Source organism: Arachis stenosperma, chromosome 6 (genome assembly GCF_014773155.1).
Source record: "Arachis stenosperma cultivar V10309 chromosome 6, arast.V10309.gnm1.PFL2, whole genome shotgun sequence".
Taxonomy (NCBI): domain Eukaryota; kingdom Viridiplantae; phylum Streptophyta; class Magnoliopsida; order Fabales; family Fabaceae; genus Arachis; species Arachis stenosperma.
Window position 1 is genome coordinate 19,777,309 of NC_080382.1, and position 124,315 is coordinate 19,901,623.

The following is a 124,315-nucleotide window of genomic DNA, read 5'->3' on the forward strand; positions in this document are numbered from 1 at the left end:
GTAAACCGATGAACGTGCCACCTTTTATGCGTGAGTCTCCGGCCTCCACCTTTCAACCAGAGCAGCTAACAACAGATGAAATCCTCTTATCATCCCAATCCTAGATACGTGGTAGAATCCAGTGGCGCGTAAGTAGTTTTCGACCCTCGGATTCCAACTCTGTGGCGGATCCAATTTACGCACCAACAAATTTCTGTTAGGCTGCATCAACAAAAATATATTTGTTATATTAGTTATAACTATTCATTTATTAATAAACAAATATTACCATATCTATTTATAAAATGTATGTGATCACTTCAATTAATAATATTATTTACATATTTATTTATTTTAATATTTTATTTATTAAAATTATTAACGTAGATTGCAGTACCATTAACATAATTAAAATATTTTTTCTAATATTTTAATATTATAAATAACAACTTATATATATTTTTAATATTTATTTATTACTTTAACATTTACATGTTAAACTTTTGAATATGTTCAAAATATACATATTTATTTACTTACAGTATATATATTTTTTATTTTATTAGAGTATTATTTTTATATTTATATCGTAGAGAAATCTATTTTTTAAAAAAAAATTTACTATATCGTATAGTATATTATAGTATAGTATTGTATTGTATAATATAATATTTTATTTTAGTATTTTTATATTAGAAAATTAATTTAAAATTAACAAAAAATTATTATTTAACATATTAAATAACAAAAAATAACAGATAAAATATACAATAAAAATATAATTTACCAACTTACATATATAGGATGATCCAAATAATTTATTATATGATCCTCCGAAACATTATAATTACGAACCATTCTTCAAAATAAATACAAAATAATATTTTTTTTTATTGACTGTTATTTTTTCACTCTATCCACTAACAGCAACCCCCTTCCCCTACAACCCCCTTCTTCCCTCTCACTAATACCCTTTCGAAGCTCTCTCACAAACTAACCCTTTCTCATCTGTCTTGTATATGTATGATGGAGGGGAATGCTCTTTATATAGAGCTTGAAGAGGCCACGCTTTGCTGTTTACCGGGGAACCTATCCCCTGCATGCCAGCACCTTGGAACTCCGCGACGCCAGCTGCAGCTCGCCCCTGCGTGGTGTCAGACGCATGCATGGTCGCCGCGTCACCTCGCCCCTACGTGGTGGTGACACGATGGTCCGCCAGCTCCACCACACCCCCACGTGGTGTCAGAAGCCTCCTTGGTTGCCGCATCACCTCGCCCCTGCGTGGTGGTGACACGTTGGTCTGCCGCAGGATCAACACGCCGCTGCGTGTTGACTGGGTATTCCACCACCCGGTAAATCACCCCAGCTTCCAATATTTTCCCAAAACACCACTTGCTTTTCCATAATAAAAATAAATTCTGGATAATAATTGGTTATATTATTGAAAATAATTTTGTGAAGATTTAAAACTCCACAAAATACAAATAAAACTTTTTACAAAATTAATTTTTATTATTATTTAAATAATTTTTAAATAAAAAATTGTATTATCTCAAAATAAAAAAATTGAGAGTTGAAGTATTTTTTTTACAGAGATTATTTTATCCTTTGTTTACTCAAACTTTTATATATTACTTTTAGTTTTGGAGATATTTTTTAATGTTTAATTATTGATTGATATGCTGATTTAAAAATTGTCTGGCCAGTGAGACCTTTTGTAATCCGTAATGTTGAAGTACACGTCACAAGATTTGCAACTTTACGTCACAAGATTTGCTCTTTCTGAAACTAAACTTTATATAACTTCTTGGTTGCACAACACCACCAACAGGTGCATAGTATCTAGCCTTGTTTGACCAATTTGGAAATCGATGGTCATAAAAAAGGTTCATGCAACTGCAACATTGGAATATTCAAATTATGAATTACTTGGAGAGTACTTATTAATAAGGAGGGATATGATAATAATAATGAGAGTTAAGAGCCAATTTTGAGTTTAATATGACTACTGATTTATGTACTCAAATGCAAGAATTCACTTGTGTTCAATTATTTCTTTATATCTATTGTTGTTAGATACTTATTTCTAGTATTTTAGTCTTGGATTTTGCTACTAATAAGTAATAACAAACATTCTTTTCACTACAAAATTATTTGAAAAATTAAATTATTGACTACTTCTAATTTTCTAAAGTATAAGAACATCTTCAATAATGCTAATTCTAATTTTAATTTTATTTTGTGTCTTACAAAATGATACATAAATATTTATAAAATTATATATTATAAACAATTATTTAAAATTAAAAATAAAATTTATCTTTATAATATTATTTAATATTAATTCAATTAAAATTTTATATTATTTGTAATTATTTCATCAACATATATATTTTTTAAAAGTATAAAAAATAATATTCTAAAAATACTTTATTAATATAATCTAACTATTAAAAATATACTTAAAGACTTTTGAAAAACACATTAAATGTGCTTTTTGAACACCCAATTTATAATTATTTATAATTTTGATAGTAAAAGAAAAAAAACTTTGAAGCTTGTAACATATTGAATATTTAAAGATGTTGAAATAAATAATTTTATTAACTCACATCATCCATATTGAATCACAAAAAATATATCATAATGTGGAAGTGTACCTTTACTCATAAAAATCAGAAATTGATGAAAAGATTTGGATCTTGTGATTTTTTTCGATCTTCCTCAACCAAAACCTTCTATATTCCTAGGCGGCTGAATTGCAACTCTTTTGATGGGGAAAGAAAACAAAGGCGATTTTGGTATATTGGGACCGAAACCCTGTAGGCACTATTTATATTTGAGTATGGCACCCATTAAATCCTAAAGCCCAAATAAAATAGTATCTAAAGTCCAAAAGATAATATATCTAAAATCCAAAAGATAATTATCTAAAGAACAAAAGATAATATCTGGTTTTATTCTCATTTAATTCCAAATCAAAAGTAATTATGATTTATTCAATTTAGCATTTATAACAATAAATGAGATCACCATTATATAAGTCGTTTAATTTGAAATAGCATAATTTGTTATTATAATTAATATATATATTGCCCATAAACAAATTAGGAAATTAAAATAATTTTCTAACAATCTCCCACTTGGGCTATACATATATTCTTTCTTGACATAATCACATCTTATAAACTTTATGTGCGCATCTGACTACTATTCCACTCATTACTTTTATAATCTAGTCCGTCTCATACATTAGATATGGAACTACCGCAGCTTTTATCATATTAATGTCGTGACTAAACCACGACAATCACCGTCCTAATATACTTAACGACATAGATCAAATTTGGATGAGTAATATGGAAATTACATGCCAAATGATCTTATACATGTCTATTTCCAGCTGGTCTAACTTTAAAAATTTTATTGAGATCAAACACAAAAATATTTCACGTAACACGAAATAAACCATCAACTTAATTCTGCAAAAAGTAATTCAATATCTATCATAGGACATATAGTATAAAATAAACTCCCACTAAACCAAGACATTACATATATTGACACCCATCCGAGCAGTGTGCTCATGAAAGACTTTAGGGATCAATCCCTTGGTTAATGGGTCTGCTAGCATATACTCTATTCCTATATGTTCTATGAAAATCTGGTTTTCCTTAAACTTTCTCCTTGACAACTAAAAATTTGATGTCTATATGCTTTGATTTTGTCAAACTCTTATTATTGTTGGAGTATAGTAGTGCTGACTTACTGTCACAAAATATCTTTAATGACCTTTCAATGTCATCTACTATACGAAACTCAGTGACAAAGTTTCGCAACCATATGCCATAAAATCGGAATCAGAATACCTAATGATCTCCAAATTTTCTGATCTCTGATAAATAAACATGTAATCCTTTGTTCTCTTTAGATAACGCATTACGTGTTTAACAACTATCCAATAATTTATGCCCGAATTGCTCAAGTATCTACCCAACACTCCAACTATAAATGATATATCGGGATGTGTGTAGACTTGAGCATTCATCAAGCTCCCTAGTGCTGATGCATAAGGTTTATCATACATTGCTGTCCTCTCAAGATCATTTTTAGGACATTGCTTGAGACTGTACTTGTCTCCTTTAGTTACAGGTATGTCTATTGGTCTACATCTTTTCATGTCATATCTACTTAAAATCTTTTCAATATAGTTCTTTTGTGATAATCCAAGAATACCTTGAGAATGATCTCTTAGTATCTCGATTCCTAATATAAAAGAGGCATCACCAAGATCTTTCATTTCGAATTTGTTTGATAGAAATTTCTTAGTTTCATGCAACAAGCCTATATCGTTACTGGAAAGTAGAATGTCATCAACATATAAGACCAAAAAGATGCATTTACTCCCACTGAACTTGCGGTATACACACACTCATCTATGATATTCACTTCAAAATCGTATGAGGTAATGACTTGATGAAACTTGTGATACCATTGATGGGAAGCTTGTTTGAGATTATATATGAATTTTCTCCTTTTTTCTGTTGAATCTCCTTAATGACAGTTCTTGAGGTGAACTTGCTGCATGGATTGGGATTGAGGAGAATTCTCATTGTGCTCTTGTATTATAACTGTATCTTAAACAATAATAGGCACAAAGACCTGATTATTGTCAGTTATAGAATTCTCATCAAAAGCAACATTCCTAATATTTTCTTTCCCCTAAACTCAACATTCTCAAGAAATCTCGCATTTCTCATTTCAAAAATAGACCTTGATGTAGGATTGTAAAACTTGTACGCCCGTAAATGCTCAGCGTAACCAACAAAGTAGCAACTAATTGTTCTTGAGTCCAATTTTCTTTCAATGCGACCTATAAGGTCGTGCCTTAGTTGGACATCCCTAAATATGCAAATGCTTTATACTGGGCCTTTTCCTAGTCCAAATTTCATAAGGGGTTTTGTTAACTACTTTGTTTGGTACCCTATTAAGGATGTACACTGCGGTCTTTAAGGCTTCTCCCCAAAGTGATTCAGGCAAGGAAGAATGAGTAATTATACTTCTCACCATGTCCTTAAGAGTTTGGTTTCTTTGCTCTGCCACACCATTCATGCTAGGTTTGCTTGGCATGGTGTATTGTGGCACAATACCACACTCCTCTAGGAAAAGAGCAAAGGGTCTGGGACGTTGCTCACTTGAACTGTCATATCTTCTGTAGTATTTACCACCACGATTAGATTTGACAGCTTTAATTTTCTTTCTAAGTTGAAGTTTAACTTCAGCTTTGAAAGACTTGAAAACATCCAAGGCTTGAGACTTTTCATGAATTAAATATAAATACCTGTAACGAGAGTAATCATTTTTGAACGTAATAAAGTACCATTTTTCTTTTCAAGAGACAGTAGGGAATGGGCCATATATATCGGTATGTATCAGTTCTAAGACATCTTTAACTCTCTTGACACCTAATTTTCTTTCGTTTGTCCTTTTCCCCTTTATGCACTTAATGCAGACTTTAAGGTCTGCCAAATTTAGGGTTCCAAGAATTCCATCTGACACGAGCCTCTGAATTCTCTGTTTAGAGATGTGACCTAGGCGTTTGTACCATAATGATGTCGAATTCTCATTTAGTTTTCGTTTTATACCCGTTTACAGTATTTCATTATTATAGGAATTTAAGTCAAGCCTGTATAGATTATTCACCAAATGATCAGAGCAAATATTATTCGAATTATAAAAGAGAATGACTTTATTATTTCCGAACAAAAAAAATAACCTGATTTGTCCAAACAAAAAACAGAAACCAAATTTCGTCTAAATGACGGTGCATAAAATGTCTCTAGTAAATCCAAGTAAAATCCACTCGTGGAACATAATCTAAAGGTTCCTATAGTTTTGACTGCAATTATATTGCCATCTGCCACATAGATGTATCTTTCAGCATCACTTGGCGGTCGGCTCCAAAGGCAACCCTGATAGTAATACTTATATGAGCAGTAGCAGTAGAATCTACCCACTAAGTATCAACAGGTGCATAACTTAAACTAGCCTCAGAACAAATGAAAGTAAGAATTGTACCCTTCTTTACATGCCAAGTGCCATATTTGGTACAATCTTTCTTCATGTATCTCACCTTCTTACAGAAGAAACAAGTTGAAACTTGATCCTATTTCTTAGCCTTTTTTGCTGAGAAGGCATATCCGCAGTAGTATCACGCTTTCTTTTATACTGAAAAGATGAAACCATGTGAGCACTTTCAGTTTTATCTTACTATAGCCTCTCTTCTTCTTGCGCACAATGAGATATAAACTCATTTAAGGACCAAGTGTCCTTCAGAGTGTTATAACTCACTTTGAATTGTCCAAAGTGTGCAGAAAGGGAGATCAAAATAAAATACACGAGTAAATCTTCAAACAATTCTAACTTTAGTGCTTTCAATTTTGAAGCAAGATGAGACATTTCCATAATGTACTCCCTTATGTTCCTTTTACCTATATACCTCATGGAGACAAGTTTGCTCAAAAGACTATTTACCTCTCCTTTTTCTTTCTTAGCAAAGAATTTTTTCTTTTAACATCTTTGAGGAACTGTTTGGCATCTTTATCTTCAGTAATTGAGCCCCGAAATGTCTCAGGAACTGAGCGTTTTATGATCATAATACTTATTCGATTGGATCTCTCCCACTTCTCTATTTTAACCTCATTGAGATTTTCTGTAATGGAAGTGGGTTTCCCCTCTCGAAGAGTTATATCCAGATCCATACAACTGAGGACAATCTCCACGGTATCCTTCCAAACTTTAAAGTTTGAACCATTCAACATAGGAATACTGCTAATTTGTGTAGAAATATTGGTAGCTGAAGCCATAGTTTCTAGATTAGAACAAAAAGAATATGCAGTAAATATTAGTTAAATAATGAAAAAAAAATCCATATTGAAATATCTAGAACAACATTAGTTTTCAATATTTGGATAGAAAATTAACTGTAAGTGATACTCTTATTGCAGTAATAAAATATTGTCGAAATTTCTGTCACACATCAAGCCTTTCTTTGGACCGACTTAATGTGCACATGGAAACTTAAACTTCGCAACCTATTTATTACCACATATATTTTCTATTAATTGGCCAAACAATAACCTTCCTTTGGGCTAATTATTAACCGCATAAATTAATAGAAAATAAACAAAAGTGTGCAATGTTTATTATTTGGTCAAACAATAAACTTTCTTTGGGCCGATCATTGTCCGCATAATTAATAAGTATTACTTTATCCTTAATTAGTTATCCAAATATGTATTTACCATCAATATGTGTATGTAATTCGGCCAAATATAGACCTTCCTTTGGGTTGGCTAATATTCGCATGAATTATATATCACCATATTTCTAATGTTTTAAATAAATCAATTTTCACAAAAGAAGCTACTTTAACCGCATAATATTCAATCAATTTATTCCAAAATTAAATCTTTATAAAATAGGTAGGTATAATAATTCAAATTGTTACTAGTTTTCTTATATAACAATAAAAAATTCTTTAAATCGCATAATTAAAAAATTAAATTTTAATAATGTCACCTTAAAAAAACATGGTTATAACAATAAAATAAAATTCATGTGCCAAAATTCTTGATCCGTTAAAATTAAAATCAATCATTATAATTCAATAATACTCTATTAATGTTTTAAAACAAAACATTCATTTATTATATAAATTAAATGCCAATTCGGCCTCATATAAAGTATATATATACATATAGATATACCTTAAACAATGATAATATATATAAATAATCATCCATGATAAGACACGTACATATATAAGGAATTGCAATATCACGACACTAGCATTAACAAAAGGAAATTAATCTGTGTGTTTGTGCAACAGTACCAGTATATGACGCACACCACAATAATATAGATTATTTTTTAGGGTTATATGTATAAAACAAAAAATTAAAATATATAAAAAAAATAAATTTTAATATTATTTTAATTATAAAAATATGTTAATAAAAATGTTGTTAAAAATAGTATTTTTAATATATAAATAATGTGAAAAAAATTAAATTTTATTTTAATAAATATTGGTTATTAAAAATAATTTATTAAAAAAATTTGAAAATATATTTTCTATGATACTTATTAACCGTCAAAAATACTATTTATTTTGACATTTATTGACCATAAAAAATTTTCAACAAAAAATTTCAATAAAAAATGAGATGAGATCTTGAAATCGAAGAATAAATTAAGATTTTGAAGATAAAGAATGAGTAGTATGATCCCAAACTGAGAGCAGTGTGATGCTAAAATTGACGGAGCCTAAAGAAAAAGAGAAACAATGGAGTAAATTAAAAACAAATGAGTGTCAAAATTAAAGAGTAATATTTTAGGATCAAATTATTCAAAAAAAACATAGAAAATTTGACAGGTGATATTTGTCAAAAATATATATTAATTTTTACACTTAATTATGGCTGTTAAATTAGACAATATTAAAATAGCTCTTTTTTTTTATAGTGACACACATCATGCACATTTCTTTATACGTAATACCATCAAGTAAGAAACACAAAATATACATCAGTTTATATATTGATTCAGCGAAATAAAACTGAATATTTTCGATGATTAAATTATGGATCGTTCTGATACCATTTGTTGGAATAAATAATTTTATTAACTTAGATCATCTATATTGAACCACTCAAAATATAGCGTACCTTTACTCATAAAAGTCAGAAATTGATGGAAGGATTTGGATCTTGTGATTTTTTTCGATCTTTTTCAACCAAAGCCTTCTGTTTTCCTAGGCGGCTGAATTGCAACTCTTTTGATGGGGAAAGAGCAACCGACTTTGGTATACTAGGGACCGAAACTCTGTAAGCACTATTTATATTTGAGCATAGCATCCATTAAACCATAAAACCCAAATAAAATAATATCTAAAGTGCAAAAGATAATATATTTAAAATCCAAAAGATAATTATCTAAAGAACAAAAGATAATATCTGGTTTTATTCTCATCTAATTTCAAATTAAAAGTAATTATGACTTATTCAATTTAACATTTATGACAATAAATGAGATCACTATTATATAAATCATTTAATTTAAAATAATATAATTTGTGATTATAATTAATATATGTATTACCACAAATAAATTAAAAAATTAAAATAATTTCCTAACAAAAGATTCATAAATGTTATTTTTAATTGGTCATATAATCAAAGAAGATTAAGATCAGAGGTGGCAAAGCAGCTAATTAAGAACTTAAAAACTTTTGAGATAGAAAAGGACTTACATCAATGGCGACAAAAGGCGACTAATTCAATAGTTGTTTGATGGAAACGTCCAATTATATATATATTATTGAGAGAACGAAGAGAAAAACATCGGATTCCAATCAACTTAGTGGAACAAAGAAAGTTCTTGTCTTCTTTAGATAGTCCATATTTATTGGCAAGCAGAACCCTGGAAAAAGTACTTCTAATCAGCGTATATTAATAATACATAATATAAAAGTATATTTTGGTGTTTGTTAACTTTTATTCCATGTTTTTCCCCATCACTTTCTTATGCGAAAAATGGTAAAACGATTTGTTCCCTTAAATGGGAAATTTATATATAAATTGGCTAGTTAATACGCTGAAACAGGTGTCGGCACTAGAAAATCAATCAAAGTATTTCTAAACTTAAAAATCAAACAAAATATGGGACAAGGCGAGAAAGAAACCTTTGAACAAGATTTGAGGATAACTTCCTGCCACCAATTGGAACAAACATGTTAAAATATTGTGCAATATCAATGATGTTGTCATCAAGTCAGAGTGCAAGAATAATAGCTAGTGGGGAAAATATCTTCCGATTGAATATGTATAAGTTAAGAAACTTGAGTTGATATATTATATATAGCAAATTGAAGCTTCACGTTTGCATGGTTCTTATTACTCAGCTTTCAGTTGCATTTCTATATGTTTTAGTAGGAGCTTCATTCAATAGTGGCATGAATACAGGAGCCATGCTGATATGGATATAATTAATATTACAACAAGAAGAGCTCAGTGTTTATGACGGAAATGGATTTTTTCCATTTCCTTTAATACTTAAGAGAATAAAATGTGATTTCTTATTTTTAATTCTATAAGTGGGACTAAAATTAAATAAGAAAAAGAATAATAAAAAATGAAATCCTATATTAAACACCATCCAGTTTTTCTTTTATCGGAGAGGATCCATTCCCGTTTATGACATTGTTATGTGGAGCCATGTGCAATTGTGCATCTAGGGAAGTTTTGATAATTGGAGAGGGACTCAACCATTGCAAACAATTCTAGGTGACTTCGTGATAGGCATCGATCGAGATTCGAGACAGTCATTTGAGTATGAAGAACTAATTCAAAATCTCGTGCAACATGTTTAATCATCATGGAGACTTTTACATACAAAGGATCATCACCATTGACCACATTGTTGTTTCGGTCATGCCAAATCTACCACAGGGCAGTTGAGAAAGTGAATTTATTCAGTATTATTGAAATGGTTTAATTATTGTGCAGGTCCTTATAATTTTATCGAATTTTTAATTAAATCTTTATACTTTTTTTCTTTTTAATTGAATCTTTAGATGTTAATTTTTTTTAATTTAGTCTCTATTAACATTAAACATAAAAAAATAACGCGAGTGAATTGTGAAATTACTTGTATATCTTTATTTTTCACCTATAAGCACTTCATATTTCTAATTTATTTGAGATTGCTCTTTTTCCCCATTTTTTATTCTTTTCAAATTTCTTTTTCCCAAACCTATGAATCAAAGTCAAGAAACATCTTTTATTCTCTCTTGAGAAAGCTGTGTTTCAAGAAGCTCCAACGAAAAAAAGAAGACACCTATATTTCTGTGGGGAGGCAGTAATTGTGCATCCTTCGTCAGCCGTTTTTGACCATGGTAGGAGGTATGTTACTTGTGAGAAGATTTCAAAATGCAACTTTTTTGAGTGGATTGGTAATGATGACAGTTCGAAGAATGAGTGACCAAAGAAAAAGAAAAGGAGGGTTCACTGTTTTTGTAGTGACACTCTAATTTTTTGAATATCTGGAACAACAAAAAATCTTAATAGAAGATTTATTCTTACCCTAACAGAAGATGCAAATTTTTCTAGTGAATTGAAGAAAGTGGTGCAACAAGAAGCATATCTGTTGCTATTAGAATTGTTGGAACACAAGATTATAGTAAGTTAGAGGCTGAAATGAGAAAATTAGATACACAAGATGTAACACCCTCACTATCAGAATGTCACGCTTTCGGCTGCGCTACTCTGATAGCAAGGAGTGTTACGACGACTTCATATACTTAATAATAAAATAGGAGCCTTTGACTCAAAATTGTATCAGTGTTCTTTTTGAAAACCGGAAAAAGAATACTTTTTAAATAACAAAACAAACATATACATGTACAAAACTTCTTACTCGAGTAACTTATACATATTATATACATACAAATCATACAACTCCTATCCCTCTTACAAAAATTGCTAGAAATAAAGGCGAGAAAAAAAAATAAAAACTGAGGTAATACAAATTAATGTCGAATAAATAGAAATCGAATATAATTCTTTTGAAGCTTCGCCGCCCGTATCCTGAAAAGGTAAAGCTGTAGGGGGTGAGAACCTAACCACATGGTCTCATCACAGAGTTTCAGAATTGTCATAATAAGATATTTAAAGAGAAATCTATTTTTAAGCTCAGTGAGGATTGTTCATTCTTTGAATCTTTTAAAAACCAACAACTAGTCATCCAAAAATCCTTTTCGAAAATCAATATTTAAATATCTAAAAATCCAAAACCTTTCTTTCAGTATAATAAAATCTTAATCAGAAACCAACTACGCAATCAATCAACACAATCATCAATTCAGCACCAAAGCTCATTCTCAAAAGTAGCACATCAGGACAAACACAGGCAAAACAGACAAGGAAAGCACATGTTTAAGTAGCAGTTACAACAAGTAGTTCAGGTAGCAGTTAATAACAGTTTAACAATTAGGTGATGCGTGAGCATCTTTTCTATCTTTTCCTAGTGAATTTGCATTTAAATTGTTGAGTTTAATCAAGAATTAATTATCTTTTAGCCACTATGGATGCTACTTTGAGTCTTATGCAATTCTGTTTATTTTAGATAGCCTTTTGGTTGGATTTGATGGAGTTTCCACAGAAAAAGAGAAGAAGGCTATATAGGGTAGGAATGGCTTAGAGGATGGAGAAGAAGCTTGCACAAATGGAAGGAGCACAAGAATTAAAGGAGATGACCAGCGAGGAGCGACGCGTGCGCGTACCTGACGCGTACGCGTGACACACGAAGAAGACCATCGACGCGTACGCGTGACATGCACCGCGTACAGAAAACGCTGATCGCTTTAATTAAATTTTGATTAAACTTTAATTTTTATTTTAAAATAGGAAAAGATATTATTTAGTTTTAAAAATTTATAATTTAAATTTATTAGGATTAGATATAAAAGAGAAAAAGAAACTTCTCTTCTAGGGGATTCCACCTTAGCCCAATTTACAGTTTACGAGAATCTTAGTTTTCACTCTTTTTTCATGAGCAACTAAACCTCCACTGTTAAGGTTAGGAGCTCTGTCTATTTGTATGGATTGATTCTATTGTTTTTGTATTTTAATTCATGTCCTGATTTATAATTCAAAAATTGTTTTCGTTCTTTATCTTATGAATTTAGGTGGAACGGAAGTATGACCCTCTTTCTAATTGAGTTCTTGTATAACTTGGAAAAGCTCTTTACTTGAATAACAGTTTGAAAACAATTTCTCCTAAATTCTAATTATCTGGACTTAACGGGATACATGACATATAATCCTCTTATATTTGGATAATTTGGATTTTTGTGGCATAATAACTAGAATTAAACTTCACCCCCTAATTGGAATTAATTGACCAAGAAATTGGCGGTTGATGAGAGTTAGAGGAGACTAGAAAGGTCTAAGGAATTAGGGTCTAGTCACATATAGTTTGCCATGAATTAAATCTTGCATGATTAAAATAAATTAATAAGAAAGGTCAATCCGAAAAATAGATAACTCTGAAGCCTTAACTGTCTTCTCCCTATTGTTTTCCCAACTTATTTATTGCATGTCTTCTAATATTCTGAATTTACTGTTTAATGCTCTTTGAACTCTCAAACACCATTTTCTATTTGTCTAACTAAGTAAATTAATCAACCATTGTTGCTTAGTCCATCAATCCTCGTGGAATTGACCCTCATTCACCTGAGGTACTACTTGGTACGACCCGGTGCACTTGCCAGTTAGTTTGTGGGTTATAAATTCCGTACCATTAGGCAAACCAAAACAAATTCAAACCAGAGCAAAGCATACAAATGCATATGATGCATGCATGTCCTATGGATAATGAGCTCATCTGTCGGTTATACAGCCAACCCGACAAGTCTGGTTTGCTAAACCTTTGGACTATCCCCCGATGCGCATCTCCATGAGTCTATGCATAGCTTTTTCTCATATATATATATATATATATATATATCAAATCACTCAATGGGGGTACCATTCCCGGAAATTTATAAGTGTCCGGTCACCCTTACGTCGTAGGGTCAACAGAGTATCGAGTCTCAACCTGGAGAAAGTGGTGGCAAGCCACTGCATCTACCCAGGGAAACTCGTGTCTCAGATAATTCAAATTTATAAGCCATATGAATAATTCACTCATAATTCATCAATATCTATGTCATTCTCAATATCATCATCATTGGTCAATCTATATCTCATTTCAAAATTCATTCAAAAATCATATTTCAAAGTCAATCCTCATCATCCTTCTTTCTATTCCATTCATCAACAATCCCAATCCAAAACATAATTATTTCTTTTCTAAATAAATCAATATTAAAACATATAATGTTTAAAAACTAAATTTTTTTAAATAATTACTTCAAACGAAACTTCCAATTTTATAAAATTTCGGCAGCATCTCCTCTAAAACTCGGACTCTGCCACCCTTTTTGGGTCCCATCCAAACATTTCTCAAACCCTTTCTCAACCATTTCTAAATCTCAATCATTTTTCAAAATTCAATCAGTTCCAATATCAATTTATTTTCAAATCGAACCAACTCCAATAATAAAACTCTTTTTAAAATCAAACCAACTCAAATATTAAATCATTTATAAAATCAGACTAACCCAAAATCAAACCACTTCCAGAATCAATTTATTTTCATATCTCAAACTCAGTGTTTTAAAATAGCGGCCATGGCGGCGCTATGGCATAATGGCGTGGCGGGATTTGGCCTCGCCGCCATACATAGGCCACCGCGACGTGCTTATCACGGTGGGGCAAAAGGCGCCGCAATTGCGGTGGCGCCATGGCGAGCCGCCATGAAAATGGCGAAAATGGCGGGTTTTTCTGGATTTTTCAAAAAAATTCGAGGGTAATTGGGTAAATTTGCAAAACCCTAAATGATACAAGTTAACCAGTTCAGCCGCTCCGATTCAAAAATGACTCTTCCTCTCTGAGCATCCAAAACAACTCTTTCTCTCTTCTCTCTGCCTCCCATTGTCTCCAATCTTAGCCATCGTCTGTCGCCGCCGTCTGTTGCCACTCGTCGCCGACCGACATCGCCGCTCATCACCACAGTTCCCTCTTTTTCTGGTTAATAGAAGTAACGACTCTTCCTTTTTTTTCATTCTGTTCACTCACTTCACTAGTTCACTGTCTCCATCTCTTCCCTCATAAACCTCTCTTCCTCCAATTTTTTTTCCTTTCAACTAGGTTCACCATGTCAACTTCTAGACCAGCCCATAATTTTGATGCCCCTGCCTCTGCCTCTGCCCCTGTCTCTGCCTCTGCTTCTGCTGGCCATGCTACTGAAACTACTGCTCGTTCTGCAGCTGCTGTTCGTGCCACTAGGATTGATCCTGGGTGGAAATACGTTAGAGCTGTAGAAGAGGAAAATACCAATGACACCATATATAATTTTTGTGAAAAAATTATGAGAGAAGGAATTACACGGGCAAAGGAGCACTTAATGATTAAGCCTGGGAATGTTGTTGGATGTAAAATGGTCCCAAAGGATGTTATTGCTGAATTATGAGAGTTTTACATCCAGAAAAAAATTGAGGAAGACAAAGTTCTACGCTGGCAAGCACTGAGGAACATAGTGTCAATGCTAGGGAGCTTGATTTAGATAGTTTGGGTTTTGAATTGTTAGAGGAAGATGCTCAAGGAATTGATGAAATTCCAAATCCAACTCCAATGGCAGCAGCTAGAGGGGGGGTGCAAGTTCTATGAGAGGTCCAATGAACTTGTTTATGAAAGGACCCGAAATTGCCATTGCAAGAAACAAAAAGGAGAAATTGAGGCAACAGAATATCAAGGAAGCATATAATAAGGAAGCGGTTCGTAGAGTTCATCGATACATAGCCCGGTGGTTCTACCAAGCTGGGATTCCATTGAATCCAGTGAGGTTAAAGAGTTTTCAAGAAATGTTGTGGGCTGTTGGAAGCTTTGGTCCTAATTTACCTGCTCCCAGTTATCATGCTCTAAGGGTTCCACTCCTTAATGAGGAGTTAAAATACACCAAAGACTTGTTGAAGGGTCATAAGGAACAATGGAAAAAGTATGAATGCTTTATTATGTCAGATGCTTGGACGGATAAGAGACAATGGAGCATTATAATTTTCTTGTAAACTCTCCTACTGGAACAATATTTTTTAAGTCTATTGATGCCTCTGATTATGTGAAGACGGGTGAAAAAATGTTTGAGCTTCTTGATGGTATTGTTGAAAAAATTGGGGAGTAAAATGTTGTTCAAGTTGTAACTAACAACGGGAGCAACTATGTTTTAGCCGGTAAGTTGCTGATGGAGAAAAGACCGAATTTCTTTTGGATCCCATGTGCTACCCATTATTTGGATTTGATGCTTGAAGACATTGGAAAGTTACCATTAATCCAAAAAACCATAAAAAGTGCCTTTCTTTGGTTAGCTTCACTTATAGTCACTCTAGCACTTTATCCATGTTGAGACAATTCACAAATGGCAAGGAATTGGTGAGGCATGCAGTCACCCGATTTGCCACTTCATTTCTCTCTTTGGAAAGACTTTATGAGAAGAAAGAAAATCTAAGAAGAATGTTCACTTCAGATGAGTGGGTAAAGAATAAGTTGTCGAGGGAGGCAAAGGGGAGGGAGACAATAAAGATTGTTATTAGGCCCTCCTTTTAGAATCATGTCAAGTACACCCTTAAGATCATGGGGCCTCTTGTTCGGGTGCTTCGACTTGTTGATGGGGAGAAGAAGCCACCAATGGGTTATATATATGAAGCAATGGAGAAGGCAAAGGAATGCATCATGAAAATATTTTCTAATGATGTGAGCAAATATTCTGAAGTTTTTAAAATCGTTGACAAAAGATAGAATTGCCAACTTCATCGTCAGTTGCATGCTGCTGGTCATTTTCTGAATCCGGAGTTGTTTTATGATAATCCTCGCATTGAGTTGGATTTAGAAGTTACAAAGGGGTGGTTTGAGTGCATCACTAGATTGGTGCCAAGTATAGCTGTGCAAGAGAAGATATTGGAGAAGCAAGCACTATATAAGGCTGGCTATGGACATTTTGGATCATCCTTTATAAAATCTCAAAGGAAAAAGCTTTCACCCGGTAAGATTGTTATAAATTTTACAAAGCTTTATAAATTTAGTTCGATTAAAGGCTTAGACAAATTTATTTTAATTTTATAGCATTTTGGTGGCAGACATATGGGCATGAAGCTCCAAACATGCGAGACCTTGCTATCAAGATCTTGAGCTTGACTTGTAGTGCTTCTAGATGTGAGTGCAATTGGAGTATATTTGAGCATACTCATACTAAGAAAAGAAATAGGCTTGATCATGAAAGGATGGAGAGTTTGGTCTTCATAAAGTATAATCAACAACTCATCGAGAGGTACAACCTTAAAGATGAAGTTGACCTTATTGCACTCAATGACATTGATGAGTGTAATGAGTGGTTAGTGGGAGAAATTGGGATTGCCACCTTTCGAGATGATGATAATATGGATGATGATGCTGATTTGGTTCATCAAGATGATAACACTTTGAGTTGGAACCTTATTTTTGAAGCAATGAGAGGACATGAGCCTACAACATATACTAGAAGACAACAAAATAAAAATAGAAAAGAACCTGCAACTGTAAGAGGTGGTGCAAAGGGTGGACCAAGTGGGTTTAAGGCTTCAAAAAAAAGAAAAGAAAAAGCAGTAATTGTGGAAGAGGAAGAAGAACCAGAATTTGAAGATGAAGATGATTCTGAAAATGAAGAAAAACAAGAAGAGGATATTCAATTCAATGATACTGAATCAGAGGATGATGAGGGGGTAGAGGGACACGATAATAATCGTGTTAATTTGGATGAATCTAATGAGAGCTAGAGTGTAGATGGTTTATAGTTTTTATGTTTTATGTCTTCTATTTTATGGCTTGTTTATGACTTTTGAGTTATGATATGAACTTGATGTTATATTTATATGCTAAATTTGCTACTATATTTGCTATATTAATTAGATGTTTTATGACTAGAAAGTTGCTTATATAGATAGATTTTATAGTTTATTATATTTGCAATTTTTCTGCATATTTTTTTGTACATATATGTGTATTTTAGGTAATTCGCCATTTTCGCCATTTTTTGCAACGCCATCCGCTATAACTTTATAGCGGATTTTTGGCTCACCGCCTTGAGCCACCATCCGCAATAAAAACTATGCTCAAACTATCTCCAAAGTCGATTTATTTACATTATCGAATTAACTCCAAAACCAAGAAAAACCACGTTTCATAATAACCAAGTAAATAACTTCAAACCCATTTCTTATCAACAACCGTACATTAGTCAAGCAATCAAACAACCACATCCACAAGACAAACATAATCACAGAAGTATATTTTTTTTGCATCAATATCTATTTATAGCAACTCTATAATATAAAATAAATTTTAAGAAAAATCCTACCTCAATTTAGTCAAAGCTCAGTAGTTAAACGCATTAATTCCTCTTTTGTTTATTTTCAATTTTACAGCAGCGACAACAACCTTGTTTATTTTCAGACAATATCAACAGCGGCATCAAGAATCGCGGCAACAACACTTTTCTGATATAAATTGGAGTTTAAGGAGAAATTGATATTGAGCGAAATTAGAACAAAATTAGTGATGAAACATTACGATAAATTAAAACAAAACCAAATAATCTTACCACGAGAAATAAAGCAGCAACGACCCTCTGAACCGATCAGGCAGCACCTCCGGCACTACTTCTAGTGACGGCGGCTACCAAAAGCTTCAGTGGTTCAACAACAACTTTAATTTCGACGCGCAAATACCGGAAACCAAACCTACGGTACCAACATCTCAGAATCTCCAATAGATTACAACAGAACACTGATTTCAAGAAGTTTCGGAAACAAAGTGCTACCAAGAAGACAGGAGTTTCGGCGGCAGTTTTCGGCAACCACATCCGCAGCACTGCAGCTTCCAACAGAACCAAATAGAGCGGAAATAACTTTCGAGCAACTTCGATGGGCTTCATCGGCGGTGGTAAGAACGGCGGTCCCGACAGCGATTCCTAGCACAAACAGTCTCAGCAATAACTCTCATGGGAATGTAGAACTTAACAGATAAAGAAGCTGAGGCAAGGTTAGAGCTTACCAATAGGCACAGTCTTCAAAGGTGGTTTTCGGTGGCAACAGCATTTTCTGGCGGCAGAGGCGTGGCCAGAAGTCGCAGCCAGAAGCTTCGGAGGTGACAGATTTGATGAGGATGGCACCGGCGACATGAGCGGCAACTGTGCGCGGTGGGTGGCTGGACGGGTCGCGATCCTCCCTTCCTCGCGAATCTCTCTCCTTTGCTTCACCCATGGACGACGGTGACGCTGGCTTCCTTCAGCGACGACGACGGCGCTGACAGCTGCAGCAACGGCGACGGGGACGACGGCGGTGACAGGAGCCTGCGAAGACGATGACAGACGCGACGCGGCAGTGGTTCACGAGGTGTGGTGCTTCGGCGGCGTGGCTTCTTGGCTCCCTCAACTCTACGCTCGCTCTCTCGGATCTCCCTCCTGACGGCACAGCAACGGTGACGGTGGCAGTGATGCCCACCGGCGCCGTCTCCGTCTCTTCTCCCTTCTCCCTTTCTTTCTTCTCTTCCTTCGGTCCCCATCTCTCTTTCCCTCTTTCCTTCTTTCTTTTTTCCATGAATCTGCTGCATGGGTTTGGAAAAAAAAAAAGGGACTTTGGTGGCTGAAGGAGGTAAGGTGGCAGCTAGGGTTTCATTTGGGTAAAGGAAAAGTGGTCTAATTAGGGTTAGGATTTGCGTATGGAATTGGAAATTTTGGGTTTAATTTGAGTAAAATAATTTTAATAAAATTGGAGCATAAGGTATTAATATTTGAAAAACTAATTTAATCTATAAAGTTACTTTAAAATATTATTTGTGGTATAAAAATACTAATTGATTCTCAATAAATTACTCTAATTGAAAATATATGGTGATATAATTAATTTTCTTTATCTTTAACTTAAAGTATTAAATGATATAAGTATACATCATCTAAAATCAAATCATATAAAATTCTTATTATTTTATAACTACCAACTTTATAATTTAAATATAGAAAACAATTCAATAGTTATAAAATTATACAAAATTCTAATTTAAATAGCCAAACCTCATTATTTCTCAAATTTCTAGAACTTTAATCATAAATAGAAAAATAATCCATAAGTATAGAGTTTGAATAAAAAATCTTAATTTATTTCAAATCCAATTAATTGTCTTTAATTATTTTCAATAAAAATAATTTCTAAAATTAAAACTATCAATAAATATATGATTTGAGATTGATTTAAAATAGGACTTTTCAAAAGTCTTGGTCTTACACAAGAAAGAAAGATAGAGAGACTAATCATAGAGATAAAGAGATTGATTATTGAAGCTGGACAAATGAATGCTTGTGTGGGTAGATTATGTGATGAGTCTAATATTGTCCAAGAACAAGTTGAGAGATTGAAAGACAATATAAAAAATCAATGCAAAATGCAATATATATTATTTATGTTTTTGATAGTCTTATAATTGCAATGTAATTTGTAAGGGTTTAAAGTTAACTGTACTGTAAAATTCTAGTAAGAGATTCTATAACTTCAATTCAATTACTGTTAATTATGTTTACTTTGATTATATTTTGCATTAATATACTTTGTGTGATGTTTAGGTTGACTATTTTGCTTTAATATATTTTGTGTGTGTATGATGCATATGAGTTATTTTGGTTGTTTATTTCATATAGAAAGTTACTAAATACTGCTTAATTATAAAGTGTTTTGTGCTTTACTTGAAGATTACTTTGATTTCCTTGAATTTGTGAATTCTTGTAGAAACTGATGAAAAAAAAACAACAAAGGCATCAATAAAGAATCAATTAGTCAACACTTCTAGAGCAATAAAGGATAAAAAAAGAGGATTGTTAAGCATTGGTTTAAAGACAAACAAGTGGAATGATGCAAGCTTTGAAGACTTGATTTCAAGCATTATGAATGGAGCCTCCAATGGCATTCCCTGTCTAGTCTTGAACCCTCTATTTTGGTGCCTCAAAGGAGCCTCCAACGCTTCTTTGTGACAAGCCTCCAACACTCCTTTGTGACAAGTCAAAGGGAAGTTAAAAGAGAAGTTGTAACCTAACTTCTTCATATTGCAATAAAAATAACTTAAGCTAAAAAGTTTTAAATGAAATAATTTTAGTGTCATTAGAAAGTAGACTTTCAGATCTTTGCAACCATATATAACACTTCATGTTAGACACTAAATCTTAGGGTGAAAAGCATCATTCTTTGCCATGAAAAACATGCCCAGCATGTCCGTACAATAACGCTAGTTGACCTTTTCACCTTTAAAGGAGCATAACATGATTTATAGAGGTCCAATTGATGGATTTGATGCGTTTTTAGTGGCTTTAGAAAGTAGACATCCAGAATTTTTCAATGATATATAATTCTATAGTGAACATTCACTTGAGGAGCTCAACTTTCATCATAATAGCATTAGTAACCCCCATAATTAAAGCGCTAGTAACGCCAGCAGCCTTTCATCACCCTGGGGCATCAGATTCTTACAATAAGAAGCTTAGTAACGCCACAAATGCAAAGCGTTAGTGCAAGGGGCGCCAGCAACACTTTCATCACCCCGGAAGCATACATGCGTGGCGTTAGTAACGCCTCAAAGCCAAGGCGTTACCTTCACTAACGCCTTTAATGGGCCAGGAAGCTTCATAGTGTAACTTTTGTGCCACAATTCCCATGCAAAGCGTGGCCCAATGTAGCCTTAAGCAACGCTTCCTTGAAGCCATGTTTTTAAGTTTCATTTTGATTCATAAATCAAGTGCATTGCATGCTACACTGAGTGCTTAATCTAATGGCACACCAATTGCTCCTCAAGCCCACTTCAAGAAGCCCGCATCCATCACAATAATTGACAAGGCTCATGAATTAATTGAAGCAAGAAAGATCTCTAGTTAGTTTTTGAATTTACATTTATTTGTAATTTGAATTTCATTTTGCATTTAGAATAGGCTATAAATATAGGATGAAAAAGTCTCATAAAGGGGACTTATCTGGGAGCTCTCCTTCTGACTTCTCATTCCACTACTTTCTATTTCATTTTTCACTTCTTTCATATTTTGTAAGCCAAGAGTAGCTAATTCCTTTTTTATTAGGAAAATGAGCTCTATTGATTTTAATGATTTAATTGTGATTTACTCTTTATCTTCAATTCATCTTTTATTTGCTTCTTTAGAAAGAATTTTCATTCTTCACTTCAAGGATTCAAATATTTTGGAAAAAAAATTGAATCTAACTTGAATCCTATAAGAACTTAGAAAAGAGATCATAGGAATTTAGCTTGAAGATCTTTCTCTCAATCATTGTGAATTTGAGATTGGGATTGATACCTGACATTTAATCAATCCATATCTTGATTCATGGAATTGTGTAGCTCTAAATCAGAGACCAATATTCATTTTTTCTCATGAACAATTAGATCAAGAAATTGACAATTGATCAAGTTAAAAGAGATTGAATTATTAAAAAATTGGGATTCAATCACTTATGATTTGCCAACAGATCAATAATTATATGATTGAAGACTGAGATGAACACCAATTGGTTCAGAGAATTCAATATCTCTGTACCCGAATGATCTTCTCCTTATTCTCTTATTCCTTTTCTTTATTAATTGCTTTCAATTAATATTCATTTACTTTGCTTCCTTTACATTCTTACAATTTATTCTTCTTGTAATTTACTTTTCCAGTATTTACATTCTAGCAATTTAAATTCTCAATAATTTACATTTATGTTATTTATTTTCAAGTCATTTATATTGCTTTCGTTTACTTATTATTCAAGTCATTTACATTCCATATTTCTATTATCAATTGTTCATCATGAATTTGTAAATTGTCTAACTAGAATACTAAATCAATCATTGCTTGCTTAATTCCTTAATATTCGTGGAAACGATAACCCACTCACCATGGTATTATTTGATGCGATCCGGTGCACTTGCCAGTAGTTATGCGAGATCATAAAATTCCGTATCACTGTATAACAATAAAACACAGTTGATGAAAACTTTAGAGTCAATATTTAAAGTCACACCATATGTCCACAAATTACAGAAAATAAGTCTCCATATAACATGCCACATACCTAGAAGTTCATTAAATAAGTGTTCCTTTATACCGTATATTCACAATATATCACAAAATAAGTAGTCATATATTATACGACATACCTAATCCAAAATAAAGGTTCAAGAAGTGTAACAATTACAAGTGGCCCAAGCTTATAACAAAATATCAAAATAGTGGTCGTACCCACATAATAAATATTGGCCACAGAGACACAACATTAACAATAAATCCTACACAATTCATCACAACATATACTATTTAATAGCAACTCTAACAACTCGAACTTTAGATGTAATGATGCATCAGTCTTCTGTTAGGTCTATTTGTAGATTTGGTTGTTCTGTTGGCTTTTTCACTCCTAACTTGAGCCGTCCACTCTTTCTCACACCAAACACATTTGTCTTTGATAAAACTTGAAAAGATGCTTTAGGAGGTTGTTGAGAATTTGCAACCGCAACAAATAGGAAAGGCTGGGAGGTTGGAGCCTGAGAATCTAAAGTAGAAACTTGGAAGGTGGTTGAGTAGAGACAGTAGCAGGTATGGTAGGTAGCGATTGTGAAGATGCATCAGCAAGTAGTTCAAAAAAAAGTATTGTTGTCTTTACTCCTCTTTTGGAGAGAACAAGGATTTAGTTTTTATTAATTAAAACTTTCTTTTTTTTTATTAGTTTTTATTTTTTAATTAATAAAAGTATTTGTTGGTCAAATATTTCTTGATCACGATTAAATGGTTAAAGAATAATTAAATGGTCGAGTTGAAAAGAAAGAAGTCGACATCAAAAGTGTTAACTTGTACAAAGTTATTATAGGTTGAGACTAATGGGTCAAAGTATCAAGATCGAAGACCAGTTATGCAGGAGTGACAGTTACTCGAGCCTGCATTTGATGAGAACAATTATTTTTTATATGTTTAAAGATGACATCTAGAAATACAGGATTGGTCGAACTATTCTATAAATAGACAAGGCTTAAAAATAACAAAGATTAGAATTCAATTTCAGAAATACTCTCGCATACTCACATCTCAAGTGATTTTATGAGTTTGCCAAGAGCTTTCTTTTTTATAGAATTCTTTCCATGTCTTTACTTTTCTTTTATATTTTTTTTTATAACTTTTTTGTTTCCTTAAAATTTCTGCATTGTATCTGAAATTCAAAGTCCTTCGACTATATTAAATGCATTTTATTATTTTCCTAATTTTAAAGTTATTTACCTTGTTTTCTGTGTTTTTCCATTTCAAACACTTTAATTTTACTTTTCATTTCAAGTTCTTTCTTTATTTGTCCAAAAGACGAAGTCTTTTGCGCACAATCAAAAATTGGTACTCACAAAAGAAGAGTCAGTTTTGCTTTCAAATAATAGATATTGAACCAACCAAAAATTACGAAAAATCTGCATGAAAGTATTTAAAATTTTTTATTTATTTTAGTCTTTATATTTATTTTAAAATCAAACAGAATACTAAAACATAATTTATTTCTATATACTTTACATCAAATACAATATAAATTTTTTTTAGAAAAAGGACAAATTAATCTCTGAACTTTTAATTTGTGAACAAATTCATCCCTGAAAATTAAAAAATACAAATTCACCCCTCACCATTCAAAACGCATGATGGATGGGTCCTCTCGTGCAAAGTGCCCCCTCAAATGTAACAGAGACTGCTTATGTGGCGCTTATTTGGCGTGTTATGCGCCTATGTGTCAATACGGTGTTGTTGAGGAAGCTTTGGGTGCCCGTTGTGAAAAAGGTCTGGGACAAATAGGTCTCTATCGCTTAAAATTCAATCGTTTTAGAACATTGAGTGTAGTTCCTGTATTTAAATGTAATTCTGAAGAAGGCCATATGAATCCCACACAATTACTTGATGCCATGGCACACATATCTGTGATCTTTTACCTCCAAAAAATACAACGATTGATCTTTTCTGTGTCGTTGTTTTCATGTAAAGTAGCACCAGTGAAGCTTTGTTGGTGTAGTTGAGGGTGTCGTATATACTGGTAAGTACCTTTATTTCGAAAACTTATTGTATTTGTACTTTCTAATATTATTTGTTACGAATGTCGTGAGGAAATTTTCGGGTAATATAGTTAGTGAGGGACATGGAAGATGGGTTATGTAGGGTTTAGGGTTTAGATAAGTGCTGATTTAATAATATTTAGGACTAATCCTGGTAGATAAGTTTGGTTCAGTATTAACTATTTGCAGAGGGTGCTGGTAAGAAAAATGCTAAGGTAGAGGAAGATGTCGTTCGAATTGAAGTGGAGAAATTGGATCACTCGACGTCTGATTATGATAGTTATGAAAGTGCGGAGGATGAATTGTATGCACCTCCACCTCCCGAAAGTAACAGTGAGAGTGGTGAAGATGGTGTCAGTAGGACTATAGTCACCAAAGAAAAGAGGAAACAAGTGCCTGATTCCTCTAAGAGAACAACTCAACCCAAGAAATAACAAAAAAAAAAGCAAGACGTGTGTTTCAGAAGACAATGTCTAATGTAAGAAAGAATGAGCCTGCTCAAGGCCTGCACAAGCACCATTTAGATCTACAGCCCAGTCTTTATCACGGCCAACTCCTAAGCCGTTTAGACCTAAGCAATCCATAAGGAAAAAACACGTGACAAAAAAATCCTCTCTATTTGGATCACCTACCCAGCCTGAATAGCATCCACCCTCTCCATATCAACCAATTATGTCAGGGACCTCTCCACAAACTTTGACATCAGCAGGCAAAGCAACTCAGCGGTCATTCAAGTTCATCCCTACTCCATGACTGAACAAGCCTAGCAGTTAACATTATCAGTGTAGAAATTTAGCAAGCAATTCTTTTTGGAAACAATGTGATTGTATAACTTACAGACTTTAATTGTGCTTTATTTTGGCAGACTACATATTTAGACTTCTTTTATGACATTGACATCTCTTTCATGAGATTAATATATGCTTCGACTTATTTAATCATATGTATGAAAATTATGCCATTAACTTATTTAATTAGTTCAATAGCTTCATACACATTTTTCATTACTTTGTTGGATATAACATTGTTTTAATACATTATTTTTTTCTGAAAAAGATACAACTCATGGTAACTAATCCCAAACCTTATTACAACATTTTTTTTGACTTACTGATTAACTTTTCAACGAATTTTGGTAATAATGGAAGCCAAAATTACACACTAAATACTACTATAACAAACCAATACACATTAATATTGTTCTTGCTTTCTATATGCAACAATTTATTTTCCAAATCAGTTAATCTCTATTCTACTATTTTCTTTCCAAGATACACTTTCAGATCATCAACCTCATTCTTAGTTATGAGTTTGTCTTTGCCTCCTATTGTTACAACATAGTCATCTAGCCAGAAGAAGAACTTGCAATGACTAGAATTTTTCAACTGCATATTCATCATCAGAACAAAAATTTTATGAAGAAAATCTGTATAATCAAAATCAATAAAATAAAATCACCAAATTACCTTAAAGAATGGGCATCCAAAGAACAATCTGTTGGGGTTCATCGCCGTTCTCGATTTGTGCACTATAGCATACACTCCACATTTACACGTCGGAGCAATCTCGTCTTTCTCCTCTTCACCTTCCATGTATTTAATGGTTGATAGCAGTGAAATTCGTCGTGTGCTGGATGAAGCTTTTTCACTGACCATAGAACACTGCACAATACCACTTTCAAGCTTTCACAGAAACTACAACGATAATGGCGATTAGGTTCAATTAGGGATGTTTATGGATCGGATTTGATCTGCATATCCGTGGTGTTTATCTGAATCTGATCCGAAAATTATGAATATGAATCTAATCTGCAAGGCTATCGAATCGAATCATATCCACACACTAATAAGATCGAATCGCAGATTTTATGTAGAGTTTAGGGTTCAATTTAAAGACTAAGAGTACATAAGCAAAACGGCAACGTTTTTTCCGCCAAGAATAAATTTGTTCCTAAATTTGCTTTATACATTTATTTACACCATAACGGTGAAGTCCCCCGTCAACACCAAAATCTATCCATCATGCATTTTAAATAGTGAGGAACGAATTTGTATTTTCCAATGTTTGAAAAATAAATTTATCTACGAATTAAAAATCCAAGAACTAATTTGTTCTTTTCCCAAACTTTTTTTAGTCTGTTCCTATTTCAATCTCTCCTCCAAACGTAGCCGTCTAGTTGATTAAGTATACTTTTTCTACTACAAGTCTACAGCTACTTTCTCTTAATTTCATCTTCCTCTACGCAGCTACAGAAAAAAGAAAAGAAAAGAGAGAACCCTTGTGTTGTTAATCTTAGCCTCGTTCTTGTTCCTACTTTTTCTTCACCCTTTGCTTTCTTCTCCGAACTTTTCTCATTCTCTAATAAAGACTTCATCTTTCACTTTTTCTCCATCAAATTCCATTGACTTAACTCGCTTCCCACGTTACTGCTTCCTCATCAACCCACTTCCCGTCTTCTCTGCTCAATTCAGGTAACGTTTCTTTCCATCTTTTTTGTTCTTTATTTAAGTTTTCTTTCATAATTTTTTTTTTCAATATTTGATCAAAATCGAATTTTTGTCTATTTTTTGCTGCTAAACAATATCGTGTTTGTGTGGTCTTTCCTGGCTTCTTATTTATTTATTCATTTGTAGTGTTTTGGTTTCATCAAATTTGCTTATTGTTGCCAAGATTGGTATTTTACTTACAAGTAAATAAATTCAGTGTGTTACTACTGTGTCTCAGTTTCAGAATTCTGTTCAGTTGAATATTGATGTAGTATGTTGCTACCCCTGCCAAAGTTGTTGGTGCCCCAGCTTAAAGGTCATTGCTTTTACACAGATGTTTTATAATTGAGAGGTGCTGTTTAGTGCAAAATAATTTACATGGACCCTTAATGAATAAAGATGGTGAAAGTAATTGCACATTTAGTAGGCAAAAAAGTCGAAAATCGAGAGATTATGGTGAACGAGAATAAAGCATCCCATTTACTGAAGTTTTTGTGCGAGATTGTATTTTATGTATAATGGTGATTGGCAATTTGACATGATTTGTTAATTTAGTCTCACATTGTGATTAAAGTTATGAGTATATTTGGATGTGATGTTAGAAGGGACAGAAAAAAAGATTGAAATTTTCTTTGTTTTGGCAGACTATAATGAAATGCCGTGGAGCTAAGAGTTAGGAACTTAAGATACCAATAATTGATGTCAATGAAATCAGTTGTAAACAGTGAATTATCATCCTTCAAAAAGTGCGTTGTACTTGGAAGTTGAATTGACATGAAATTATTGAAAAAGAATTACATAGAAGAGAAAGAATGGCCCAATGTGTTACCAACGTTCTGCACAATTGATATTGATTCTTAGTAAAAATTGACATGAAATTATTGAAAAGAATTATATAGAAGAGAAAGAATGGCCCAATGTGTTACCAACATTCTGCACAATTGATATTGATTCTTAGTAAAACTTTAGGAGGTTTTTTTCTATCGACTTAATTTTGTAATGTGTTTGGAATATCTGCTATGCTGACATGTTAGAATGACACTTTACATGCAGTGTTTCCATCAAATTTTTTTGGAATTTCAGTGTTGATGCTCAGATAGATCATGATCAGGTATGTAGTCCATTCTCTGTTAATAAACTCTTTATATTTGTGTGTTGCCAACTTTAAGCACATCACATTAACATAATTGTCTTGGCAGTATCAAGCTGCTGATTCATGATTTTTAATTTTTTTTTGCGTGTTCTGCAAATAGGACGTCAACCGTTTCAACCGTATAATGTATTGTATATCTCTGTTTTCCTTTGGATATTCTAATATGGATCCTGTTGTGTTTGTAGAGTCTTGTTGCAATCATTTTGTCTTTCGGGTATGGACTGCATGGATGTTCATGCCTACTGTTAAGTGTGTGAACAATGTTTAGAAGGCCAAGGGGTCCTGATGTTTTTAGTATATTCAAATGCAAAGATCAAGGGGAATCATCTCTGGCAACAGATTTACTTCAAAATATTCCACCAGAGATTGAACTGTCTGATTATAGAAGGGTCCCAAGTCCAGACAGTGAGAGCCCTTCGGGACTTCTTCATGGTGAGAGCCTAAATGCAGAACCTATTGCTGATTTAGATCTCTTCTTCGAAAGGCTTTACAGCTACTACTGTGAGAAAGGGATATGGTGCATCATTATAAAATGGATTGGTGAACTTCTTAGCCTGGGGTTCACCATATGTTTTTCGGGATTTTTTCTACTATATGTTGATTGGAATGGGCTCCGCAATGCAAAGTGTGGGATGGATGCGGTTGAGTCTGGAATTAAGCCCTGTGATCTTGCTAAAGAAGCTCTTCATGAACACCCATTAACCCCAATGACTCTTACGAAAGCTATTATAGTTGGATACTTAGGAATATTTTCCATGTATTGGATATTTTGCTTCTTGAGATTCTTTGCTCAGCTACAGGATACTTTGGAAATCCGAGAGTTTTATTACAATAGGTAATATGAATGATAAGAAATTAAATGCGTTGAATCAAATGGTTAATTCTCCATTGCTTATGCGCTTTTTCCACTATTGTTCTCGTGCAGTCTCCATGTTACAGACAATGAAATACAAACAATGTCCTGGGCTACTATTATTGAAAAAGTTGTTAGGGTACAAAGTTCTAAACATCTTTGTGTTGTAAAGAATCTGTCTGCCCATGACATGGTAATGAGATTGATGCGGAAGGAGAACTACTTAATTGGGATGCTAAACAAGGGTGTGCTTGCTTTCCCCATTTCTCAATGGGTTCCAGGTGCTGGTCCTATAGTGGCATATAGTCCTAATGGAACCCATTATCGTTTAACACTAACTAAGACCCTTGAGTGGACTTTGAATTGGTGCATCTTGCAAAGCATGTTTGATCGGTATGTTAGAGATTATACAATTACCTTTTATCCAAAAAATGAGTGTCTGTTGTTGTTTGATCATGTAACTTTGTGGATAATTTGGTGAATTTTCATCATCTTTGGTTTATCCACTATTTTTCTCTTTAGACCATTTGGGTAAATGATTTGTTGGTTGAATGATGCAATGACAATTTAGATGCAGGATGGCACTTATTAGAATGTTACAATTGATATCATGTTTAAGTATTTTGTTACTCTTCAGGGACACATTTCATGTTATTCTACCTGTTATACTTGAACTTCATAGTGAGAGTCGGGATTTATTGTTTTATTTTTGCTTTGTTTCCTGAGGAATGCACTTAGATGTACATATGTGATGATTAATTGGTATTTATTGGAATGTTCATATACTGAACCTTTTTCATTGATATGTTATTGTTTGAATGCAAATTTCATTGCAGGAACTTTTGTGTGAAAAGGGATTTTGTGTCAAATCCAAATGCATTACAGAAAAGGCTTATGGTAGTTGGCTTTGCAATGCTTTTACTTTCTCCATTTCTTATCATATTCATGGTGGTGTATCTCTTTCTGAGGCATGCTGAACAACTTTATAACCATCCAAGCACGGCATCATCTCGAAGATGGTCAAATTTGTCAAGGTGGATATTTAGGGAATTCAATGAGGTATCACTGTTATTTTTCTTGACTGACTCTTTTCCATGTCAAAGACCAGTTCTTCTGAAAGCTAAAGTTTATGGTGGAGGTCATGAATGTTTATATATGTATGTCGTGTATTCCCTGTGTTCAAAATTCAAATAGCAGTTAATGAATTACCACTTATCAACTTAATCACATTAGTTAAACTGGAAATGATGTTAGCTGGCATGCCCTTCCACTTTTTTTTATAATAAAATAAAATAAAAAAAATAGGTTTTGAATTTATTTGAGACTTCAACAAATTTCACTTTATTTAACATAATTATTGAACTTTTTTTTATAGAAGCTATTTGAAGAGAACATATATATCATTAGATAGTTATTAACTTAGTAACTTGTATGCGATATTTTGAAAGTTTTTGGAGATTGAGTTTTATGTTCTATATGTGCTTTCTCCCTTGTAGTTTTATTTTAATCTAAAGGTATTAATTGCTTGAAAGTGGTGTTAACTATTTATAGCTTTAAAGTAATTTACCTAGTTATAATAGTTAACATAATCATATGTTATTTTACTTTTATAGTAAATCTCATCAATAACTTGTGTCTCAGGTGGAGCATCTCTTCAAACATCGAATTTATAGTGGTGTCTTGCATGCGTCTGAATATATCAAGCAATTTCCTTCACCTATCATATCTATCATTGCAAAATTCATCTCTTTTGTATCGGGTGGCTTTGCTGCAATTCTGATCATCATAGCTTTTCTTGAGGAGTCTCTGCTCGAGGGCCATGTATGATATCTATTTAGTTTTGACAATGTTATTTAGCATGTCATGATAGTCATTAGTTTATTTTTAACAAAAACTCATTACAGATATTTGGCCGGAATCTGTTTTGGTATGCCGCTGTTTTTGGAACTATAACTGCCATCAGCCGGGCTGCAATTACAACTGAGCTGTTGGTCTTAGACCCTGAGGGAACCATGTCTATGGTGGTTCAGTATACACATTATATGCCAAAAAGATGGCGTGGCAAAGAAAATACTGAAATGGTTCGCATCGAGTTTGAAACCTTATTCCAGGTACTATACCTGATATCTTTGTTTAATGCATTCTCATTAAGCTATACCCAACGTTTACTTGTTAGCTTACTCTTGAATTTTACTTCTGGTCCTCCTATATTTTTATGTGGTGCAGTACACTGGAATGATGCTACTTGAGGAGATGGCCTCGATTTTCCTCACACCATATTTACTTCTGTTTGTTGTTCCAAAGGTCATTGCTGTACTTGGATATAATGTTATTTATACTCCGTATGGTATAATGTATTAACTCTTTCATTTTTCTCTCTTTTGCAGCGGGTTGATGATATATTGCAGTTCATTTCTGATTTTACCGTAAATGTTGAAGGTGTTGGTCATGTTTGCAGGTTGGTGAGCAAATTTTTGGTTTCCATCATTTTCAATTTGCATTCCTCTTCTCCTGTGTATTCCTTTACGAAATTTTTTATTTTGGTACTCAGTTTTAATGTCTTAATTAATGGGTTGTACCCGAGATGTTGTCACAGTTTTAGCACCTTTGATTTTCAAGAGCATGGAAACAGCCGTTATGGTTCCCCACACAATGCACCACGTAATCGAAGGAGCTCACAGGGGAAGATGGAGAAATCATTGTTGAGGTATGGTCTTAGAGGAGCTTGTTTTAGTCACAGGATTAATAATTGATTACATTGTTACTTCATCAAATATTGTTTCAACATATATCAGATAATTAGTTAATTGTCTGAAATCCTTTGCGCCAAGAAAGAATACTCAGTTACCTATTAATCTATTTTTGGCTTAAAAAATTATTTCTTTTACTGTTGTGATTATGTTGAAACCGTGCATATTTTCTAAGCTATAATGATATACCAAGGATATTGTTGGGGAAATCAGAGATATTTTGACCAGCAAACAATTAGATAACACCAATTTCTTTTCCTTTTAGATGAGCCTGTTTGGTTTGCATTTTCATTTTCAGATTTTACGATTTTGTGAATAAAAAAAGAAAATAGTTAAAATAATAAAATCCTATTATCTGTTTTCACTTACTTTTTTTTCTCGCACAAAATTCTAAAAAAAAAAAAAAATACAAACTGAAGAGGCATAAACCAGTAATTATCAGCTCGAATACTTTCAATCTCCATGTTATTTTTCTCTCGTTCTATGAATGGCTCTTTCATATAAATGGTAATCATGTAATTAATCAAAGGAAAATAATGATAATTTTGACTTTTAGATTTGTTTAACTTGTGTTGTCATTACAGTTTTCAGAGTAGTTACCCATCATGGGACCCGAATGTTCTTGGGAAGCAGTTTTTGCGAAATGTTAGAAGCTTCAGAGAGCAGAGGTTATCAGGATACAGAAGCGGACATGCATTTTCCTGTCCACAATGGAGGGGTCGTCCGATAATTTTGACTTTTAGATTTGTTTAACTTGTGTTGTCATTACAGTTTTCAGAGTAGTTACCCATCATGGGACCCGAATGTTCTTGGGAAGCAGTTTTTGCGAAATGTTAGAAGCTTCAGAGAGCAGAGGTTATCAGGATACAGAAGCGGACATGCATTTTCCTGTCCACAATGGAGGGGTCGTCCGAATGTGGGAGGCGATGGAGAAAGAAACCGGTTCATATCCTGGGAAGTGCCAAACAGTGTTCTTGCAACTGCCAACCAAAAGAATCATCCCTACCTGATTGACTGCTACTATACATCTCAACCTTGTGATGCGGCTCTCAAAGATGTTCCATCAGAACCTTTCGGAGTAACTGAGCCTGCATACGAAGAATACTCACATGAGTATTGTGAGGATCGCCCTGCGTCGACTCCAATCTTCAGGGAAAGCCTTATTAAGGATGAAAATTCAAATGCCCAGAGTCATTGGTGGGATAAATGTCGGCTGCAAGGTGGACAAGTTCAAACAAGCTTTTTTGAGCCTCCGGATTTCAATCACCGAACAGAATATAGTCAATGTGAAGAGTTTTCTAACCGAGGAGCAGAGGATCAAGATCAAGAACATTGCTTGTACTGGCAAAACCACCACAGGTTATCTAGAGAAGCTTGCTCAGATGACTTAGAGGCAGGAGAATTTAATCTTCATTTTGATAACGTTTATAGCAGACCTCCAGAATCGCCCACTGTAAATTCCAGAACTTCTAGCTTTGAGTGATGAATTTTGCCCCACATTAAATTTTACTTGTATGGACATTTGATTCTTTGCTGTATATAAATCCATTTGTGATTGTTAACTGAGCCTTGGCTTAATGTTGGAAGGTCATTAAGGATGGTTGCAAGGGGTCTGGAAAGGCCTTCTACTTCCAGGTGTAAGAACCATTAAAAAAATTAGAGAGAAAAAGGAAATGTTTTATGTTGTCCGGTCTCTAAATTTGTCAACTCATATCATTTTCATGGTTATTTGTTCTATTAAAACAAAAAAGTGACAACTAGAATGAGAGGTGGTTTGTTTTACCCCAGTTAAAAATTGTGCAGGGTAAAATTAGTTATACAAGTAAATTTTATGTTGCTTCTTATAACGGAATAAGCTAATGTCTGAGGAAGGAGTGTGACAACTGAAAAAGATCTACTTTAGAATATGAAGTTCCCATTGTCATCAATTATGTATGCATAAATTGTCAGTGAAATTACAAGACTAGAGAGTAATTAAACCTTTAAAAAATCACTTATTCTCATTTTGCACAAACTGGCTATTATAGTCCTAGAATCTTGGCAGATATCTCACTAACCGGATTACACATATGTCCTTTCTGATATATTTTCATACCACATACAAGTGGTCCAGTAACAGTAATGTCTAAGCATGAGAAACTGAGGAACAGGAACACCAAATTGGTAGAAAAAAGCAAACCAACACTTATTGCTCTGTTTGCACTTTGCATTGTACTTGCTCAGTGTCCTCCATGTGCTGATGAACTAAAAAAACAAATAAAAATAAAAACCAACTTTGGGGTGATAATTTCCGAGAGGGTGTGGTTTTCTCATGCTGCTGCTACTTATGGCTCCTCATTGTATGGGTCCTACAACCCATCTTATGATTTAGGCTTCTCCAAGTGCAACACAGTATCATGAACATAATGGATGCTGCAACTAATCATTTCCTTTCGTTTGTGATCTAAGCAATGACACTAAAAGCAATGTTACTTTTTTTCAACTATAATCGTATTGTGGCACTCACTTTATCACTAACTATCATTTCAAGAAATTCTTTTTAAAAAAATACTGATAATGTATGATTTTTTATATACATTTCTCTTACAAATGCTTGTGTTGCAGAATTAGAACTTAGATAAGCAGAGAAAGACATGACCATAATTCTAAAACTCTGCAAATACTTAACATGTGCCGATGTCCATTTTTGTCACTATTAAGGACTAGAAATTCAGAAAACAGAAAGACAAAATGGTAAAGTTTTTTTTTTTTTTGGAAAAAGGAAAGGTTATGTTACATTAAACCTCATTTTCCAGAGGAATGATTGCACTTTTGGATCCACGGCAATAACGGAACGGAAAGAATGATCTTCTGGTTCTGCTATTACAATCTTCACTGGCACTAGCATGATTCTGATTATGCCTATTTTGCTGAATAATGGCTTGAACATCTAAGTAAACTTGTCTATCATTTGCAGAATCCATTGAAAAGGATCTTCTAATAGGCTGAAGAGAAGAGAATTGATCATCTTTCTTTCCAACATCAATGCACTCATCTCCCATGATTGAAACATGGTGGCACTTCCATGGTTTCTTCCTTGCAAAGCTAGAGTAACTCCTACTGTGTGCTATGTTTTCCCCTGAGTCATTATTCATCACTTGTTGCTGCATCTGTGGCAGTGTTGTAATTCCTTCATGTTCTGCTCCAACTTCAATGACCACAAAATCTTCATCACTTGCCATGTTAGAGAGCAACTGAGAGTCCTGAGGGGAAGAACTCGGGGCTATAATACGGTCAGTTGGAAGCTGCATGTTGCCGGAGATACTTGTTCTGCAGAGAGGGCAATTTGCATTGGTCTGAAGCCAAATATGAATGCAATCCAAGTGAAATGCATGGTTGCAATTTGGAAGAACTTTGAGCATTTCCCTTTCTTGAAACTCTGTCAGACAAACTACACAGGCAGAGATGCTTTGAAAATCTTTTGTAAACTGAAATGTTGGGATTTCTTGGATGGAAGATTCATCTAAGCCAAGGTTGAGCATCCTTGGAGAGAATGCTATGAAGGGATCTTCATCCTGTGGATGCGGATTATTGGGAGTCTGCATCCGCAGGAAGGAGATCCATCTTAGAGGGTTAACATGGTGCCAATTTGAGCAGCATTTTGTAACAAAAGATAAGTAGGTAATGAGTATGAAAAGTGTGGCCGGTATGAGAGGCAGGACAATAACAAATATGAGTAGAGAAGAATCCGATGAAGGTTGATGTTGATATTCTTCAAAGTGAGTGTGGTTGTGGTTCAATGCCATGTGAGATATGAGCATACAGAGGCACGAGATCTTTCTTATCTTGGACAGAATGCAAAGGAGTCGTTATTAGTTATAAAATTGTAAGGAACGTGCACATGTGCTCGTCACTAGGAAAAAGGAACAACACGACGGTTCACCGTTTGACTTTATGATTAAGCTACCTATACTACTACAAATACGGATTTGGTTCCCCGTTTAAAAAAAGCACGGTGTTTGATTGAGTATTAGATATAAGAAAAGCTTGAGGGTTAGTAATTTGTAATTTGATTTAGTGTTAGATTTATAAAATATAATATTTAGATTTATAATAAGAGGAGATTTAAATGGTCATGTTGGAAAAGAAGTGACTGGGTATGCGAGTATTCACGGAGGCCATGGTTTCAGGGTGATTAATGTCAAGGGTAAAATTATTTTGAATTTTTCCTCGATCTTTGATCTTCTCATCGCAAATACATGTTTTAAAAAGAGAGACGAATGTCTTATAACCTATAAGAGTGGCATGACAAGCTCTCAAATCGACTTCTTGTTGAGGAGAGTCAACCGAAAATTTTGCATTAATTGTAAAATTATTTCGGGAGAGAGTTTGACAACACAATCTAGGATACTCGTCATAAATTTTCGCGTTGAGTAAAAATTGAGGAAAAGACATCATACGAAGAACCCAAGGACGAGGTGGTAGCAGATAAAAGGTGAGGAACAAAGAAACTTCATAAGACGGGTAAGAGAAGAGACAAAGTGGGATGGGAATGGAAGCGCACAAGAGATGTGGAGGGAGATGGCAAAAGTTATTAGAAGAACAGCAAAAGAAAGTTTTGGTGAATTTGAAAGAATAGGACCAAGAGACAAGGAGTCCTGGTGGTAGAATGCGAGTGTACAAAAAAAAAGATAAAAATAAAAAGGGAGTGCTTTAAAGAGTGGTCTTTATGCCGCAACGCAGGTAACTGGAAAAAATATAAGGCGGCTAAGAAAGAGACAAAAGTGGCTGTAAGTGAAGTAAGAACAAGAGCATATGAGGGTCTCTACCAGTCTTTGAGTACGAAAGGAGGAGAAAAAGGTATATATAGAATCGCAAAGAGCCGTGAAAGAAGAACAAGAGATTTGGATAAAGTTAAATGCATAAAGGATAAGGATGGAGAGGTGTTGGCTCAAGAGGAGAAGATTAATAAAAGGTGGAAGAGCAACTTCTACAAGTTATTTAATGAGGGACAGAAGACTCCTTCGACCCTTGGTCAGTTATACACAAGGGAAGAAAATAAAAATTTTGACTACTATCGAAGGATTCGAAACTTCGAGGTAAAAGAGGCTCTAAAGCAGATGAAAAATGGCAGGGTAGTAGGACTTGATAATATCCCGATTGAGGTTTGGAAGGGCCTTGGAGAAAAAGGCATCAACTGGTTAACCAAGCTTTTTAATGAGATTTTAAGGTCAAAGAAGATGCCTGATGAGTGGAGAAAGAGCACCTTGGTGCTTATTTACAAGAATAAAGGGAATATACAAAGTTGCGAAAACTATAGAGGGATCAAGTTCATAATTCATACCATGAAGTTATGGGAAAGGGTGATAGAACGGAGGTTGAGAAAAGAGACACAAGTAATAGAGAACCAATAAGCGATATATCTATTAAGAAGGATGATGGAGAGGTATCGTAGTAATAAAAGAGATCTACATATGATGTTTATTGATTTGGAAAAAGCGTATGATAGGGTGTTAAAGGAGGTCTTATGGAAGGTTTTAGAAAAGAGGAGAGTAAGCATTGTATATATTCGTGCAATTAAAGACATGTATGATGTGACCACAACTAGTGTGAAAACTCAAGGTGGTATGATAGAGGAATTTTCTATTGGTATAGGATTACACCAGGGATCATCTTTAAGTCCATACATTTTCGCATTAGTCTTGGAAGTACTCACAGAGCACATCTAAGAGCCTGTGCCATGGTACATACTTTTTGCCGATGATATCATCCTTATGAGAGAGTCAAGGAAAGACCTAAATAAGAAGTTGGACTTATGGAGAGAAGTTCTAGAAGTGTATAGTCTGCGCATAAGCCGTAGTAAGACGGAATATATGGAATGTAAGTTCAGTTTGAGAAAGGAAAACCCTAATATAGATATGAAGATTGGAGAAAACATCCTACAAGAAGTTAAAAGTTTTAAGTATCTTAGGTGCATCATACATGATAATGGAGAGTTTGAACAAGATGTAAATCATAGGATCCAAATAGGTTGGTCAAAATGGTGGAGTGCATCTAGTTTTATATACGACAAAAAAGTGCCTTTAAAATTTAAAAGGTAAATTCTATCGCACCGCTATAAAACTAGTTATGCTTTATGGTACGGAGTGTTGGGCGGCCAAAGGGGAGCACGAATATAAGTTGAGTGTGATAGAGATGAAGATGTTGAGATTGATGAGTGGTCATACGCGATTGGATAAAATTTGGAACGAAGATATAAGGGAGAGAGATGGAGTAGCACCTATTGTGGAAAAGATGGTTAAATCGCGTCTCAGGTAGTTTGGACATGTGAGAAGAAGATCGATAGAACACCTAGTCAAGAGGGTGGATGAGACGGAAGATGGACAAAGGGCAAAAGACAGAGAAAAACCTAAGAAGACCATCCATGAGGTGGTCAAACGAGATCTACATGTAAACGGTATCTTTGTAGACATGATACATGACAGTGTACAATAATATCGTTTGATTTATGTAGCCGACCCCACCTAGTGGGACAAGACTTTATTGTTATTGTTGTTTGTAGTATTTAGATTTGTAATATAGAATTCAAAATTAAAGGTTTACAATTTAGAATATATAATTTAAAATAAACAAATAATTTTTAAAAAGTTGACCCATATTAGCTAAAAAAAAATTGATTACCTACAAGGAGGAAGCAAAGCAAACAGGGAACAGGGTACAGAGGATATGGCTTGGAACGAACTTTCAACACTGCCAAGGAGGCTGCAAGAGCCTATGACTCTGCTGCTTTTGGTATGAGAGGTGCTTCCACCATTCTCAGTTTTCCAAATCAGTATCGATTAACCAGCAATAATGCTAATGCTAAGTCCTCTATTAATAAATCTTCGCCTACTAGTCATGTTAAAACAAGTTTTTGAGTTTGAGTGTTTAGATGACAAATTGCTAGAGGAACTCGTAGAATGTGATTAACAATTTTGTCTCAACATAATGTATTCCATAGTCTTTATAATAGTTTGTTTGTTTTAAAAATAACGCAGTTAAAAATCAATTTGAATGTCTGGGTAGGGTTGGTTCTAGGCTTACGTTCTGTATGGAAATAGAAATAAGCTTAATTTATTGATTTATTTGATAATTTTATTGCTTCTCATATCCAAAACCCGGGAAAAAAGTATAATAATCAGAATTCAGAGCACCTAAGAAAGAAACAACACAGAAGACCGGAAAACATAAATATAATAATTTTCACAACGATCAATCCAAGAACAAATAGAATGGTAGATCCCTATATGATAGAAATAAAAGAACGCAACTCTATAATTTATCTAAACAAATGAAATGAAATCTCTTATTTACAGAATGCAGTTTCCAGCTGTGGAGCTAGCATCTTGCCCCTGAAGGAGTTCTTCCAACAACTTGTTGTCAAAGTATTCCAACTCAAGTTGATGGATATGTTCTTGCTGTTGTTGTGATCTTCTAGAAGAACCGGAAGAAGAAGAAGAAGCAGCGACATAGTCATTTGGGAAATTGAGAATGGCTCTATGACCACGAAAATGGAAAGCAGCAGCGTCATAGGCTCTAGCAGCTTGTTCAGCAGTGTCAAAGGTTCCAAGCCATATACGAGTCCCTTTCCTGGTTGGGTCTCTAATCTCAGCAGCGAATTTGCCCCATGGCCTCCTACGAATCCCTCTGTAGTGTCTCTCTCCCTCCATTGATGGTTAGTTTGAATGAATAATAATCTTTATATGTGAATGAAACTAGTAAAGTAGTATATAGATAGATAATATTCGGATCGCAGGCATGCAAGTTTGACTGGTGAAGAGGGATCGAAGAAGGTCGTAACTGACGGTTTGACTTTCAACTTCTTGTATCTTCTTCTTGACCTAACCTCCATCACAATCTTGAAATGCAACAAACCAATTTATTACAGTTAAAAATGGAATAAATCTTTCGTATATTCTTTTTTGGTATTAAAAATAAATTTGTTATCTTCTCTTACTTTTTATTAATTATTTTTAATATCAAAAATAAAAAATATACAAAAACAAATACACAAAAGTAATATATATAAGATTTTTCTATTATTAATTTTTCTCATTCGTAATATCCCTCCAATTTACAATTTTTAATATTTTTTCTTTTATATGTTTACGACAATATTTTTTTAATTTTTTTAAAATAATGTAATTTTAAAAAATTTCATTTTACATGAACTTTTTCCTTGCCAAGGTCCAACTAACTTTTTTGTTTTTTTCAATCTCATTCTCTTAATTCTGAGTTGTTTCTCTTTGTTTTTAGTTATGTGAAGTATACACTAAAATTAATTACAAAAATAAATTATTATTATAACATTCAAATTTGTAATATAAGTGCATATTTAAAAAAATTAAAACACATATATTTATACATAAATACATTAGTAACTAATTTTAATAGCCAATTTTAATAGACAAATAATATTTTTACTCTGTTTTATGGCCCAAAAATAAAATTACATTCAAATTTACGATTAATTATTAACTTACTAATAGCAATTAGTTTACTAATTACGCTGAAAATATATATATCGTTTACAAAAACCGTTTGGATAGTTGAGGATTAGTTAAGAATTTTCGAATTATAAAAAAGTATTCTATTTTTAGATAAATAACCAAAAATAAAAAATGACATTTACTTATAAATTAATGAGGCATGCATAGATATGTATATATGTGTATACACAAAACAAAATTAAATTAACAATTATGAATGTGATGCTAGAAAGGATTTAGGTTATATTTGGTTGGAAGGAAAGAAATAAAGAGGAAAGAAAGGAAAAAAAAAAGAAGGGAAAAAAAAGAAATTGAGTGGATTTTTATTTTTTTTTAGATGTGTTTGGATGAAAAGAAAAAAAAATGTTATAAAAAGTCAATTTTATCCTTATATTATAAAATATATTAAAAAAATAAAAATATAATATTAAAAGTAGAGAGAGATTTAGTTTTCTCTCCGTTTTCTCTCCATTGTTAGAGAAAAAAAAATTGGTGGATTTCACTAATATTTTCCCACCCATTTTCCTTTCTCTCTTATTTCTCTCCTCAACCAAACAAGAGAAAATAACTATTTTCCTTCCAATTTTTTTCTCTCCCTTTTCTTTCCTTCCATTTTCACCTCAAACAAACAGAGTGTTAGTGACTTCGTCATGTCTACCTCTAACTTTTATGACAAAAGTATATTGCATCTATCATTAGAGCTAATAATTTTGAGCTTAAAAAGACAAATAATTAACAAAAACAATAATTTTTCCTCAAGTATTTATTAAAAAGACGAATAATTAACAAAAACACAACAATATTTTTCCTTCTAAATATGGATTAAAGAAACCCTAACATAATTAATGTCAACAAATAGCCAAATTACCTAAAAAGTATTTGGAAATTAAATTTAATTATCATTAGTTAAACTTTCACTTTTTTCTAAATATTTATCCTCCAATCTTTTTTATTGAGAATTTGTGAAAAAATATTATCCCAATCCAAAAATATTTTATTGTATGTGATTAACGTGAAGAGCGATTGGGCTATGCACATCAAGAAAAGAATACATAATAGAGTAACAGAAAAAAAAAAAAGAAACTTAAACTCAGACTCACAGATTTGTGTTTTTCAGAGTGGCATCAAGTAAAGGGTGTAAGGAAGAGCATCACGGATTCACGGTGAAAATATTGGCTACTTGGTGAATGATGGAAATTGGTAGTTGTTACGAAATTGGGTTCAAATTGCTTTATTCTTTTGTGAAAGACTAGGCTAACTACAACGTGCAAAGCAGATTGTTTGTTATAATACAATGGTACATGTTTATGCACTGGGATCTTAAAGCTTTGGAGAGTAAAACCCAATTCATTGAGCTTCAATGTGACTGCAATCAATTCTCGATCGATATTCTGCAGCCTAGGAACAAACTATGATATTTTGCTTCTTACTTTTTTATGTAAAGATGTAGTTTCTAAGAAAAAACAGTAGCCAAACACAAATTTTTTAGTGTTCGGACAAGTAACATATCACAATCTAAAAATTCTATAATACTAAAATCAGAATCAACTTTAACAACAAATTTTGAGTAAGATCTATTTTTAAGTATCTCAAAATTCAGAAAACATATTGAAATGTGTTGGTAGATCTTAGCTCAAGTAAAATTCATAATTTAAAAAAAAATAAATAAATAAATAAAAGAAGAAGTGACTATAAGCCACGTGAGAAAGAGAGAAATTAAAAGGCGTCGTTTTTCAAAAAGAAAAAAAAAAGATACAGAGAGGGAGAGAGCTTTGACAAGAAGAGAAGAAAAAGAAAGAAAAATAGTAGTGTTATTTTGATTTCATTAATTTGGTAAATTTGTTCCATTTTTTATAAAATTTTTAGTATGTTATTTTTGGTGTAGAGATGAATATTAGGGTATAACTTGATAGTTGTATTGTTTTTTTTGTTTGATTTGAGATATTCACATTTGTAGAAGGTTTATTTTAATTCCATCAGTTTTGATGATATATTTTGTTGATTGTTGAAATGCCCTAATACTACTAGAAAGACTGATTGTGTACCTATTATTTTGATAGTGAAAGATTTTACTGGATTAGATCTCATAGATTTTTGTCCCTCTTTTTGAGATTTTTCCCACTATAAAAATTATGGTGTTTGATTATTTCATTTCTGCCATTATATTTGCTGTTTGGAGTATCTTTGGAGTTGCTTATTTAATTGCACAGGTTGTGAAAAAAATTATTTTTGGTACTTCCACTGTTAAACAAATTTTTATCTGCACCTCAATTTTTTCAATAAAGTGGTATCAAAATTTTGGTTGTTTATTTCTATACTTATTGAATGGAGAAAAATACTCATGGACTAAATATGGTCAAATCGAATTCCAAAAATTACTCAATTTGAAAGACCTTCATGGAAGATATGTTGTATAGCAAGAACTTATCCTATGGAGGGTGATAGATCCAAAGGTACTAAATTCAATGCTGAATAAAAGAAGTTGAATCGAAAGGTAGTTGCTTTGATTAGGCAATGATTCGATCTTAGCATGTATCCATATGTTGACACCAAAACGAATATCGAGAAGATGCAGAAGAAATTGAAGAAGTTATATGAGAGAAAGAATGTGCACAACAAAGCATTCTTGATTGGGAAGCTTATTAATATGAAGTATATTGAAGGTAAATTAATGCCGGAGCACTTGAGTATTTTTTAAGAGACACTGAACTGACAAATAATAAAATCACTTTAAATGATAAGTTGTAAGTCTTATTGTTATTGAGTTCTTTGTCTGATAATTGGAAAGTTCTAGTTGTGATACTGACTAATTCAGCTCCAAAAAGAAAGTTGACGTTAGCAATGATTAAAGAGAACATGTTGAATGAAGAAGTAAAAAAAGAGAGTGAAGTTTGATTAATGCCTCCTCCTAGTCAGAAGTACGTATTTCAGAGTCACGAGAGAGAAGTCAAAGTAAAAAATTTCATAGTTTTGACAGGTCAGAGAGTCGAAGCAAGTTAAGAGAAAAGTACAAGTCAAGAAAGGGGTTCATTTGTCACCATTGTGGCAAGCCAAGACATATCAAGAGGTATTGTACGTTCTTGAAAAGAGAACAATCAAGAGAAAGAAACAAAGACAAAGGTAAAGATAGTGATAAAGAAACTACTGCTATTGTTTATGAAGATGTTCTTATTACCTATGATGAAAATTATGTTAATCTTATCTGTGATGATTTCACCTGGATTATTGACTTTAGTACCTCATGTCATGTCACTCCGAAGCATGAATTTTAACTTCCTATACTGCTAGAAATTTTGACAAGATCAAATTGGAAGATAAAAGAGTGTGTGATATCATTGGTATGTGTGTTATGTGGCTTGAAACCAATATGAAATGCAAGTTACAGTTGAAGAATGTTAGGCATGTGCCAAATATATATGCAGTTCAATCTTATTTCAGTGAAGGCATTAGATCAAGAGAGATATTGCACTTCTTTTGATAGTGAAAAATACAGATTACCAAAGGGGCTCTCATTATTGCTAAAGAAGACAATAGTCTCACTACTCTCTACCAGTTGCAAGCAAAGTTGTGCAAAAAAGAGGTGAATGTAGCTGATGATTCCTCTTCTGATTTGTAGCATATGCGTCTTGGTCACTTGAGCGATAAAGGACTAAGCATCTTAGTCAAGAAACCCTTCTCGTAAAAAGTATAACTTTAAATACTTATACTCATTGTTTTATTGGAAAGCATGCTAGAGTATCATTTTATAGTTTTGGATCTCATAGGAGATCACATGTTCTAGATTTAGTTCACACTGATGTGTGCACTATGGATGCTAAGACACTAGGTGGTGCATCATGCTTTGTTACTTTTATTGATGATTATTCTCAGAAAGTGTGGGATTTTATTTTGAAATCTAAAGACCAGGTGCTCTGTATCTTTAAACACTTCCATGCAAGTGTTGAAAATAAAATAGGAAGAAAATTGAAATGTGTTCGAGCATATAATGGTGGTGAATACAGGATTCTGTTTGAAGAGTATTGTAAAAGACATGGGATCAAACCTGAGAAGACGATTTCTAAGACTCCTCAACATAATGGTGTTTTAGAGAGAATGAATCGTACTATCAATGATAAAGTCAGGTGTATGCTCTTTCATACAACGTTGCCTAAATCCTTTTGGGGTGAAGCGATGAGAACTGTGGTAGATTTGATCAACCTTTCTCCTTTAGTTCCACTAAATGGTGATGTTCCAGATAAAGTTTGGAGAGGAAAAGATATTTCCTATAGTATTTGTGAGTGTTTGGCTACAGAGCTTTTGTTCACATTCTAAGAGATAAAAGGTTCAAACTTGATGGAAAGTCAAAGTAGTGTATCTTCATAGGTTATGGTCACAAAAACTTTGGTTGATTATAAGATATGGTGAGCAAGAAAATAATTAGAATACGAGATGTGATTTTTCTTGAAGCCTAACCATTGATGATCTTGAGAAGACAAATAAGACAACAATAATTGTTAGACGTTCTACTAATGATGAACATAGTCTTTCGACTAGACCTCCTGTTGATGGGGGAGATGTACAAGTTGATAATGATGGTGATGATTTGCATGATGAACCTACACCTCAACCTGAGGTGCTAGATGCAAAAATTTTACCAGATGTTGAAATTCTACTTGAACTACCAGTTGAGCCTGAATTGAGAAGATCTACTAGATAGCGTCATCCTTTTCAGAAATACTCTCCTTAGGAGTATGTGATGAACACTGAGACTAGGGAGCCAGAGAGCTACCAGGAAGCTATGTCTGATGAGCATAAAGAAGATTGGTTGCAAGAAAAAATAAAATTCTTGCATGAGAATCATACGTTTGAATTGGTGAAGTTGTCAAGTGGTAAGAGAGCATTCAAGAATAAACGAGTGTTCAAATTGAAAGCGGATGAAAATGTCTCACGACCATGGTACAAAGCTCGGTTGATTGTGAAAGGCTTTAAACAAAAGAAAGATATTAATTTTGAGGAGATTTTCTCTCCAATTGTGAAGATGTCCTCTATTCGAGTTGTGCTTAGATTGGCGGCTAACTTGAATTTAGAGGTTGAACTGCTTGATGTAAAGACTGCATTCCTTCATGGTGATATAGATAAAGAAATTTATATAGAGCGACCAAAGGATTTCGAGGTTAAAGGAAATGAGCATCTTATATACAAGTTGAAAAAGATTTATATGGGATGAAGCAAACGCCAAGGCAGTATAGTACACGAAGTTTGATTCCTTCATGAAAGGTCATGGGTATAGTAAGACTTCTTCTAATCATTGTGTGTATGTCAAGAAATTCTTTGATGGTCATTTTATAATCCTCTTACTTTATATTGATAACATGTTGATTGTTGGACATGACACTAAAAAGATTGAAAGTCTTAAGAAAGACTTGAACATATCTTTTGCTACGAAGGATTTGGTCCTGCAAGAAAATTCTTGGCATGAGTATCACTCGTGACAAGAAGAATGGAAAATTATGGTTGTCACTGCAGAAGTATATTGAGAAGGTTTTATAGAGGTTTAGCATGAGTAATTCCAAAGTTGTTAATACTCCACTTGCTAGTCATTTCAAATTGAGTTCGCAGTAATGTCCTACAAGTGAGAAAGAAAAAGCAAAAATGAAGAAGACTCCATATGCATCTGCGGTTGGCAGTTTAACGCCATTATTGTTATGTATACATATATACTTGACCTTAATTAGCGAAATAGATTCTTAGATACCTTAGTGGTACTTCTAGAGATTGTGTATGTTTTGGGAGTGGTCAACTTGTGTTGGATGGTTACACAGATGCAGATATGGCTGGGGATCTTGATTCAAGAAAGTCTACTTCTGGTTATATGATAACTTTTGCAGGGGGAGCTGTGTCGTGGCAATCCCAACTTCAGAAATGTGTTGCTTTGCCTACTACAAAGGCAAAATACATTGTTGTTGTGGAAACTTTTAAGGAACTCTTGTGGATGAAGAAATTTCTACAAGAGTTAGGCATCAATCAAGAGAAGTTATTTTGTAACAGTCAAAGTGCTATCCATCTCAGCAAGAATCCGACATTTTATTCTAGATCGAAGCACATAGAGGTGAGGTATAACAGGATACGTCAAGCGCTTAAGATGAAGTCATATGCACTTGAGAAGATCCATACTGATGATAATGGTTCAGATATGATGACTAAAAGTTTACTTGCAGTGAAGTTTGATTCTTGCAAAGAGAAGGCGAACTTGGTAGAGCAGCCTATTCTCACTTGAATCGGTGAGGGAAAGATATTTTGGTGGGTCCCTAACTCAAATGGGTGTAAAACCCCATTTTTTTAAAATTTACCAATAAATTATTTATGGTTTATTATTATATTTATTCGAGATTATACTTTCAGAGATTTTTATATTAAACTGGGTATTTTCTTATTTATGATTTAAAGTTTTAGCCGTTGAAAAATAATGAGAATTTTGTACGCTTTAATTTGAATATTTAGATTTTAAATTTTATTTTATAATTTAAAAAATTAATTTAATTATTTTTAATTATTGAATTAGAGAATTTATTTGAATATAAATTGTAAGATAATAATTAAATAGTATTTTTATAGATATTATTATTAGATTAAAATTGATTTTCAATTACCACACTACCTCTATTTTACTAAAAATTACATAATTACCCTTATACTTAATTTTACCTTAACCTAATCCTAATTAAACACAACACACCCTCCCTTTTCCAGCAATAACCGCCAAAACCCCTGCTTCCCAAAACATACACCCACCCATATGTTCGAGAGCGAGAGTTGCGACGGAAGAAAGAAGAGAAGAAGGGAGGGGGTTGTCCTGCGCCGGCATTGTGCCTCATCGCCGTGGAGCCCATCACACACCTTGCCATCGATTTGTCTTGAAGTCACTGTTGAAACAGAACCACAAAGAAAAGAGAGAGAACAATGTTGAGAGGCAATCACGAGCCGTGAGCCACTGATCGAGAGGGAGGAGTCACCGTTGTTCATCCTCGTTGCTGCTATGCGCCGTCGTGTCACTAAGCCACCATGCACGTAGAGAGAGAGAGAGAGAGAGATCTAACGTGCAGCTGGTTCCCGTCCAGTCGCTGTAGTCGCCGTTGGATCCGCTGTGGCCATCGAGAGGTGCGCCGATGGGAGAGAGAATGGCAAGGTGGCTGCCGCAGAAATTATTGCCGGAGGAGGAGAAGGCTATGTCACCGTGATTCTGGCTGCCAGGAACGATTTTGTGGTTGCCGGAACCACCGCCGAAGCTTCTACTGTTTAGTTCAGTCATTACTCCTTAGTTACGGATCGAGTTCTGGTTGTTGCATGTCGTAATTAGAGTTGCGATTGTTGTTGTGAAAGTGGTAAGGAGTTGTGATTGTGATCGCCGTTGTTACGGGCCGGAAGAAAAACAGAGTTTTGTCGCGTAGTTGAGTCACGATCGAGGTAAGGGCATTTTTCTTAAACTTATTTTATTCTAAAAAATTGTTGTAAATCGATATTGATGCAAATAATATATTTTTGGTGATTATGTGAGTCTTATAGATTGAACTGAGTTGTTTTGGATAAATGAGTGATTTATTGATTGATTAAATTGGATTCTGAATTTTGGTATAATGATTATTGAGCATTGAACGTGTATTGATAATTGAGGTTGAATTATTGTGATTTATTGGATTGGTTGTTCGAATTCAGGGTTTTTGTTTATTTTCTTGAGTTGAGTTGGAGTTATTGAGATAATGATTTATTGGAAATTATTTGAATGATTGAGAGGTGTTTGGTTTGGTTATTGGGACCCTTGAAGGGTGACGAAGTCAGAATTTCAGAGGAAATGCTGCCAAAATTTTTATAAAACTCTGAGACTTTGTTTGAAGTGTTATCTAAAAAAATTAATTTAAAAATCATATTATTTGATTTTGATTTATTACGGAAAGAATCATATTTTTAGTTTGATTTATTGAGAAAAGAATTATGTTTTGAGTTTTATTTATTAAAAAAGGAATTATGTTTTAAATTTGATTTATTAAGAAAAGTATTATGTTTTGAGTTTAATTTATTGAGAAAATAGTTTTGTTTTGAGTTTGATTTATTAAGAAAATTAATAAAAGAATTATGATTTGAGTTCGATTTATTAAGAAAACAATTTTGTTTCGAGTTTGATTCATTAATAAAAGGATTATGTTCTGAGCTTGATTTACTATGAAAAGAATTGAGTTGATTAAAGAATTCCATTTTTATAAGTTTTGGTGAATTTACTGTATTTAAATTTGATTGGTAAAAAAAGATGATTTTGGGTCTTTGAAAAATTATTGAACTTGAGAATGAAGTTGAAAGGGAGCTTTAAGCAATTATTTCAAATCTGAAAGTTATGCTTTTTGGAAATTTCAAATGAAATTGAATAGATTTTCGAGGTTAATTTGAGACTTCTGATTTGGTGAAAAGGAGTTTTATGAAAGAGAAAAGAATTTGAATTATTTCTAAAAATAGACTTTTTTTGAATTTTTGAGCTTCTAGGGTAATATGAAAGGAAGGTGATTTTGTCCTGCTTGCTCTCAGTCGGTATTTGAGCTTCTGGGATAGATATAAAGATTGTAATTTTGTCCCACTTGCTCCTAGTTGGTATTTGAGCTTCTGGGATAGATGCAAGGATTGTGATTTTGTCCTGCTTACTCCCAGTTGGAATTTGAACTTCTGGGATAAATGCAAGGATTGTGGTTTTGACCCGCTTACTCCCAGTTAGAATTTGAGCTTCTGGGTAAGATGCAAGGATTGTCGTTTTGTCCCGCTTGCTCCCAGTCGGAATTGAGACTTTGTTGACCATTCGTCGCAAGATGTGACCGAGCACTTATACCTTCCCGAATGATTCCCCAAATGGATATTGATCAATGAATATGAATACGAGCTTTGGGGATGCGCCCTGAGGGACTGTCCAGGGTTAGCTACCAAACATGTCGGATTTGACTGTATAATCGACAGATGAGCTCATTGGTCATAGAACAGGCGTGCATCATTTACATTTGTGTGTATTGTTTGGATGTGCATCTTGTATTTGGCTTGCTTATTTGCATAATTGTACCTATATGCTAATTGAACTAATTGCCTTAACTATCCTCTCTGTTTATATTTTCCTCAAGGTTGCGAGAACTAGACGGTCATTGAACCGGTTAGGTGACATGTTTAATGGTTCAATGGTCTAACCGGGATTGAACCGGTTTCATTAAATATATAATAAAATTATTAAAAATTCAATACACAATTTTAAATATACAAATTCAATAATTTCTTAATTAATAAAATTCAAAATTTTATAATTTGACATAATAATTTATTCATATTTTATTATTAAAAATATATAAAATAAAAAATTTTTAACTAACTTCTAAATTATCACAAAATAATCAGCAGGAAAATTCATTGATCATTGTAATAAAAGTTTAAAATCACAAACTTAAAATCCAACAACAAAACTCAGAAAAATCAAAATCTAAACCCAAATCCAAAGAATCTAGAAAAAGAAAAACTAACCAAAACAATCCAAACTTAACATCTAAACTAAATTTAAAATCACATGAGCAAGAATCCAACTCATAACACAATCCCACCTCAAAAGCTAGAATCTTAGAAATTGAAATTGAAGAAGTAGTGGCTTAATTATTACCGGAGTCACGGCAAAGGAGGAACGGCGGTGACAGAGTAAGCTCGGAAGAGGATCATTTTGCAAAGGCGAGGCCCCGAGCAGAGATTTCACGGCAAGGCTCTAGGCATAGATTCACGAAGGAGAGGACATGCTTGAAAAGGATCGAGCAACTGTTCGCGTGACGTAGAGGAGAAGAAGATCGAGGATGAGGTCGACGACGACACCCTCTGTCACGGCCGACGACAACGATTACAGAGGTGAGCTTCACGACGAGCACAGAGACGGTGAGCAGAAGAGTGGCGGCGACTGGGGGTGACGACGGCTAGTGGGGCTTCACGATGCGCAGAGACGGTGAGGAAGAGAAGAGTGGCAGCGGCTGCGGGGCTGACAATGGCTGGGGGCTAATGGTGGCGGCGGTGTTTTCTCTCATAGGGTTAGGCAGAGGGAAATTAGGGATTTTGGTTGGAATATGAGAGCGAGAGAGAAGGGAGAGGGGCGTGTTTTTCAGGGGTGCGGTTTTTACTTTTTTTTCATCAAAACGATGCTGAAGGAGAGAACCAGTCTTTTAGAAAACCTGGCCGGTTCAGCTGGTTCACCAGTTAACCACCGATTCAGCCAATTTATAAACCAATTTTTCACAAGGCGGTTTTAGGAGTTAACCGGACTGGCTATAAGACTGGTTCGGTTAACCCGGTCGATTCGGTCCGGTTTCAGAATCTTAGTTTTCCTTGTATTGATTTGTCTGTGCTTGAACAACTGAGAGATCTCTTATGCTAGCGGTGGTGACGTTGAGGGTTGTTCCTGATGTGGTACTGGCTATAATTGTTCTCTAAGTGTATTTTCCTTGTACAGTTTGATGCCAGTAACTGATTCTATTTTGAGACTGAGTTTTGATGGTGATTTGATTTGAGTTAGGCCGGAGGCCGTGTTTTTACTTGATTTGGGTCGGAGGCCGAGTTGATTTGATTTAGGTCGGAGGCCGTAACGAGATTTGATTATATGTTGAGTCAGAGGCTAAAATTGATTATGTTATGAGATATTAATTTAATTTTGAAATTTTTTTAACTAAAGAAGTGAACTTTGAATTTTTGGATAATTAATCATTAATGTTTTGAATAGATTCATAAGACGAACGATAATCACTGCAGTTGAAATCAATTCTTTTCTTATACGTATCCTCTTATAATAATTCTTAAAAATCCTCTAACCAACAAGGACGATGTTCTCACCCCTTATAAATTTTTCTTTTTAGGACAGACAAATAATTTAAGGAGTTATTTCTGTGTGTGTGTGTGTGTGTGTGTGTGACATTCTAATAGTAATAGTGTTACATTATTGAATATCTAGAGTTTTGGTTAGAGGGCCCTCACCAAGTGTGGTTTTTAACCACACTAATCCCAATACAAGTACTCGTTCACCTGAAAATCCTACCAGGTCTCCAGTGGATAGTTGTAGTATGTTGACACTCAACTTCATTTTCTGAAATGTGGAGTAAAATAGAACATTGGCGCTGCTTCCTGGGTCCAACAAGCTAAGACTTTGTGAACTATTGGGTCTTCCAGTTGAATAGAGATGACGACTGGGTCGTCTATGTTGAGTTCGGTTGAATTGAAATCGGACGATTGGAACGTCATTTCAGGAAAGTTAGGCAAAGTTTGATGATTGTTGATGGTGTTCTCTACAGCAAGCATAGCTCGGTAAGTGCGTTTGCGAGCAGAGCTTGATGCTCCACCACCAGCAAAGCCCACAGATATGCAATTAATCACACCTCGGGGTTGATTGGGCTGAGGTGTATGTGCTTTGTCCATATCTCGAGAAGATTGACCTGCAGAAGATAAGTCAGATTGATGTGCGTTACGCTTTTGGATGTGGCCGCTGATATATTTGTCCAGATGTCCTTGCCAAGCTAAGCGCTCGAGCAAGTCTTTGGCTACAACACACTCATCAGTAGTGTGTCCGTGTTTCTGATGAAAAGCACAGTACTTTGTCTTGTCCACATTCTTCGTATCTTGGTAGGTTTCAGCCTTCTGAGGAGATTTGATTAGTTTCGAATTCAGTATTTCTTTGATGATTTTCTCCCTTTTCATGTTGAACTGGGTATAAGAATCAAAACGCGGTGTCAACCAGAAAGGTTTCTTGTTGTTTCGAGCTTTATCGTCATTCTTATTGGTTTGATTCTTATCGGATTTTTGAGTTTGGTGCAACTCTTCAATCTCCATTTGACCCTTGGCTTTCTCTCGAAACTCGGCCAAGATTTTGGGTTTGGCCACTGTGATGGCCTCTTGGAACTTTTTGGGGCAGAGTCCACTCTTTATAGCATGCTGGTGTACCTCAGGGTGAAGGTTTGGGATGCTCATCGCTACTTTGGTGAAACGGATGACATACTTCCTTAAAATTTCATGCTGTCCTTACTTGATAGAGTTCAGATAGTCGGAATCATGTAAATAGATGGAAGATGCAGCGAACTGATCTTCGAATTGCTTAGCGAGCTCCTGAAAGCACGAAATTGAACCTGTAGGCAAAAAATAAAAATCAACAAGTACAAGACTGTCTAAAAAGGTAGAAAAAGAACGACATAAAATAGGATCAGAAGCACCATTCACTATCATCATAGATCGAAATTTCTTGATGTGCTTTCTTGGATCTCCCATGCCATCATGGGGAGTCGAAGTGATTGGTAATGCGAAGTTCCTAGGCAGTTTGAAATTCATGACGTTGGTCGTGAATGGTCCAACAACGTTGTCCAATCTATCATCATCATCGTTTTGTTGGTCTCTCTCTGGTTATTGAGTTTCAGAGATGTATGTTGGATTAGAATTTTCTTCACCTCTGGTTGCTCATTGTGATAATCATTATTTTCAATTCGAGCATTAGTTAACTCGGCTATTTGGTTTGTCATTTATTGGTTATTTTCCGCCATGCGCTGATTAACTTGTTGTAACTCGGTTACTATCCGAAGAAATTCAGATGGTGTGGGAGGAGGTTGGTCAGCAATGAATAGGTATGGGAGTTTTGGGACCTAAGAAAGAAGGGTTTTTGTTTCTACACCCCACGGTGGGCACTAATTGTTCTTGTGGAGGTTGGCCGCTGTATAGCTCGTCCGCCGATGAGTATCTGCGAGCTTTTTGTCAGGATGAGTTATACGTTGGTAACGAGAGAACAAGGGGGTACCTGCAAAAGGCAGTCCGATACTCAAATCGGTGAGTGATAATAAATTTTACAAATTGCAATAATCTGAACAATCTTCTTACTCTTTTCTTTATATCTGAAATAAAAAGTAACGGTAATATCTCCGAGTAATGATGCTTTAAATGGAGAATAATAGTATATATGAGCATTTTAGTACTTGTTTGAATGACTGTTATTGACAACCAATCTATAATACTCATAATTGAATTATAACGTATAACCAATTTATAACGGTCATATCAAATAGTATTAAAAGATCATTTTTATTATGGAATTAAACCTAATATACCATTTTGATTCTTATTTCTCGAATAAAAGTCGTTATTGGTAAAACACACAGCTAGTGGTTCACTACTTCAATTCCGTATTTAATTTAAGTTACTTGTTTTTATGGACTAGTTATGGTACTATTTAGTTTTAAATCGCCGAAAGAATACACACATATAGGTTTGGAGCAGTGAAGGTGGATACCATTTTGATTCTTATTTCTCGATAAAAGTCGTTATTGGTAAACACACAGCTAGTGGTTCACTACTTCAATTCCGTATTTAATTTAAGTTACTTGTTTTTATGGACTAGTTATGGTACTATTTAGTTTTAAATCGCCGAAAGAATACACACATATAGGTTTGGAGCAGTGAAGGTGGATCGAGCACTCGAAGGTTGGTGGACAAATCTTTATAAAATCTTGCAATTGAATTTGAATCGCCCATAATGAAAGCGATCAATCATACTCTTTTACACTTTCAAAGGTTCATTTCAATCTTCTTTGTGCCCTCTCAAATAAAATATATCTATATGCTCATGCAGTATATTAGAGGGGTTAGCAACCTAGCCGCGGTAATAATAACAATAACAATAACAATAACAATAACAATAACAATAATAATAATAATAATAATAATAATAATAATAATAATAATAATAATAATAATAATTTTTATCTAACAAAAATATTTAAATTTTTAATTTTTGTTAATTTTTAAATAAAATTTTTGAATTTTTTATTTTTTATTTTTATTTTCAACTCCACTTCTCTGTTTTTTTTTATAAATACTTTGATGATATTATTTCTAATTTAAATTTGTAATTTTCAGAACATGATATTATCAAAACGGTAAATTTTACACTTAATTTTATAAATTAAATGGTAATCTAATTGATATAATATTTTAATTATTTTTTAAATTATATATTATATAAATATAATTAATTTTTATATATTGTATAATTATTTGTTACTTTTAATTTTTAAAAAATTCAAGTTTTAATTTTTACACTATCTTAAAAGACTATATTTTATAATAACTTTTTTAACATTAAAATTTTTAATAATGATTCTTTAAATACTAATAAGTAAAAAAATAATTTTTAATAAATTTTTAAAAATTATTTGTTGTTCCATTTTAAATTTATAAGCTTCTAAAAATGTAGATTTTTTTAAATATGAACTAAAACACAAAAATTTTTTATTTTTATTCAGTTTGATTTTTTGATATTTTATTTGAATCTAAATGAATATTTTTTTATTAATATTTATGTTTTAAAGTTAATAGATTAATTTAAAAGTAAAAAAGTGTCAATAATTTGTATAAGTAGAAATCGAATCACGGTTATTTGATTTAACATATCTATTCTATTATATAAAAATCGGGTTTCTGCACTTAATGATGAAGCTAACGTGGCATGCTTCTGAGAGTGTTTCTCGATTTATTTCTTTTAGGAAAAGCATGAGGAGCCAATGGAATACTTGTACAATGTGTACAATAGAGGTTTATAGAGTATTAGAGATATAATCATTAGTGTTATCTTTTCTCATCCCCAAAATCAATTTAATCTTTTGGGAAGATGTTTATTATTCTTAGTACTCGGATGGTTATTCTAGATAGTATGAGAGATGTTTATTTTGTAACTCAATAGTCCATTGTACACATTGTATAAATAGTCCATTGTCTCCCTAGCGGGATCCTTTATTTTAACTTATTAAATATAAGTTATTACGACAAACTAACTATAATAATTAATTGATTTGATTAGATATCATTTAATTTATTATAATTTATATCAATTTGATTTGGTAGTATTTCCTAATTTATTTATTTTAATATTCTGTTAATATTTTTTTATTTATTTTTTTAATTTATTAAACCAATTTTATTGTGTGTACTAATTAATTGATTTGATTAATTTATTAGTCATTAAAATAATAAATCTATGAATAAAATAGGCAATTGAAATATTTTCAGCTAATAATTAAATCAAATAAAATCATATCATATATATTGAGGTAAATTCAAATAATGTGAATTAAGGACTAAATTAAAATAAGATAATTTTTTACTTTTTCAAGTTAAGCGCAACAAATACAAATTAATTTTGTTAGATAATCATAGTTGTCTGGTCTACTATATATAGATGGCCACACAAAATTATAAGAATCGTGATTTTTATCGCTCTTACTATTTCAACTCTTTTTTTCTTTTTTTTTTAATGTATAATTTCTTTTATCTAGAAATGTACCCAAAATGAGAAAGTACGAATGAATGTTTTATTGATTGTTTGTTTGATGAATATATCTCAATTTAGGTATTCTACTACTGTGGATGGAAGTTGACCTGTAGCAATTCAAAATGACCAATATATTTTTTTATAGTATTAGATAGAAGAATATTTGTTAAAATGAATATAACCATTGTAATGAATTTTTTTTTCAATTGTTATATTTTTATGTCAGTCGTGTAAATTCTTTGAAGGCACAAGATAATAAAATAGGTTGACTTTAATATTATTAGAAGCTAAATTTAATAGTTCAAATAAGCACCACTAATTATGTTAAAAAAGTAATTTTATAATAATAATATAATTTACATATTAATTTTTTTTGAATAAATTCATTTCAAAATTAAATATAAAAATTAGACTCAATTACGCTAAAATTTTAAAAGTAACATAGAATTTGACAACAAAATTAACATTCATTAAGGAAATAAATTTATTTATGGCTATTTTCTAATCATAAATAATAACAAAACTTATGAAAAAATATTAATGTCATCATTTTTATTAATTAAATCATAATATTAGGTAGTTGATAGTTTTATAGGCGAAAATTATTAAGTAATTACGTAAAAATTAGCAACGAACAAGTAATAAAGATTCAGAAAAAAATCAATTATATAATACCAATTTCATAATTAAAATATGTCACATATCATATTCTCATATATTCTATTTATTATCTATTCTATTATATAAAAATCAGGTTTTTACACTTAATGATGGAGTTAACGTGACATACTTATGAGAGTGTTTAGCGATTTGTTTCTTTTAACTCATTAAATACAATTTATTATAATAAATTAACTATATCAACTAATTGATTTGATTAGATATTTAAATATCACATAATTTATTATAATTTATATCAATTTGATTTGGTAGTATTTTTTAATTTATTTTTTTAATGTTCTGTTAGTATTTTTTAATTTATTAAACCAAATTAATTATACTAATTATCTATATTAATTAACTAATTAGATTAATTAATTAATTATTAAAATAATAAATCTATGAATTAAATAGGTCCTCGAGATATTTTTCACTAAGAATTCAATCAAATCAAATTATATTTATTAAGCTAAATTTAAATCCTGTAAATTAAGGCCTAAACTAAAATAAGATTTTTTTTTACTCATTCAAATTGAACGCAATAAATAAAATTAATTTTTTTAGATAATCATGACCTTTTGATCTTCTATATATAAATAGCCACACAAAATTATAAAAATCATCATATTTTTAAGTTACTACACAAATATTATATTTTAGATAATTATATATTTTTTATGTTATTTTGAAAATTATTATATAATTTTAAGATTATTTAATTATATTTATTTTTTTAAAAGCATTGTTATTATTGTAGAGTAACTAATGTTTGTGATAATCTAAAATTGAGAAATAAAAATATAAAACATTAATATACTGAGTTTTTAAAGTATAAATCTTGAAGTAAATATATGTGATTATAATTAATGATCACAATTTGAAAGTCTTTATTTTATTTCAATTTGTTTAGGACATACTTATCTTAAATTTTATTTCTTTATTAATTAGTAATTTTTTTGTACATTTAATTGTCATTAATTTATATAAATTAAAATGTATAATTTTAAAAAATAGATACGTGTCTAAAAAATAAAAAAATATTTTTTTATTAGTAAAAAATTTATGTCGCTTTAACTTTTTTTTGGCATCATATCTTATATTTTTACTATAATTAAAAGTTAGAGGTAAATTATTAAATACAAATTAGCAAAAAAATATAATACTTAATGAATTATCATAATCACATTTAAAGGTATTTAAGTTATTTTCATATAATAAAAGTGATATGCTTCAAAAAATATTTGTATATAATTTACTAACAAATATATGAGATATTTATCATAATTTTTATTTTTAATAAAAATATCATCTATTCTATTATATAAAAATCAAGTTTTTATACTTAATGATGGAGCTGACATAGCATGCTTTTGAGAGTGTTTTTCAATTTATTTGTTTTAACTCATTAAACACAAGTTATTACGATAAACTAATTATATCAACTAATTGATTTAATTAGATATTTAAATATCACATAATTTATTATAATTTATATTAATTTGATTTGATAATATTTTTTAATTTATTTCTTTTAATATTTTGTTAGTATTTTTAATTTATTTTTTAATTTATTAAACCAAATTTATTGTGTATAGTAATTAACTAATTAGTCATTAAATAATAAATCTTTGAATAAAATAGGCAACTGAGATATGTTTAACTAATAATTAAATTAAATAAAATCAAATCATTGAGCCAAACTCATATTATGTGAATTAAGGACTAAATTAAAATAAGATGATTTCTTACCTATTCAAATTTAATGTAATAAATACAAATTAATTTTATTAGACAACCATAGTCGTCTGATCTATTTTATATAGATGGCCACACAAAATTATAAGAATCATTATTTTTATGGCAAATGCTATTTCAACTTTTTCTTTTCTTCTTTTTTTCCTTTATGTATATTTTTTTATGTATAAATGTACCCAAAATGAGAAATTACGGATGATGTTTTATTGATTGTTTGTTTGATAAATATATCTCAATTTCGGCATTCTACCACTGTGGATAGAAGTTGACCCATAGTAATTCAAGGTAATCAGTATATTTTTTTTATAGTATTAGATAGAAGAATATTTGTTAAAATGAATATACTCATTGTAATGAATTTTTTTAATTATTAGATTTTTATGTTAAATTTTTTGAAGGTATGAGATAATAAAATAAGTTGATTTTAATATCATTAGAAGTTAAATTTAATGGTTCAAGTAAGTACCACTAATTTTGTTAACAAAGTAATTTTGTATACTAACTTGATTTACATATTAATTTTTTTTGAGTAAATTCATTTCAAAATGTAAAAATTAGACTCAATTAGGCTAAAATTTTAAAGGTAATATAAAATTTTGCAACAAAATAAATTAACATTCATTAAGAAAATAAATTTATATAGGGCTCTTTCCTAATTATAAATAATAATAAGACTTATAGAAAAATATTAATGTCAACATTCTTATTAACCAAATCATAATATTAGGTAATTGATAGTTTCATAGACAAAATTTATTAAATAATTACGTTAAAACTAGCAATGAATAAGCAATAAAGATTCATAAAAAATCTATTACATATTACTAATTTTATAATTAAAATATGTCACATATCATATTATCATCTCTTCTATTTATTGTCTATTCTATTATATAAAAATTAGGTTTTTGCACTTAATGATGGAGTTGACGTGACATGCTTTTGAGAATGTTTAGCGATTTATTTTTTTAACTCATTAAATACAATTTATTACGATAAATTAACTATATCAACTAATTAATTTTATTAGATATTTAAATATCACATAATTTATTATAATTTATATCAATTTGATTTAGTAGTATTTCCTAATTTATTTTTTTTAATATTCTGTTAGTATTTTTTAATTTATTAAACCAAATTAATTATACTAATTATCTGTATTAATTAATTAGATTAGTTTATTAATTATTAAAATAATAAATCTATGAATAAAATAGGCTCTCCAGATATTTTTCACTAATAATTAAATGAAATCAAATCATACATATTGAGCTAAATTCAAATCATGTGAATTAATGATTGAACTAAAATAAGATGATTTTTTACCTATTCAAATTGAATGCAATAAATACAAATTAATTTTGTTAGATAATCATAGTCTTGTGATCTTCTATATATAGATAGCCACACAAAATTATAAGAACCATCATTTTTATCGCTTTTGTGATTTCAATTCTTCTTTTCTTATTTTTATGTATAAATGTACTTAATTAAAATGTGAAGGTATGATGAGTGTTTCATTAATTATTTGTTTGACAAATATTATAGTCCAAAAATATCTCAATTTAAGCATTTTACCACTGTCGATGAAAGTTGAACCTGTAGTAATTCAGGATGATCATGAATTTTTTATAGTATTACGTAGAAAATATTTTTTATAATGAATATATCCATTGTAATTAATTTTCTTTGTCAATCTGTTATCTTTTACCTAACAAACAATATCTATGTTGAATATATTATTTTCATCAGAAGTCATACATAATTGATTGATAATTCTATATATAAAAATACTCCTGTGATAACTAAATACCATATTGTTATCTAACTAAAGTCAATTCTCCTATAATTATACTAATGTATAGTACTATCAGATGAAAATTAATTAAATTATATTTATTTTTGACGAGGTAGGTAACCTTTTAGGCCTCACGGTTGGAGTTGAGAAAGGTTTGAAAAGTGTTAACAATACAAATACTTTTTATTTTTAATACCCAATAATAAATATATAAATTAAAACTAATATTGTTTCGTACAAAATCATAAAATGTATATTATACTTAAAATATATATTCCGTATTAACTGTCATTGTTTATCAATTACATTATAATAAATCTGGTTATTAAAAAAGATTAAAATTAACTTAAATATACGCAATATTATTCCATGCCTTTTATTTTTATTTTATCATCATAAAAAATCATACATATTATAAGAGAACATCATCTTTTTACCAACGATTCTTCTATTCAATAAATTTTATAAAAAACAGATGGATACTTTTGTTATTTTCAGTTCTTTGATAAATATGGACAACGCATAATAATATTGTGTTTGGAAAGAATATATGAGATTTTAAAAGGTTGAAGCATAGGTTTAGTCCTTAACATATTCGTAAATAAATTGCAGAGTAGATAAAAAGATAGTTAATAAAAGAATAAATTGTTAAAACTTCTTCAATGTTAACCGTCGTAGTATATGATAGGTGTTCTATAACTTTTTGGATTTGATTGTTTCTTTATTATTATATGTTGTTCTGTTTAATTTATGCTAAAAAGACTTATAATAATCATTTTATCATAGTAGTGTAAAAGTTGTAGATGTTATATTTATTTTGTATACTCTTAAATCTCATATCTTTGATGAATATTTGTGACTGAATAGTTTTTAAAATAAATTAGTTTAATATCTATTATATATTTTATTTAAATTATAACCGTGAGTAAATTTTTTTTTCAAAGCAAATAATACTATTTTTTCATAAAAACAACATTTGATTAATTGTAAAATTAGCTTATATCATAGATAATGATAAATATCTTAGCATTAAATCTGCTATAAAATAAACTTCTAAAAATATTATGTTATATTATATAATTTAGTTATATTTTTTTATTAATCTATATTATTTGACATATTTTTAAAAAGGGTTATTCATATTTTTTTAAATTATTAAATCAAATTCATTACAACTAATTAATTAGGTTGATTAAATATATAGATATCTTATAATTTAATATAATTTAATTTATATAGATACATAATTTTTAGAATTTTACTGTTTATGGTAATAAATTCTAGAGATAATTTTTGTAAGTTATAAATTTATTTTTTTATCTGCATATTCAACTTTAAGAATAATTTTTTAATTTTTTATTTATAAATACATTATTTTCTACTTTAATATATGAATTTTTTATGAATTTTTAACTGCATAATTCACTCTACTAAAAATAAATTAATTTATGAAAATTTAAATTTAAATATATTATCTATAAAATTATATAAAAATTTAATTATATAAAATTCAATAGTTTCTTTCAAAACATACTTAAATATATTATCTATTATATATAATCATTAGGATAAACAAGCAAATATAAATTAAATATATAATTTAATTTTAATTTAAAATAAAACTAAATAAATTGTCAAAAAAATTACAACTAATTTTGTTTTTAATTTTTTTATAAGTTTATTTAAAAGTAAAAATTTCTCTATAACCACTAACATCATTAATAAAAAAATTATAAGTCTTATAAAATAAAAAATATATAAGATAAATAACACATATATAATTTTTGTAATTTTAATCGTAAACTATGGACAAATTTAAAAAAATCTTATGGATCAACATGCAATATATATATATATATTTTAAATTTTTCAAACTTATCAATATTTAAGTTATCTATACATCACTTCTCAAAATATTATGATTTTACAAGTTATAATATATGATATTAGTTATTGTTATATATATGAAAAATGTGACTTATTTACGTATTGTTTGTATTAGAAGAATTTATAGAAAAATAAAATGCTAGAGAAGAAAATAGATTAAAAAATCAATTTTTCATTGTTTGAATCAACAAAGAAATTGAATGGAAAACAAAAAAGGTGTATGTGAAACTTATGTAAATTTTTTCTCTTCAAAATTACAAAAATCTGATGGAGAAGTGCAAACATGGGTAAAAATACAGAGTTACCCTTTAAGTTATAATTTATATATAATATATAAAAATATTAATGTAATTTTACTCCATTATAATTTTCTCTCTTCTTACTTTTTCTTCCATCCAAGTAAAAGAATTTTTTTTTCTATTTTCTTTCTATTTATTTTTTTTTCTATTTTCTTTCCATTTATTTTTTTTTCATCTAAACAACACAAAAAATATATTTTTCTTTTCATTTTTCTTTCCTCTCATTTCTTTATTTTCATTTTCTTTCCTCTTATTTTCCATCTAAACAACACAAAAAATATCCAAACAATAGCTTAGTATTTATCCATTTATCTCCTATTATAAGGTTGTAAGAACTGGACCGGTCAATAAACCAGTAGAGTGACTGGTTCAATGATTTAAAGGTTCAACCAAGGTTCCACCGATTTAACTAAATATATATTAAAATTATTAGAAAATTAATATATAATTTTAAATATTTAAATTTAATAAATTTTAGGTTAATAAAATTTAAAACTATAGTTAAAAATTAACAAATTACTTCAACCATCATATTTTATAACTAACAAAAATTAAAATAGAAGAAGCATATTTACCTCAGAATTTACAAAAAGTTCATACTCTACCACAACACATCAACTCAGAATCAGAAAGAACAAGAAGCAAAATCACCAAATTAGAAAAAATCAGCATAAACTCAAATAATTCAAAATTAGAATGATAGCGTAAAGTCATAAACAACTCAAAACCAGAAAAAATTTCAACATAAACAATGTAGTAAAGCAATGCATCATAACGCCATCAACTAAGAATCAAACAAATCAACAACAAACAAGTGAAGCAACTCAGAAATCAGAATAAATAAAATTAACAAACACAACAGAGGAAACAAATGAAAAACTAAAGTGAAAAAGGGAAGAAATCAGTGAAAATAAAACAAAGACCACGAAGATGTTGAGGGACGACGAAGATTGAAGAACTCAAAGGCGACGGCGAAGAGCTCACGGCGGCACAGGTACATTCGCACTTTAGACAGAGAGGTGCTCGACACAGACAGAGAAGAGATGTCTCGGAGACAGAGGCATTTTTGACGACGAGAAAGAGGTGGCCGACGACGGAAACGACAGAGATGACTGGTAGCGTCTAAGACTAAGAGCGAGATAGATTGGGAGATTTTGCCATTTTGGTGAGACTAAGAGTGAGAGAGAAGAGAGAAGAGAGAAGCAGAGAAGCTCGGGAAGCCATGCACATCAACCACAGCTCCACTGCCTCCTTCCTCCGTTGCTGCCGTGCTCCGACAAGCGCTTCGCTCATTCTTTCGTTGCTCTCCAAAGAACCTTTGAATTAGGGATTTTGATTTTGGTATGTTGGTGACACTGAGAGTGAGAGAAGGGAGAGGGGATTGGGGGCATTTGGGCTATACGTTTTGTAACACCCTAACTATCAAAATGTCACGCTTCCAGCTGCGCCACTTTGATAGCTCGGGTATTACGATGACTCTTATAATATTTAATACTAAAATATGAGCCTGTTTAAAACTTTAAACTGTATAACCGCTCCAAAATACTTTTTGTTAGGTAACATACATCCATACATACAATACAACTTACAAAACTCACAAAGAATATATATATATATATATATATATATATATATATATATATATATATATATATATATATATATATATATATAATTTTACAAGCATTAACTAATACAATTCTTATCCCTCTTATAGAATGTATAAAGATAAAGGCGAGGGAATAATGAATAATAACTAAAGTAATACAAAACATCACGACAACAACAACTAGGTAAACTCTTCGTGACTTCTGCGTCCATATCCTGAAAAGGGAAATTTGTAGAGGGGGTGAGAACATTATCTTCGAAAGGGTTCTCAGTAGAGGGTTTTTGAGAATTACTATAATAGGACACATGAAGGTAAAACCATTACAGTGATTGATAACCGCCTTATGCATCTTTTCAAAACCAAAGATTTAATATCAAAATTCCGAAATTCTTTCTGGAAGAGAAAACTGTTAACTCTTCAAAAATCCGAAAGCCTTTCTAAAAGTTTAGTTCTTCATACTTTTCTAAGCCAAAAACACAAACCAAACACGGCCTTCAGTCCATCTCATAATCAATTACGGCCCTAGGCCCAAACATTTCAATCCACAACCAATCCATCACAATCCAACATAATTTCAGTCGCAAACACAAGTAAGAAAGCTCAAGCACAAACAGGCAGTTACATCAAGTAGAACAACTAACAGTTAAACACAATTAATCACATGGGCAAACCAAGTACAATTTGTACACTCAAACAATGTCACATAGATGCATATGATGAATGTCTGTCCTAGTGGCTGATGAGTCTCATCTGTCGATTATAAAGCCAATCCGACATGTCCTGGTAGCTAACCATTGGACTGTCCCTCTGTCGTGCATCCCCAACTCGAGTTATTCTCAATCATAATAATCAATATATATACACAACACCGACACTGGTGTTTATTCACGGGGGCGAGCTCATCCAGAACTTTCACAGTGTCCAGCCACACTTACGACATAGGGTTAGCAGAGTATCGAGTCTCCACCTGGAGCACATGGTGGCTAGCCACTGCTTTCATCTAGGGAAACTCGTATCTCAGATAATTGGAAGTGCAACAATCACTTTATCAGCTCAAAAATCACCCATATTCATACTCAGCCATCCGACTCATAACATATTCCACAGTCAGCCATAATTCATTATAATATACAGCCATTCTGGCTCATAACATATTCCACAATCAGCCATACTTCATTATCATATACAGCCATTCTGGCTCATAACATAAAAGCACTTCAACCATTCAACATCATCAAACTCATAAAATCATCATTCAAGCCATAAATCACTTTTTCTCAATTCACTTTACTTTGAAATAAAAAATCAATTCTTTTCAGTCCTGGCTTTAAAATTTTTATTCCTCAAATTATTTCAGGCTCATAAGCCACTTTTACTCAAAGTAGGTTCCCTGTTCAAAACAAAGCCACCTTCGGCATCATCTTTCCAAAACCATGGCAAATTAAAGATCTCTTCTAAAATATTCAAAATCATCCATCCAAAAAAAGGATTTTGTAACAAAAGTTCCTTGGCAAAGTCTCAAGTCTTTAGGGGAGAATAACATAATTCATTTCCTCAAATTCGTTTAAAATCTGTATAACCTTAATTTTCTTGATTTGAATAAATAAAAATAAGAATAGAATTTAAGCCAAACCAAGTTGTGTAATCAATTACTCCAGCCACATTTTCAAAATCCTTTCTTTTACTTAAACTAAAACTAATTTCAATCCCATGCTTAAAATCTGAAAGTTGCCAACGGCTCAAAAATCACTTTAGTTTTTTCTAAACCTGAACTTTAAAAGATACTTTAAACTTTTCCTAAAACGTCGTAAAAATAAGGTTTATCAATCAAGATTCAAGTTCTTTCAAAACCACTGAAACCCCTCCAATTGAACTCCTTAAGTTAATTTCAAAGACATAAGCCTTTTCACCTTTAAAACAGCTTAAGGCACAAGCTCCTTCTAAATATCTTGCACCCAAGGGTAAAAAAATACTTTTCTTAAGAAATAAAGCTGAATTATAGTTCTCTTTTTAATAATTCATTTCGAAACACAATTCTTCACCTTTGTAAATAGTTCAAGTAAAATAGTACAAGTATTATACTCATAACTCTCCAACTAACATTTCGAATAGAATCTTAGATTTTCGTAGAAATTTCGGCAGCACCTCCCCTAAAACATGGACTCTGCCACCCTTTTCGCGTCCCATCCAAACCATTCTACAATCCTCTTTAAAGGGTTCAAAACCAAATCAGCTCAAAATCCAACTGAATCCAAAGGTGCATTTCCATTTTCATATTTCAAGAAAACCAAATCAAACTCAAATCGATTTCCAACGGATTACACTTGATTTCAAAGTTTTAAAGAAGCGACTTTAAAGAAACACTTCAAAACCGTCCGTTTTACAAAACCAAATAATAATCGAATCAACCAAGCATTCATATTCATCCAAGACAACCAACATTACATAAGACTTATACAATCACTCAAGGATACATTTTTTCCACATAATATCCATATATAATTCCAATTTATAAAATAGGCTTTTCTGAAAAGGCCCCTACCTCGAATAATCGAAACCCGAAAGCTACACAACGCGTCAAAACTCCTTCTCCTCGGCCTGTAACCTTGACATCCGCAACCTCAACTCCAACCCACTTCCAACATAGAATAATCGAGACTCAATCTTATAGCAATTAATGCCGCAAAACCTCAGCGTACGATAATATAGCAGTGATTACAGGCTTTTTGAAACAAAGACGCTTACCGCAACTAAGAAGAAGTGACTGAGCCAAGTAGCGGCATCCTCAGCAGTAATTCCGGTGGCCACAGGACTGCTTCTGGCGGCCAGATCAGCGGCAAGGCTTCTTCCTCCTTCGGCAGCAACAACAGCGGTGTTTTCTAGCAACCACAAATCTCCGGCAACAGTAACAGAAGCTCCAGCTAAGCACCGCGGAGCAGCAGTTCGGCAGTGATGGAGGTAGACGGCGGTGACGGGACGGTAGCTACCAGACACGATGCCTCATCCCCTTCGGCCATGGCTCGCATCTTCTTCCCCCTCTCCTGTTCGCGACTCCAACGGCGGCGGCAAGGACAGGTTCGACGGGAAGATCCAATGAAGGTGGCGGCGAGGATGCGACAGTGGTAGTGCAGCTTCTCTACAACGATGGTGGCCACTCCTGCGTTTGACGCGACGGCGACTAGGGACGGCTCGTGGCTCCATGGACGTTCGGCGAGACAGAACGGTAAACCAACAGCGGCGGCTCCCTATCGCGCGCCCTGGCTCGCGCTCACCTCTCTCTCTCCCCTGGCTCCCTTTGTGAGTGCTCTCCCCCTCTTTCGCTCCATGGTCCAACGATGACGCGACGGCGGTGGTGAGGTCCAGCACGCCGGCGCGATCTTCCCCCTCCTCTTCTCTTCTTCCCTTGCTTCCGCCTCCCATTTCTTCTCTGTTGCAGTGAGTGGGTGCGTTTAATTTGCTCATGTGTGCTGAGGGTGAGAAAGGGTGAGGTGTTAGGGTTTGGGGGATGGTGTGGGGTAGTTTAGGTATTTTCATTAAAAGTAGGGTTAGTAGTGTAATCTCATAAAATAATTAGAAAGATAAAATAATAATCAAAAACCAAATTAATTATAAAATCTCTATCTTTAAAATACCTTCCAATTATAATTTATTAAATTATTTTCATTCAAATACTAATTAAATAAAACTTAGAGATAAGTAAATTAACTCTCTTTTATTTATAAAATAAAATTAAAAATCTAGATTTTAAAATTAAGACTTATAAAATATTTATTATTTTTCAATTATAAGAACTCTAAATTATAAATAAGAATTACTCTATTTGTATACAAAAATCTCTAAAAATGTATTCTTAATTAAATATAATAGATCATAAATGATGTATCAATAACTTTTCAAAATCCAGGGTCTTACACGTATTTTCTAATTAAATCAAAACGACGCCGTTTGGTGTTGAAGGGAAGAACCGGACTTTCAAAAAAATCGGCTGATTCATTCGGTTCACCGGTTAACCATCGGTTCGGTCAGTTTTTTATTGGTTTTAGACAATGATCGGACTGGCTAACTGACCGATTTTCAATTAATCCGGTTGAACCGGTTGGTCCAGTCCGATTTTCAAAACCTTGCCTATTATTATTGTTATAAAAAGGATACATGTGACTTTATAAAAATGGATATATCCTGGATTTTGATTATCTGAGAATTTACTGAGTGGCTGAAATAACTCCACATCACGAGCCAACGAATGCTGTCAATAGGGATGATCACAAAAACAGCGGAAACATGTATTTGCAAGAATTACTCGTGATTTAGGGCTAGATGAGGACCTGTGAAATTCTCACGACCTGTCACGCGAAAATGGATGGGGACTAGGGGATGACAAACGAGATGAAACCCGTCAGGCCGGCCTGTGTAATCCGCCAAAAAGAGCGAGGTGGACTGAAAGTTTGACACCGCCAAATTTAAAAATGGATTTTGACGGGTTTCGGTGGGGCAAGGCGGGGCAGGCTTCCCTTCCGAGCCAAGTGTTTTTTTGTCAGAGCCATTTTTTTACAAATTTCAATAATGTTATTGATCTACAAGAGGATAAAAATGATAATTGAAGATATTCTAAATTATATTTTGGATTATGTTTTATGTTTGATTGATTATAAATTTGAAGATGTTTAATTATATATTTTAGACAATATTTGTTTTGCTTTGGATAATGTTAGTTTTATTATTTTGTTTTAAAAAATTTGATTTATAATTATGTTTATTATATATTTATAATTATAAAGATTTTAATGTTTGTAAATTTATAAATTATAATTTTTTTATATCTTTAGAAATAATAAATTTATTGAAATGGTTGTAAAATTATATATATTATTTAATATTCAATGATTTATAAAAAAAAGATAGATTTAGTGCGCTTGGTCCGTCAACCCGCCAGTCTACCCTTGGGGCGGTCCAATCCGCCAGATGGCACTCTTTTAGCGGGGTAGGGTGGGCTTCTCCGTTTGTCACCCCTAATGGGAACACGAATATAAGTACCTGCCCTATGAAACCTATTAAATACACGCGAATATAAAATTACTAATTTATCCTAATTTAAATATGTAAATAGTATAAATTGATACTTTTTAGTACAAAAGCAATAATAAAGGTTATTAATTAAGTTAATTACATAATAAAAAAATTATGAATAAATTTTTTAACTAATTAAAAAATGAGATCATTATTTTTACATATTACAAAGTTTATGAAAAAAATTTTGAATAATAAATCAGTTTTCAATAAATTATACATTAGTCCTGTAAAAAATAATAATTAATATATTTGATATTATTATTTACGTACTAATATAATATATATTATCGATTATTAAGTTTATAATTAATTTTTAACCCAATTTTTAGTAACTAAAATTTAAATGATTGAAATTATTAAATATTGAATATTTTGTATCTAACCAATTTTATTTTTGTTATTGAAATTAAAAAAGAACGAGTTAATCAATTCTAAATTTAAATTTAGATTTGAGTAAGAAAATAAAAATATTTTAAATTTTATCTCACTAATTATAATTAATTTTAAGATAAGAAATTATTTTGTACATCATATATATTATAGGATAGTATGGTTATTTGCTATTTTTTAACAGTATATATTGGCAAATAAAATGGTATAAGAAATTAGAAAGAAATGTATTTACCAGTTCAAGAAATATTAATTTATTTTTTAATATAATAAATTATATATTGAATAACAAAAGTTGTTATTGGTTTCTCTTCACACTTATTAATATTTAACGATGGTGTTTCAATACATCATCTTACCAAGAAATATTAATCCATCTAATAACTTTTGTAATGACATAAATTTAAAAATTTAAAAATTATTTTATAAAATGTGAAATTTCAACAACTAATAATAATGTTGATCATATTATTTTGATTTAAAAAATGAATACGATACCAACAAATAAAATTGTCCCAAGTAAATTTCAACAAAGAAAAAAGTCTATAAGTATTTTTATTAATGAGAAATTAATCTATTTTAAAGACAAATACAATTTTTTTCTACGAATTTCCTAACTCGGTAAGTCGAGGACTAATCCACCACATATTAATACTCTATTTATTAAGGGTCTGCTGTTAACTAATGAATTGTTATACACACAAAGCGAGATTCGAACTCTAAATATTTGTTTAAACGGATAAATGAAATGACTATTCAACCGATCTAAATTAATTGAAACAAATACTAATTATTTTTAATATTTTTAAATTATAAAATATTTATAATAATTACTATATATAATGTTCATTTAATTTTTTAATAAATTTTTTTTATATAATTTTATGTATCATTCCGTGCAAAACACAGAAACATACACTTATATATATATATATAGATATATTTAATCAATTTAATTCGATTTATATAGATATATTTAAGAGATAGCGTATAATCAAAGCTAATTTAAGACCACGTTTGCATTAATTTTAAACTCCATTTTTTTAGATAAATTACTCAAGTATTAAATTATCATTAGGCAGGTGATTTTGGATAAAATTATTTTTATTAACTCTTTTTTTATATTTTTTTTACTTATTCTCACTTTATTTAATAATAAAATTACTGGTGAATTAAAAAAAATTCATTTTTATTGTCGTTCCTCTATTGCTATCTTTTTTATTTATTCTTTTTCTTTTTTTTCCCTCTAAATAGTTATTGTAATGTTTTTTATTTGTTTTTTTGTTTAATTTTTTTATTAAGAATATGAACAAAAAAAATTATAAAAAATTGAAATAAAAAAAAGACGAAGAAAAAATAAAAAGATAATGATAAAGAAAGAAAAAAATTTTAAATTGTGCATAATTTATTAGAAAATAACACTAAAATTTGTTAAGCATAAAATAAGAAGTTTCTTAATTTTATTTAAAACCAAAATTTTTTAACTATGAAATAAATTATTGTTAACACTTAAAGAGGGTGAAACAAAAATGAGGAGAATGTGAAACAAGAAGAAGAAGAAAAAGAAAAAGAGAAAAGAGAGTTTTGAATTGTGCAAAATTTATCAAAAAAATATAACTGAATTTTGTTAATCGTGACAAAGAAAATTTTTAAATTTTGACACCAAAAATTTTTAATTGTGACATAAAAATTTTTTAATTGTGTCATTCGTCATGTCTCATTTGGAATAAATTGATGTATTTTTGGTTCCAAATAAAATAGATTTTAATGTCATATTTTATTAGTTGAGTGAGTTTAGATTTTAGATTTGTATTTTTTTAAAAATTTTTTTATGCTATTTACCAAAAATTTATGTTCATTTTTAATTAAAAAATATATTTTTGTTATCACTGAATTGATTGTATTGTTGAACTAATATATAAGATATTTAGCCATTCAATATGTTTTTTATATTAATTTAATGTGTTTTTTTAAATCTAAAATACATCTAAATATATTTTATTAGTTGAGTGAATCAATTTTTTATTTGTGACCTTTTAAAGATTTTTGTGTTATTCATTAAAATTTTTGGTGTCATTCATAATTTTTTATATTATTTATAATTAAATGATGTGTTTTATTATTGTTAAACTAATTGTGAGATATTTAAAAAAATTATAGTAATAAAAAAATCAAATAAAAGAAAAAAAAAAGAAGAAGGGAAAAGTGATGATAGTGACAATATAATTACAAATTTACAATGATAACAAAGGGGGGGGGGGGGGAATAAGAAAAAAAAAGTAAAAAAGTGTACAATAATTTAATTAAACTTAATTAAAAATTATTTGACTGTCTAATTTTTCTATTCCAATTTATATTGTTAATTCTTTTTAAAAGTTGATTTAAATTGTTGCTTAATATTTAAGATTACGATAGCTGTCAAATTAGATATTTTTATCATGTAATTCATCTCTCAGCGGAAAATTCATATCTGTCTCCCTGTATACTTAGTAATTTTTTTCTTTTCATTTTTTCACTTTATAACTATATATATATATATATATATATATATATATATATTTTACAGTAACAAAAAAATTTTAAAAACTAATCGAATTTATTATTTTTAATTAATATTTTTAATTATTAATTTAATAATTTAGTAATGTATTTTTAATTTATTTTTTAAATATTATTAATTAATTATAATAAATTGATTAAATTCTGTTAGTAATCTAATATTTTTGTAACATATATATTTTGATAGTTACTTTTTTCACTCATGTCTATCTGGGAAATTTATTTTCGGTTTTTGACGATGATCTGTGCAAAAAGTTTATTTACTAATAAATTTTGAATTTAAAATATTATTAAAAACATTGTTAATATTTGCAAAATAGAATAACAGTATATATTAATAAAAAAATTTTAATTAATATTTTAAATTAATATTTATTTTTATATTTTTAGAATTTAAAATTAAAATATTCTGTTAATTAAATATTAATAAAAAATAATAAATTTTATTGATTAGCTGATATTAATAAACACTTAGTAATAGACTAGTAGTACATCAAGTAGAAAGTATTCTTGGATTTTATTTTTTTATTTTTTTTATTTTTTTACCAAATAGTTCTTTTTAATATAAATATAGTTTATTATTATAGTATAGTAAAATCTAGAACACTTGTCAATTCATCAAGGAACATTGAGTCCGAAAATGTAACAAATGGACGCTGATCCATGAAAGGAATTAGATCAGGTCAAATGTTTAAGGTATTAAAATAGCCACTAATTATATTGATGACTAATCGATTCACATGTTATTTAGTGATACGAATTTGACTTAGTTGATATAAGAAATAATAAAAATAAATAATAAGAAAAGAAATCGGCTCGCACAGCAAATACCAGGGGGTCCAAGTTTTGGTCCCATAGCCATGTGCTGGATAAAATCTGTAGCGATTATTATGAACTCCATCATTTTATTTAAATAAATTAAATAAATATTTTATTTATTGAAATAAATAATTATAAAAATTATTACAGAATATACCCTCAATCTTAACTCATTTACAGTGTAAACGAGATAAAGTTAGTGCACGTAACATGTGTATATCTTGTTAACAGTGTATAAAAAGATACATGCAAACTTATCTCATTTATCGATACGTGTTAATTTAATGTATTTACAGTGTAAACGAGATACAGTAAGACAAATTTTCAACTGCTATAAAAGGGTGTGCAACCATTGACATTCTCCACATACATTTCATATATTCTTCTCCTTCTTTTTTCTTGTAAAAAGTAGGCAAAAATATCTAATAGTAGTGGATATGTGGTTGTCTGTGTGTACCTCAATTGTCATATGAGAAACAGCGACAATTGGGTGATATTTGAGTGTGAGAATCCATTATTATTGCGCACTCAACGCGTAAGTTCGTTGTCCGAGTTGAAGAGTTTGATATTGAGTAACTTTGGTGGCATAGGGAGAAGAGAGATCGGAAGGATGGGGTATATGTTGTTAGCACTGTTGGGTAATGGAGTTTTTCGATTTCGACTGTTTCGGCTCTAGGGCGATGAACATGTGCGACTCATGTTTGACATCCATGGGAGAATCATGGTGGAACAAGAGCTTTCTGCCAAGGTTGGTGATGTTGGTGGTGGTGGTTCTATACGCTCGACATTTGTGCAGGATGACCCACCTCTCGCACCACCACCGATTTATGTTGCCAGTCCAGTGGAAGACATGGAGGTGGGTGAGGAAGACTGCGACGAAGAGTATGTTGTGGATAGCAACGATAGTGATTCCTCTGAATATGATGATGAAGAGGAGTTTGTACCGAAGACGCCGACCGAGACAGCGGTGTGCTATGTTTTGCCTCTTCCCACCCGATTCCAGCGCTATCAGATGTACTAAGTCACTATCATACATTGGATTTGGATGCCATGCATGAGAAATCTCTATTTTTCAACGCCGGAGAAGAGGATTACAACCTAGACTGTAAAACCCGGTTAACTAACGGCTAATTAACCCATAAATGAGAATTTATTCTAGAAAGCCTAAAATGTGATTTTTATGGCTATATGTGATAGAGGAGATTGAGACGAGAATTTTGGTACCAATTTTGTAGAATTCGGACCAAAATTGGACCGAACGGGTCAAACCGGGCCAACCGGACCCAAAGTGGGCCCTTGGCCCAACATAACTTAACCAAAACCCTAGTTTTCAGCACTCTCTCTCCTCATTTGTTACACACACAAGCTGAAATGGTGGAGAGGAAGGGAAGAACATTCTCTCAACTCCTCTCTCTCACTTGATCTTCAAATCACCATAACTTTTGATCTAGAGCTCCGATTGCCGCCCCGTTTGCGGCCACGCGTTCACCGCGGAGAGCTCTACAAAACCCATATAATCAATCTTGAGGTAAGCCACACCTTGCTGTTCGAAATCTCAGCCCCTATTTTCGAGTTTCATGGGTTAAATGTTGAGATTTTGGGTTCTTTGATGTTATAGGACCCAACTCTCTTGAAGGAGAAGGTTAATCTTGTCTCCTTGGATCTTGGAGGTGGTAAGATTCTCAACCCTAGTGTATTTTGTTATTTTATGATGTTTGGGTTTTGAGATGTTGTGTATGGGTGTGATGGTTGTGGCTTAGGTTGTGTGTGTGTGGATATTGGAGCTTGATTGGTGATTTTGAACAAGCTTGGAAAGGGCTTGGTGGTGAAAAATCTGCTCTTGGAGGTGTTGAGGCCTTGTGAGCTTGAGGATAAGTGGTTTAGAAGTGCTCCAGTGGAGCTTGGGAAAATCGGCTAAGGTATGGTTTCGGTTTCCCGTATCTAATATGTAATGTGGTAGGAAATACTTAGGCTAGAGGCCCTAAGATAGGCATTGAATGGTTGATGTTGTTGAATGATTGAGATATATGATGTGGTCATATATGTGATGATGAGTATTGATGCCTTGATAGTATGATGTATGAGAAATATGCATGTTGAGATATATGCTTAATGATTGGTTATGGTTGAATTATGGGTGAACCATGTTGATGGTGAGTATGATGTTGATTGTGTACATTAATGGTTTATTGGAATTGGTGTTGTTGAAACTTGGCATGAGGAATAGTATATGATATGTCAATATGTTTGGGTTTGAGCCACTTGGGTGAAGTGGGCTAAAATGATGAGATAGTGATTGTGTATTTTGTGGTAATGTGTCAATGTGTGAGTTGAGGAGGCTTGATGTTGAATTTGATACATTTTGAATTGATTGATTTCAAAGAAAGGGGATGAAATTGGCATGTTTTGATTGACTTTGAAAGGAGTTGAAAATGGTTTGTTTTGAAAATGGCATATTGTGGTTTTGTATGAAAATATGGTTTTTTTTTTGGGCATACTTTGACGGGACATAACTTGGACTACGGATCCTCGTTTTGTATCAAACCTGTTTAGAAATGAAATTGGATCCGGGATGTCCATACCGTTCGAAGAACGGGTGAAAAACGATTTAAAATGAGGAAGTTATGTCCGTTGGAAGATTGGGGTTCAAATCTGTAAATTCTGCAGCTTTTAACTTAGAAAATTTTTAGCAGAATGAACCCTTGCGCGTGGGCGCACCTGGCGCGTGCGCGCCGATCTTCCGAGAAGTGCCATCCACGCGTATGCGTGATGTGCGTGGGCGCGCCGATTGTGCTGCACCCAATGCCCAGTCATTTTCCCGAGAGTTATGCCAGAACTGTGCCGGTGTTGTGCCTGGGGCACGAGAACACCCGCGCGTACGCGCGGTTGACGCGTACGCGTCGATTGGCAAGTTTTTAACCCACGCGTTAGCGTGCATGACGCTTGCGCGTCGATGAAGTTTTGAGGCCACCCACGCGTGCGCGTGGAGTGCGCGTACGCGTGGCCCTGTTTTCATCCCAAAGTTGATTTTTGAGTTTTAAAAAGCCAAATCTCATACTTCTAAGCCTCCGATCTCACCATTCATGTCTTAAATCATCCTACTATGCCTAGCTATTAGTAAGGGGCTAGTGAATGTGATAACTTGCAAGTGAAGCAAGGGAAAAATGTATGATCAATGAGGATCAAGATGATTATGTGAGATGCGGAGGATGGTGGTGGAAGTGTTTGTTATGCCATGGGCCGAAAGGCTATAATTGTTAATGAAATGGCTGGTTATGGATTTAACCATGAGCCGGAATAGCTGTGTATGCTATGAATATTGGCTGGTTCTGGATTGAACCGTGAGCCGGAATGGCTGGTATGGATGTTGATCCATGGATGAGAATTCATGCATGTTGATGCTGAATTATTGATAATTGTGAAATTGCACTTCCACTATCTGAGTACGAGTTTCCTTGGGTAGTAGCAGTGGCTAGCCACCACGTGCTCCAGGTTGAGACTCGAAGCTCTGTTAACCCTATGTTGTAAGTGTGGCCGGGCACTGTGAAAGGCCCGGATGAGCTCGAACCCCCATAAATATTCACCAGTGAGGGTGAAGGATATGGATCATGTTTATGATCACGTTTATAACGAGTATAACTCGAGTTTGGGGATGCACGACAGAGGGACAGTCCAATGGTTAGCGACCAGGACTTGTCGGGTTGGCTCTATAACCGACAAGATGATATCATCGGCCACTAGGGACAGGCATTCATCATATGCATACTATGTGAATTGTTTGAGATTGCCTATTTGACTGCATATTACTTGCTAATTGTCTAAATGTCTTAACTGCTACTATTTGTATATTCTTTGTTTGATATATCTGTGTTTGCTATATTATACTCCTGCTGGTGGTTGGGAGGTTTGAAGGAATTGGAAAGGGAAGTATTAGTTAGACTGAAGAATCTTTAGTCAGATGCCCTTACATGGTTTAGCTTGTTTATAAGCTTTGATATTATCTGGAGGGAGTTATAGGATTGCCTTTGGCTTTCCTCTATTATTATATATTATATATGTGGAAGCTGTTACCATGCTGGGGACCTCTGGTTCTCACCCATGCGGATTTTGTGGTTTTCAGATGCAGGACGTGAGGTTTCCCGCTGAGGCATGCTGGAGACTTCTATACTTGCGAAGATCCTTTGTTCTCGGGGCTATTTTTGGTTTATATGTTTTGTTTAGATACTTTTATCTCCATTAAATAATACAAACTGTGATGACTCCTTTTATGGGAGAATTTTGGAGAATAGGTTTTATGTATTTGTGTCCCTTTGGGTTTCCTTGGGGTTTTCCTTATTTTATCATATGTATATATTGTTATGCTCGGACCGGTTATCTTCGCAGCCGGATCTTGAGTCTTGATATTCCTGTTTTTGACACTCTCTTGTATATATATAATCTCGCGTTGGTTTATCCTTGTGCGTTACGTTATCGATCGGAGTGTTGCACTTTTGAGTTGCGGTTTTTGTTTACCACTTTTTCTACAAAGGCTCCTAGTTATAATCAATTATTCATACTACTATACGTACTAAATTTTTATTTTAGAGGTCGTAATACCTTGCCATCTCTGAATTATGACTTAAGCATAAGGCTAAGTATGGTAGGGTGTTACATAGACGGTGGGAAGAGTTTCGGGTCGGCCACAGATTCAAATGCCGAGATGCAGTAATGCAAGGTATGAAGAACTACAGTATTCACAGAAGTGCTGAGTACCGAGTGGTCGAATTGAACCAATTAATGTATCATGTGCATTGCCGTCAAACCGCAAATGGATGTCCATGGAGTCTCCATGTTGTCCTCCGACAAAACCTCGGATACTGGTGAGTTCAAGTTTAGTTGAGGCGTACTTACTCATTTATGATTGCTATATATTGAGTAGTTTCCAACCATGGATGTTTTATTTCATTAGGGAAGTCTGGAGGGTTGGTGGAGCACATACTTGTTTAGCACCCACCATGTTCCAAGACCATCGACAGTTGGACAGCAGTCTCATCTGCAAGGTCATCCTACCGTTGATATAGTCTAACCCATCCAAGAGTATGGAGTCATGGTCGTTCTTCCTGACTAATCTGAGATGACATGTCACCCCACAAGAAGGCCTGTTGATTATTTCTGAAAGATCACAGGCGATCAAGGCTACACTGAGGGCCAATGATAGTGGTTGACAACCTCCTAGAGCGTTCCACGCGTATTGTATTAGACACATGGCCGCAAATTTCATATCTCGTTTCAGGTCCGTCGAGGGCAAGCGATACCTTATAGTCAAAGCAAGGTTTGGTACGAGTGATACATGGATGCCTTGAGAGGTTTGTCGTGAGAGATGACAGACTAGACTGGTCATTTCAACAAAGAGATATGGCTGCAACACTGTGACAGCAGTTGCCGGTTTGGTCATATGACAACAAATCTGTCGGAGTGCATCAATGCAGTTGTCAAGGTTACACAGTACTTGTTGATTTCTGCCATCGTGCGCATTACGTACGACAGGTTGTAAAAGTTATTCGTTACAAAGGGCAGGGAGGCACAGTCACAACTGGCTGCTGGAAATTGCTTCTCCCAGAGGCTGATGGCAGCCATTGAGAAGAACAAAGAAGGCATCCCGAAGATGCATGTTACTCATTATGATCGACGGGCTTCTGTGTTTGTTGTGGAGGAGTTAGAGCCATTCGAGGGGTTGGTCGCAAGGTTCTTTCCAAGTTCAGCTAGCGGTGGGTACGTGTGACTGTGGCCTCTTTTAGTCTCTCCACTACCCATGCCAACATGCGCTTGCTAGGTGTGCCGTCGCAAGCATCGAATGGGCTTTGTATGTTCATTCAGTTTACAAGCAGGAGGTTGTGTTCAAGGTATACGAGATGGAGTTTCCACCGATACCCGACAAGTCCCTATGGCCGAAGTAGTATAGGACTCTGCTTCGTCCTATCCCGCTTATGGCAGGAAGGCTACTGGAAGACATGTCTCTACTAGGTTCTGGAATGACATAGATGAGGTCAAGCAACAGGAGAAGATGTGTGGTCTATGCAGGCAAGTCAGTCATACTAGGAAGGGTTGTCCTAACTAACCCACGGACGAAGCTTATGTGTGATATTCGTTTACTGGGCTCGATGTTACCTAGTTGTTTTGTGTTATTCTAGTTATACTAAACGCTTATCAGTGTGATAGTGGTTTATGTAATATATATGTAATCATCAATGGATTTGGAAATCATGAGCATGTCTGTAAATCAATAAATTATATATATTTTGCATCCCATCATTAAAAGTTCAAACAGATTTTTTCATAAAACCAAACACAAAAAAAAGAATCACATAAAAGGACTATACATCAACAAGTCATACCAACTTCACTTATACAATACATCATTCATAGTCTAGTATATAAAGTTAATCACAAGATATTCTACATAATAAACTATAAGACATCAACGATGGTGGGGATCCTGGTAGTGGAGCCGATGTCCAATCTCACATGGTAGAGGCTGTGTCTGGCGCTGAGGTCGGCTGGGTTGAGGGTCTGCATTAGGCTGGGGCTGCGCAAAATGGTCCTGTGGCTACTGCGGAGATGGTGGAAGAAGTGGGATATATTAGCCCCCGGAGTAAGGAACGGGGGCATACTTGTGCAACTGAGAGTGAGGATAAGATAGTGGAGCTGAAGGAGGTGTTAACTGAGGATGGGATAAGGTCAGCAACAGACCGTAGTCCACTGACGGAAGTATTGTATACTGGGCACCCATCTCACCCTTGTCCCGTATAACGAGCCTGAACCCAGAGATATCTGTGGCATCCAAGCTGAAGTATGCACGGGAGCAGATAGATGATGAAACTGTCCGATACTCTGCTCCCTGCCAATCTGGAATTGATCGGCGAGGCATTGCATCAGCGCCTAGTGAGCGGTATGGAGCTGGAATGCATCCTCGAAGAATATCTTCTCAACCATCTGCTCCTCTTGGTAGCTGCTAGATGGACCGACATCATGCCATCTAGGTGGTGAGGTGTCCCAAACGGCCCGATGCTGCTGACCTCACCATATGGATCACGCGGTACGGGAGGTGGAGGCGGTGGTGGTGGGGGTGAATCATCGCCACCTACTGGGATGTCTCCATGATCTTCATGTCTATCGAACTCTGCCTCCTTGTCCGACTCCATATCCAATCGCTCCCGGCGAGGCCTGACCCTGTCCCTCCTAACCTCTGCTCCTGGTCCGTGCTCTTTTGCATCCATTTTCCTCCTAACAGGCCGCCGGGTGTCCTCCTTGACCTCCCTTGCACGCTTATGCCGATCAGGGATGTCCCTAGGAAGGTGGATAATGTCCCTCGGCTGGCTAGCAGTAGGTTGGACGTCTACAGGTAAATCGGCTAGCCTCGGATCATTGAGTACGTCTTGGCTTGATAGGTGCCTAACCCGGCAAGCACTCCGCCACCAATCCCAATACTCCCAGGTCAGCCTGTAGTCGAAGCATGGTTGAATGGAGATCCTGTGTCCCTCTGCAAAACATGCCGTCTAGCCGGCATACCACTCATCAATTCTGCCAGACCACCACACATCCTTGCCCCGTCCTGTGAATGTCAGGAACCTGTCAACATTAACCGGGGCGCCAGGCACATACTGCTCTCCATTGAACTGGTGCTTCACCAGGTCAACCTGGTGAAACTCGACGATATTGGGGCAGACGAGGGGGACGGCTGACATTTATGTCTCCTACTCTGCCTCCTCACCAAACCATGGCGAGCATAGAGCCTTCAGAGCAAGGTCATCATACAACATCCAGATAAACTGAAACAACAGTTATGGAATAAATAAATATTTCATATCCCTAAAAGTAAATAATGTTTCAAACCATAAAATTCAGTAAGTGCATACTTTTATTTAATTTATTTAAATCAATAAATCCTATATAAAGGACTAAATTAAAAATTAGGTTTTCAATTGTAGTGTTAACCTCGTCCCAACGTAACTGGTTTATCGCTAGATGCCATCGGAGAACCCTCGCTTTCATGCTAGTCTCTGTTCTGCTGCGTCAACCCTATCAACCTGACACCATTTACAAATAACACGAGTTCGTGTTATGAAATGTCATAACGAGTTACAAATTCAAAACATAAGCAAGACACAAACATTCATTACCTCGCAGCAATAGGATACATGAAATGTTATCGGTCAGGTGAAAATCACTGCAAAAGTCTCTGATATTTTCAAGACATCAACAGCAGAGTGCAGTCAGGAATGTCTGTCATGTCTCGGTATGCTGCAGAGCACAACGAGTGGTATGTCCATTGTAAGACCCCGAATTTTTAATTTTAATAATAAATTTATTTATGATTTATTATATTTTAATTAAGATTATATTTTAAGAGATTTTATATATAAATTAAGCAATTTTTTATTTATGATTTAAAAATTTAGTAATTGAATAATAAATTGAATAATTAGATTTTTAACTTTATTTTATGATTATAAAAGAAATTATTTTTTATTATCTCTAATTATTGAATTAGAGTATTATTTTTTGAAAATAAATTTTAGGTTGATAATTAAATTATATTTTTATAGATATTATTATTGAATTAAATTTGATTTTTAATTAATACTCTACCTAAACCCTAATTCCCAAATCAAAATCTTAAATCCCTAAAATACAAACCTAACCCTAACCTCTCTTAAACCTAGGCACACCCCACCCCTTCCCTTTCATACACTCACAGAGATGAAAAGAGAGAAAGAGAGATTCGAGAGTGAGGTTGCGATGGGAAAGAGAGAAGATAGGAGAGGGAGACCGCGCCGCCACTGCGTGTCATCACTATCGCGCCGCATCCAACTCACCACCATCGAACCTGTCACCGCTGATGAGCACTATCGGAAATAGAACCACGAAGAGAGAGGGAGTGCTCGCGAGAAGGAGCCGCTGTCGTGCCGTGCGAAGCCCTTGCCGTCGTTTGTTAAAGTCACCACCGAACACGAAAAAGGGAGAGCCAGACGCGAGGAGAAGAACGTGATGGGGTGGAGGAGGGCCCATGCTACCGTCACCGCACTCCTCTGTTAACCGCAAGAAACTGCCGTCGTCGCCGTTGCTGGTGAAGTCAGGCCCGTTGCCGATCTGGGCTGAGGGAGAGGAAAACGCCGGGAAGAGAGAGAAGGTCACAGTGGGGAGGGGTGTTATCACTGTGGTTTTCGTTGTTGTGGTTGAAAGTTACCGCTGAGCTGCATGCGGCTGTTGGAGCTGCTCTGAAGCCATTCTTGTCACCGGATATGACACGGGTGTCGCTGTAATCAACTAATGGAACTACCGTTGCTCAGTTCTTAGTTCTCACTCAGTACAGTAAGCTGTTTTTGCCTTGAAACCCTAGACGTTAGTATTTTGTTATAGTTTGTTGAGGTTTTTGTGACGTCAATGTCTCAGGGTCGAAGTTACTGTGACTGCATGTGGTGTTTGATGGCTGCCGCTGTTACAGGCCAAGAAAAAGGGGTCTTTGATGCGCTGTATAGCTTTCGAGTTTTGACGAGTTGAAGTATGGAAATTTTCTTAAATTTATTTTACTTTCAAGAGTTTTTATAAATCGATATTAAAGTGAAAAATATATTTATTATATGATTACGTAAATATTATGAATTGAATTATTTTGTATAACGAATTGTTTGTTTGATTGAGCCATTGACTGACTGAGGTGGCTGGAGATTGTGAATCTTAATTGAGTATATGAAAGTTGGTTAAATTGTAATTCATTGGGTTGATGGTTTGAATTTTTGGATTTCGTGGATTTCATTAAGTTGAGTTTGGTATGGTTGTGATAATAATTTATTGGAAACAATTAGAATTGGTCTTGCTGATTTATCAAAAATTATTTGATTTGGGAATTGATTTGATATTACAAATGAATTGATAGTTGAAAATTTGAATTTTATGTTTATTTGGAAAATGATTTGGTTTTGAGCCAGTTAGAAAGGATTCGAGAAAATGGTTTGGATGGAACTTGAGAAGGGTGACAAAGTTCGAATTTTAGGGTAGATGCTGCCGAAATTTTTATAAAAACTGAAACTTTGTTTGAACCATTATTTAAAAGAAAATTTAATTTAAGGATCATATTAATTGATTTCGAATTATTAAGAAAAGCTTTATGTTTTGAGTTCAATTAAAGAAATACATTTTAAGGAATTGTGATTCAAGGGGTTTAATAATTTTAAAAGAATGAGATTTGTCGTCCTCCCTAAAGTCTCGAGACCTTGCCATGAGGTTTAATTAATAATTGATTTTTTTTTAATTTTTTGAAAGAGTTTTAAATCTGAAATGGTTTTGAAGTTGGTTTGGAAAAAATCTTGGTTAAGTAAGAATTGGGTTCTGTATGAAAGAAGAACTTGTTTTAAGTAAAGTGGTTTTGGAGGTTTCAGAAAAGGTTATAAGGAGTGATGTTGGTTTTAAATAAAGATGATTTGAGGAGAATGTGATTACCGACGAGCATGGTTTGTGGTGGTTTACCGCTCGCCCAGTGTCGAGGCATCTATGGGGATCGTGGTGGTTTACTGTCCACATGTTTTTAAATGATAATGTTTTGTGGGGTTCGTGGTGGTTTAACGTCCACATGTGTGTTGTTTTTCCAATTGAAGATCTTGCGAGGTTCGTGGTGGTGTACCGCTTGCAATGGTGGGGTTTGTGGTGGTGTACCGCCCACCAGTTTTCAAGAGGACGATATTCGGATTAGCTACCGGGTTTGTATTAGGTGTGCTTATTTGTTTTGGTTTGCCTATCTGATAAATTATGTTTAACTGGTAACTGTGATACTTGCTGTAATTGTTTTTTAAATGTGTTTGCCTTGTATTTACTTGTGCTTATGATTGATTTCTATTTTGAGTATTTGATGGTGGTTTGTTTGAATTGGGTCGGAAGCCGAGTTGAGTTAATTTGGACCATAAGTCGTGATTGGTTGGATCAGTGATAAGTTTTGGTTAAAATGATTTTAGTAAGTAATGAAATGCATGAGATGTTATTTTGCGTGGAGTTTTGTAAGAGCAACATGAGTTTCTAAATTTGGATTATGAACTGACGATTACTACAATTAAAAAATAATTTTATTTAAAAATATCTTCTTATAATAATTCTCAAATCCTCTACTGCGAGGACGACGTTCTCATCCCCTACAGATTTTTCTTTTCAGGATATGGACGCAGAAGTCATGAAGAGTTTACCTAGTTTTTGTTGTCGCGATGTTTTGTATTGCTCTAGTTATTATTTATTCTTTTCTCGCATTTATTCTTACAAATTTTGTAAGAAGAATAGGACCTGTATGTATATATTGCTTGTAAGTTATTACTCTATATATATTCTTTGTAAGTACTATATTTGGTTTGTATGTATATAAGTCTCCAACTAAAATGTCTTTCTTTGTGGGTTATACGCTTTTAAATTTTAAATAGGCTCCTATCTTGATATTAAATATATTTAGAGTCGTCGTAATATCCAAGCTATCAGAGTGGCGCAGCCGGAAGCGTGATATGCTGATAGTGTGAGGGTGTTACATCCATGCAAGCACCGCTGAGTCCCAAGATAACCCAAGGCATCGCTGAAAGTCCTGAAGTAGAGGTAGTCACCGTAGATGGACCAAGTTGTTCGATTTGTCCGTCATCAGGTACCTCCCTATTAGTAACAGTATGTAACACCTCGCATACTGTCGGAATGTTTCTGGGTCGTCCGTCTGTGGCATCTGGCGGACACGGTCACGTAACCATGTAAACTTTAGTGAGAATGACTCCTTCCTCTGCAACCCCTGTTGTGGAACCACCGGAGGCCTGGCACCGAGTAGCCGATCCACCAACTCCCACGTCTTCATGCCGTACCACCTTTAGAAGTCACGAAGCACTCCCCAACTGGCTCCCCCTTGTGCACGTAGTCCAAGGTGGTACGCCACGTCCTGCAGGGTGATAGTGGCCTCACCCATGGCAGATGAAACGTGTGGGTCTCTGGACGTTATCGCTCCACGAATGCCGTGATCAGGGAATTATCGAATACGAAATTTCTAAAAGGCACCATGTCGCTGGATCCAGCCTCCCTCAGATACGGGATGATGGCGTCGGGTAGTGATAGCGTGTGACTCATTTGTCGAGGTAGGAGTAGACGAGGCCTTTGACAAAAAAAATATTTCACAATTATTAAAAATTAAAAATTTGTATAGGTCCATCAACATATCAAACTGTCTTGACTATTCTATACATTTGCTTAACAGAATTTTACACATTTTCTCAATATGCTACGTGAAATTAAAACATTCAATAAAGCAATTAATAATTTAACTATCAAACTTTGACTTAACTTAATAATCTAATTATCAAACTTGGATAGTTAATAACTAAATTAAGAAATTAAGAAACGTGTGACAAATAAACTAACGTCAACGGTTGTAAAACATCTACCCCAACATTTAAATTATAAATTAATAATTATGTAGTTAACAACTTAATTATCAAAAAATGATAACTATATTCCTAGAATTATTAATTACTATTAGTGACTTATTCATAATAATACAAATTGTATTCTAATTCTTGGCACGTACCCTAACCATGGCTATACATATATGGGATTACATAAAACTCAAAATAATAAAACTAACCGCAAAGTCGGTTGCCTCGGCGTAGTGCTATGTCGTGTTCAGCCTGTTGATGTCCCGATCACATGCATCTGCGCGCGCCATCTTCGTCCTACCCGATAATATGGTCAGAAAAGAATAGAAGAGAGGAGAAAGTAGTCGAAAGGTTCAAACTGGGGCTAGAACTATGCTGTAAACGACATCTATATATAGGCGTCTCTTAGCCTTATCTTGTTTACCGTATAAATGAGATAATATTGCACAGATTTTGTTTACTGTAATAAAAGCAAGATATACATGTGTTACGCGCACTAACTTTATCTCGTTTACAATGCAAAAGAAATACATAATTATAAATGAGATAATGTTGAGAGACGTATTTTCGTAATAATTTTTATAATTATTTATTTCAATAAATAAAATATTTATTTAATTTATTTAAATAAAACATCCAACAAAAGACGGTCATAATTTATGAATGTGAAATAAAAGAAAATTTATTCTTCCCTTTTCCGAAAACCTATATATACTATTTAGACTTAGAGAATATATTTTTTCCGGATTTGTCATATATATTCTTTAAAAATAAAATCTTATATAATTAACTAATTATTCATCAGCAGCGCTTGGTTAGATAAAATTGGACTACATTTATTTCTTATTCATTTTCTTCTTTACACCAACTTTTGGGGTAAGCAACATTTTTATTCTTCAATACTTGCAAAACATACATTATAATTTACTTTTTAATAAACTATTAGTATTATAATTCATTATATATATGCACATATTTTCTATATTATTGAATCTATCTGAAATGTTGATGGTTGAATCTTGAACGGGATTTAAAAGAAAAAAGAATGGTGGGAGGAGGAAGGAAACGACGTCGTAAGTGACTTGAACGGGTTATAAGTGAGGAGGGAGAATAGAGCGCAAAAGAAGGGGTTGAAGGGTATATGCGAGTGGAATATTTGGTTATTGAACTCAGTGCGGTTATGTTTTTGTTTCCCTTTTTCTTTTTCTTTTTTCCCCTTTCTTTGCGTCGGCTATAAATCTTTACACTCCCCCTTTCACCTCTTTCACAACTACCCCTCTCTCTGATTCCCACCATAAGTCATAACCTTCTTGGACTTGCAGGTTAGTGTTCACAACATCTTCTTGTTAATTCCCTAGCTCTCTCATGATTCCTACGTTTTCTTTGCCCTTTGCCGTCGCATTCATATTATTACTTAACTGTATGACTACCATGCCCCATGCATGCAACATATTTGCCATGGCTACTTACAAACGTTCTTGTTTTTTCTTTTTTTTTTTTTCCGTATATTTATCAATATTACAGTTTTCTCGTTTTCCACAATATATAATCGTCCTCCTATTTCATGATCATTCAGCTATTTGCATGGCTTCATGGTTTTGCATACCTGACTGAATCAATCAGAGTCAGTTGGCCTTTAATTAATTTCAGTTGTTCCTTACGAAGGATTAAGTTTTAGGAACCTAGTAATTTTCTCTATCTCATCATAAAGTTAGATATTTCCTGCTGATATTTTTCTTTGCTCCGTTTTGGAGCTTCTCCGTATTTTAACGGATCCTGATATGTTAATTATTTTCTCTGTTTCTTAATGGCGGCGCCCAGTGATAATGTCAATTTTCTTTTATTTTCGGGAGGTGTGTCCGTGTGTGTGAGGGAGCTAGGTATTCCTCTCAGGAATTCATTCACAGGGTTTTTCATTTTTATAAATCTTTTATTTTATTTTATAGTATTTTGTTCAATTCAATTACCGCATGGAGTTTGAAACTTTAGGAGATTATGTGTGCCCTCAGCAATTTTCTAATACATAGGGTTTTGTTAATTTGCATGTCTTGTGAATAACGTGCCTCGATTTGTTAGAGTAACAGATTTTCAATTTTGAATTCAGAATTTCAATTTCAATGATGTTCTGGTGCTTGATTTAACACAATATTTGTATGCTTAAGTTCCATTTTTTTTTCAAAATGAAAAATAAGAAATAAAAATCAGAGACCTCATAAATTGTCAAATCTGCCTCTTGGTTCCATTTTTTTGCAGAGAAAGCAAGCATTTGACAGAGAGGGAGAAACAGAAGGGAGCTTGAAATTTTGGAGTCATGGCCAAGGAGCAAATGCAAGTTCTGAATGCACTTGATGTGGCAAAAACACAATGGTATCATTTCACTGCAATAATCATAGCTGGAATGGGGTTCTTCACCGATGCATACGATCTATTCTGCATATCCCTTGTGACAAAGTTGCTAGGCCGCATATACTACCACGTTGATGGTGCGGAAAAGCCCGGTACATTGCCTCCTAACGTATCAGCTGCTGTAAATGGTGTAGCTTTCTGTGGAACGCTGTCAGGACAACTCTTCTTTGGATGGCTTGGAGATAAGTTAGGCCGAAAAAAGGTCTATGGCATGACTCTGATGATGATGGTAATATGCTCCATTGGTTCTGGCCTTTCCTTTGGGCATAGTCCGAAATCCGTCATGGCAACTCTCTGCTTCTTCCGGTTTTGGCTTGGTTTTGGTATTGGTGGAGATTACCCGCTTTCTGCTACCATAATGTCCGAGTATTCTAACAAGAAGACTCGTGGTGCTTTCATTGCCGCGGTCTTTGCTATGCAAGGCTTTGGAATCTTGGCAGGTGGTATATTTGCGATCATAATTTCAGCTGCATTCAGAGACAGGTTTAATGCTGCACCCTATGAGGTTGATCCAGTTGGTTCAACTGTTCCACAAGCAGATTATGTTTGGAGAATAATTGTGATAGTTGGAGCACTCCCGGCTGCATTGACTTATTACTGGCGTATGAAGATGCCGGAAACTGCCCGTTATACTGCCTTAGTTGCAAAGAATCAAGAGCAAGCTGCAGCAGATATGTCTAAGGTTCTGCAGGTGGAGATTCAAGCTGAGCCAAGGAAGGAGGAGCAGGAAAAGACTAAATATGCCTTGTTCTCAAAGGAGTTCCTTAGTCGCCATGGTCTACATCTGCTCGGCACAACAACCACATGGTTCTTGCTTGACATTGCATTTTACAGCCAGAATCTTTTCCAAAAAGATATCTTCAGCGCAGTTGGTTGGATCCCTCCTGCAAAAACCATGAATGCCCTTGAGGAGGTTTACAGAATTGCAAGGGCTCAAACACTTATTGCTCTTTGCAGTACAGTTCCTGGCTATTGGTTTACAGTGGCTTTCATTGACAAGATCGGAAGATTCGCCATCCAACTGATGGGGTTCTTCTTTATGACTGTCTTCATGTTTGCTCTCGCCATTCCTTACGACCACTGGACACACAAGGAGAACCGCATTGGATTTGTAGTGATGTATTCCTTAACTTTCTTCTTCGCAAATTTCGGGCCTAACGCCACCACGTTTGTGGTGCCGGCAGAGGTTTTCCCTGCTAGGTTCCGGTCTACATGCCATGGGATATCATCGGCATCCGGGAAGCTCGGAGCTATCGTAGGAGCATTTGGGTTCTTGTATTTGGCACAAAACAAGGACAAGAGCAAAGCAGATGCAGGGTATCCTGCAGGTATTGGTGTGAAGAATGCACTGATTGTGTTAGGTGTAGTTAACATTTTAGGATTCTTCTTTACATTCTTGGTGCCTGAGGCAAAGGGGAAATCTTTGGAGGAGATGTCAGGTGAGAATGAAGAGGAACAAGTACCTCCCGAACTGTCAGAACAGCAGAGTTCTTACAGCAACAGAACTGTTCCATATGTTTAGGTTTATGTTACCATTCAGTAGTACTATTAGAATAAAATTCTAGTGTTTTTAATTGGGATAGGGAAATCACAAAATGTTTGCCTTGTCTTCTCTACATTTTTTTTTCTATTAAATTTTGTTTAGTCATTATGTAACAGAAACTGAGTGTTTGTTATATGAATATTGGAAAATACTAAGACGTGTTCAATTGACGTGTGACTATCATCATTGGAGTGTATAACAGTACTTTGAATAACCAGTATCTCTGAACAACCTGTGTTAGTGTTTTCTTCATTTCTTTTGCTTTTCGACATTATTGTTGCTTTTTCCTCTGAAGTCAAAGGAACACTATAATAGTTTATGAATGAAGTTGGACTTTTAATACATAGTAATATAAATATGTTGAAAATCATACTAACTGACTTTTCTTGTTGCTTTGTGTGCCTCTTTTGAGTGTTTACCTGCACTATGTGCTAGTGTTAATATAGATGATTAAATTCGGAAGTTGAAAAGACGCAAAATATGACCCGTGTGCTTACTAGTGGCAGTTCCAACTCTGTTTTCAGCATATAGCTTTTAACATCTTTGACTTGTGCCTTCAAAAAGTTCTTTCCAATTGGAACTTGGAAGAAATAAAAAAATCAAGTTGGATTGATATTTCAATGTTGTTACTTGCACAACCTCCCACTTAAGTTTGTACTCTATATTATATCAATATATTTTTTATATTTTTTATACAGCCAATAATATATAATGGAAAATTTTTTAAGTATGCTAGTTTCAGTAAAATTTAATGTTAATTTTAATAATTATATATTATATATAATTTTAAATATATTTTATATATAATATATATTATATATTTTTTATAATTAAGATCAACGATTAAAAATTACTGAAACACTAATATATTAGTATACTTAAAATTTTTTCTATATGATTAATGTATTATACAATGCACACAAACTTTTTATTTTTAAATTTATTTGATTCTGATACACTACTGGTTAAATTTCTATATTTTTTAATGTATTTGTATTTTTTGTAAAAAATCCTTTTGAGAAATTGAACTCGGTGTTCTTGACTGTGTGCTTACAAACGTCAGCATCAAATATTGACTTTCCAAAAAAAATATATTATGGAGTTAGGTTATATTTTTAGTTTTCTCTATTTAGGGTCATGGGTGATGATCGTTCAGTTAATGACTCAATGGACTCTCAAATTTGGATTCTGATATTCTTCCACATTGTTTACAGTGCCGTGTTCTCACTTCCTAGTTCCTACTGTTTCCACGTATATAAGCTAGATATAATCGAGTCAAACCTGATCAAACCAAACATTAATTAGTTCAAGTATTAGTTATGGAAGTGTAAAGTTCAAACTTCAAACCAACTCAATTAATTTAATATTAATTATAAAATAAATAAAATCTAATAATATTTATAAATTTATTTTATAATTTTAAAATCTTTTAAATTATAATAATTATTTAAGTTTGAATTAACCATGTTTTATTATTATTATTATTTAGATGAATGTTTTTTCAATTTTTTTTAGTTTTTTTGAATTTTATTTTCAATCGAATATCCAATTACTCGAAACTAATTCAATCCGGTAGTTCGAGTCAATTCACTAGAAAATAAAAATCACAAATCGAAACTAATTTAAAACATATTAGAATATAATCAGTTCAGTTTTTATTTTTTTTTTAAATTCAAACGAACTCGAGTTGTAAATACCTTAATTGAAATTAGTTATTAGTATAAAATATGTATTGAAATATAAAATTATATATTAAAAATAAATTAAATAATATATATTTATACACAAATATATAATGATTAATTTTAATTATTAATTTTAGTGTATAAATATTTTTGAAGTCCGTCAAAATGTTGTTGAGTCTCACAAATTTATGTAATTGTGGTGAAATATGCAATCCCTTATGTCTGTTGCTATGTGATTCTGAATTTCAACGAGAGCAAAGTAATTGCTATAAGCATAATGCTATTTAATTGAGTAACTACACTATTACACTAGCACCTACTCTTGTTAGAAAATGAACCACGAGGAGAAAAGCGTAAAATTTACACAATTGTTATAAAAAGAACATTAAATATATTAGTAAAACAACATAATATAATAAAATTATAAAATTAGATCATTATTATGTTCTAATTAAATTTCTAACCAGAATAAAGTGATAATTGGTGATGTTATTCTATTTTAACCAAAACTTTTTAAAGAGATTCTTAATGGATAACTATTTTACCCAAATTAAATTATTTCTGATATGATAATTTGTGATACTCCTTTTAAAATCAAGTCACCCAAAATACCGAATTAAATGTGAACACTCAATTTGTTTAAAAAAAAATTTAATTATTCTATTGATTTTTATAATTTTATTAAATTTTTAATTAAATTCTTATATTTTTTTAATTAGATCCCTACACTGTTTTAATTTTGTAATTAAGTCTTTTTTTGTGTAAAAAATATTAGAGTTAACTAAATATTTTTTCGCAAATTGAAGTTATTTATAATTAAAAACTTAATTAAATTTTTGACCGTATGTATTTTGGTAAAAATATTATGTTAATTTTAATATTTTTAACATGAAAATGACGTAATTATAAAATTAAAAACAGTAATCGAGACCCAATTAAAAGAAAAAATATAAAAATTTAATAAAATTATAAAGACCAACAGAATAATTAAATTAAAAAAATATTAAAAATACAAAATGAATTTTTCTAACTAAAAAAATGACTAATGACCCACAAAACAAATATAAAGATATAACACCATTTTTTTTCTAACACTCATTGTATTTTAACTTCTATCATATCAAACTAAGCTAATCAAAGCTATCTATTTATATAATTCATAGGTAAACTTACATAGCAAATATGACAACTTATAACAGTATTATCTTACATATTTGTGAGTTGTAAGTTGATAATTTTTGACCAAATAATTAATTTTTGACCTTTAAATTAGTCAAACTTTGCAACTAATATACTTTCTAGTAATACTTATGTTTATCAACTTGTATTATCATTTTTTATTTATAGACAAATCAATATTGATTTTTAATTCATGACAATAAAAATAATTCTTTCTTAAAGTTCCATGCTGCTTCTATTTTAAACCAAATTGCTTAATTATCAAAATATTTACAGTCTCTTTTTATTTTTTTATTTTTTCTTTTGAATCAATCAGATTAAACACTAGATTCTTTGGTTATTAGGTTTTCATATTATACTATGAAATCACTTTTTTTTTTTAATTTAAACTGATGATAAAATGAGACACATAAATAATTATATCTTTAATACTATAAATACAATAATTAAAAAAAATTAATAATATACATGAATTAACTCCACATATATAATTTACAATAGAACATAATAGTGCCATGCGATTATATAATCGACCCTATTTAGGTGTTATTAAGTTGATAAAATAATTTTTTTAATAATTTTTTTTATTTTTAGTGTGTTTGGTAAATTTTTAGTAGTAAAAATAAAAGCACTAGAAAATATAAAAAAAAATATTTTTTTAGGTTTAATTACTCTGTTGTCCCTATAGGGACCTAAATAATAAGAAAAAAAAGTGTAGAGACCCAATTAAAAAAAAATTGGTGCAAGGACTCAATTAATAAAAGGAAAAAAAGTATAGGGATCTAATTGAAAATTTTGCGAAACCATAGGACCAATAGAGTAATTAAACCTTTTTTTAAAAAGCTACAATTTACATATTTTTTTAAAATATTTTTTTCTTAAAAAAATATTTTTTACATAATAAATAAATAAATAAATAAATAAGTACTTTTATATTGTTATACCCAAATATAATTAATAGAAAAAAATTTGTATAAGATATCTAACATAAATTTACTTTTATTTTTTTATAAATTTTTTTTAAAAAAATAAATAAATAAATTGATTATGTATAAATTAGTCTTCTTAGCTAATTACAGTTCTTTCTGGGAATTGAATAATAAATAGGATAAAATACGTAAAAAACTAAATGTTTGCCAAAATGTTGGGAATTTTTCATTTTATAAAAGACTATGTTAAAATCTCAATTTGTATTTCTATATAAATCGAATTGATTAAACTCGATTTAAGCAAACATGTACTACATGCAAATTCTGATTCACATGTAAATCAAAGCTAATAGCTTCGAATTTTACACCCACTAGATAAATCGAATTCATTAAAGCCGATTTACAATGATACTTAGGGTTTAGGATAAATTTGATACTATTAACTTCAATTTACTAGCATGGGTGGCCTTAACTAAATCGAATCAAATAGATTCAATGATACTTAGGGTTTAGGATAAATTTGATACTATTAACTTCAATTTACTAGCATGGGTGGCCTTAACTAAATCGAATCAAATAGATTCAATTTACTACTCATAAGGTGTATTTATCTAAATCTTTTACGGTACTCCTAACATCTTTTAAGTCATTTTTTTAATTATTTTGTATGAAATGAAATATTTTTTTGTGGTATAATTTAAATAAATTTATTAAAAAAATATATTTATTCAAATTTTAAATGTAACACCCTAATTTTTAGCACCTCATGATCGTACTAAAAGTTTAGCCGTTACTTACCTCTAACCCTTTTTGTTTTATACTATCTTTATTTAATATTGAGCCTTCGCGAATACGAATCGGAATTTCAATCAAGAAAACGAAAGGTCTTTATTTTAAAACTCTTAATCACAAAAATACATATATTCACATAGCAATATATACATAGACTTATTTCAAGATTCTCAAATACAAGTCATACTCCTCTAAAAATCAAAGACAATAAATGGCGAGAGGAAAGTCTAAGGCTAAACTAACTACAGAAAATACGGATACATATTTACATATAACTCCGATGTTTAGTCACGGTTCCGTGCCAAGAATTCTTAAACCTGTTGCTGAAAGAAAAATCTGTAGGAGGTGAGAACGTCGTCTTCTCATGTTATCAGTAGAAAAGTGAATGCTGTAAAAATACAGAATAAATTACAAATAGTTAATTCATGTCCCAAGACAGTCCTCTCTATTGAATCCTTAAATTTTTTCCTAAGTCTTACTTATAACCGTTTAAATTCCTTTCTTTAAATTACTTTACTTAAATAAACAACCACAATCAAATGTAAATACACAAATAATATGATGCATGCCTTTCCTATGCAAGCCATGAGCTCATGCGTCGGTTGTCTACCCGCAACCCGATGTTACTCGGGATAAACCCTGAATATGGTTCTTTTATTGTGTCAGTTAGACACCTTGGCATCACGGTTACCCGTGTCAATTAGACTTCATCATAATAACATTTATTGTGCATCACAGTAAAAAACAGTGCTATCAGTTAGGCAAACATTCTCGCATTAGCAATCTCAGGCTATCAGTTAGGCGAGCACTTTCGCATTAGCAACCGTAGGCTATCAGTCAGGCAGACATTCCCGCATTAGCAACCTTAGTCTATCGGTTAGGTGGGCACTTCCGCATTAGCACTTTGGCACAAGACCTTTTTAACATACACTTTTCAAGTATCTATCTTTTTCATTCTTTCTCATTCTTTTCCTCTTAAGAATCTATTTTCTTCATTAGTTCTCATTTCCTTTCTTTTTATTAAGCCTCCACATCACCAATTACATACCCACACCTCTGCATCACCTACATTATTCACTCATCTATTATAATCTTAAATCGATTAGTTTCTAAATAATCAAATTTCGTAACGTTTAATAAAAACTCTTTTTCTTAATAAATCGAACTCAAACTATAACTTAAAACAAAAATATTTTCTCAGTAGATTAAACTTAAAAAATAGTACTTTTCTTAATAATTTGAAAAGCAACTATTTTGAACCCTAAATCCAATTTTTTTTTAAATAATGCTTTAAGCAAAGTCTCGAAATTTTGTAAAATTTCTACAGCATTTCTTCTAAAATTTGGATTTTATCACCTTTCAACGGTCTCTACCAAACCATCCTTAATTCTCTAAAATCCTTCTAGATAATTTAAATGAATCAAATTCAATACTATGAATCCATTTTTAATTCTCAAAGATCACTTTCCATTTTAATAAAATTCAGCTCCTTTTTAGTTCTTTTACTATTTAATCAACCCAATAATTACTAATACATCAAACCAATATTTTCTCAAACTCTTTCCAATGGTTTCAAACCCAAGTCACTCCTTAGTATAAATTTATAACTCAAACTTTGAATACAAAATCCTTTTCTCAATATAAGTAAATATGCAACCAGATCTTTTTTAACATAGGATCATTTTCTTAAAAGAGGTTTATAAATCGGATTTCCAATGAAAGATCATTTCTTAATATAAATATATATAAAAATCAAGTTTTCAAAACAAAATCACTTTTTCGTTTGTTTTTACAAGAATACCGGCAGAACCCCTCCTTAAAACTTGACTTCACCATCCTTACGGGCTCCCTCACTTTTATAACTTCTCGACAGTTTAACCAGCCTTCCATCAGCACTTTTCAAACACAAGGTTCTCAATAATCGACATATGATTCCAATCTTAGTAAAATCATTTATATAATAACACCAAAATCAATTACTATTCACTTTTTCAACCAAAAACTCAATTACAATCATAGCCAATCATTCATAGCAAAGAAATCCAAACTCAATAACATTATAATTACTAACATATTTGTAATTATTTACTATATTTTTGGACATTTTTAAATTGAAAATGGTTAATTATTAAATAAAATTCCATACCTCCGTATGAAATCAAAATCAACAAAAGCTCCGGAGAAGCTTTCTGATCGAGCTGCTGAAGAAGAAAGCGTCAGAAATCGTCTATGCTTCCTAGAATTCTAATTGGCGGAACTTAAAGGGAAGAAGAGCTACGTCACCGTCAGCTTCTACTGGATAAAAGTAACTTCAATATGTAGAGAAGGAGGATACAGACACTTTTACCGGTGGTTAAGAAAGAAATGAATGAAGTATAAGTGTTGATTAATGGAAGTAAGGAAGCATGAGTCATTTGTGTTTTATATATATAAAGGCAACGTAGCTTGGTTTTAAATATAGAGGAGTGTTAGAATTACTAAAAATAGGATTTTTTCGGACGAATTTTGAGACGAAATTAAAATAAATTTTGAACAAATTAGAGATAAATTTTTTTTCAAACAAAATTGGGACAAATTTTTTTGTCCCAAAAAGCCTTGTTGCTAATTTACATTTTGTCTGAAATTTCGTCCAAAATTTTTTTCAGACGATTTTGTGACAAATTTCGAATAGGCATTTATCTGCTAAATTTCTAACTATTATGATGTATTTTAGACGAATTTCAGACAAATTAGCTAACATAAAGACAACGTATTTCAGACAAATTTCAAACATAAAAATATTGATTTCTAGACAAATTTCAAACAAAAAAATACTTTATTTCAGACAAATTTCTAACGAATTTAGTCAAATATAACAAATTTTTTTCGAACAAATTTTAGACAACTCAAATATTTCTTTTCAATTAAATTTCAGACAAATTTAATTTACATGAATTTACGTATTTGAAATAAATTTCATACAAAACAAAAAATTATTTTCGCACAAATTTTCTACAAATTTAATATAATATTTCAAATAATTTTTATGCAAAATAATTTGCTATTTAATATATAAATAATATTTTATAAAATAAATTGTATTCGATTTACTTTCTATATTAAGACCATCATAATCATTTTTTCATATTACATCAACGAAATTATAAACACATAATAAAGTCATGAAAAAGCCAATTACCATAAAAGGATTAAAAAAAATATTTATTATTAAAATATTTATCCATAAATGTAATCAAACTAAAATAAAAAAAATTAAACTAAAACAAATAAAAAAAGCCTTTAAAAAGGTCAAATATCATCAATAAAATAAAATGTATTAACTAATTCACCTAAAAATTTCTTAATCTAAATCAGAAAAAACATATACTTCAGACATCAATCACTCATGTTATCATCCTCATCATCATTAGAGCCTGTCCCAATCTCATCATCCGCAAGAACAGACATGGTTGAAGGAAGTGGGAGATTCAACTTTTTATACAAAGCATGAAGTGTCTTTTCAGAAGAACTAATTTTTTTCTGTTGAGCTTTTAGTTGACGTCCTTGATCCTTTAACTTATGCTCAGCATCATTCAACTTAACATTTTGCTCTTCATTGATCATTTTTTGCTCCTTTGCCTTTTCTTTCCACATGTGAAGTTCTTGCTCAATATTTAGATTGTCTTTGAATGTCTCTGAGCAATTTTTGGAATCCAACTTTAAAGAGAGATCTAAACTAAAAGCAGCTTTCTTTTTCTCCTTTGTCACAACTTCATTCCAAATAGTGTAATTATCGGGTATATCTAGGTCTTCCTTAGATGCCTCAACATCTCCCTCATTATTCAAGAATAAAGCTACTTGAGAAAGTTCTGTCTTTTGCTTTTTAATTTTGTCCTACAAAACCAATTAATTTTAATCACAACTAAATATGCCATGAACAAATACTAACATATAGTGAAAATTATTTTTAAAAACGACAAAAGAAGAATAAACTAGCATCACATACAATGACTTTCTCAGAAGTGTAAGTACAAATTGCATGATTCCTTTTCTCTGTTATTATTAAGACATGGAGTGTGTTTGGGAGTTATGAGGAAAGGAGAGGTATGGTTAAGGGTAAGATGAATTATACTAGGGATTAACATGGCACTTGTTTGGGAGTTTAAAATAGACTAATGTTGGGTTATGAAATCTCCACTTTGAGTGAATTCTAAAAGTCATTAGATGGAAATTGTTGGGGGAAGTATAAGCCTTCTTCCTTCTCTTCTCTTAAATCTTACTTACAAGCATACACACCCTAAAGAATGTCTTGTCTGAAGCAGAAAGGCCACTGATTGAATTTTTAAAAGGAGGACTGAAAGATAAGCAAAAGATATGAGAATAGATTGAGTGAATTAGATGAGTGAATTATAAGTAACAAATTTTAAGAGCAAATCAATATAATTATATTCACAAATAAATAGATTGAATGACTCATTGAAAATTGTATTTTTGAAGAACTTTGAACCTAGGTAAGAAAAACAAGCGCTCTGTTTTTGTTAGCTTGTATTGGTAAACATGAAAAAATTCTTAAGTTCTGAACTCCTTAAATTTTTGGAGAAAAGCCAACCAAATTCAAATAATTTATTATGTGATCAGTTTTAGAACATAATATTAGAATTGGCAAAACAAAATGTAATCACAACTAGTAAAGTAACCAACATGACTTTATTAAAATTGAAGTTAATCATTAAGTAGATAACTTATCGAAATCGGTTATCCTCATTCCATTCTTCCTAATAAAAATTAGAAATTGAGCACAAGCACCACTTTTGCATTGAGCTGCTGATCCATTTAGATTGAAAAATTGTATTTGCTGCATTTGTGTCCTATTGGCTATTAATTAAAGACCTTATAAACCACTTATAATTCAAAATTTCCATTTTAAAAAGCTAATTAGCACGAGAAAATATAGATCAAATTTTTTCCTTAGTAATGGTTAGTATTTCTTTCTTTCTTTCTTTCTATAATCATGTTGATTAATTCAAAATGTTAGGGACATAATACAAGCACAAATCAAAGAAGGATTTAGAACAGTGACACAGATTGAAATTATTAGCCATGTTTGTCAAAGACATGTGAATTTCAAGTTAAAAGTTCTTATGAAAAATTTGTAGCAGCATCAGAACTTGTTCAACAGATTGGCCAATAAAAGCCTTAATAATAAATACATAACATCTCTTAAACCTCAAACTAAATCTAGTAATCTACTATTAAATATTAATAGAAAAACAAATTCCATCATATTAATAAGTTTAAGACTCGCTATTAGTCAAAAGGGAGAAAAATAATATTTTGCTGGGAATAAATTTGTTACTTATTGTTAGAGAATCATTAGAATCAATTTAGATCAATTAGTATCGTCTAGTATATCTGTATATTAATTGTAGGATTCTATCCTTTTATTGCTTTGATTATTTACCACCTATAAATACTCCTTGTATATTGTACCTTTGATCACAACTCAATAATACACTTTTCAGATTATTCTCTTAGTCTCTTGTTTCTAACATGGTATCAAGAGCCTAAAGTTCTTTTTTTTCAATGAAATTCTATTCATAGCCTCCTTGTTTTTCTCTTCTGATAGTGCCTTTTTGTTCTCGTTTTTCGATCTGTTTTTGACGCTTTGGTTCGTCACCTCCGGCATCATCATATTCTTCGTTTCGCCAGCTTTCTAACGCCGCCAAGATCGCCGCCAGACGCCACCGGACGCGCCTGCACGCGCCGCCGGAAATCCGCTACTCACCTCCATTGTTTCCTTCCAGAAGCTTCAGCAGCCGTTGATCTTGGTGCAGATCCACACTCCTGGTGCTGCCACATGTCGTAACGAAGGCCTCCTTGGTATCCGCTGACCCGCGCACGACCCGACTCGCGGTTGACCCGCGTTCCACGTCACTGTCAGCGTGTTCCTGTCACTCCTCTCTGGTGCTGCCACATGTCATTGTCTCGCTGACGTGGCGCTAACGTCAATGCTGACGTGGTGCTGACGTGGCATACAAGCGGGACTCTCCCTAAAGTTTTTTGGTGAGCTCTTTCCGATTCTGCACTCCGATTTCTCATTTTCTGCTCCGAAATTGCCGTTTTGTCTCCTCTCTTTGATCTTTGTGACTACTATCATGGAAACGCCAGATGTTTTTGCTGCCACCGACAGAAAGGGTAAAATCTGTCAAGACTGTAACCGTTCTGGGCACCTCTTCTCCGACTGTCCTTCTGTTGAATGTCGCACATGCCACCAGAAAGGTCATATTAGCTACCATTGTTCACAGCTGTTCTGGCGTTACTGCAAGCTCTCGGGACATTTAATTACTGCATGTCCTACTCGCCTACCACGTCCTGATCCACTCAACTCGTCTCCTGTCTCTCTTTCTGATATTGCATCTCTTCTTCAGCGTCTTCTCTCTATTTCTGGTAATATCCCTACTGCTTTTTCCACCTCTCTAGGTACTTCTAAATGGTACTTTGACTCGGGTTGCTTTAATCACATGTCTCCGTTTTATAATATTTTCTCGTCCATGTATACCACTACAAATGGACCTTCTGTCAATACTGCAAATGGCTCCCTCTAGCACGCAACACACAAGGGTTCTATATCCCAGTCAACTCTTAATCTTCCTGATACTTATTATATTCTCAAATTAAACTTCAATCTTATTTCTGTTGGACAACTTGTTGATCTGGATTTTGAAGTAACTTTTTCTGTTTCTGGTTGTCGTGTACAGGATCCTCGAACGGGATAAATCATCGGGACTGGACATAAGGTCGGAAGGTTGTTTGAACTCGAGAATCTTCATATTCCTCATGTACCAAATTTCTGTGCTGCTTCTTCTCTCTCTACCCTCCACTTATGGCATCAGCGTCTTGTCCACACCTCCTTAGGAAAATTGTGTCCTCTTGTGTCTCAGGGTATTTTAGGTCAGGTTCCAAATGAATCTTTTGATTGCATTTCTTGCCAAACTGTCAAACAACCTGCTTTATCTTTTCACAATAATTCATCTCTTACTTGCTCTCCTTTTGATCTCATTCACTCTGATGTTTGGGGCCCTGCTCCCACTGCCTCTATAGGCGGAGCTCGATACTTTGTCGTTTTTATTGATGATTATTCCCGTTTTTCTTGGGTTTATTTGATGACTAATCGCCATGAGTTACCTTAGATCTATATCAACTTTGCTACTATGATTAAAACTCTGTTTTCCAAGGTCATTAAAGTTTTTTGACGTGATAATGCTATGGAATACCGTGATTCCAAACTCTTAGCCTTTCTCACAGAACAGGGTACTTTGTCTGATTTTTCTTGTCCTGGTACATCTCAACAAAATGGTAGAACTGAACGCAAACACCGTCACATTCTTGACTCCATTCGTGCAATGCTCCTTTCTTCTTCTTGTCCTGAGCGTACTTGGGGTGAAGCTGTTCTTACTGCTGTTCATGTTATTAATAGACTCCCTTCTTCTATTCTTGGTAATGTTACTCCCTTTGAGCGTCTTTATCATACCTCCATAGACTATAATTCTCTTCGAGTTTTCGCTTGTGTATGTTTTGTTCTTCTTCAGCCTCATGAACATAGTAAACTTGAACCTCGGGCTCGTATGTGTTGTTTTCTTGGTTATGGAACTGAACACAAAGGTTATCGTTGTTGGGATCCTCTCTCTAAACGTATTCGTATATCTCGTCATGTTATCTTCTAGGAGCACCATATGTTTTCTCGATTCTCATCCTTTGAGTCCATTCCTACTACTCAGTCACCTTTGTTTACTAACCCCAATGTTGATCTTTTTCCTAGTGATGATTCTACAGAGTTTATCTCGAGTGACCCTCCACAACCTCCTGTTCTTCCGCCTTCTCCATCTCCCGATGATTCCAGACTAGACGATGATCCTGCTCCTACCGTCATGCCTCCTCCTCCCGCTCGTTCTTATAGGGTAAGGAATCCACCTTCTCATCTTCTTGATTACCATTACTTTTCTACTATTCTTCATCAACATGAACCTAAGACATTCAGAGAAGCCTCCTCAAACCCAAATTGGCAACAAGCAATGCAGGAAGAAATACAGGCACTTGACAAAGCTCACACTTGGAATTTGGTTGATCCTCCTTCTGATCAGGAAGTTGTGGGCAGTAGATGGGTATACAAGATCAAGACTCGCTCTGATGACTCTATTGACCGTTATAAGGCCCGCTTGGTTGCTCAAGGTTGTACGCAAGAGTATGGTATTGATTATGAAGAGACTTTTGCTCCTGTCGCTCGTATTACGTCTATTAGAGCTCTTCTTGCCATTGACGCGGTTAAAAAATGGTCTCTCAGTCAGATGGATGTGAAGAATACATTTCTTGATGGATTTGAAAAAAAAAAGTCTATATGAAACCACCTCCAGAATATTCTTGTCCTTCTAATAAGGTTTGTCTCCTTCGCAAGGCACTTTATGGACTTAAGCAAGCTCCTCGTGAATGGTTTGACAAGTTCAGCACTACCATATGCAGTCTTGGTTTTACTTCTAGCCCTCATGAGAATGCCCTCTTTATTCGTAAAATTGAACGTGGAGTTGTTCTTCTACTTTTGTATGTTGATGACATGATCATTACTGGAGATGATGTTGATGGTATATCTGATCTCAAGGCCTCACTTCACCGTACCTTTGAGATGAAAGATCTTGGTTCTCTCAGCTATTTTCTTGGTCTCGAGGTCATCTCCACCGATGATGGCATCTATCTCTCTCAGGCTAAGTATGCTTCAGATCTTCTTGGTCGTGCTGGGATTACAGATAGTCGCACTGAGTCCACTCCTCTTGAGCCTAATGTTCGATTTACTCCTATGGATGACACTATTTTGGATAATCCGACTCTCTATCGACAGTTAGTTGCCGATCTCGTCTACTTGACTGTCACCTGACCAGACATCGCTTATCCGGTTCATGTACTTAGCCAGTTCTTGTCAACTCCTCGTACTACTCACTATGCGACAGTTCTTCGCATTCTTCGCTACATCAAAGGCACTCTATTTCATGGCCTTTTTTTCTCTGCTCATTCCTCTTTGTCTTTTCAGGCTTACTCTGATGCTGATTGGGCTGGTGATCCCACTGATCGTCGTTCTACTACTAGTTACTGTTTGTTTCTTGGCGACGCTCTCATTTCTTGGCGTGCTAAGAAGCAAACGTTCACTGTTCGCTCAAGCACAGAAGCTGAGTATCGTGCCCTCGCTGACACCACTACTGAGGTTATCTCGGTTCGTTGGCTTCTCGAAGATCTGGGTGCTCTTCAGTCGTTCTCTACTCATGTTTTTTGTGATAATCGCAGTGCTATTCAGATCACCCATAATGATGTGTTTCATGAACGCACCAAACACATTGAGATTGATTGTCACTTTGTTCGGCAACGTATCCTTATTGATGCTGTTCGTCTCATTGCTGTTGGAACACTAGATCAGACTGCTGATATCTTCACAAAAGCTCATCACCCGACACGTTTCCAGACTTTGTTATCCAAACTCAAGTTGGTATCCTTAGCTCCCACTTGAGTTTGAGGGAGGATGTTAGAGAATCATTAGAATCAATTTAGATCAATTAGTATCGTCTAGTATATCTGTATATTAATTGTAGGATTCTATCCCTTTATTGCTCTGATTCATTTACCACCTATAAATACTCCTTGTATGTTGTACCTTTGATCACAACTCAATAATACACTTTTCATATTACTCTCTTAGTATCTTGTTTCTAACACTTATAATTCACTCATCTAAATTGAGATTTACTCTTTACTAGTGAAACCTCATGGGTCTTATGTTATTGAGATTCGGTGATGAGTGATGACACCGGAAAATACGAGGGGTTTTAATCCATTATTCTTAGATTTCTACTACAACAAATTTCAGGAAATTTATTAGTGTTCAAGCCATTTAATCTTTAAGTAGCTACAACATATAAATCGAATACAAAGCATCACATAGGCATTCAATCAAACATGTGGTGTGCAATTCAGAAATTTAGCATAATCAAGCAATTTTCAGCAGCATTCAACTCATAACAGCCATAATCCAACATTTACAAGTTAACAAAGATCTAATAAACTAATCCTAACCTATCTTAACCACTTAAATCCACTAACAACATGTAAATTCTAACTAACTAACTAATTAAAGAAAATAGACTGGAAAGCAGAGCAAAGAGAGAACCTGAGGTGATGGCTAGGGTTCTTGAGTCAAAGACAGGGAAAAAGAACAAAGCTGAGTAACAAATACTGTTCACAAAAATTAGAACCTTGCAGAGGATGCATAAAGAGAAGAGGAGGCATGAACAATCTAGCAAAGGGGCAATGTCTGAGGCTGGCAGGGGCGCGAGTGCCCTATATTCTGAAACCACTTAACACACAGGTCACGGCATCGAATGGCACCAAGAGAAGATTAGAAATGTATCTAATTTAGTGTAAAATAAGCATGTTTTCATCCATGAGGCAGAAATTAGGAAAAGAACACAAAGTCTTGTATTTTCATATGAAAAGCGTGTGGAATCATTGATAAAACCCCTGAAATTAATACAAGATAAACCCTCAAAATGGGGTTTATCAGCGAGTTCTGAGACCGGCGGAGGCGAACACATGCAGGAGGCGGAGCGGTTGTTCAGAAGTGAAGGCTGATACTTGGGATTGCGATTGACGATGGTGGAGGTGGTCTGAGGTGCGAGATTAGAGGCTGAAGTGGTGAATGTCTGAAACTAGAGACAGGAGGCAGAGCAAGAGCGGCCAAGCACGAGTGGCAACGCACAGACAGAGGCAGAGCACGTAGAAGGAGCGCGAAGCACAAGCGGCAACCACAGACCGGAGGCAGAGCACGCATAAGGAGGGAGAAGGAGATGAAGAACTGACCATGAAACGATGAAACCAAAAGACAGTTCTGATAAAAGGTTTGGTTTTTGGCAAGTTAACCTAGGTATGTTACTGTGATACGAGGGAGAAGGCACTCAAAAACTAAAATTCCCTGAAACTAAAAGGCGGTTTTGATAAAGTTTTGATTTTTGGCGCAAAATAAATAATAAGTGGCATTGAAATAAGTGTGTATAGCAAATTTTTTAAAATTAAAATTATATCTAATTTTTAATATCAAATTAAAAAGGATAAAATTACAACAAAAATATATTCAATAAGTTATAGAATAAAATATTGATATTTAAAAGATAGATATTTTAAAAAATTATATCTAATAATAATTTTAAAATATTTAAATTTTGAATTATTATAATATAAATAATTAAGAGAATAAATTAAAAAATAATATGAGGTAACTAAAAAAATCAAAATTAAATATAAGATGGTATATAAAAATTTGTATAAGAAATTTAATATTAAATATAATAAAAATAAAAGAATAAAAAAATAAGAAGATAGAATATATAAAAAAAATAAAAAGATAGAGTTTCCCAAGTTTAACTAAAAAAAGTAAAATATAATATACAATGATATAAAAAAAACTAATAAAAATATAGTCAATTTAGTTCTAAAATTTAGGATTGGATAAGTATATTTGTTAAATTTTTTTATTTAGTACTGAGTACGTACTACCTAAATTAAAAGAGTTATAGTGAATAATAGATTAATTTACTAATCTTATATTTTAATGGTTGATCTATAATGATTCAATTAATTATTTTAAGATTGTAATTTATTCCATATTTGATATTATATAAAAATAATTATTAACTTAATAAAAAATTAAATAATTTTTTATTTTTTAAAATATTAAAAAATATATTTTAAAAATAAATCAACTAAATTTAATGGTAGCCCCACCAAAAGTACCGATTTTGTTGGCGCCAAGCACAAAATGGCTTCCCCCACCAGAAGTTTCAATTCGTGTGCGCCCCTCTTGAGATGACGACTAAATCCATTTTGAGGGTGCTTTGCGAACAATGGTCCTGTGCATTTTAGTAAAGTTTTCTCTGTATGCGTATTATGGGAATTAATATATTTTATTTACTTATTTATATAAAAAAACCTGCATAAATAAACACTAACGTACCTATCAATCCAATTTTTAAAAATATGTATAATAATAAATAAGATGTTAATTGGTATCATGATTATTTCATATTTTGATTAAGAGGTTTTGGAATTGAAAAGTGCGAACAAAAACCGTACCTTTTTATAAGTTATATATAATTAAGGTAATTTTAGGAAAAAGAAACTTTATTTTGGAATAGTAAAAATATTTGGGAGAAATCATAGACTAATTTAAAATATAAATAATACTTTTATACTAAATTTTAAAAGTTTTCAATAAATATTTGAAATCTGTTTGAAAATTGATGAACTTTTAAACTGATTTTATAAATGATGCTATTTTTGTCCCAAATATGTGAGAAAAAATTTTGTCCACTTTAAATGGTTAGTTATAGTAAAAGCATTTAAGAGTAATTATAGACAAATTTGGGATAGAATTAATATTTTTCAAAATGCGTCTCAAATTCGTCTGAAGTTATTGCGCATATTCAGATGGAATACGGACAAATTATAGTTTTTGTCCAAAATGTGTTGCTAATCTGTATGAAAATTTTGACGCTATCTAAAAAAAATTTGGCGCCAAAATTTGGGACAAAATTTAAACAAATTTAGGATAGAATATATTGTAACACCCCAACTTTCGACACGTCATGACCATTGCCAAATGTTCAGGTGTTACTGGTCGTGCGGGCCTACTTAGCTCTAGACTCAGATTTTTATAAATTAATATCAATAAAATCCTTTATCGGTTTAATCGTGAATAAATTATTATTCGTGGATTAACGTTTAGCTGCTCGCAAGGTTAGTTTCTTTAAAGTTATCATGTAAGAAAACACATGGCAACAAAAATAACATATATAAACATATATACAATATACACATGAGTTAAGTTCAAGGATACGTGTCATCTATCAAAGCCGAGTATCACACCAAGTTATATGTACATATACAAAAGAAGAAATCAGTCCCAACCCTCACATGAGTTTTCTAAACTGGAACCGAACTACTAAGACGTCCTACCCCTCTAAAAGTACTACAAAAGCGAGGGGAAGTAATACAAAGATCATAAAAAAGGAGCGAAAGATTCACTGCGACTAATTCTGGGGTGATCTCCGAACATCGTTCAAGAAAGTGGTCCAAAGTGTGCTCCATATGAAGACTCCTCCACGCGTCGGATCCTCATAACTCAGAGGTTAGAACGAAACTCAAAGAGCTCATCTGCCGGACCCGTCTGGGGAGGGAGGAGAAAGAAAGAAAAGAAGGGTGAGAACATAGAGTTCTCAGTAAGGTAAAAGGGGAACCTAGGGTCTTTATCTCTAAGTTGTCGCAAAACAGCAAAAAGAACAAACACAGAGACTCAAGGCACAAACATATATATATAACAAGTAAATAGCATGAACAAGAAAGAAATGGCAGTAAACAATTCACAAGAAGTTCATATGCACAAACAAGATGATGCATGCCTGTTCCTAGCGCTGGCCATGAGCTCATGCGTCGGTTGTCTACCCGCAACCCGACGTTACTCGGGGTGAACTCCGAATATGGTCCTTTTACTGTGTCAATTAGACACCTTGGCATCACGGTTACCCGTGTCAATTAGACCTCATTATAATAACATTTCAATGTTGATCACAGTAAGGAACAGTGCTATCAGTTAGGCGAACATTCCCGCATTAGCAATCTCAGGCTATCCGTTAGGCAGGCACTTTCGCATTAGCAGTTTGGCACAAGGCCCATTCAACATACACTTTTCATAATTTACTTATTCATTTCAATTATCTCTTTCAAACATGGTTTCTCATTTACTTTCTCTTTATCATGCCTCCGCATCACCAACACTATAAAACATACCTCCGCATCACCGCCTAAATATACATACCTCCACACCACCGTCTAATTATACATACCTCCGCATCACCCATTAACCTTAAACCTTCTTGGGGACAACTTACACATTTACATTTAACTAAGTTCCTGAACTTTTATAGAAATTCGGACATAATCTCCTCTAAAATAGCACTAAAACCACCCTTACGGGTTCCCTCAGCTTTAACAACGTTCAAACTTTCCTTAACAATTTACCAGGTAAACATTCTTAATTGGTCATTATACTCTCTTTAATCCCTTTAGTTATTTTAAAAATACGTGTTTAGAAAATAAAACTTAGTTCTGGGGGATTCCTACTATAATTGAAATTTGTACAAATCTTTCAAAAATTCTACTATCATTGCAGAAAAAATAGCAGCGAGTAGTAAATTTGTTAAATTCACTAAAAATCCAATTCTCACCCATTGCCTTTCAAAATTCATGTACTTAAACAAGACTCTTCCAGATTTCTAAAAAACTAAATTTCAGACTATTACCATGTCACATGTAAAAGTTATGAGGTTAGGAACACAGTCCTGCCTTATACAAATCTGTTTTCAAAATCCAGCAAGCAACTCACACTTTTTGCAACATATCTAATTGGTTAAAAAGAGTTTTGTCACAAAATTTAAACTGAACATTTTAGACACATAAAGCTTGAGACTGCCGTTGGTTTCAGCCCAAATACTCATCAGAATTATAAATTAAGTGAATTGGATTTTGGTACTTCTGCATTAAAGAAACAGAATTTTCTGCTGAAACCATTAATCTTCAAAAATTTCTTTCTCCCAATCCACTTATCAATTAATTCTAAAATTTTTACCAGATATTAAAAACACATTATATTTTTATAGAAAAATAATTTTATCCAAAATTATGATCTGGAATGCTCCCAGAAATTCGTTCATTTCGGTGCCAATTATGCAGAAATTGCAGAAATTCTGCATAATGCACTTCTAACAATCTCACATGCCAAATCTTATGTTCAAGCGTAGAATTCATCTAAAACTATAATTTTACTTTTATTTTAACTAACTAAAGTTGCTAGAATGGTCAGAACATCTCCAAGAAAATAAATTCAACAAATTTCACAATTTCAATTACTTAACCATAATCAAACTTCCACTTTTCAGCACTATATCAAACATAACAATTCATATAACCTAACCATCATTCAAACACATAATAGAGCCATATTTATCATAAATCAAGCATATAATAGTTTATCTATTCTCATTACAGGCACAGCCACAAGAATAATAGTCTAATTGTCCTAACCCTTACCTCTTTTGAAGTTGAAAATTCTATTTTTACTTCTTTCCAGAATCAGAACCCTAACCGTAGGGAATTGGAGCTTTGGCCTCTCTTTCAAGAACGAATGGCTGACCTCACCTCAATCAAGGGAAGAGTTCTTGCCTACGGTCACTACTATTCTAGCAACAATTGGAATTAGAATGGCAGTGGTGGAATAAAAGGGAAGAACAGAATTTGAATCTGAAGAAGAGGAAGAAGGAGAGTTGCTGGTTCTCACCCAACAAAGAAGCTTCGAAGATTCAGAGTGATGAGAGGTGGGGTGCCTTCCTTCTTGCTGCGGATGGCTTCTTCCTTCCTCTTCAGTTTCGTTTTGCTTCCCTTCTCTGTTCTTCTCCTTCGTTGTGCGTGTTTTGGTTCAAAGAAAATGAGAAGCACTATTAACAAGAGATAGAAGAAAAGAAAGTAGGTGAGGCGGTGCATAAGGCTAAGGCATTAATGCTTGAAGAGGTGTTAAATTTGAGTAGGAAAAATTTGGTTCGGTTGAACCGGAAAAAGGAAAAGCAAGCCGTGCTTTTGAAAAAGAGGAAGGAAAAACCGACTTAATGGTTAGTAACGCTTTTAGGCTAATTTCTCAACTAATTCATTATCTAAATTCACTTTTCTGGACTTTACTATGAGTTTGTATGTTTTTCTGTGATTTCAGGTATTTTCTGGCTGAAATTGAGGGACCTGAGCAAAAATCTGATTCAGAGACTGAAAAGGACTGCAGATGCTGTTGGATTCTGACCTCCCTGCACTCGAAGTGGATTTTCTGGAGCTACAGAAGCCCAATTGGCGCGCTCTCAACGGCGTTGGAAAGTAGACATCCTGGGCTTTCCATCAATATATGATAGACCATACTTTGCCCAAGATTTGATGGCCCAAACCGGCGTTCAAAGTCACCTACAGAAATTCCAGCGTTAAACGCCGGAACTGGCACCTAATTGGGAGTTAAACGCCCAAACTGGCATAAAAGCTGGCGTTTAACTCCAAGAAGAGTCTCTACACGAAAATGCTTCATTGCTCAGCCCAAGCACACACCAAGTGGGCCTGGAAGTGGATTTTTTATGTCATTTACTCATCTTTGTACACCTTAGGCTACTAGTTTTCTATAAGTAGGACCTTTTACTATTGTAATATGGAGATCTTTTGATCATGTTTTTATGATTGAACCCTCTTTGGGAGGCTGGCCATTCGGCCATGCCTAGACCTTGTTCTTATGTATTTTCAACGGTGGAGTTTCTACACACCATAGATTAAGGTGTGGAGCTCTGCTGTACCTCGAGTATTAATGCAATTACTATTGTTCTTCTATTCAATTCCGCTTGTTCTTTGTCCAAGATATCACTTGTTCTTCAACTTGATGAAGGTGATGATTGACATTCATCATCATTCTCACCTTTGAACAAGGTGACTGACAACCATTCTTGTTCTACAAGCATTCGAGGCTTAGTGAATATCTCTTGGATTTCTGATTACATGATGCATGGTTGATCGCCTGACAACCGAGTGCTCGCCTGACAAACGAGCCAACCATTCCGTGAGATCAGAGTCTTCGTGGTATAGGCAAGAACTGATGGCGGCATTCAAGAGAATCCGGAAGGTCTAACCTTGTCTGTGGTATTCTGAGTAGGATTCAATGATTGAATGACTGTGACGTGCTTCAAACTCCTGAGGGCGGGCGTTAGTGACAGACGCAAAAGAATCACTGGATTCTATTCCGGCCTGATTGAGAACCGACAGATGGATAGCCGATGCTGTGACAGGGCATCAGGAACGTATTTCCAATGAGAGGATGGGAGGTAGCCACTGACAACGGTGAAACCCTTGCATAAGCTTGCCATGGAAAGGAGTAAGAAGGATTGGATGAAGACTGTAGGAAAGCAGAGAGACGGAAGGGAAGGCATCTTCATTCGCTTATCTGAAGCTCTCACCAATGATATGCATAAGTATCTCTATCTTTATCTTTTATGTTATTTTCGTTCATCACCATACCCATTTGAGTCTGCCTGACTGAGATTTACAAGATGACCATAGCTTGCTTCATACCACCAATCTCCGTGGGATCGACCCTTACTCGCGTAAGGTTTATTACTTGGACGACCCAGTGCACTTGCTGGTTAGTTGTGCGAAGTTGTGTTTATGCCATGGTAGTGAGCACCAAGTCTTTGGAGCCATTACTAGGGATTGTTTATGTTTTGAAAAGTATTGATCACAATTTCGTGCACCAAGTTTTTGGCGCCGTTGCCGGGGAATTAAATGTCCTAACTATAGTTTCACATTTGTTCCCTGCAATAACAGTGCCAAGTTTTGATCCGGCAACAACACCAAGTTTTTGGCGCCGTTGCCGGGGATTGTTCTTGTGTATGGACAACTGACGGTTCATCTTGTTGCTTAGATTAGGCATTTATTTTTTTCGAAATTCTTGAAGATGAATTCTAGAGTTTCATGATGATTTGTTGAAATCTGGCTGGCTGTAAAGCCATGTCTAATTTTATTGGACCGAGGTTTCAACTTATCATCACAAGAGCTTGTTGATCTTGCTTTTGGAGCAGTGATCTGCTAAGGCTTGGCTGGCCTTTGGCCATGTCTAGTGTTTTGGACCGAAGCTTTCTTTGAAAGCTTGGCTGGCTGTGAAGCCATGTCTAATTCCTGGACCGGAGTCTTAGACTAGCATTGCACTGATTCCTGAAATTCTCATCAAGAATTTTGATGTTTTCACTTAATTTTCGAAAAACACAAAAAAAAAAAATTAGAAAATCATAAAAACCAAAAATATTTCTTGCTTGAGTCTAGTGTCTCACTTTAAGTTTGGTGTCAATTGCATGCATTCATTCATGTGTTTTAAGGATCTTCAAGTAATTCTTGATGATTTCTTACTCTGATCTTTGAATTCTTTTGACTTGAGTGTTTATGTGTCTCATATAGTGTCAGTAGTATACAAACTGCTAAGTTTGGTGTCTTGCATGCATTGTTATTTGATTCTTGTTGCATTTTGATTATTAAAAATCCAAAAATATTTTTTATTTTGTGTCTTTTCAAGTCAATAATACAGAGAATTGAAGATTCAGAACATACTGCAGAGGAATTATACAGAAAAAGCTGGGCATTCAAAAAATGCCCAGTGAAGAAGGCAGACTGGCGTTTAAACGCCAGCCAGGGTACCTGGTTGGGCGTTTAACGCCCAAAAAGGGTGCATTTTGGGCGTTAAACGCCAGAATGGATACCATTCTGGGCGTTTAACGCCAGGATGGTGCTAGGGGGAAGATTTTGTTTTCAAAATCAATTTTTTTCAAGTTTTCAAAGTTTTTCAAAATCAAATCTTTTTCAAATCATATCTTTTCAATCAAATGTTTTCAAAATTAATTTCTTTCCTTTTTCAAAGATACTTACTAACAATTAATGATTTGATTGAACATTTTTTGCCTTTTCTGTTGAGGAAGGTTTCATGTTTGAATCATATCTTTTCTTGTTAGGCAAGTCATTAATTTTTAAAATCAAATCCTTTTTTTTAATTGTTTTCAAATCATATCTTTTTAAAATTGTTTTCAAATCATATCTTCTCAATCACATCTTTTTAAAACCAATCATATCTTCTCAACCACATCTTTTTCAAAATAGTTTTCAATCAAATCTTTTTAATTTCTAATTTCAAAATCTTTTTCAAAAATCACTTTGCTTCTTTCCCACTTTTGTTTTCGAAAATCAATTAGTGTTTTTCAAAAATGTTTTCAAAATATTTTAATTAATTTTCGAAAAATTACTCCACTCCTTCTCACATCCTTCTATTTATGGAGTACCACTCCTTCTCAATGCACAATTCGAACCTTATCTAATTAAAGTTCGAATTCTTCTTCTCCTTCTTCTTTCTATTTCTCTTTTCCTCTGACACCTCAAGGAATCTCTATACTGTGACATAGAGGACTCCACATTTTCTTGTTCTCTTCTCTTTCATATGAGCAGGAGCAGAGACAAAGGCATTCTTGTTGAAGCTGACCCTGAACCCGAAAGGACCTTGAAGAGAAAACTAAGAGAAGCCAAAGCACAACTCTCTTTAGAGGACCTGACCGAATTCTTCAAAGAAGAAGAAGACATGGCAGCCGAAAACAACAATAATGCAAACAATGCAAGGAAGGTGCTGGTGACTTTACTGCACCTACTCCTGATTTTATGGGAGAAGCATCTCTATCCCTGCCATTGGAGCAAACAACTTTGAGCTTAAACCTCAATTAGTTTCTCTAATGCAACAGAATTGCAAGTTCCATGGACTTCCAATGGAAGATCCTCATCAGTTCTTAGCTGAATTCTTGCAAATCTGTGACACAGTCAAGACTAATGGGGTAGACCCTGAGGTCTATAGACTGATGCTATTCCCTTTTGCTGTAAGAGACAGAGCTAGGATATGGTTGGACTCTCAACCTAAAGAAAGCCTGGACTCTTGGGAAAAGCTAGTCAATGCCTTCTTGGCAAAGTTCTTTCCACCTCAAAGATGGAGCAAGCTTAGAGTGGAAGTCCAAACTTTCAGATAGAAGGATGGAGAATCCCTCTATGAAGCTTGGGAAAGATACAAACAATTAATCAGAAAATGTCCTTCTGACATGCTTTCTGAATGGAGCATCATAGGTATTTCTATGATGGTCTCTCTGAACTATCCAAGATGTCTTTGGATAGCTCTGCTGGAGGATCTCTTCATCTGAAGAAGACGCCTACAGAGGCTCAAGAGCTCATTGAAATGGTTGCAAATAACCAATTCATGTACACTTCTGAAAGGAATCCTGTGAACAATGGGACAAGTCAGAAGAAAGGAGTTCTTGAGATTGATGCTCTGAATGCCATATTGGCTCAGAACAAGATATTGACTCAACAAATCAATTTGATTTCTCAAAGTCTGTCTGGAATGCAAAATGCACCAAGCAGTACTAAGGAGGCTTCATCTGAGGAAGAAGCTTATGATCCTGAGAACCCTTCAATGGAAGAGGTGAATTACCTAGGAGAACCCTATGGAAACACCTATAATTCTTCATGGAGAAATCACCCAAATCTCTCATGGAAGAATCAAGAGAGACCTCAACAAGGTTTCAATAATAATGGTGGAAGAAATAGGTTTAACAATGGCAAACCTTTTCCATCATCTTCTCAGCAACAGACAGAGAATTCTAAGCAGAACCCCTCTGACTTAGCAACCATGGTCTCTGATCTAAATCAAAACCACTCAAAGTTTCATGACTGAAACAAGGTCTTCCATTAGGAATTTGGAAGGACAAGTGGGACAGCTGAGCAAGAAAGTTACTGAACTCCCTCCAAGTACTCTTCCAAGCAACACAGAAGAAAATCCAAAAGGAGAGTGCAAAGCCATCAATATGGCCGAATTTGGAGAGGAAGGGGAGAAAGTGAACGCCACTGAGGAAGACCTCAATGGGCGTGCACTAGCCTCCAATGAGTTCCCCAATGAGGAACCATGGGAATCTGAGACTCAACATGAGACCATAGAGATTCCATTGGACTTACTTCTGCCTTTCATGAGCTCTGATGAGTATTCTTCCTCTGAAGAGGATGAGTATGTCACTGAAGAGCAAGTTGCTAAGTACCTTGGAGCAATCATGAAGCTAAATGACAAGTTATTTGGAAATGAGACTTGGGAGAATGAACCTCCTTTGCTCACCAAAGAACTGGATGACTTGTCTAGGCAGAAATTACCTCAAAAGAGACAAGACCCTGGGAAGTTTTCGATACCTTGTACCATAGGCACCATGACCTTCAAGAAGGCTCTGTGTGACTTAGGGTCAAGTGTAAACCTCATGCCTCTCTCAGTAATGGAGAAGCTAGGGATCTTTGAGGTACAAGCTGCAAAATCTCACTAGAGATGGCAGACAACTCAAGAAAACAAGCTTATGGACTTGTAGAGAATGTTTTGGTTAAGATTGAAGACCATTACATCCCTACTGATTTCATAGTCCTAGAGACTGGGAAGTGCATGGATGAAACCATCATCCTTGGCAGACCCTTCCTAGCCACAGCAAAGGCTGTGATTGATGTTGATGGAGGTGAACTGATCATTCAAGTGAATGGAGAATCCTTTGTGTTTAAGGCTCAAGGATATCCCTCTGTCACCATAGAGATGAAGCATGAAGAGCTTCTCTCAAATCAGAGTCAAGAAGAGCCCCCACAGTCAAACTCTAAGTTTGGTGTTGGGAGGCCACAACCAAACTCTAAGTTTGGTGTTGAACCCCCACATTCAAACTCTAAGTTTGGTGTTGGGAGGTTCCAACATTGCTCTGAGTATCTGTGAGGCTCCATGAGAGCTCTCTGTCAAGCTACTGACATTAAAGAAGCGCTTGTTGGGAGGCAACCCAATGATTATATTTTATATAGTTTCTTTTGCTATTTTATGTTTTTTGTAGGTTGATGATCATAAGAAGTCACAAAATTCATTGAAAAAGCAAAAACAGAATGAAAAACAGGAAGAAAAACAGCACACCCTGGAGGAAGATGCTGTTGGCGTTCAAACGCCAGTAAACCTAGCAGTTGGGCGTTTAACGCCCAGTCTGGCACCATTCTGGGCGTTTAACGCCAGAAAGGGGCATCAGACTGGCGTTAAACGCCAGAAAAGGGTAAGAACCTGGCGTTAAACGCCAGGAATGGGCATCAGCCCGGCGTTTAACGCCAGAAATGCCTCAAAACGTGATTTTGAGCAACATTTGGTGCAGGGATGACTTTTTCTTGACACCACAGGATCTGTGGACCCCACAGGACCCCACCACCACTCTCTCTCTTCTTCCCCCATTCACCAATCACCCCCCACAGGACCCCACCACCACTCTCTCTTCTTCCCCCATTCACCAATCACCTCAACACCTCTTCCCCAAAAACCCTTCACCTATCAAATCCCATCTTCTCTTCACCACTCACATCCATCCTTCATAAAACCCCACCACCTCACCCTTCAAATTCAAACCACTTTCCCTCCCAAACCCACCCATAATGGCCGAACCTCATCTCCCTCTCTCCTATATAAACCCTTCTTAACCCCTTCCTTTTCACACAACCAAAACACACTTCTCCCCCTCCTTGGCCGAATACACCACCATCTCCCTCTTCCTCATTTCTTCTTCATCTACTCTCTTCTTTCTTCTTTTGCTCGAGGACAGCAAACATTTAAGTTTGGTGTGGTAAAAGCGTTGCTTTTTCGTTTTTTCCATAACCATTATGGCATCCAAGGCCGGAGAAACCTCTAGAAAGAGGAAAGGGAAAGCAAAAGCTTCCACCTCCGAGTCATGGGAGATGGATAGGTTGGGAGATGGATAGGTTCATCTCAAGGTGCATCAAGACCACTTTTATGAAGTTGTGGCCTTGAAGAAGGTGATCCCGAGGTCCCCTTTTCACTCAAAAAGGGTGAATATCCGGAGATCCGCCATGAGATCCAAAGAAGAGGTTGGGAAGTACTTACCAACCCCATTCAACAAGTTGGAATCTTGATGGTTCAAGAGTTCTATGCCAATGCATGGATCACCAAGAGCCATGATCAAAGTATGAACCCGGATCCAAAGAATTATCTTACTATGGTTCTGGAAATACTTGGATTTAGTCCGGAAAGTGTGAGGGTGGCGTTCAACTTGCCTATGATGCAAGGAGATGAACATCCTTACACAAGAAGGGTCACTTTGATCAAAGGTTGGACCAAGTCCTCACAATCATATGTGAAGAGGGCGCACAATGGAAGAGAGACTCAAGAGGCAGCCGGTTCAATTGAGAAGGCATGACCTCAAACCTGTGGCTAGAGGATGGTTGGAGTTTATCCAACGCTCAATCATTCCCACTAGCAACCGGTCCGAAGTTACTTTAGACCGGGCCATCATGATCCATAGCATCATGATTGGAGAAAGTGGAAGTCATGAGGTTATAGCCCAAGAACTCTACAAGGTGGCGGATAAGTCCTCTACCTTAGCAAGGTTAGCCTTCCCTCACCTCATTTGTCACCTCTGTTATTCAGTTGGAGTTGACATAGAGGGAGACATCACCATTGATGAGATAGCCCATTACCAAGAAAAGGATGGAGCACACAAGACCCCTCTCATCATGAGATCCCTGAGATACCTCAAGGGATCACTTTCCTCCACAAGACTATTGGGAGCAACTAAACACCTCCCTAGGAGAATTGAGTTCCAACATGGGACAACTAAGGTGGAGCATCAAGAACACTCCATTCTCCTCCATGAAATTAGAGAAGATCAAAGAATCATGAGAGGGAGCAACAAAGGCAAGGAAGAGACATTGAGGAGCTCAAGCACTCCATAGGACCTTCAAGAGGAAGGAAGAGCCGCCATCACTAAGGTGGACCCGTTCCTTGATTTCCTTGTTCTTTATTCTTCTTTTTTTCGAATTTTTATGCTTATGTTTATCCATATTGTGTCTTATGATCATTAGTGTCTTAGTGTTTATGCCTTAAAGCTATGAATGTCCTATGAATCCATCACCTTTCTTAAAATAAAAACGTGCTTAATTGAAAAGGAAAAGAATTGCATGAATTTTGAATTTTATAACAGTTTAATTATTTTGATGTGGTGGCAACACTTTTGTTCTCTGAATGTATGCTTGAACAGTGCATATGTCTTTTGAATTTGTGGTTCATGAATGTTGGCTCTTGAAAGAATGATGAAAAAGGAGACATGTTACTGAGGATCTGAAAAATCATAAAAATGATTCTTGAAGCAAGAAAAAGCAGTGAATACAAAAAAAAAAAAGCAAAAAGCAAACGAAAAAAAAAAGAGAAAGAAGAAAAGAGAAAGAAAAAGAAAGAAATAAAGTTGTGATCCAAGGCAATAAGAGTGTGCTTAAGAACCCTGGACACCTCTAATTGGGGACTTTAGCAAAGCTGAGTCACAATCTGAAAAGGTTCACCCAATTATGTGTCTGTGGCATGTATGTATCCGGTGGTAATACTGGAAGACAGAGTGCTTTGGGCCACGGCCAAGACTCAATAAGTAGCTGTGTTCAAGAATCATCATACTTAACTAGGAGAATCAATAACACTATCTGGATTCTGAGTTCCTAAAGAGCCAATCATTCTGAGTTCCAAGGATAAAGTGAGATGCCAAAACTGTTTCAGAGGCAAAAAGCTAAAAGCCCCGCTCATCTAATTAATACTGATCTTCATAGATGTTTTTGGAGTTCATTGCATATTCTCTTCTTTTTATCTATTTGATCTTTTTTGCTTGGGGACAAGCAACAATTTAAGTTTGGTGTTGTGATGAGCGGATAATTTGTACGCTTTTTGGCATTGTTTTTAGTATGTTTTTAGTAGTTTTAGTTGAGTTCTTAGTATATTTTTATTAGTTTTTAGTTAAAATTCACTTTTCTGGACTTTACTATGAGTTTGTGTGTTTTTCTGTGATTTCAGGTATTTTCTGGCTGAAATTGAGGGACCTGAGCAAAAATTTGATTCAGAGACTGAAAAGGACTGCAGATGCTGTTGGATTCTGACCTCCCTGCACTCGAAGTGGATTTTCTGGAGCTACAGAAGCCCAATTGGCGCGCTCTCAACGGCGTTGGAAAGTAGACATCCTGGGCTTTCCAGCAATATATGATAGACCATACTTTGCCCAAGATTTGATGGCCCAAACCGGCGTTCAAAGTCACCTACAGAAATTCCAGCGTTAAACGCCGGAACTGGCACCTAATTGGGAGTTAAACGCCCAAACTGGCATAAAAGCTGGCGTTTAACTCCAAAAAGAGTCTCTACACGAAAATGCTTCATTGCTCAGCCCAAGCACACACCAAGTGGGCCCGGAAGTGGATTTTTTATGTCATTTACTCATCTTTGTACACCTTAGGCTACTAGTTTTCTATAGTAGGACCTTTTACTATTGTATATGGAGATCTTTTGATCATGTTTTTATGATTGAACCCTCTTTGGGAGGCTGGCCATTCGGCCATGCCTAGACCTTGTTCTTATGTATTTTCAACGGTGGAGTTTCTACACACCATAGATTAAGGTGTGGAGCTCTGCTGTACCTCGAGTATTAATGCAATTACTATTGTTCTTCTATTCAATTCCGCTTGTTCTTTGTCCAAGATATCACTTGTTCTTCAACTTGATGAAGGTGATGATGACACTCATCATCATTCTCACCTATGAACAAGGTGACTGACAACCATTCTTGTTCTACAAGCATTCGAGGCTTAGTGAATATCTCTTGGATTTCTGATTACATGATGCATGGTTGATCGCCTGACAACCGAGTGCTCGCCTGACAAACGAGCCAACCATTCCGTGAGATCAGAGTCTTCGTGGTATAGGCAAGAACTGATGGCGGCATTCAAGAGAATCCGGAAGGTCTAACCTTGTCTGTGGTATTCTGAGTAGGATTCAATGATTGAATGACTGTGACGTGCTTCAAACTCCTGAGGGCGGGGCGTTAGTGACAGACGCAAAAGAATCACTGGATTCTATTCCGGCCTGATTGAGAACCGACAGATGGATAGCCGATGCTGTGACAGGGCATCAGGAACGTATTTCCAATGAGAGGATGGGAGGTAGCCACTGACAACGGTGAAACCCTTGCATAAGCTTGCCATGGAAAGGAGTAAGAAGGATTGGATGAAGACTGTAGGAAAGCAGAGAGACGGAAGGGAAGGCATCTTCATTCGCTTATCTGAAGCTCTCACCAATGATATGCATAAGTATCTCTATCTTTATCTTTTATGTTATTTTCGTTCATCACCATACCCATTTGAGTCTGCCTGACTGAGATTTACAAGATGACCATAGCTTGCTTCATACCACCAATCTCCGTGGGATCGACCCTTACTCGCGTAAGGTTTATTACTTGGACGACCCAGTGCACTTGCTGGTTAGTTGTGCGAAGTTGTGTTTATGCCATGGTAGTGAGCACCAAGTCTTTGGAGCCATTACTAGGGATTGTTTATGTTTTGAAAAGTATTGATCACAATTTCGTGCACCAATAGGGTGGTTACATTCTACCCCCTAAAAAAAATTTGTCCTCAAAATTTCGTTACCTCGAGTGTGGTGATCGATTTCAGTAATATTTTTCGCATCTAAAACAAACATCCTTCTTGGCTGTTGCTGTACAGGGGATCCAAATTCAGGCTTTCGTCATATACATTCTTTGGCTATATATCCGGACTTTCCACAATTATAGCAAATGCCATACTTCAACAAACAGGGCTTGCCTCCATGATTCTTGCCACACACGACACATATCAATTTTGGTTGGGTTGGTTGCAGCTGTTTGCCTAAGTCTGACTGCCGAGTTACTTTGAAGTTTCTTCCTTGAGGAGCAAGGTTACGATTGAAATCCCTTGTTGGCAGGTTCCTGTGGTTAGTTTGTGCTGCCACTAGCTTCTTTACACATTCCTCCGTCAGTTGGCTCTTGTTAACTAATTCTGCAAAATTCTGTATTTCCATCGGGCCCACATGAGCTAACAATTCTTCTCTAAGTCCTCCTTCGAACTTGATGCACTTCTATTTCTCGAATGCAGCTGGTGCTCCTTGACAAACGTTCGAGAACCGGTATAACTCTTCAAACTTGCGAGTGTACTAAGTGATTGTCATGTTTCCTTGTTTCAACTGAAGCAACTCCAATTCGTTAGCGGTGCGAAAACACTAAGGAAAATACTTCTTATAAAATTCAACTGAAAATTCCTCCCAGGAGATGTCAATAGCTTCTCTTCCTAGTAGTTGGAGTATTCCCTACCACCAATGCGGGTCATTCCTCAACATATAAGCAGCAAATTCCACTCGCTGTCCTTCGAGGACTTGTTGGGCTCGCATTGCTCGTCCTATTTCTTTAAACCAATTATCAGCTCGTGTAGCACTAATGTCCCCATGGAATCGAGACGGATTTATCTTCAAGAAAGTGGCTAAAGTCATGGGCCGGTTATCGTTACGCAGTCCACCTTCACCTTCTTCGCCATTTTCATTTCCATGTCTAGCCTCATGATTATTTTTAACTCCATTCTGACGATCAAGACGTTCAGCTACTCGGTTAGTAGCAGCTACTGATTCACGTACAGCAGCGGCCATAGCGTTTACGGATTCAAGAATAGCCGCTGCATCAGGGAAAGTTTCCTCACTTGTTCCTCCCAATCAAGGGCGTCCTCGCCTATTCGCAACCATTTGAGTCTTATCAATACCCAATAATCAATATTAAGGTGATCAGTCTTAATATATCAAAATTAAGTATTAATATTACTTACAATGGATGTTCATAGACCTTCATGCAGATTATATTACAAAAATATCCTAACTGCATGGTATAAAAAGATTCAGAGTATGCGAGGAAGCATGGGCAGTCCGTCCCAAGGCTCAAAGGACGAATCGCTCAGATACCAACCGTAACACCCCAACTTTCGACACATCATGACCATTGCCAAATGTTCAGGTGTTACTGGTCATGCGGGCCTACTTAGCTCTAGACTCAGATTTTTATAAATTAATATCAATAAAAGCCTTTATCGGTTTAATCGTGAATAAATTATTATTCGTGGATTAGCGTTTAGTTGCTCGCAAGGTTAGTTTCTTTAAAGTTATCATGTAAGAAAACACATGGCAACAAAAATAACATATATAAACATATATACAATATACACGAGTTAAGTTCAAGGATACGTGTCATCTATCAAAGTCGAGTATCACACCAAGTTATATGTACAGATACAAAAGAAGAAACCAGTCCCAACCCTCACACGGGTTTCCTAAACTGGAACCAAACTACTAAGACGTCCTACTCCTACCCCTCTAAAAGTACTACAAAAGCGAGGAGAAGTAATACTAAGATCATAAAAAAGGAGCGAAAGATTCACTGCGACTAACTCTGGGATGATCTCCGAACATCATTCAAGAAAGTGGTCCAAAGCGTGCTCCATATGAAGACTCCTCCGCGCGCTGGATCCTCATAACTCAGAGGTTAGAACGAAATTCAAAGAGCTCATCTGCCGGACCCGTCTGGGGAGGGGGGAGAAAGAAAGAAAAGAAGGGTGAGAACTCTAAGGGGAACCTAGGGTCTTTATCTCTAAGTTGTCGCAAAACAGCAAAAAAGGAACAAACACAGAGACTCAAGGCACAAACATATATATAACAAGTAAATAGGATGAACAAGAAAGAAATGGCAGTAAACAATTCACAAGAAGTTCATATGCGCAAACAAGATGATGCATGCCTGTTCCTAGCGCAGGCCATGAGCTCATGCGTCGGTTGTCTTCCAACTTTCTAGAAAACTGAATTTCAGACTATTACCATGTCACATGTAAAAGTTATGAGGTTAGGAACATAGCCCTGCCTTATACAAATCTGTTTTCAAAATCCAGCAAGCAACTCACACTTTTTGCAACATATCTAATTGGTTAAAAAGAGTTTTGACACGAAATTTAAACTGAACATTTTAGACACATAAAGCTTGAGATTGCCATTAGTTTCAGCCCAAATACTCATCAGAATTATAAATTAAGTGAATTGGAAGTTGGTGCTTCTGCAGTAAAGAAACAGAATTTTCTGCTGAAACCATCAATCTTCAAAAATTCCTTTCTCCCAATCCACTTATCAATTAATTCTGAAATTTTTACCAAATATTAAAAACACATTATATTTTTATAGAAAAATAATTTTATCCAAAATTATGATCTGGAATGCTCCCAGAAATTTGTTTATTTTGCTACCAATTATGCAGAAATTGCAGAAATTCTGCATAATGCACTTCCAACAACCTCACATGCCAAATCTAATGTTCAAGCCTAGAATTCATCTAAAACTATAATTTTACTTTTATTTTAACTAACTAAAGTTGCTAGAATAGTTAGAACAGCTCCAAGAAAACAAATTCAATAAATTTCACAATTTCAATTACTTAACCATAATCAAACTTTCACTTTTCAGCACTATATCAAACATAACAATTCATATAACCTAACCATCATTCAAACACATAATAGAGCCATATTTATCATAAATCAAGCATATAATAGTTTATCTATTCTCATCACAGGCACAACCACAAGAATAATAATCTAATTGTCCTAACCCTTACCTCTTTTGAAGTTGAAAATTCTATTTTTACTTCTTTCCGGAATCAGAACCCTAACCGTATGAAATTGTAGCTTTGGCCTCTCTTTCAAGAACGAATGGCTGACCTTACCTCAAGCAAGAGAAGAGTTCTTTCCTACGATCACTACTATTCTAGCAAGAATTGGAATTAGAATGGCAGAGGTGAAATAAAAGGGAAGAACAAAATTTGAATCTGAAGAAGAGGAAAAAGGAGAGTTGCTGGTTCTCACCCAACAAAGAAGCTTCGAAGATTCAGAGTGATGAGAGGTGGGTGGCCTTCCTTCTTGCTGCGGATGGCTTCTTCCTTCCTCTTCAGTTTCGTTTTGCTTCCCTTCTCTGTTCTTCTCCTTCGTTGTGCGTGTTTTGGTTCAAAAAAATGAGAAGCACTATTAACAAGAGATAGAAGAAAAGAAAGTGGGTGAGGCGGTGCATAAGGCTTCGTGGCTTCTCCTCACCTCAACACAGCATCAATGCATGCTTGAAGAGGTGTAACCATGGTTCCAAACGGCACTGAGAGCAGAGGTGATCAGGGTTAGGTTTTTGTAGGAAAAGTTTGGTTCGGTTGATCCGGAAAAAGAAAAAGAAAGCCGTATTTTTGAAAAAGAGGAAGAAAATTAGGTTCGGTTGAACCGGAAAAAGGAAAAGAAAGCCGTGTTTTTGAAAAAGAGGAAGGAAATTAGCCGTGTTTAGGCTAATTTCTCAACTAATTCATTATCTACGCTTTATATTTTCATATATCTAATCCTATGCGCACCAGCGAACGCGGTAAGGAATCAAAAATCACAGGCCACATGGGATAGGGTGGTTACAATATATTATTCTAATATCTCCACTAAAAATTGTTCAACATTTGTCTCAAATTTATCCGAAATGAAAAAGTCATTCAGACGGAATAAATTTCGTTTGAAATTTTCGTCCGAAAAAACTCTATTTTTAGTAGTCATTAATAATGTTTTTAATGATATGAGATTTCATACAATGATGTGGAATTACTCATTTTTCTTTTGCTGGTTATATACTGGCCAAAATTTAATAAAATTGCCGACCTCCTAAACTTTTTCTTAAATATACGTGTATATGTGCATAAGTTCCATTTTCTTTTTTTTTTCTTCTTTAAAGGTTTCGGCCATGGGAAATAATAATAATAATAATAATAATAATAATAATAATAATAATAATAATAATAATAATAATTAGTAATAATAATAATAACAATAAAAATTAATTTAATTTTTGTCTTATCAAATTTTCTGATAAATAATTTAAATTTAATAAAGTAAATAATAATTAATTAACTTCATAATAATATAATATTTATTTTATTTTGTTAAAAATTACATCTCAATATAATGTTTTAACTCATAAATAGTTAATTATTTAATTTTTAAAAACTCGGAATGTTATATCAAATACAATAT

General features: G+C 33.7%; 5 protein-coding genes, 1 long non-coding RNA gene and 1 other non-coding gene across 7 annotated transcripts; 3 read left to right on the forward strand and 4 right to left on the reverse strand.

Annotated features, from left to right (window-relative positions):
- Positions 1-16,271: 16,271 nt before the first annotated feature.
- On the forward strand, positions 16,272-17,449 carry LOC130933824 (uncharacterized). The gene is made up of 4 exons (XM_057863431.1): positions 16,272-16,355; positions 16,437-16,680; positions 16,761-17,240; positions 17,340-17,449. The coding sequence occupies exons 1-4, from the start codon at positions 16,272-16,274 to the stop codon at positions 17,447-17,449; spliced, it is 918 nt and encodes a 305-aa protein (XP_057719414.1).
- A 9,517-nt stretch (positions 17,450-26,966) lies between these two features.
- Positions 26,967-33,736, forward strand: LOC130935902 (autophagy-related protein 9-like). Its single transcript, XM_057865817.1, has 11 exons — positions 26,967-27,256; positions 28,325-28,382; positions 28,610-29,259; positions 29,350-29,670; positions 30,114-30,336; positions 30,919-31,098; positions 31,182-31,388; positions 31,504-31,581; positions 31,665-31,735; positions 31,874-31,984; positions 32,799-33,736. Exons 3-11 carry the CDS (start codon positions 28,685-28,687, stop codon positions 33,508-33,510), a joined length of 2,478 nt encoding a protein of 825 aa, XP_057721800.1. The 5' UTR covers positions 26,967-27,256; positions 28,325-28,382; positions 28,610-28,684; the 3' UTR covers positions 33,511-33,736.
- Positions 33,737-34,625: 889 nt separating this feature from the next.
- Positions 34,626-38,830, reverse strand: LOC130932922 (RING-H2 finger protein ATL16-like). Its single transcript, XM_057862384.1, has 2 exons — positions 38,688-38,830; positions 34,626-35,336 (listed from the first exon to the last, which is right to left on the reverse strand). The coding sequence occupies exon 2, from the start codon at positions 35,315-35,317 to the stop codon at positions 34,805-34,807; it is 513 nt and encodes a 170-aa protein (XP_057718367.1). The 5' UTR covers positions 35,318-35,336; positions 38,688-38,830; the 3' UTR covers positions 34,626-34,804.
- Positions 38,831-39,218: 388 nt separating this feature from the next.
- Positions 39,219-39,848, reverse strand: LOC130932920 (ethylene-responsive transcription factor ERF098-like). Its single transcript, XM_057862383.1, has one exon. The coding sequence runs from the start codon at positions 39,713-39,715 to the stop codon at positions 39,356-39,358; it is 360 nt and encodes a 119-aa protein (XP_057718366.1). The 5' UTR covers positions 39,716-39,848; the 3' UTR covers positions 39,219-39,355.
- A 46,425-nt stretch (positions 39,849-86,273) lies between these two features.
- LOC130935449 (inorganic phosphate transporter 1-4-like) lies at positions 86,274-89,458 on the forward strand. The gene is made up of 2 exons (XM_057865202.1): positions 86,274-86,461; positions 87,393-89,458. Exon 2 carries the CDS (start codon positions 87,451-87,453, stop codon positions 89,065-89,067), a length of 1,617 nt encoding a protein of 538 aa, XP_057721185.1. The 5' UTR covers positions 86,274-86,461; positions 87,393-87,450; the 3' UTR covers positions 89,068-89,458.
- A 17,268-nt stretch (positions 89,459-106,726) lies between these two features.
- Positions 106,727-109,201, reverse strand: LOC130933053 (uncharacterized). The gene is made up of 3 exons (XR_009067592.1): positions 109,077-109,201; positions 108,830-108,973; positions 106,727-106,910 (listed from the first exon to the last, which is right to left on the reverse strand). It is a non-coding gene; the product is annotated as an uncharacterized LOC130933053 (long non-coding RNA).
- Positions 109,202-113,334: 4,133 nt separating this feature from the next.
- On the reverse strand, positions 113,335-113,442 carry LOC130937527 (small nucleolar RNA R71). The gene has a single exon (XR_009068742.1). It is a non-coding gene; the product is annotated as a small nucleolar RNA R71 (small nucleolar RNA).
- Between the last annotated feature and the right edge of the window lie 10,873 nt (positions 113,443-124,315).

Excerpts from the sequence above, each read along its gene's own strand:
- LOC130935902 (XM_057865817.1), top strand. The coding sequence starts at position 28,685 with ATGTTTAGAAGGCCAAGGGGTCCTGATGTTTTTAGTATATTCAAATGC. Across the intron at positions 31,099-31,181 it reads AGTCTCTGCTCGAGGGCCAT|ATATTTGGCCGGAATCTGTT; the intron begins GTATGATATCTA and ends AACTCATTACAG. Across the intron at positions 31,582-31,664 it reads TTCTGTTTGTTGTTCCAAAG|CGGGTTGATGATATATTGCA; the intron begins GTCATTGCTGTA and ends TCTCTTTTGCAG.
- LOC130935449 (XM_057865202.1), top strand. The coding sequence starts at position 87,451 with ATGGCCAAGGAGCAAATGCAAGTTCTGAATGCACTTGATGTGGCAAAA.
- LOC130932922 (XM_057862384.1), bottom strand. The coding sequence starts at position 35,317 with ATGCAGCTTCCAACTGACCGTATTATAGCCCCGAGTTCTTCCCCTCAG.
- LOC130933824 (XM_057863431.1), top strand. The coding sequence starts at position 16,272 with ATGGGGCCTCTTGTTCGGGTGCTTCGACTTGTTGATGGGGAGAAGAAG. Across the intron at positions 16,356-16,436 it reads TATATGAAGCAATGGAGAAG|AATTGCCAACTTCATCGTCA; the intron begins GCAAAGGAATGC and ends GACAAAAGATAG. Across the intron at positions 16,681-16,760 it reads AAGGAAAAAGCTTTCACCCG|CATTTTGGTGGCAGACATAT; the intron begins GTAAGATTGTTA and ends TTAATTTTATAG.
- LOC130932920 (XM_057862383.1), bottom strand. The coding sequence starts at position 39,715 with ATGGAGGGAGAGAGACACTACAGAGGGATTCGTAGGAGGCCATGGGGC.